Source organism: Hemitrygon akajei, chromosome 14, assembly GCF_048418815.1.
Source record: "Hemitrygon akajei chromosome 14, sHemAka1.3, whole genome shotgun sequence".
In the NCBI taxonomy this organism is placed as follows: domain Eukaryota; kingdom Metazoa; phylum Chordata; class Chondrichthyes; order Myliobatiformes; family Dasyatidae; genus Hemitrygon; species Hemitrygon akajei.
This window is the reverse complement of record NC_133137.1, coordinates 27913954-28058132: the sequence shown is the minus strand read 5'-3', so window position 1 is coordinate 28058132 and position 144179 is coordinate 27913954.

Sequence of the window (144179 nt, the reverse complement as noted above, 5' to 3'; positions counted from 1 at the left end):
TCACTGTCCGCCAATCTGATGGATGCGCGTGGCGAAGAAGCGGTTCATTGGCGGTGAAGCATCATCAGGCCTGATGTCGAGGAGCACTGGCTGCAAATTCAATTGCAGAGTGCTGGCTTTTCTCATGGTTTGGAATTTAAAATTAATTCTTCAGGAGCGAAACAAAGTAATGACTCCATCCCAGGTGGAAATTTGAAATTTGAAGGATTTCCTTTGCAAACGCATAATTTTTTCATTATGGTACAAAGAGGCCATTCATTCCATTGAGTTCATGCAGAGTCTGTAGTCGATCCAATTACTCTCCATTATCCCCAAACCCTTCAGCTTGAATACTCACTAATATCCAACCAATCTCCTTTTGAAACCTTTGGCAGGCTCTTGTGTCTTCTTGTAACTTTTGTCCAAAACTTGAATACCACTTGATCCTTAGACCATCAGCAAATGAGAAGAATCTCATTAGATGAACCTGTCGTAATCTTGTACACCTCTAACAAATTTTCCCTTGACCACAGATCCCTCTGTTCCTGCACCCTCAGGTCATTAAGTTTATATTGTGTCTCTCCACCTCTACTGCCAATGTTGTCTGTACTAAATTCCACGTGCCATTTGACTTCCCATTCTATCATCGATCTTCTTTCAGTTGCAGATGGCTGGTATCGTCCACACTGCTTACCGCACCTCCAGGTTGGCAAATTTGGAAATGTTAATCTCCATTCCAGTATTCAGTTCATGTATGCAATGAAAGCCATGAAATGAGGCTCACCATTGCACGCATCTCTGCAAAACAATGACTTACCCCGATTCACAGTTTCTACCCTTAAGCCAATTAATTTGCCAGTGACCTTTTACCAAATCTCAGTATGTTAATCAGCATTTACATTGGGGTCTTTTCTTCGACTGCATGCACTGCATGTTATTCTCTATGCTATGGCCTCTCTGTAGCAGAACACGCTTAGGGCAATAGCACTGACCTGTTGAGGTTGTCTTCTGAACCTTTGCTGTCCATACTATATTAAAATTATCAGCCAACACCCCCTCCCCCATGAACTTGGGGTACTCTTCCCAGCTAATTTCCTAAGCTCCTGTCAATTTCCTCTTCTCTTCAGCCCCACAATAGCGTGAGTGCCGTTATCCTCCGCCCCCCCCCCCCCCGTGGAGTTCTGATGCACCCACATCCCCAACCCCAACAACTACACTGGCTGAAGATTGAACAGCCTACTCTGATTCCCACATTGCTTTCTGTTCCTGGCTACCTGCTGCTCTCCTGTAATGTCTGATGAGCAAAGCAGTTGATTTCTCAGCGAGAACAAAGAGCTGACTCCCAAATTCATATACAGACATAGAGGCTCAGGTGTACATTCAGAGATACTTACACGTTTATTCACATCCTTCCCAATATGAGCACACTCACTGACATTATATTATAAACATATAATGGATGTATGAATACACACACACTCACACATCACACTCACACACACACACACATACCACACTCACACATCACACTCACACACACACCACACTCACACACACTCACATTCACACACACACACATCACACACACTCACATTCACACACACATCACACTCACACACACTCACATTCACACACACGTCACACTCACTCACACACACACACACACATCACACTCACACACTCACATTCACACACACACACATCACACACACTCACATTCACACACACATCACACTCACACACACTCACATTCACACACACATCACACACACTCACACATCACACTCACACACACACACATACCACACTCACACATCATATCACACTCACACACACACATATACACATTGCACAAACACAAACACACACATACACACACACATCACACTCACACACACACCACACTCATACACATCACACTCACACACACTCACATTCACACACACACACATCACACACACTCACATTCACACACACATCACACTCACACACACTCACATTCACACACACATCACACTCACTCACACATTCACACTTACACACACATACACACATCTTCTTCTTCTCTGCTCTTCTTCTTCGGTTGTCCATCGGAATCCGATGACGACGTCCACTCCTTTAACGGTGAGATCTTTGATGACTGTACAGTCCTATCCTAGACCCACAAGTTCTATTGCAGGTGGGACGTAGTGGTGGTAGTGATGGCAACCATGGCTGTATTTCTCCTGGCTCTCTTCTGCTGTCTTCTGGCTGTTCTTTCCATCTCCAGAATACGGAACCCGTCCCTACACAGCTGTCACCAGGTGTTACGGTCAGCAGCAACATCCTCCAGGTCCTCGGGTCTGATCTTGCATTTCCTTAAAGCATTCTTCATCTGATCCTTATAGCGCTTCTTCAGCCCTCCAGCTGAGTGTCGACCATGGTGTAGCTGGCCGTATAACACTCTGCGGGGTAGCCGACATGGGGGCATCCTTATCACGTGCCTCAGCCACTGCAACTGACGCTGGGTGATCATGGCCTCAATACTTCTGCAGTTGGTCTTCACAAGTATTTCAATGTAAGGCACCCGCTCACGCCAGGTAATTCCCAGGATGCGCTGGAGGCAGCTTATGTGGAAGCACTCCAAGGACTTGATGTGGCGGCTGTAGGTTACCCAAGCTTCACAGCTATAAAGGAGGGTGGTGACACAGACCGCTTGGTATACGGCAACCTTTGTGGAGGGACGAAGGCTCCTGTTCTGAAAGACTCTATGCCAAAGTCTCTCAAAGGCAGCTGATGCCTGTTTAATGTGGCTCTGGATGTCGTTGTCAATGCCGCTGTCCTCACAGAGAATGCTCCCCAGATATTTGAAAGATGGCACTACTGACAGCTTTTCATCACCAACAGTGAAGGCAGGTAGGGTGGGTGGGACACTGGTACTCCATTGGCAAACCACTTCTGTCTTGGTGGTATTGACAGTCAGCCCCATCCTGCTGTACGCTCTCACCGCCACAGCAAGATCTGAAGATCTCCGGAGTATGGGCCACAAGAGCACAGTCACCTGCATACTGCAGCTCCAGGACCCGTTCTCTATGGAGTTTGGTGGTTGCGTGGAGCCTCCTGATGTCAAAGAGGTTGCTATCTAATCTGACGTCCACTGCCACACCGCTGCTGTCCTCAATGTCGTTGTGGAGAAGCTTGGTAACACACGAGAGGAAGATGTTAAAGAGCACTGGCACTAGCACACACCCCTGCCTCACCCCCTGTGCATACAAGGAAGAGCTCGGACTCTTGTCCTCCTATGGTCACCCGAGCAGTCATCCCATCATGGAACTGACGGAGGATGTTACCAAATTTATTGGGACAGCCAAACCTGAGGAGGACATCCCATAAGAGCTCTCTCTACACAGTGTCGAATGCTTTGGAGAGGTCGACAAAGGCCATAAACAGGTCTTGATATTGCTCCCAGCACTTTTCCTGAAGCTGCAGGGCTGTGAAGATCATGTCAATCATGCTCTTATTCTTCCTAAATCCACACTGCGATTCAGGCTGCATTGACTCGGTGATGTTGCTGATGAGCCTCTGAAGCATCACCTTAGCCAGACCTTTCCAGCAACAGAAAGGAGTGATATGCCCCTACTATTGCCGCAGATGGCCTTGTCACCCTTGTTCTTACAAATTACAGCATTTCTCCATTGCTGTGGGATGTTCTCGTCAGTCCGGGCCTTGGTGATGTACTGGTGGAGGGTACGCATACACATGTACCCTCTGTTCTTCAGTAACTCGGCAGGGATATTGTCAGTGCCAGCGCACTTATTGTTCTTAAGGGAATGGACAGCTGATAGAACCTCCTGGAAGGTTGGTGGCAGACTATGCTGAGTTACTGAAGATCCACACATCACACAAACACACACACACACACACACACACACACACACACACACACACACACACACACACACACACACACACTCACACACACACACACACTCACACTCTCACTCACACACTCTCACACACACTCACACTTTCACACACACACACTCTCACACACACACTCTCACACACACTCACACTTTCACACACACACACTCTCACACACACACTCTCACACACACTCACACTTTCACACACACACACTCTCACACACACTCATACACTCACACTTTCACACACACACTCTCACACTCACACACACACACACAAGATGGGAGCAATCTTTAACTGGCTGATTGTTCTAAGACACGTGGCCATCATCTGACCAAAGTTCTCAGCTACCTCACAGACAGCTGGCACATGCCCTCCTGGATATTTTTTTTCTAATTCACTTAATGCTACTATTTGTGGTCATTCCTAATTGCCCTTATGGCTGTGCTGGTGACTGGCTCTTTTTTTCAAACCTACCAAATCCATTTGGTGAAGGTACCCCCACAAAGCTGTTGGGCTGGGAGTTCCAGGACTTAGAACCGGTGCCGATGAGCAGCACTGATACAGTTCTGTGTAATGATGGCATGTGACTTCGAGAAGAATTTGCATCTTTAGTGTTGAGGATGAATTGTCTCAACAGCCTGCTACGTTTCAGCTTCATAAATGAAGTTCTTCCTCAGGTACTAAGGAGATTGCTGGAGGTTATTCAAGGACATAAGGAGAGAAATGTTTACTTTGTGGGGTGGTGAGGAACAGCTAACCCCACAGGCAACAAACACAGTCCACCACCATCATCCCCACTATCCCACCATTAGCGCAGGCACCATGATAGCTGTTTAGTGAATTTGAAGGTGACTGGGTGAATCCTTGAGTAGGATCCCATTTTCTAGAATCTTGAAATCTCTGGACAATTAGTCATTGGTGACATATTGACCATTTTCCAACTGCCAGTGAACCTTTGCAAAGGAGTAGGATCCCTTATTCTGAGTTCCTTGATGTGAAAATTGTGGAGTAAAGATTACCAGTAAACTTGCTTCCCAGGCTGGGCCATTGCAAGTAGAGATGTCCCTACCGGAACCGCAGATATGATCTGAGTATTGCTAATATCAGACTCTGAATGACGCTGATTGAGGAGAGTGGCACACACTCCCTGAGGAACAGATCCATGGAAGTGCATCATGGATGATAGGGTGGTGAAGCGAGGGGGACAGGAGCGTAGCACTGCTTGTGTGCTCTTCCCCGTGATCATGTGAGTTTACTTCATGTGCTCCATCTCCTCCCACATTCCTCCTACATATGGGTTAGGGCTATGTTGGTGCTGGAAGCCCCCAGCACATCCTTAGGCTGTGTTGGTCATTGATGTAAGCGACGCATTTCACCGTATGTTTTGATATTTCAATGTACATGTAACAAATAAAGCTAATCTAAAAGGAAAAGATAGAGCTGTGAGATCAATTGAATCTCACAGCACCAGGGCAGGGTGCAGCCAAGAGCACCAGGGCAGGGTTATGAAGACTAACTCAATAAATTGGAATATTTCTTTGCACTGAGAATGCAAAATTGAAGCACTTTTTCCTGACAAAACAGCAGCTATATTTCATCAGGAACCTGAGGAGATTTAGTTTGTCAACTGAAACACTCAAAAACTCCTACAAATGTTGCATAGGGATCATTCTTACAGGTTGCATCATTGTCTGGTGTATGGGAACTACCACACAAGATTGAAATAAGTTACAGAAACTCGTAAAATTAGTCAGTGCTATCCTCCGTGGTATCCAAGACATCTTCAAAGAGTGATATCTCAGGAAGGTAACATCCATCATCACCCAGGACATGCTCTCTTCTCATTGCTACCATCAGGAAGGAGGTACAGAAGCCTGAAGGCACACGCTCAGTGATTCAGGAACAGCTTCTTCCCCTCTGCCATCAGATTGCTAAATGGACATTGAACCCGTGAACACCACCTCACTACTTTTTAATCTCTGACATTTTGACTACTTGTTTTAACTTAACTATTTACTAGTCATATACAGTGCCTATAAAAATATTCACACCCTTTGGAAGTTTTCATGTTTTATTATTTTACAACATTGAATCATAATGGATTTAATTTGGCTTTTTCTGACACTGATCAACAAAAAATGACTCCTGTGTCAAAGTGAAAAAATATCTCTACAAAGTTATCTAAATTAATTATAAATATAAAACACAAAATAACTGATTGCAAAAGTATTCACCCCCTTTAATATGACACACCAAATCATCACTGCTGCAGCCAATTAGTTTTAAAAGTCACATATTTGGTTATATTAGAGATCATCTGTGTGCAGTCACGGTATTTCAATTGATTGTAGTAAAAATACACCTGTATCTGGAAGGTCCAACTGCTGGTGAGTCAGTATCCTGGCAAAAACTACACCATGAAGGCAAAAGAACACTCCAAGCAGCTACATAAAAAGGTTATTGAGAAACACAAGTCAGGAGATGGATACAAGAAAATTTCTAAATCACTGAATTCTCCCTTGGAGTACAGTTAAGTCAATCATCAACAAATGGAAAGAATAGAGCACAACTATAAATGTGCTGACTTTGAGCAGGCCGTCCTCAAAAACTGAGTGACCGTGCAAGAAGGAGACTAGTGAGGAAGGCTACTAAGAGACCTATGGCACCTCTGGAGGAGATACTAGCTTCATTGGCTGAGATAGGAGAGACTGCACATACAAAAACTGTTACCCAGATGCCCCACCAGTCACAGCTTTATGGCGAGTGGCAAAGTGAAAGCCATTGTTGAAAAAAAATCATAAGAAATTTTGGCTAGAGTTTGCCAGAAGGCATGTGAGAGACTTTGAAGTCAGCTGGAAGAAGGTTTTATGGTCTTATGAAACCAAAATTGAGCTTTTTGGCCATCAGAGCAAAAGCTATGTTTGGAATAAGCCAACACTGCACATCATCAAAGACACACCATCCTCACCGTGAAGCATGGTGGTGGCTGCACTGTAGCAGGCCCTGGAAGGCTTGTGAAGGTAGAGGGTAAAATGAATGCAGCAAAATACAGGGAAATCCTGGAGGAAAACTTGATGCAGTCTGCAAGAGAACTAAGCTTTGGGAGATTTGTTTTCTAGCAAGACAATTACCCCAAGCATAAAGACAAGGCTACACAGAAAAGGCTTAAAACAACAAAGTTAATGTCCTGGTCTGGCCAAGTCAGAGTCCAGACCTCAATCCAATTGAGAATTTGTGGCCGGACTTGAAAAGGCTTGTTCACTCTGATCGCCCTGGAATCTGATAGAGCTTGAGCAGTTTTGTAACGAAGAATGGGGACAAATTGTAGTGTCCAGATGTGCAAAGCTGATAGATTCCTTTTCACACAGACTCAAGGCTGTAATTGCTGCCCGAAGGTGCATCTACTAAACACTGACTTGAGTGGGTGAATACTTATGCAATCAATTATTTTGCGTTTAATGATTGCAATAAATTTAGACTAATTTGTTGAAATTTGTTTTCACTTTGACATGGTAGAGTCTTTCTGTTGATCAGTGTCAAAAACCCCAAATTAAATCCATTGTGATTCAATGTTGTAAAACAATAAAACATGAAAAATTCCAAGGGGGGGGGGTGAATACATTTTATAGGCACTGTATATACTTACTGTAACTAAGTGTTTTTTTCCTCTTTATTTATTTATCATGTATTTCATTGTACTGCTGCCATAAACAAATTTCATGACATATGACAATGATTTTAAATCTAATTTTGATTCTGATTGACAGAGGAGAATATTCAACTGAGATGTGCTAACTACACAAAGATATTTAAAGCTATGTTAGTTGGCACACCCTGCTCCCAAACCCCCAGCACCTCGGAAAATGTGACAAACCTATGGACATCACCATTGGCTCACTGAAGATGACTGCTGGTTTTCAGGCATCAGTAACCCATCTTTGCACCTTCTCCTGTCTGCAGAAACAGTTCCACCAGGCTTAGTAACTAAGCAACATGTGATGGCCCCGGCTGTCAGAGGCTACTTGAGATGCACCCTGTTGGTAGCACTTAATATGTAGAGGGAGCTTATCCCCACTACCATCCCCAGTTATAACAAATTTAAGGAATGAATATAATGCATAAATATGATTAATTAATAATAACTATAATATTTATAACATATACACAACAAAAATAGTAATTAATAGTTCAATTTAAAATCAGAGAATGTATACAGAATACAACCTGAAATCATTACTCTTTGCAGACATTCATGAAACAGAACAATGGTTGGAGTTAGCAATGTCTGTCTCGAAGGACAATGGGTGATGATCGCCATCACAAGCCTGGGCGGAAGATCTGGCGATCCTGAGATGCCCAGTCATCAAGATCTCCTCTCGGCCTCACCAATGTGGTCCAAAGGGAGTGAAACAGAGAGAGGGGAAAAAAACCTCAAAGAATGAATGACAGAAAATGTTAGAAACCCAAAGCCAAACCCCCTCCCCCTCCCATACCCAAGCAGCAACAAAAGCATCAGCCCTTCCCCCTCCTTCTCCCCCACTTGCTCCAACAAATCATCACCCCCCCCACTATGCAAGCAATAACCCCCCCCCCAGAAACAGTGATCTAAAGTCTATCAAAAACGACTGTCCATCCCAACACCCCAACATCTCAGACAGGCTCTCTCTCTCACTAGCACAGGAGAGAATCAAAATCAGAACCAGGTTTAATATCACCAGCATATCTCATGAAATTTGAAAACTTCACAATACATGATAAATATAGGAAAAAATGGATTTACTATCTATCTATCTATCTATCTATCTATCTATCTATCTATATATATATATATATAAATTTAAGTAAGTAGTGCAAAAACAGAAATTTAAAAAAAATAGTGAGGTAGTGTTCATGGGTTGAAAATGTCCATTCAGAAATTGGGTGGAAGCTGTTCCTGAATCACTGAGTGTGTGCCTTCAGTCTCCTGTACCTCCTTCCTGATGGTAACAATGAAAACAAGACATGGCCTGGGTGATGGGGATCCTTAGTGATGGACATCGCCTTTTTGAGGCACCGCTCTCGAAGATTTCTTGGATACAACAAATGCCAGTGCCCATGATGGAGCTGAGTAACTTTACAACTCTCTGCAGCTGACTTCAATGCTGCGCAGTAGCATTCCCCCCCAACCTGCCATACCAGACGGTGATGCAGCCTGTCAGAACGCTCACCACAGTACAACTGTAGAAGTTTTCAAGTGTTTGAGGTGACGAATCAAATCTCTTCAAACTCCTAATAAAGTATAGGAGAGAGATATTGCTCCTTGCAGAACGAGACTAGAAACCAACTGCTCACTGTTTTGATATTACAATCTGCCACGTCGTTATTACTAATTAGTTAATTAGTAATATAATATAAACCTAAGATTTTAAAGTATAAAGAATAGAAGCAAGACTTGGCCTTGAGATGTTCAGCTGTTCAAGGAGAATGTAGCTGGTCATGTGCCTTATTCACTTTTCTATTTAATCTCCATAATTCAGCACCCAAATATCTACTAATCTGAGTATAATATTTTAATCAATTTCATTACAAATATTAACTTCTTTCATAAAATATATATAAAGAAAATGCAAATTGGTACATGGTTTGCTTTACATTCATCGTGTCATCAAATGTCAGCTGGAGCGAGTCCAGAGGAGGTTTATGGGAATGGCCACAGGAATGAAAGAGTTAATGTGTGAGGGGAATTTGATGGCTCTGGGCCTGTACTTGCTGGAGTTTGGAAGGGTGATAGGAGAATCTCATTGAAACTACTGAATATTACGAGGCTTGGATGGCGTGCACATGGAGAGGATGTTTCCAATAGTGGGAGCGTCTAGGACCAGAGGGCAAAGCCTCTGAGTAAAAAGATGTCCCTTTAGAACAGAGATGAGGAGCAAAAATTTAATCCAGCGTGTTGAATCTATGGGACTTATTGCCACAGGCAACTGTGGAAGCCAAGTCATTGGCTATAGATGAAGTTGATTTTGAAAGATGCTTGATTAGTAAGGGTGTCAAAAGTTATGGGGAGGAAGCAGGAGAATGGGATTGAATGGGACTAATAAATCAACCATGATCAAATGGTGGTGCAAACTCAATGGGCTGAATGGCCTAATCCTTCTCCCACATCTTATGATCTATTTTTGTCAAGTCATATATGACAATACAGAGAACTAATGCTATGCGTGTGGTCTCTTCGAATAACACAGCCTTCAAGTGCATGAGGAAATGTTACACAGGACTTTGTCCCTGAATGTCCAGTGGTGACAGGATCTTAGATTACATTCGTTTCTCGCAAAACCTTTGTGCTAACTGCTTCAAGTTTCAAAGCATCCATTTGCACCTAAGCCTACTTCCTGGAATGTGCCTTAGAAGGAGGCAGAACAATGCTCCAGTTGCTCCACAGTACTTCTGCTCTTTCCATTATTCTTTCTCCTCACTTCAGATCTCACTTGAGGGCCAGAGCTGGCAGACAGGTTGGTATGCATCATCATCATCATCATCATCATCATCATCATCATCACCATCATCATCATTATGTGGCATGTATTATGACATAGGCTTTCATGGTCTTTCCATAACCATGATTGTTCTTGGCAATTTTTTCTACAGAAGTGGTTTGCCATTGCCTTCTTCTGGCCAGTGTCTTTACAAAACGGGTGTCCCCCAGCCATTATCAATAATCTTCAGAGATTATCTGCCTGGCGTCAGTGGCCGCATAACCAGGACTTGTGATATGTACCAGCTGCTCATAGAACCATCCACCACCTGCTCCCATGGCTTCACGTGACCTTGCTCGGAGATGGGGGGGGGGGGGGGGTGATGGGTTAAGCAGGTGCTACACCTTGCCCAAGGGTGATCTACAGGCTAGTGGAGGGTAGGAATGCCTTACACCTCCTTTGGTAGAGATGCATCTCCACCTTGACACCTAAGGTTGACATTACTGCATTAATAATCATCATTAAGAGACTACTAGACAGGTATATGGAAGAATTCAAGGATGAGGGTTACATGGGAGGCAGGGTTTAAGGGTCGGCACAACATTGTGGGCCGAAGGGCCTGTACTGTGCTGTATTGTCCTATGTTCTATGTTTTAATAAATAAATATTTCAATTACCATTTTTTTGTAAATAAACAAAAAAGCTTCCTTTTGTGATAAACTGCCTGTAGTGATGTGACAAAAATTAAGCACCTACCCATTACCAGCAGGTGAGACTTGAGGGTCTTTTTTTAATGACAACCAGTTTTTGGTGGATACTGCCCTGCTCCGTTTCCCTACTACTTGCATTTCAAAGCTTCAAAGTACATTTATTATCAAAGTATGTATACAGAGTACAACTCTGTACAGATTTGTCTGCCTAAATGGCAGCCATGGAGCAAAGAAACACTACGGAATCTGTTAAAGAAAACATTAAACCCCAAGTGTGAGAAAAGAACAAATCGTGCAAACAGCAAATGGACACAGACAGCGTACATGTTATCAAACATCAAACCAGGAGTCCAGTAGAGTTCAGTTTAGTTCGGTTCAGCATTGTGCTGTAAGCCCACTGCGGACTGCAGGGCAAAGCGCTTGGCCTTGAGATGGATGAAAATCTAACTCCTTATATTTTTCCATCTTGCTCAGTTCATTTTCCCATTTACCTAAGATATAGGCTTCTCTTTTTTTAATGTTGGTCTTTCAGGTTTTTCCCAATCTGTCAGTCACCCATAAATTGGGATAAAGTGGGCAAGCAGCTTTCGCGATGATTGCAGAACCATCTTCTGGAGATAAAGCCCACCAAGGGTGAGGGGAAAGAATCAATAGAAAGGACCTTCCAAAAGATCTGACCTTGGAGGTAACTGACGGAAGAAAGCAAAGATGTCCAGGTCTGGAATTTGTGCCTACCCCAGGGGACAATCAGTCATCCCAGAGCACAGGACTGTGAGTATGATGCTGTTTCTCCACTGTTGCATCGTTGTTGCACATCACCTTTGGCCCAATCAGTTGCAGAGGCAGATTGGAATGGAGCTGTTGACCAAATTGGACCACAATCAATACATTCAGTCATCCAGTGCAAGAATTCACCTCTCTGCGCTGGCAGGAGTGAGGTAGTCACAGCCTCCACTCCATAGATTCCAATATTGTCCCAGAGACTTCATCAACCATCGAATCAATTTTCCAATGCTTCTTGACATTAATGCTATCATTAGCAGTAAATTAAGCCCTGATGTTAATGCCTTTTGCTTCATTTTGTCCCCAGTGCCTTCTCATCATTGATGCTAGCTCTGGGAAACCATTTTAGATTCTAACCTAACTCGTGAGCCACAATTTGCATCACGTACCACCTTTACTTGCAAGGCTGGCACTTCCTGTTTCTTCAAGCTTCGATCTAATCAATTGATATAATTTGTATATGCAAACGATGGTGTACCCAGTAGCAATCAGTTCTTTCGACTTGTGTGGCAAATGATCCTTTTCATGTTTTGTGCATTTTCGAAGATAGAATCTGAGAGGCCTGAACTCATACAGTGAGAAAATGGGCCCCTTCGGCCCACCCTATCGACACTAGCCTTTTTGCACATATCCACTAATCCCACTTGCCCAAATTAGAGCTATCTCTTTTTCTGCTTTGCCTTTTTAACAGCCTCCAACCTGATAAAATGAATATCAATTTCTCCTTAGTTAAAAACAAATTTCTCACCCCTCACCTCTTCTTCTGTTCTCCACTCTAGCCTCTTACCTCTTCCCATCTGCCTATCACCTGCCCCGGCTCCCTTCCTCCTTCCCTGTCTCCGATGGTCCACTCTCCTCTCCTATCAGATTCCTTCCTCTCCAGCTCTTTACCTTTCTCATCCACGTGGCTTCACCAATCACTTTCCAGCGAGCCTCTTTTCCCTCACCCCACCTTTTTATTCTGGCATCTTCCCCCTTCCTTTCCAGTCCTGAAGAAGAGTCTTGGCCCGAAGCGTCAACTGTTTATTCTCTTCCATAGATGCTACCCGCCCTGTGGAGTTCCTCTAGCATTTTGTGCGTGTTGTTTTGGTTTTCTAGCATCTATAGAATTTCTTGTGTCTATGAGTCAGTCTAAATGCCTCTTTAACACAGTTATTGTTAAATTACACCTCCACCTCTGCCTGCAAGTACTAGATATTAACCACACCCTATCCCATTAAAACTCTTACCACCCAACTGAAACCTGTGACCACTTAGTCTTGATATCCCTACCAATGGAAAAAAGACTCTACTTACTCTATCTGTGCCTCTGACAATGTTATTTACTTCAATTAGGTTAACCCTCTGTTTCCTCCATCTCAGGCACATACAGCAAGGTTAACCTATCCCAATCTCTCCTCAGGTTACCGAATAGCACATGGAAATTTATCTCGTGGACTAGGGCTGCATATGTTCGACATTGCTCTTGATGGAGACATGTGGAGTGAGGTTCACCCTTCATTTGGAAATGAAGTAGCGATGCTTGTTGCCAACATGGGGAGCTGGAACAGTCATACAGTGATGAGGTCACCTGACTGACCATGCAGAGGTCTGGAATGAAGAACCAGAGGAATATGTGTGTGCTGGATCCCACTCTGATAGCTGGAAAACTGAAATTCAATGAATTAAATAATTTTGAGTAAAAATTTAGCCTTACTAATCATGAAACTGCAGATTCTTTAACACCCTGCTGGTGAGGAAAGCTGTTAGTATTAACTGGTCTGACCTCTCGAGGATTCAATATCTACATCAAATGATAGCTGGCCCAGAAAACTAGACAGTTGTATGAAATTGCCGTGTCAATTCAAAACAAAAATAAAATTAACACATTGCCTGACACTGAGCCAAGTCACACATCTTGCTGATACGGAAAAATATCGGTGCATTTTATCATCCTCGGACCAGGTCCCTCACATTTCCTCCACAATATGGACTGGCATCACCATAAGTGGCTGCATCATCATCTGCTATTGGGGGGGGGGGGGTGTACTACACAGCAAGTTGTGAACTCAGTCAGCTCTATCACAGACACAATCCTCTGTAGCATCCAAGACATCTTCAAGGAGCTAGGCCACAAATAGGTGGCCACCATCATTAAGAACCCCCATCACCCAGAACATGCCCTCTTCTTATTGCTGCCATCAGGGAGGAGATACAGGAGCCTGAAGGCACACAGTCAATGATTCAGGAGCAGTTTCTTCCCCTCTGCCATCTGATTTCCGAATGGACACTGAACCCATCAGCACTACCTCAATGCTTTTTTTACAGTTCACCTTTCCAAGGGCAAATAGTGATTGGCTCAGTTTTCCTCTTGCGTCCCAAAGGCATGTGATCACTAGGTTAAGTCCCTTAGTATGCAAATGAGTGTTTGAATCTGGAGGAGGTTGCTGGGAGTGCAGTACAAATATTGGGTTGTCATTGCCACATGTACCAAGATACAGTGAAAACTTTGTCTTGCATACTGTTTATACAGATCAAATCATCACACAGTGCATCGAGGTAGGGTAAGATTTCAGAATAAAGTGTAAATGCCACTAAAAGGGTGGAATGCAGGTAAACTAGAAAGTGCAGCATCACAACAAGGTAGATTGTGAGGCTAAGAGGCTATCTTATTGTACAATAAGTCCTGATAACAGCAGGATAGAATATATCCTTGAGCTTGTTGTTATGTGCTTCCAAACTTTTATATCTTCTGTCCAATGGGAGAGGAGAGAAGGGAGAATGTCTGGTATCTTTGATTATGCTGGCTGTTTTACTGAGGCAGCGAGAGGTATCAACAGAGTCTACAGAGCAGAGAGAAAGCCGGTTCCTCTGATGTGCTGAGGGGTGTCTAGAGCTCCGTGCAGTTCCTTGCAGTTATGTGTTGAGCGGTTGTCATACCAAGCTGTCATGCATGTGAAGGGTCTCAGCCTGAAATATTGACTGCCTATTCATTACTATAGATGCTGTCTGGCCTGCAGAGTTGCTTGGGATTTCCAGCATCTACTGAGAATGAGAATGCTTTCTGTGGTGCACTGATAGGATTGTCCTGGGTTGATGGGAACAGGGTGGGTTCGGGGAAGATTGGCATAAAGATGGGTGCTTGATGGGATTGAGGATTTTCTGGCACAAGAGAGTCCACTGATGCTTGAGGCCTTGAACAACACACAAAATATGCAGGAGGAATCCAGCAGATCAGCAGCATGCACGGAGGGGAATGAACGGCAAACATTTGGAGATGAGATCCTCCATTAGGACTGGAAAAGAAGGGAACCGAAGCCAGAATAAGAGGAGATTTACTGACATTTCAGTTTTAGCCAATGTACTCAGTCTGGCTGGCTGTGGACTGTAACTATAAGCAGCTCTTTTATATCTTATATCTAAAATAAATAAAGCACCAAGAGGTAGTTTCAGTGAAAAGGTAATGAATGGATGTGTTGGAATGCAGGGAAGATGCAACAGTCTGATCAGATTGCAATCAGCAAGCCTTTCCATGTTAATCAGCAGTTAAAGAAAATGTTTTGTTTTCTTCAGATTAACACGGATCGTTCAAATTCTTCACTGGAAACCAAGCGTACTCTGTTAATGTGTTGAATTACACAGCCACGGTGGGGTTCTTTTCTCCCCCCCCCCCCCCTCCCCGTTCAAAGGAAGAGAATGCAGAACAATATGTAAATGTTTCAGGAAGGGAAGCAGCAGAGAGATGGGGCTGCAGCATTTAGTATTCAGGTGCTGTAACCAGAAGCCAATTAATCAGACTGGTGGCAGGAGCGATGCAGAGAGGATGAGTTCAGCCTTCATGTTGATGAGCCTGGTCCGGGGCAAGCGGTGCTGCACCTGAGCTCATGGTTAGAGATGCAGAATATGGGATCATGGGAATAGCTTCAATCCTTTGTCTTCTTGTGGAGGATGTAAAATGTCAGGCAGCGAGGGCTGGGCGTGTAATATCTACTTTAAACAATTCAAGCAACGGGTTCCCTGCTTAACTCTTTCCAGCACACCCTGTAAGATTTCTAAATTCGTGATTAAAGTCCATTTAAATGTATGTATAATCTGCACCCTTTCACACCTTTCTACACAGTGGCATTCAAAAGATTATAAATTACTGCGGACTGTTTTACCTTGTGATTGGTTAACATGTTCATAATGTCACTTGTTCTGAGAATTTAACAGAGGTAATTATTTTCAAAGGGTTAATACACTTGTTAAAGTATTGGGGAAATGAATTGAAAGCGTGCAGGTTATGATTCCTTCGTGCATTTTTTTCAGACTTGTATCTTTAAGTACATCCAGTTGGGGTTCAAGATTTTCTCTTACCCCGACTTCTGGTAAAATCATAAGCACAGTGTCCCGTGAACATCTTCCTTCTCTCCGAGGAAAGGTTTGTAACATGATATCTTCCAAGTGAGGCAGTAATGTGAGGCTTGATGGTGAATCTGTGGAATTCATTGCTGCAGTCAGCTGTGGAGGCCAAGGCACTAGATATATTTAAGGCAGAGGTTGATAGATTATTGATTGGTCCAGGGATGATGGGATACAGGGAGAAGGCAGTAGACTGAGGCTGAGAGGGAAAATGGATCAGCCATAATGAAAAGGGGCAGCAGGCTCAAAGGGCCAAATGGCCTAATTCTGCTCCTATATCTCAGGATCTAGTGGTCTTCGCTGAAAGAAAAATGAACGATCGTCAGCAGCAACAGAAAGAGGAAAAGCAATTCTTGCCTGCAGGTGGTAAGGCTTGGACAGGTTTCATGCCAGAGAATTCTGGTCCATACGATTACCAAGCAAAGAAAATATCTGAACACCTACTCTTTGCCACTATTATTAATAACAATGAAGTTACCATGGAGCAGAAAGTTAACTGGACCAATGGGTACAAGAGAAGGGCCAAGTCTGGGTATTTGGGAATTGGCGATTCACCTATCAACACCCATCCACCTAATACCATCTTTAAGTGAGAAGTTAGAACTCAAGAGCCTAATAGCGTACTAACCATAAGCAGGGATGAGGGCAGCTCCAACAACAGTCCAGGAGCCTGATGCCAGCTGGGAAAAGCCGCCCGTTTGATTTGCAGCCCGGCAATCCGTCTACCACTTTCAGAATTCATTCCCTCCAGTCACAGTGCACCATCCTGGTGGTGCTCACCAAAACACAACAAGCTTTTTGAGGCTAATGCTGACCCTAAACACAGAAACTCCAAGCAGAAGGACAGGGGAGGTCAGGGGCAATGTAATGGTCATCAGATTTCACCGCACCTGGCAAGAAGGCATCACAATACCCTTTCTGGGTCAGAATCCTACAAATCCCCAACTAGTTACAACACCAACATCCGGAGAATGAACACTAGTGCAGTGATATCCCCGCGGACCTCTAGAGAAACAGGCCCATCTGTAAAACTGTTTTGAGAGATGAAATCTAATCAAAGTGCTTTTTTTAAAATCTTGATTTAGATATGAAGTCAGACATATTAAAAAGTCAGCAATGGAATAGATTTATCTGCTTCAATTCTTTCTGAATCTGAGCTCCTCGAATTCTCTCTGTGGCTCATCTCCTCCTGAACACAGCACAACAAATTCCTCAAGTACAGCCTATTGTGAGGTTTCAGGGGTTAAATGTTCCATTTGGAGCAACCTGCTAAGTAAGTGAAATTCCTTTTGCAGAGGATGGAGGGAATTCAATTTTCAGAATCAGTTTTATTATCCCTGACATACAGCACATAGTGAAATCTGTTGTTACGTAGCAACAGCGCAGTGCAAAACAAAATTCACCTGAAGTTACAAAAATTAATAAACAGTGCAAAAGGCAAATAACGAGGTAACGTTCATGGGCTCCGGGACTGTTCAGAAATCTGATGGCAGAGGGGAAGAAGCGGTTTGTACTACACTGAGTGTCGGTCTTCAGTCTTCTGTACCTATGATGGTAGTAATGAGAAGAGGGCATGCCCTCGATGGAGAGGGTCCTGAATGATGGATGCTGCTTCTTGAGGCACTGCCTTTTGAAGGTGTCCTCAATGGTGGGAGGGCGTTCCCATGATGGAGTCACCTACAACTGTGCGTGGTCTCCTTTGATCCTGCATATTTGAGTGACCGTTAGCAGGCAGTGATGCACCCACTCAGAATGCATCTCTAGAAATTTGTTCGAGTCTTTGGTGACATGTCAAATCTCCTCAAACCCCTGATGAAGCATAGCCACTAGTGTGTCTTCATGATTCATGTTGGGACCAGGAGAGATCCTGTTTCTAGGGTGCTGAGTATCAATATGAGCCAGGAAGCCCACCCAGTCCCATCTGTCTGCACCCCGTCGCATGTCACCCCGGAGCTTTTCGAACCCAAATTTCATTTGCAATGCCCCATGTGTGACATCTACCTGAAGGCTGTAGGAATGAGGCAGGAATGTGTGGTGAAGAAGAAAGAAGGGTTTCGCGGTCAGACCATTGCTGAGGTGGGAAGTGAAGGTCTAAGTGGGATCTTGGGACAGGGAAGACCCAAGGCAAGTTGACATAAAATTTTTAATCATGGTCAGGATTCGTTGTAGTTGGAATGACATTAGTGCAGGGTGTAGCCTTGCACTTTAAATTAGAACACTACTTTCCTTGGATAGGTGGATTTTCCTTGCCTGGTAAGATGTGAAAGTAACATCCTGTATTCAATATTCTCAGTCAATGAGGGGAGGTGGAGTAGTCCATTGAAGCCAGCCCAGCCTGTTGGAATGAAAATCGTTCAGCCCATTTTCACTTCATCAGAGCTAAGATCAGTGGAGCTGTGCTCTCACAGCATTGACCCACTACTCAAATTCTGCATCAAACTGACAACCTCATCCAAAGAGCTCCCACTTCTGCTTCTGTGGAGGGTGTCACAGTGTCACTCTTACAACACTCTCCTGACATTTCAATTAAGGTGCATTATTGGGGCAGGATACAAAGGCAACAGGGGACAATTCTGAACTTATTCCCAGAGCATAAAACTCACACTGAGGGTTGAAGCTCTCAGGAGAACTGTTTGATTTTCCTGTATGCCAATACAATGTTGCTATCGCAAGTATCTGACTTTAGATATGCACTCAATTCCAAACCATCCTCACTCTACTCTTTATCTAACCTGTGGCCATCTTGATAGATCAGAGTGTACAGAAAGACTTATTGCAGATCCAACTCACCCATCCATTAACCCGGGAATTCTCAAATATAGTCAGTGGAGCTCATCCAGGAGCTTTACTCAGCAGCAAACCTATTCATGGTTCTAAGTAAATGTATTATCGAGGTATGCAGAGACAACCACATCTTACTCTGAGATTCTTTTTTTTTGCAGGCATTCACAGTAGATACAAAGAAACACAATGGAATCAAAGAAAAACTATACCCAAAGAGCCAGGCAACCAAAGCACAGAAGATAAACTGAAAATCCTAAAAGAGAATCAATAAATAAATAGATAGATAAGTAAACAAATAATTTTGTGAATATGAGTTGTAGAGTCCATAGGTCATGAAATCAGTTCAGTGCTGAAGTGAGTGAAGCTATTCACACTGGTTTAGGAGCCTGATGGCTGAAGGGTAATAACTGTTCCTGAACCTGGTGGTGTGTTACCTAAAGCTCCTGTACCTGCTGCCCGACGGTTGTAGCAAGAAGAGAACATGGTCTAAATGGTGGGGGTCCTCGACGATGAATGCTGCTTTCTTGAGGCAGTGCTCCTCGTAGATGTGTTCAATGTTGGGAAGGGCTTTTCCCGTGTATTGACCACCCTATCTAACCTGGCAGTTTTCAATGGGACTGCATAAAACAGCCTTTATTCTACATCCAGATTGCACTGCCTTCATAAGTGGGCTTTACACTACCTTAAACCAGTTCCATAGGCAATGTAGTTGGATCTTTACCCTACAACGAATCTGACCGGTGCTGGTTCAGGAAGTGATCAGGTTTGCAGCATTGAGAAAGCTCGGTGTATAAAACATGCACTGTACTTGACCTCAAAACTTCATTTTATAACTGTACATCATTTCCAATCTTTATTCAATGAACTGAGAATTACTGCTACTCATGCTGGATGCCTGAGGAGAAAAGTCTTATTAGCGCAAGCATTCACAGCCTTGGGTGGTGGGGTGGAGATACATCTCTCCCAAAGGAGGTGGAAGGCACTCCTTCCCTGTGCTAGCCAGCAGTTTACCCTTGGTTGAGGTGTAGCACCTGCTTAGCTTGCTGATCAGGTTCACGTGAAGCCATGGGAGTAGGTGGTGAATGGTCGTATGAGCAGCTGGTGCATGTCATAAGTCCTGGTTATGTGACCACTGACGCCAGGCAGACAATGTCTGAAGAGTATTGACATTGGCTGTGGTCACCCGTCTTGTAAAGACACTGCCCAGAAGAAAGCAATGGCAAACCACTTCTGTAGAAGAATTTGCCAAGAACAATCCTGGTCATGAATAAGACCACGATCGCCCACATTATATGACACTCTACATAATGATTTCATTTACTTATTAACATTCAGTGTGAAATAGGCCCTCTGGCCCTTTGAGCCATGATGCCCTGATTTAATCCTCAGCCTAATCACGGGACTATATACAATGACAAATTAACCTAACAACCAGCATACTTTTGGTTTCTGAGAGGAAACTGGAGCACCCGGAGGAAACCAGATGAGAACATACAAACTTCTTACAGGCAACGGTGGGAATTGAACCCAGATCACTGATACTGCAAAGCATTGTGCTAACCACTACACTAACACTACACTACACTAACTAGACGATGATGATTCACAGCCTTCACTTTGACAGTGTAAAATACACTAAAAAGACGGAAATGGTGATATGTTGCTGGAGAAAACCTCTGGACCACTGAAGTTTCAAGAGAATCCTGGGGATTATATTTCCCTCCATTCATTCACTGATTCCAGCACTTGGAAAATATATACCCAAGTCCAGAGCAGGAAGTATTGCTTTCCTCACATTGAGTACAGACAACAGAGAGGAATACTGTATATTAATGTGGAATCCATTAAGTATAAAATGAATAGATGGCAGTTTCAACCAATATTCAGTGATGCCATCAACAGTGTAAGTAAATATATCAGCTAATACCAGCCCCCACCCCCACTCCTCCTAAAATAAATATGTAATTTTCATCCCAGTATTAAATTGGGTTAAATTAGCTTCCTCGGAGCTGAATTTTACAAGTTCCTAAAGACGGTAATTAATTTCTCTTTATATTATTGCGTGTAAAGTAGAGCCTCTGAGATGGGAGCAAATGTGAGTTTATCAATCACATGTCTGATGCAAGGTTATTACAAGGTTATTTGTTACAGTGAAGGATCAGATTATTCACTACACTGTGTGTATTATAATGTACTTGTTGTTGCATGCGACATTTATTTAGTTGCAAGTCCCACAGGGGTTTCGGAAAGCCATTAAGGTATACAGGATTATGTATATCCATGGCTAGTTTATGTCCTAGCTCGTTACCATGGCGCCAATGGGATTCCGATTTGGAGTGCTGGCAGCTCAGGTGTCAAAGCTTAAAAAATGGGAAAAGGCTCGTTTCCAAAATGAAATAATTTTGTTGTGGAAATTCTGAGCGATTTTGTAATTTCATGCTTGTGTATGATAATTTTATGCTGTCCTGCTTCACGTAACTCAGTGCTGGCAGACATGACAGCTAATAAATACTCTGCTCTCCGTTCTCTATGTATGTATAGGTGTGCGTGTGTGTGTGTGTGTGTGCGCACACACACATACATTTGTGCATTTGTGTCAGGTGCATTTTATACACGCTATGTGCGGGACCTGTCCAGCCTAGGTCACGACTGCTGCTGACCCCTGCAATGTCAAAGTTTGTATTTTGTCATTTACTTTGGCTGGTAGTGCTGGGTCTGCGAGGGTGTCCTGAAGGCAGAGATAGATACCAGATGCCAAGAGAACTGAGATGGAAACTGGCTTCAGCTGAAGCACCTGCTGCTGTGATGACAAAACCCTACAAGGCCTGCACTTGGAGATAAAATAGAACTTTTTAGATTTTAGCTGTAAATTAAGATGAGTTTTTCATTTCAAGTGTCTTGACCTTTTGCGCATTCAGCGAAGAAACTGAATGGAAATCACTTTGCTGGATGGTAAATTATAGGGATTGTGTATTTTTGAAATTTGCATTTTATCATCAGAGTACTTAACTGTTTGAGAATAATGACAGCCTCTACAAGCTCCAAATAAAACACTGCGGAAGCCAGAAATCTGTAGCTTCAGCAGAAAATGCTGGAAATACGCAGGCAGGTCGGAAAGCATCGAGGGAGAAAGAAACCAATGTCTCAGTTCACTGATGACGCTTTAGACAAGTGAGTCCAGCATTTTATGCCTTTGTCCCTCAGGATGTAAATAATGTGCAATTTTAATCAAAATTCAGGCACCTTGACATAAAACATAAGCTAGTACAGAGTAGAGTAACACACACACAAAATGCTGGAGGAACTCAGCAGGACAGGCAGCATCTATGGAAAAGAGTACAGTTAACTTTTCAGGCCGAGACCCTTCAGCTGGACTACTCTGCTGGGGTCTCGGTCCGAAATCTTGAGTGTTTACTCCTTTCCATAGATGCTGCCCGGCCTGCTGCGTTCCTCCAGCATTCTCTGCGTGTGTTGCTTTGGATTTCCAGCATCTGCAGGATTTCGCAAATCCATGGTCTATCAAGACTAACGGAGGCCTACACAGTAGAGAACAGAAGCAGCTTCTTCAGCCCATAATGTCGTGCCAAAATAGTTAACACAATCCCCTCTGTCTGTACATGGTCTCCATTCTCTGTACATGCATGTTCCTAAAAAACAATTAAATACCTCTAACCTATTTGCCTCCACCTGCACACTCCACACAACCACCACCTCTCTGCAGTAAAAAAAACTTGCCCTGTATCTCTGATTAGAATTTTCACCCTTTCACCTTAAATGCATGCCCTGGGACATTTTCACACTCTCACCTTAAATGCATGCCCTGGGACATTTTCACACTCTCACCTTAAATGCATGCCCTGGGACATTTTCACACTCTCACCTTAAATGCATGCACATTTAGACATTTCAACCCTGGGGAAAAGACAAATTAAGGTAGACCTCCTGGTCAGTATAGAGGAAATGGGTTGAAGGGCCTAGTTCCTTCTATAATTCAGAGTTCCTGAAATGAGGTGAAGCCTTGAATCTATTTATTACTAATGACACCCTTGTTTCCCTGGGCTGCGTGCATCTAGGGAATACACACTTGGGTCCTGCCAAATCTGTGAGATTGGGAGGGCTCTCCCACCCCAAACTCCAGTTTGTGTGAAAGCTGTGCGATTTGCTGCCCTGCTACAACTCGGTGCCAAGAAATAATAGACAGCACACTGTTAAAGGAATTATTTTTATGAATGTTAATTAAAGGGTTAGTAAAGAAAAGAAAGAAACAAAGCGAAAAGGGCCCGTTATAATTAGACAGTCAAGTGTGTGCGAGTTGGGGCTCAACTGTTCCAAAACTCATACTCACCAATCCCCAGCAGACCTCTGCGTCTTGCTCCATCAAATCACGGTCCTTTATCAGGTCGAATTCGACGACCGGATGTCCCCAGTGTCTTCTCTCTTCATCTCCTGCTGAAGAAAGACCTCAACTCACATGGGCATCAGGCACACAAAAAAACACCAGCTCTCCTGATTGGAAGGCTCACATTCCAAAGCACCCCTTATCTCTAACTGTAACTCAAACACTGCAAGACCGTTATGTTAGCAGTGAAACCTTTTCCAGGGTGTTGCACTAATTTCACTTCACATGGCTCAATGTTTCCAAACATCAAGCTGTGGATTGAACGTTTATGATGTGTTTCTTATTCTACAGTTTCTAATGCCTGTCTCAAATTCCCCTCTGATATCCCCTTTCCTCTCAAGGCCCAGCAGTCGCATTCGTAACTTCATACAACTCTGTTTAGGCCACATCTGGAGTATTGCACACAGTTCTGGTCGCCCCACAACAGGAAGGATGTTGTTGCCTGGGAGATGGACCAGAGGTGGTTTACCAGGATGCGGCCTGGTTTAGAGAGCATGTGCTATCATGAAGGGCTGGAGAAACTCGGGTTGTTTTCTCTGGAGTGCCAGAGGCTGAGGGAGATCTGATAGAGGTTTATAAGATTATGAGAAGCAGAGACAGAGTGGACAGAGAGCATCTGTTTCCCAGGGTTGTAATGTCTAATACCAGAGGGAATGCATTGAAGGTGAGAGGGGGATGTGGGAGGTAAGCTTTTTACTCAGAGAGTGGTAGATGGGGTAGATGTATGGGGGTAGATGTATGGATTGGCACATGGATGTAAGGAAGATGCAGGGATATGGACATGGTGTAGGTAGGAGGAAATAGTGTTTTGGTGTTTCTGATTTGATTTTTAGCTGGTATCAATATAGTTTGGCACAGCATTGTCCATGAATGGCCCGTTCCTCTTCTTCTATGTTCTATGTTTTATGTAAGGTCACTGTGACATCACACCAAGAGTCCACTCTTCGTGCAGGACTCAGCAACCAAATCCACCCTGAAGATATTACAAGCTCAGTACTGTCTGATTCCAGCAAGGATCACAGGGTGATAATCAAGGGATGTAAAGTGATTGGCGGTTTCCCCTCCATCTTCCACAACTACAAACCACTCTGGTACTCCTGCAGTTTGGCTCTGTTCAGTACGGCCCAGGAACTGACACTCCAGTTGGTCATTCCATGCTAATGGGTACAACAGCAGGCAGACCATTCATCCACTGAGACCTGAATTGTTGTTCATCGAAATAATTTGTCCTTTGATTGTGAACAGTGTCACCTCTCTGCTCATGGAACTTACCGCGCTCTCAATCCCCATGCTATCAAATGCTCTGGACACGGACAAAAGTATTGGTTCAGGTACTAGATCAAGGTCAGTCGTTCACTGACGAGAGAATCAGCCCCAACTGTGACCTTCTCCACAGTGTAGCAATCTGCTGTTGTCCACTGGTTCAGTTGAATATAATTTTGGGCCAGTTGAGTTAGTTCCCGATGACCATCCAGACTGTTATCCCAGGGAGCACTGGTTTTCAGATGAGATTGAGAGAATATTGTGGAGTTTGGTGACTCAGATGAAGTTCAGTGTGATCTGACTCCATCTGTTGTTTATGGGTCAGGAGATCAATGGGTGACCTTCACGGGAAAGAGAGTAGCTGTGCAAGAAGGAGACTCAGAGCCAGTCAGCAGTGGCACAGAGCCTGGATCATAGGAAGCAATGATATGACCGCAGTGACTATGGGTCATTGCTCCAACAGTGTGATCAACCCCCATCATTTATAATTCATTTTTGAGCTCTGACCACCCGCTGGCCCTTGATAATGTCTGTGGTTGTGAGCCTCCTTCTCGAACCGCTGCTGTTGCTCTGGTAAAGGTACTCCCACTGAGGTCCTGACCTCAGAACCAAGACATGGAGTCAGATCCCATTGGTCTTAGTTAGGGCCAGCATGTTCAACAAAATTCTCTCAATCTCATCTAAAGCCAGTTTTCCTTGGGATAACATTCTGGATGGTTAGAGGCACTTAACTCAACTGTGGAGGTCACAATTGAGCCTGATTCTCTCCTCAGTGAAAGTCTACACACATCTCCTTTTCTCTAGTGACCTTGAGCTGGGACCTGATCCATCACTTTCATCCATCTTCTGGTACCCTCAGGCCAATTGTAGCATCTTCCCTGAAACAGACAACTCCGTGGAGGCTGAGGACCGGACCTAGAAAAATTGTTTTAACATGACAAGCGATTAATACTTCATGGTTCTCCATTGTTGTGCATTTGTTTGAAGAAATGTATCCAGGACATCTTCAGGATGCAATGCCTTGAAAAGGCAGCATCCATCATTAAGGACTCCCATCACCGATGTAATGCCCTCTTCTCATTGCTACCATCAGAAAGGAGGTACTGGAGCCTGAACGAACACACTCAACTATTCAGGAACTGTTTCTTCCCCTCTGCAATCCAATGTGGATACTATAGAGAGAGTTCAGAGGAGATTTACAAGATGTTGCCTGGATTTGAAGACGTACCTTATGAGAATAGGTTGGATGAACTTGCCTTTTTTCCTTGAAGTGACAGAGGATAAGCGGTGACCTAATAGAGATGTATAAGGTGATGAGGGGCAATGATCGCGTGGATAGCCAGAGGCTATTTCCCAGGACTGAAATGGCTAACACGAGGGGGCATAGATTTAAGGTGCTTGGGAATAGGGACTGAGGGGATGTCAGGGGTAAGTTTCTCACATAGAGAGTGGTGGGTGTGTGGAATGTATTGCTGGCGATGTTAGAAATGGATACATAGGGTCTTTTAAGAGCCTCTTAGATAGGTACATGGAGCTTAGAAAAATAGAGAGCTATGTGCTTGGGAAGTTCCAGGCAGTTTCTAGAGTAGGTTACATGGTCGGCACAACATTGTGGGCCAAAGGGCCTGTAAAGTGCTGTGCACTTCTATGTTCTATGTTCACCTCCGAACGGGTGTTGAACCTCTGAAGGTAGCTGCTATCATCCTTAGACAAGATTTGGTCTTGTGGTCCAGCAGCACGAAGACTGTAGTAAGCACAGATGCTAAGCAGCGTGGATGGAAGGTGCAGATTTTCCCAGTACAGGTTGGTTGCAGAGAATCTGAGGCTACGTCCAGGCTCAGATTACTGAAGGGATTGGGAGTCCGAGGCCAGGGCCAGCGGCAAGCTATAAAAGAACTCTCGGAGGCAGCTGAGCGAAGCAGACACTGGTTATGGGTGAAGAGGAGTGACAGCAGCTGGGCCCTAAAATGACCCATGGGTGGCCAGATGTGAAGTAGGGTGCACCAGGGATGCCGGGTCCCACTGTAGTGGGCTGAAATTGACGAAACATCTAAGAAGGATGGGTGCCCATCCGATGGCCCCCGGAAGCATCTGTCACCCACCAGGCCTCACCTCAAGATCTTTACACCATGACCCAAGTTAGGATCTGCTTATCAAAGGGATTGAAACCCCCTAGTCCTATGAGCTCAAACCTTGAACACTACCTCACTACTTCTTTCATTTTTATCTTTGCAACACTTATTTGATTTAACTATTTTATATATATATATACCGTAAATCATAGGTTTTTCTTCTATGTTATGTATTGCCTTGTACTGCTGCTGCAAAGTTAACAAATTTCACAACGTATGGCGGTGATATTAAACCTGATTCTAACACTGAGAAGTCACTATTAGTGACCGTTTGTTTGTTGTTAGTCCTCTCCATGCCTCGTGGTGCATCGGGTGGCAAACTTGCCATTTCTTTAGCATCTTCTATTTTTTACAAGGCCGAGTTACAAGCTCAATGCTCAACCCAGCACGGATGGAAAGCATGCAAGGAGCCGGCTGGATTCAAACCCAGGACTACTTGCCTCATAGTCCAGTGCTGATGCCACCAGCCTGCTAGTGATCATTTGAGTGATTCAAAATTAATTCTTGTGAAATAATGTTTGTTGAAGAAAAAGATGAATAAAGAAACTTATCATTCTTTGTTCTTTCTTCCCAGAGTTCGGAAGTATTAATATGAACTGCATTTTAAAGATAACTGCTACATATAAGACAGCACAAGGAGTGGAATTCTATAGGAATCAGATTAAGATTATTAACATTTGATCTCACAAAGGTGTCTACTATTTGTAATCAATTTCTTGCTTTTCACAGTGTGAAGATGGCCTGATCTGTAAGCTGTGGGGTTTGCTCTGGGTATTGCTTTAAATAAAGATACTGAGGATGGATGCTGGTGTCCGCCATTTGAATTGTCTCTGAGAGCAGAGCAGGATAAAACTGATCTTCCACTGACGTCTGGTAAGCGCTCTGCAAGCTGAAACTCTATATTCTGGCTGGAAATGAGTTTACCAAAGTCTGATTGGCTGTTGTCATGGCTACTCTGCTCCACTACTGCCATTTGTCTGTTTTAAAGCTTGAGTACATTACATTGACTGCATTTTTCATTTTACCGCCCAGGACAAGGCTCCTCTGTTTCTTCATTGTATAAGATTTAACAATCAGTTACATTCCTTGTCTGAGTATTATAGAGGTTTATCACAGGGGAGGCAAAGAGCAAACAGCTTAAAGGGGCACTGACTTCATTAAAATGGCAGTGGTTGTCAGACATTTATTATGAAGCTGTCAGACCTATTAATTGACAAATATTTGGGCTAAAACCTGGCTCTCCCATGGGCAAATGGATTGCCGGTGTATTTGCTCCAACATATTAAGGAAAAGACCTTCTTCTTCACCAGTTACTGGCTCTGTGCTTTTTATTTGGACTTTCAGGTCCTGTTCCCTCTGCTGTTCCTTCTCTAGAATCAGCAACACGTGCACAGGCCTTTCGTCCCATCTGGCCCATGCTGGGCTTCGTATCAGCATGGACATCCTTCCAAGCCACTTTTGTCTAATTTAATCTACTATGTTAAAGATACACGGGTAGTGTGAATAAATGCCTTTTATTGTGCCGAGGTGATGAAGTACTGTATAAACGGCCTATACTATCCTGTTCCAACTTCATCCACTGGGGAGGTCTGCCTCGTGGATTTTCAAGTTTGTGCAAGTGAAGCCCCCTTCAGACAGGGAGAGCAATGAATATGAAACCTTTAGTGAGATAATGCTTCTCTCGCTGAGACCCACTAACTGACAGATCTGGCATTTACAGAGTCATAGAAAAGTACAGCACAGAAAGAGGCCCTTTGGTAAATGTAGTCTGTGCCAAACAATTTTAAACGGCCTACTCCCATCGACCTGCAACCAAACCAAAGTCCTCCGTACCCCTGCTATCCATTTAACTATCCAAATTTCTCTTAAACATTGAAATCGAGCTCGCATCCACTACTTGCACTGGCAGCTCATTCCACACTCTCACAGTCCTCTGGATGCAAGAGTTTCTCCTCATGTTCCCCTTAAACATTTCACCTTTTACCCTTTACCCATGACCTGTCATTGTAGTCCCACCCAATCTCAGTGGAAAAAGCCTGCTTTTGATTTACCCTATCAATACCCCTCATAATACGTTTATCACATCTTCCCTCAATCTTCTACGTTCTAAGGAATAAAGTCCTAACCTATCCAAACTTTCTGTATAATTCAGGTCCCTCAGTCCTGGCAACATCCTTGTAAGTTTTCTCTGTGCTCTTTCAACTTAGTGCACGTGAGCGGCTTGGGTGACTCAAGACCGTGAAAGATTTAACAAATTAGTGGCCTTAGTAAAGGAGTTAATAGTTTGGCAGTTTATGGGGTGATGCCACGTGCAACTGGCAATGCCATCTCTGATTACCAAGGCTGGTGAATGCAGATCCTCAATATTGAAGAGTGACTTCATGTTACATGTGAATTGCCTGACAACATTGTCTTGCTCACCTGGAGGAGAGAGTCAGGGCGGGGAGAGGGGGAGGGAAAGAGAAGTCACAGTGCATTTAAAGGCGCCTTCCCAGCAACTAAAAGGTTTGCAATACAACTTCAAGCACGTTCCAAACTTGCGGCAACGTGTGCTTCAAGTGCCCAGTGACCAATATACCTGGCGAAGCTAACAGTGGAGAGGCAGTAACCTCACGACTATGAAAAGGGACTTGATCAAAATAATAAATAGGTAAGGTTTATGTAAGCCATCAGTGATCAGTCTCTGACTACTTGGCTCTTCTCCTCCTCCTGAAATGTACGTGTTGTGAATGAGGATCTCAGGTCTGTGCCCAGTTCACGATCTGTGACCTCTGCTACTGCTCCATAACCATGGCTGATATTGCAAACAACCAGAATGGGGACTCGAAAGTTGGGGCAACCTGAGCCCTTTGTTTCATCCTTTAAAGCCTTGAGCGTCTACAGTTCGTTTGTTCATTGTATGCCATGGGTGATCATGGTCCTTCCATCATGATGATTCTTCTTGGCAAATTTTTCTGCAGAAGTGGTTTGCCATTGCCTTCTTCTTCTTCTGTAGAAAAATTTGCCAAGAACAATCATGGTTGTGGAAATACCATGATCGCCCACATGTGGCATCGCCTTCTTTACAAAATGGGTGACCCCCAGCCATTATCAATACTCTTCAGATTGTCTGCCTGGTGTCAGTGGTCGCATAACCAGGACTTGTGATCCGCACCAGCTGCTCCTACAACCATCCACCACTTGCTCCCATGGCTTCACCTGACCCTGATCGGGTGTCTAAGCAGGTGATACACCTTGCCCAAGGGTGACCTGCAGGCTGGCAGAAGGAAGGACCACCTTACACCTCATTTGGTAAAAACATATCACCACCCCACCACCCCACCTCTACAGTAGTCAACAACGATTAGTGCTAGGATGTGATCAAGAATCAGCCATCCAGGTGAGCTGCAAAAACTCACCTTGCATTTCTATAGCCTCAGGAAGGTGCATAGTGCTTTACCATCAATGAAATACATTTCTAGCCAAGTCATGCTTGCAAGATATGTGGCAATGACCTGCCTATGATTTAATGCCAGATCCCAGACCCAAAACTTCCTTGTCATTAATATTTGTTAGATGTGAGCAGTAGTGGTGGAATTGGGTATTAGCTTATTGTTGTCAGATGTACCAAGGTGCAGCAACAGAACTTGGTTTTACAGGATATATTCTTGTTGTGATGTCCTGTTGTCCCGTGCTTCACTGGGTGCTGGTAGGAGGTTGACACTAAGTGCCCAGGAGACATAGTCTTGCCTGTCCATTCACTGTTGCAATCCCACCATTACCGTTCCCAAACAATGTGATGGAACAATGCTGACTTCATTAAATTCCATGCACAACCTTTCCCCTCCAAGTAAACTGCTCTGCTTAAAGGAGAGGTTTGTCTATTTATTGTGGGTAGTCAAAGGTCGGCTGTATGAAACATTTCACAGCTGGGATACAACTTGGAGAACAGCCTGGCTAGAAATAAAACTGGTTGGTGGGGGGGGGGGGGGGGGGGGGAGAACTCTGCCAGCTGCACTCCACCCCACCCCCTCCCACCTCCTCCCTATCCACCTCCTCCTCCTTCACCGTCTCCGTGTGAGGAATGTTAATTGAAGTTTTCGTCCAGTCAGGAGGCCCCACTGTCTGGCAGAATGTCAACTGTGACCTCTGTATAGTTCCTCCCCACTGAGAAAAAAGAGTAGAAAGCAGTCTAGCACAGAAAGAAAAGGGAGGTGGTGGCAAACAGCAATCAGAAATAAGAATTACATTGGTGTAATCCCCAAAGAGTTTTCATTCATCCTAATATATTATCCAGGAACTTTCCGCAACAGTTTTGAATTAGTAAAAGTGAGTATGAATTCAGTGGAAAGTGAAATCTTTGAATCCCGACTGATTAAGGAAACATCAGGGTAGGTTAGAAATGTATCTAACATGAATGATCCCCTGGGAAGGCTGGGCATGAAGCAAGCTTCATGGTGCAGTTTTCATTGAGAAGCCACTGCTCTGTCAGTTCTGGGCTCAACCTCCCACTGGGTATGTTGTTCAGTCTGTGATACAGCTCCTTGGTACTATTTTGAATTACTGCAATGATATGCCATGCTCAGGGCATTAAATCTGTGCCCTATGGTTCAATGCCCTCATCAGCTGAAATGGGTGAGAGGCCTAGAGACAGCAAGTTCCCCGTTCTCCAAATCTCTTGTCATCTGCTCCTCATCATACCTTCACTTCCCCTGTGCCTCACTCTCACGACCCCTGGAACTGGATAGAACTCATGTGGAGCCACAATGAGAAATCACATGATCCCAGTTCTGGCCTCCTTAGTGTTACGGTTTCCTGATTCTGCTTCCTGTGGAATACCTTCATTATAAATTGGGTAAGACCACTGAACTCTGGCAGAGGACTCGGGAAGAAGCAAAAGCAACTGTGATTGCAGAAGTGAAATCCAAATTGCAAGGTGAAGTAACACCAAATTAGTCATTCTCTCACTAATCTCAGTCCCCCACTGCTGCACCATTCCGTTCATTTGGTAAGCAACACAAATGGAGAACGGCTATGCAGATGATGGTTGTCCGCCATGTCTGACGATATTAGGAAATCCGTATGGGAGAGTTTTAAAAATGCACTGGGGCAGTTCCACTCTCTTGACCTCAGACGTCCCAGTCCAGTGGTACAACGAAGTGTCACAAACCAAGGTCTTCCTTGGTTGCAGTGAATAACCATGACATCTTCTCTGCCTTGTCATGCCCTTCGCCCTCCACAGTGTGTTAAAGTACCACCTTCCTGGCCATTGGATCTCTCTGTAGATATCACCCGCCCAGTCTGCCGGTGATGAATCTTGTGCTAGGACAGGCGTGTCCCTATCTCATGGGGTATGAGGCCACTGGCTACCCTCACCTGCTTTAGCTGGCCTGTCGAAATAGTGTACTGTCGCGTGCAAACAGCTACTTGGAGCCACAGGTGAGAGCTGAGTGTCTGGTGGGGACCAAAGGTGAGTGAGCTGCTCCAGGATGGACAAGACAAGCCCCTTCACCTGGACACTCCATACACCCCTGTATAGGCAGATAAAGATACACCACCAAAGCTGTGTATCATTCAGTATTTTTGGGAGAGTCATAGGAGTGATGGGACGAAAAGAGGAAGGGAACATATGGGGGAGATTAGATCGAGGTATACAAAATTATGAGGGGCATAGACTGGGTAAAGTCAAGCAGGGTTTTTCCACTTAGGTTGGGCGAGACCAGAACTAAAGGTCATAGGTTAAGGGCAAAAAGTGAAATATTTAAGTGGAGCCTGAAAGATGACGTCTTCACTTAGAGGGCAGTGCGAGTGTGTGCGAGAGATTTGGATAAGTACCTGGCAAGGGTGTAGAGGTACGGTCCAGGTGTGGGTCAATGGGACTGGGCAGAAGAATCGTTATGCCTGGCTAACAGTTGAAGGCCCTGTTTCTGTGCTGTGGAGCTCTATGATTATATGATTCTATTTCTCCATGATTATGATAGCAGGTGAGGAGACCAGAAGCTGGGGACCACGCTTGTCATCTGAGTGAAAGGGGCAGTTGGGGCCTAGTCTGTTTTACTTGTTGCTGTTTACCAGATCCCTGTTGGACTGAAGCTCAGCAACAGCCTGTCAGTGTGAGAAAACCTCGAGAGCGAGAATGAAAGTCCCTCATTAACGATAACTGTGCTCAGTTCCCCAGGGGATCCTGGTATTTGGTGGGAAATGTCTGCGTTAAACATTGTTTTTACAGAAAACATAACACAAGGGGCATTCTGGGTACAGCCAACCAATAAAATGAAATAAAATCGAAATAAACAGCTTCTGATATTTGTCAGATTTTTTTTAAACACAATAAAGCAACACAGGCTTATCCAGCACCAGAATCCCAGTGGAAACAATGCACTTCCTGCATTACCCTTGAGGATATAGCCGGTCGGAGACTCAACATTTTAGACACAACAGCATGATAGCTGAAACACTGATAACTGTTTCTCTTCTCCTGACAGTAGTGAAATATGCTATGAGGTTGATATTTCCCCTTCTCTAGCCTCCAATTTTAACGACCTTTCTCCAAGTGTAGGTCCAGTACAGCATCTGTAACGCATCTGCAGATCTCCAGCAACCAGGAGCTGGGGCAATAACTGATTATCTCCTCATGAGCTCTATGATTGAGGGCTCACTGAATAGTTCAAAAGTTCAAAGTTCAAAGTAAATTTTATTATCAGAGTACATACATGCCACCATCTACAGCCCTGAGATTCATTTTCCTGTGGGCATACTCAGCAAATCTATAGAATAGCAATTATAACAGGATCAATGAACCAGGATCAACCAGAAGGCATCAAACAGTGCAAATGCTAATATAAATAAATAACAATAAATAATGAGAACATGAGATAACAAGATAGAGTCCTTCATGTGAGATTTTTGGTTGTGGAAACATCTGAATGGGTGGGCGACTGAGTGTAGTTATCCCCTTTTGTTCAAGAGCCTAATGGTTGAGGGGTAGTAGCTGTTCCTGAACCTGGTGGGTAGGGGTGAGTTTTGAGGCACTTGCACCTTCTACCTGATGGCAGCAGTGAGAATTGAGCATGGCCTGAGTAGTCAGAATCTCTGATGATGGATGCTGCTTTCCTACGACAGTGTTTGATGTAGATGTACCCAATGGTTGGGAGGCACTGAGCTGAATCCACCACCTTTTGCAGGATATTTAATTCAAAGGCATTGGTGTTTCCATTCCAGGCTGTGATGCAGCCAGTCAAGACACTCTCTACTACACATTTATAGAAGATTGTCAAATATACCCACTCCAAGCTTTCCTGGTCACAGTGAGCAAAGCTCTCTGAGCCAAAGAGCAATAAAAAGAAAACCCCACCTGTATGCAACTGAAAACCGATGTTCTGCCTCCTATAACGGACCCCTCTGTCATTGGAGAGGTACTTGGGCATATGTTCAATGTCCCTCTATACCTGGCTTTTGATGCCGGAGGCTGCCAGCATAGCAGTATGCAAAATGCAAATTGAATTTTATGGAAATCACGAGATTGGCTTTGATGGAAAAATCAGTGAATGGTTGTAAACTGTGGAACCCCCGATTTTAAACTGGTGCTAAGACATCAACAAATAACCTGCCCGGATGACGGACTGGGTGTGGTCTATTTCAGGATGATCCTGTCCTATGTTAACCAGGACTGCCACGGCCCACAATGCTACTCTGAGACAGATGACAGTCTAAAAATAGAATACCGCAGATGCTGTAAGTCCAAACTAAAGTGTGTACCGGAAATGCTCAGAGAATTGTAAAGTGAACATAGAACACAGAAGAGTACAGCACAAGAACAGGCCAGTTGGCCCACAAAGTTGGGCCAAACCATCTAAAAAGCCACTCAAAAACACCTAACTACAAATCCCTCCCACCTGCCCAATGTCCATATCCCTTCATCTTCCCTACATCCATCTGCCTATCCGAATGTCTCTTAATAGAACATATAATATAGAATAGTACAGCGCAGTACAGGCCCTTCAGTCCACAATGTTGTGCCAGCCCTTAAACCCTGCCTCCTATATAACCCCCCACCTTAAATTCCTCCATATACCTGTCTAGTAGTCTCTTAAATTTCACTACTGTATCTGCCTCCACCACTGACTCAGGCAGTGCATTCCATGCACCAACCACTCTCCGAGTAAAAAACCTTCCTCTAATATCCCCCTTGAACTTCCCACCCCTTACCTTAAAGCCATGTCCTCAAAGCAGTGGTGCCCTGGGGAAGAGGTGCTGGCTGTGCACTCTATCTATTTCTCTTAATACCTTGTATACCTCTATCTTGTCTCCTCTCATCCTCCTTCTCTCCAGAGAGTAAAGTCCTAGTTCCCTTAATCTCTGATCATAATGCAAACTCTCTAAACCAGGTAGCATCCTGGTAAATCTCCTTTGTACCCTTTCCAATGCTTCCACATCCTTCCTATAGTGAGGTGACCAGAACTGGACTCAGTACTCCAAGTGTGGCCTAACCAGAGTTTTATAGAGCTGCATCATTACCTCGCGACTCTTAAAAGCCTCTTATGTGCAGTATTTGTCTCTGCCACCGCACCGGTCAGCATATTCCAAGCGCCCACCACTCTGAGCAAAAAATGCAGATCATGCTTCAGAGCAATGAGCTTTCAACAAAAGTGGGGAAAATGGAGACTATGTTACAAGGTGCTGGAAATTCTGAGGATTTGACTGGCTTGTGAGGAGGCAGCAGAGGAGAAAGACTCAGCGATAAAAGGGATGACAGCAGAAGATAAAACCTCACTTGAGAGCAGGGGTTCGCAACCTGAGGTTCACCTTGCTTAATTGCATTGGTCCATGAAATAAAAAAAGCTGGGGACCCCTGGTCCAGATCTTTCCTTCCATTGATGGTATGACTTCTTCCAGTCTCACTCAGTGTCATATTTTCTCACCCCTTCTAACCTTTCCCATCTCAGGCCCCAATAGGTTCTCAGCTGTGGCCACTTCCTCGGCCAGAGCCTTGTACCAGTCTCCTACCTTGGGGATTCTCAACCCAACTTTGGTCCCTTTTGTCTCACAATGGATTTTTAAGTCGGTTTAAGTCTCGGCCTTTTTATTCCTTCAGATATCTTCCTTATTCCATCCTTCCTCTCATTAACTTCTTCTATCAACAGAATTTTTATCAACCCAAAATGTTAACTCGGCTTCCCTATTGAATGTAGTTTTCTGTTTTTAATTCAGCAGATGGAAACATTGGCTTCAGAGGTTTTGTAATAGAAAAGGTAAGTAATACCATTTTCTTGATCTCAACCAGCTTCTGTTGCTACGTTCTCAGACGTGAGGAACAGCACTGAGAGTGGTTTGTTCCATGATCCATGGAGGATCGGAGGTGGAGAGGGCCAGCTTTATTATCCCAGAGCATCCACCCTGGGCCCAGCACAAAAGTGCAATTACAAAGAAAGCACAGCAGTACCTTTACTTCATTAAGTGTTTGTGGAGATTCACCATGACATCTAAAACTTTGAAAAACTTCTATAGATGTGTGGAGGGTATATTGACTGGCTGTATCACTGCCTGGTATGGAAGCACCAATGCCCTTGAATGGAAAAACCTATAAAAACTAGTGGATACGGTCCAGTCCATCATGGGTAAAGCCCTCCCAACCCTTGAGCACATCTTCATGAAATGCTGTTGCAGGAAAGCAGCATCCCTCATCAGGGGCCCCTTCCAACCAGGACATGCTCTCTTCTTGCTGCCGCCATCAGGAAGAAGCTACAAAAGCCTCAGAACTCACACCACCAGGTTCAGGAACAGTCACTACCCCTCAACCATCAGGCTGTCGAACCAAGGGGGATAACTTCACTCAACTTCACTTGCCCCATCATTGAAAGGTTCCCACAACCTATGGATTCCTATGGACTCTTCATCTCAAGTTCTTGATATATATTGCACATTTATTTATCATTATTAATTCTTTCTTTTTTGCAATTGTCTATTGTCTTCTGCACCTTGGTTGAATGCCCTAGTTGGGCGATCTTTCATTGATTCTGTTATGGTTATTAATCTATGGGTTTACTGAATATGCCCACAAGAAAATGAATCTCAGGGTTGTATATGGTGACATATGTGTACTTTGATAATAAATTTACTTTGAACTTTGAAATTAGTCAGACCACAATCATATCCGGTTTTGAGCATTTGAAATCTTTACAGTAAGCTGTAATGAAAGTTTAGTATTAAATCCCTCATAACAATCCTGGTTCATTCAGGTTTCATATTGCTCAATGCTACTTTTAATATCAAATGCCTGTAACCCCTATTAAGTTCAGTGAAAGGATTTGGTAACGACTGTCTTTGAGAGGGAGAACAACTTACTGATATTGAATTTTGTGATCCCGTTACAGTGAATGAAAACTACTAGGGAATGAATGATGAATTCAACAAAAGGAGGGGTCTATAAAGATAAATTGTCCACTGACTGCAGTTAGCTGCCTCAATGACAATTCCAGTATGCCCGAGGTTTCAGCTTGTCATTACATGAAGCTAAGGTGCAGGCAAAGCGGAAAGTGCCGACCTTTCTTTGGGAGGACAATTTGTCAGCAGATGCCATGTCATCACTGACAATAGTATCCAGATCACCCGGGAGACATACATGGGCCAGTTTATACCAGGCAGGAGTGAAAGGTTCCCCTTTGCTCTGTGTGCACTGTGCATGAACAGAAACTTGCAAATGAAATATATGTACTAGCAATATGGCATAAGATTGAGTTGCTGCTTTTTACACTATGTGCTGTCTTTGTCTGGAAGCTGATACTGAAACACAGACATATGTCTCTATGTATACACATACAATGAAAATAGCAAGGATCTGCTTTGAAATGGCTGAAGCTCCCTTTCACTTGTGTGCATTCTGACAGTACTTAGAAGATGTGTGTCATTCAGCCCCAGATGTGAGTGACTATGGGTGACACTGTAGTGTAGTGGTTAGCACAACACTTTACAATACAGGCAAGCCTGGGGTCAATTCCCGCCACTGACTGTATGTTCTCCCCGTGATCGCGTGCGTTTCCTCGGGGTGCAACAGTTTCCTCCCACAGTCCAAAGACATACCGGTTAGTAGGTTAATTGGTCATTGTAAATTGTCTCATATTTAGGCCAAGATTAAATTAGGGGCCTTGCCAGGCGATATGGCCTTGAAGGGCCGGAAGGACCTAATCCGCACTATATGCCAATAAATAAATAATTTATTGGCACTGATGCTAGGATACACACTGAACTTACATTCTCAGAGAGAATACACTCAAGATAAATCACTGCATTAGGAGTCCCAGATTCACACATGACAGAAACAGCCTATTCAGTCCACTGAGGTCATGCCAGCCAGCAAGTAACTGTATGAACTAATCTCTCATCGATCCCACAATTCTCCCATCCTCTTCCAAATTCCACCACTCATCTGCGGTGTACGCAAGGAGCAATCTACAGCGGCCAGTTAACCTCCCAACCTGTACATCATTGGGATGCTGGAGGAAGCTCGTGGGGTCACAGGGAGAATTTGCAACCTCAATAAATACTGCCCCCAAGGTCAAGATCAAAGTTTTGTCACTTCGATTTGAGAAGAAGCCTCTCTATTACCTGCACCACTGTGCTGCCTATTGAGACTGCCCTATAAATAATATTTTGTGCTTGATGATGTTGAGGTGTATGGTTCACCTATCTCAAAGTTGTTTAATGGCTAATTCTTGTTCAAAATTAATTTTTTTGTTCCTCTCCACATCTTGTGGCACATCGGGTGGCAACCATGCCATTTCTTTAGTGTTTGTCTGTTTTTATGAGGCTGAATTGCTAGCTCGAAGATCAGCCCAGCATGGATAGAAAGTGTGCAAGGATCTGGCCAGATTTGAACCCAGGACCATTTGCCTCAAAGTCAGTGCTGATGCCATTACACCACCGGCAGGTTTGTTCATAAGTCTGCCATGTGGAAATTCAATTGTCCCTAAGGTGTTGTGTGCTGCTCATTTAACATCAAAATAACGAGTCAAGGGACAGGAAGGAGATAATCTCTTAGTGGCATGGTATCACAGCAACAGCTTTTCCCTCAATGTCAACAAAACAAAAGATCCGGTCATTTACTTCAGGGAAGGATATGGAGCACATGCTCCTGTCTACTTCACTAGTGTTAAGGACGAAAAGGATAAGAGCTTCACCTTCCTAGGAGTGAATGTCACCAATGGTCTGTCCTGGTCCAATCATGTTGACATTCCAGCCAAGAAAATTCAGCAATGCCTCTACTTCCTCAGGAGACTAAAGAAATTGGGCATATCCCTGTCAACCTTTATTGATTTTTATTGACATCCTATCGGGATGCATAACAGCTTGGTATGGCAACTGCTCTGCACATGGCTGCGAAAAATACAGACAGTTGTGAGCACAGCTCAGCACAACATGGAAACCCAACTCCTTTCTATGGACCCTGTCTATACCTCTTGCTATGTCAGTAAAAGATCCAAGATAGTCAAAGAATCGACACACCCTGAACATTCTCTCTTCTACCCTCTTCCATCGGGCAGAAGGTTTCAAAAGTTTGAAAGCAAATACCATCGGGCTCAAGGACAGTTTCTGCGCAAGTCTATTGAATGATTCCCTAGTATGATACGATAGACCGGGGGTTCCAACGTTTTTTATGCCATGGACAAATACCATTAAATCAGGAGAACTCGGAAATATATTCCAAACCTCATAATCTACTATACCTTGTTATGATCTTGTACTTTTGTCTGTTCATTTTTGTCCCATGTCATATGACGTGGGCAATTCTGGTTGTCCCATGACCATGACTGTTCTGGGCAAATTTTTCTACAGAGGTGGTTTGCCATTGCCTTCTTCTGGGCAGTGTCTTTACAAGATGGGTGACCCCGGCTATTATCAATACTCTTCAGAGATTGTGTGCCTGTTGCCAGTGGTTGCATGACCAGGACTTGTGAAATGCACCAGTTACTTGTACGATCATCCACCACCTGCTCCCGTGTCTTCATGTGCCCCTGATCAGGGGTGAGGATGTTGCCCAAGGGTGACCTGCAGGATAGTGGAAGGAAGGAACACCTTACACCTCTTTGGTGGAGACGTGTCTCCACCCTGCCACCTCCTTTTATTCATTATTTTCACTGCTCTTTCTCTGCGTTTGTTACGCTTTATTCTGCATGGTTACTGTTTTACCCTGTTCTCTCTCAATGCACTGTGTAATTATTTGATCTATATGAAAAAGCTTTTCACTGAATCTCAGTACGTGTGGCAATAATAGGCCAAATCCAATTCTCTATCGCTCAGAAAGACTATTGGTAAATCATGGCTTGTGTCAGGTTCAGGGATTCAAGTGAAAGAGGCTGAGACGAGGGAGGAGGGCCATATACAGTGTAGGAAATGGGGTCAGGGCATGGAGCAGATGTCATTGAGAGGTGAGTTGGGGCCAGATATTGCCAAAGGCATCAAAGTCATCGAGTTGGGTAAGTTCAGTTTGGGTGATCAATCGCACTGGTGTGAACAATGGGTAAAGTGAAGTGGGGGAACTGGAGAGGTACATTTAGGGTTGTGAACGTCAGGGAAGTGAAAACAGTAATAATTAGTTTGTGAGTTTAAAGGTCCCGGAGACAATTTGACAAGTACAGGTAGAAGAAGGGACAGGAGCCTTGGGACAGTTACTATCCCTCAGCCACCAGGCTCTTGAACCAAAGGAGACAACTCCATTCATCTTCACGTGGCTCATCATTTAAATGTTCTCACAGCCAATTGCTTCATCTTCACTCTTCAACTTATGTTCTTGATATTTATTGCTTTTTTATTTCTATTATTGTTTCTTCTTTTTTGTATTTGCACAGTTTGTCATCTTCTGCACTCTGATGGGAAATCCTAGTTTGGCAGCTGTTCATCGATTCTGTTGTAATTGCAATTCTATAGACTAGCTGAGTATGCCCACAAGAAAATTAATCTCAAGGCTGTATGTGATGACCTACATGCACTTCGATAATAAAATTAACTTCTTTGAACTTTGAAAGGTGCTGATGAAGTGTCTCTGCCAGAAATGTTGACTGTTTATTGCCCTCCTTTGATGCTGCCTGACTTGCTGGGTTCTTCCAGCACATTGAGCGTGTGTTACCCAGTAACTTAATGGGGAAGTTCCCTTTAAAGTAGTAGCTACTGAGTAAGCAGTACCAGTGGAGCCTGAGTGGATTATGAACAACCAGCGATAAATGTGTTTTGAATGAAGGGAGCTATTTTCTCCTGGTAATACTCTAATTCAACATTGGACTAGGAATGACATTGCTACATCCATGTTTGATGTAGAAAGCTGCTTATCAATTCAGCACAGTTCACTTCAGGAAATCTCTCATCAAATGTCCAGAAAGGAACGGCTTGTTCCAAAATCCCAAAACCAGGAAAGCAACCCACACAAAATGCTGGAGTAACTCAGCAGGTCAGGCAGCATCTATAGAAATGAATAAACATTCGTTTCGGACCGAGACCCGTCATCAGGGCCTTCAACAGGGTCTTGCCCCGAAACATTGACTGTTTATTCCTTTCCATAGATGCTGTCTGACCTGCTGAGTTCCTCCAGCATTTTGTGTGTCTTGTCCTGGATTTCTAGCATCTGCAGAATTGCTTCAAAGTTCAAAAGTTGAAAGTCCATTTATCATCCAAGTATGTATATTTTATACAGGCTTGAGATTCATCTCCTTACAGGCAGCCACAAAACAAAGAAACCCAATAGAATCCATTAAAATGAAAGCAGACCATAAAAAAAGAGGGAAGGAAGATGTGCAGATAATAAAAGTAAGCAAACAACATTCAGAAGTGAAGTTTGCGAAGCCAGGCATCCCTGCCGCTAATTCAGAACTCCATTAGTTGCAGCTCGCAGGCTCAGTGCAGCACAGAGATGAGTAAACCTCTTGTGTTTAGGATAATCATCTCCCAATCCAGGGAATGCCGAGCTGGATTCCGGCAGCCATCATGACTCTCTGTCCTGCCACACAGTTACTTACCTAGTCCAGATGTGTGGAGATAAGCTCATTGTTCTGAAACCTCCAGCTGTGTGGAGGAAAGGAATCCGTCCCAAAACTGCCTTGAGAGCTTTACCAGTCAGCAAAACCCTGCCCTCAATTATTAAACTAAATTAAAGTTTATTTAAATCGTTCCGAAACAAATAAAGTGAACAAAACCCATCACATAAACTGAAGTGAAATATTTTAAACAGGTAAAGTACTGGAGAGTTTAACATCAGTAGCTGAGCGAAGGGCGCTGAGTAGGCTACGGTCAATTATGGAAAACCCTGAACATCCTCTACATAGCACCATCCAGAGACAGAGAAGCAGTTTCAGCGACAGGTTACTGTCGATGCAATGCTCCTCAGACAGGATGAAGAGGTCAATACTCCCCAATGCCATTAGGCTTTACAATTCAACTGCCAGGACTTAAGAACTTTTTTTTTAAAGCTATTATTAATGCTTTTTGAGTTAGTGATTTAGATGCATATCATATTATTACTGAGTTAAGTATTGTATGTAATGAGTTTTTGCTACAACAAGTGTATGGGACATTGGAAAAAATGTTGAATTTCCCCATGGGGATGAATAAAGTATCTATCTATCTATCTATCTATCTATCTATCTATCTATCTATCTATCTATCTATCTATCTATCTATCTATCTATCTATCTAATCTACCTGTCTCGGAATTTGCCTGCTAATAAATAGCCTAACAACCCCACACTGAGGTCAATGATTCAGTGCCTGCTCTGTTCTTCTGGATCTGGTAGTTGATTCCCCGTACTAAATGGTTACATCACTGTCCGGTTTGGTGGGGGGCAAGGGAGGGGTGGCTATTGCACCGGATCGAAGTAAGCTGCAGAAAGTTGTAAACTCATTCAGCTCCATCATGGGCAATGGCCTCTGTAGTATCCAGGACATCTTCAAAGAGTGGTGCCTACAAAAGACAGCATCCATGAATAAGGGCTCACCATCACTCAGGACATGCCCTCTCCTCATTGCTACCATCAGGGAGGAGGTACAGGAGCCTGAAGACACACACTCAATGATTCAGGAACAGCTTCTTCCCCTCCGCCATCCAATTTCTGAATGGACACTGAACCTCAGAACACTACCTCACTACTTTTAAAATTTCTGTTTTTTGAACTTGATGCGCTAACAATAACTCTAGGAGACTGGAAGTAGAGTACAAAATGATAGGCTTTTATTAACAGCAAAAACGGGCACGACCATGTTGAAGACTGTGGGAGGAGCAGTGCCCCAATCACCTTTATACAGGGGTCTGTGGGGGAGCCACAGGAACAGTCAGCAGAGGGGTGTGTCCAGACAGGTATACATGGTTTACTACAGAACTACTTATTTAATTTAACTATGTATATATATACATATACATACTGTAATTCACAGTATTTTCTACCTGTTATTATGCTTTGCTGCTGCAAAGTTAAGAAATTTCATGTTATATGCCGTTGAGATTAAATCTAATTCTGATTTTGATTGTAGTGCTGCGGAATCTTAGCAAGACTGGGCTTTGGCCTGGGAAGTCCTATGGCAGAGTGACTGACAAGTGTAAATCCAGGACTTCGTCCTGCGTGCTCAGGTCGCAGAGTGACTGCTGCTGAAGCGGTAAAAGCCGGCACTTCCATTCAGAACAGCCATCGTTAGCCAGCAAGATCCAGCCCATTGATTTCCGTAATGGGAGAATACAGCTCAGCCTGAGCAAATATCTTGGAGGTTCTTCCTTAATGTGCTTTGAGTGACTTTCAAGTGGGCGAGGTGAAAAGCTGCTGTCGCAAGGGTGTGTACAATTTTAACATTGCCAACCTCTATCATTCCTTTGGTGGGCAGGGCTACAGGCCACCGCAATTCATATGTGGTCAAGTTGCCTGAGTAGGATGAATCTTGCCGGCTGGAGTCAGTGCTCTTGTCCACTGCAAGTCTCAGAGTACTGTGCAAAAGTCTGTATAGCTAGGAATCCTAACCTAAGACTTTTTTTTGCACAGTACTGTATTTGTCAACGCGGAGAGAGGACAACCAGTTTGCAAATCAGACGGGAGCAAAGGATATTAGGAAAGGTGAGGGTGGAGTGCCGCAGGAGGGTGTGGGACAGGTGGCAGAGGAGTGTCGGGGTTGGGTTGACGTGGGTGCAGACACACCTGGCCCTGAGATACCCGGCAAGGTCATTTGATTCCAAACAATTGGCTTACTGATCACAAACAAGTGAAAATCTGCAGATGCTGGAAATCCGAGCAACACCCACAATGTGCTGGGGGAACTCAGCAGACCAGGTGAAACTTAAAGGGGGAGGGGTGAAGTAAAGAGCTGGAGAGTCGATTGATGAAAGAGACAGAAGATCAAGGAAGAAAGAAAAGGGGAGAGGAGCACCAGAGGCAGGCGATGGGTGGGCAAGGAAATAAGGAGAGAGAGGGGAAAGGGGAAGGGAAATGGTGAAGGAGAGAGGGAGTGGGGGCATTACCAAACATACTAGAATGGGAATGCTCTATTCTGATATGTCCAACCATGGCCTCCTCTGCTGTCGTGACCAGGCCATACTTAGTTTGGAGGAACAACACTTTAAATTCCGCCTGAGTAGCCTCCAATCTGATGGCATGAGCATCGATTTCTCAAACTTTTGATAATGCCCCACCCCACCCCACCTCCTTTGCCATTCCCCATCCCCTTTTCCCTCTCTCACCTTATCTTCGTGCCTGCCCATCACCTCCCTCTGGTGCTCCCTTCCCCCCCTTCTTCCATAGCCTTCTGTCTCTTTCACCAATCAAATTCCCAGCTCTTTACTTCATCCCTCCTCCTCCAGATTTCACTTATCACCTTGTGTTTCTCTCTCCCTCCCCTTCCACCTTTTAAATCTACTCTTCAGCTTTTTTTCTCCAGTTTTATCGAAGGGTTTCAGCCTGAAACGTCAACTGTACTTTTTTCCATAGATGCTGCCTGGCCTGCTGAGTTCCTCCAGCACTTTGTGTGTGGTTTATTGATCATTACAGAATGTCTCTCTGATGCTTCCTGCTCCTTCCCCTTTTTCCCAACCATGATTCCCCTCTCCCTGCCCCCTTCCCACTCTCAGTCCTCAATCGCGACCCATGTCAGAATCAGGTTTATCATCGCTCACATGTCACAAAATTTGTTTTTTTTTGTGGCAGCAGTACAGTGCATTGCATAAAACTACTACAGTAGTGCACGAAAGTCTTAGGCACTCCAGCTATCTATTCTGTACGTGCCGAAGACTTTTGCACTTGGCGGACATAAAAATCCAAGGCATACTGAGTGGCAATCAATTACTGTTCTCTATCTCCACGCTTCATATGTTGTCTAACAGGGGACACAGGCTTGCTGGGACTCCCAGAACAATGCTTAGGAAATGTGTGTTTTTTTTATTCTAATGCCTATTGGAGCTGGTTGAAAATTAGGATAGACAAAGCAGAGGAAATAATATTAAAATATATTCTTGTTCTGAGATTTAATTACTTTCTATTTTGAAAATGTTTAATTGTCTTTTATATATACTTGCATCTACATTAAATATTTCCAGAAGTTAGAGACACAAGGCAACTTATGCTATTTACGGTTTTTGACAGGTGATAAAAGTTGTGTTCCAGCTTTGCTGACTGGCAAAACCTCTAGATGCATTTTAGGAAAGTGAAACTGAGGTAGGATATTCACAGTGAATGGCAGGACTCCAGGTAGTGCTTTGGAACACAGGCTCCCTGAAAGTCAACAGGTGAACAAGGTGGTGGAGAAGACTTTTGGTATTTGGCCTTCGTACATCAGGGCACTGAGTATCAAAGTTATTGTGCGGCTGGATGCCGGTGAGGCCACACTTGGAATATTGTGTTCAGTTTTGGTGATCATGCTGTAGGGAAAAATGTTATTAAATGTTATTAAACTAGAAAAACTACAGAAAAGGCTTACAAGGATGCTACCAATATTTGAGGGACTGAGTTAAAGGGAGAGTTGGACAGTGTAAGTCTTTATTCCTTAGAGTGGAGAATACGGAAAGGTGATCTTATAAAGGTTATCGACAAATGGGGATGGAAGTGGAATCTCACTGAAACCTTTCAAATATCGAACAGCCTAGATAGAGTGGACATGGAGAGGATGGTTCCTATAGTGGAACCAGCCTCAGAATAGAAAGGTGTCACTTTAGAACAGAGATGAGAAGGACTTTTTTTTTTAGCCAGAAAATGGTGAATCTGTTGAATTCATTTCCACAGATGACTGTGGAGGCCAAGTCATTGGGTTTATTGAAAGCAGATGTTGATAGGTTCTAGATTAGTAAGAGTGTCAAAGGTTACATGGAGAAGGTAGGAGAATGGACTTGAGAGGGATTATACAGTAGTATTATCCAAGATTCCACCCATCCATCCAGCATCTTCTTTGCCTTTCTACCATCAGGGAGGAGACTATGTTGCACTAAAACAAGAACGGTCAGGATGGGAAACAGTTTTTTCCCTCAGGCCGTTAGTCTCCTGAACTCCCTGCCACATCACATTCAAAGCGTCACTGGTTAATCTGTTCCGTACCTTAGAATATTTAATTAATGCGCTTTAGTTTATCTATTTATGTGTAATCCATTTGTAGATTTCATCCCTACTTTCATATGTTGCAACGAACGAGGCGAACCCAAGCGCAAGACACAGGCACGGAGGTTGCGTTAGGATGTAGACGCGGGCGTGAGCGTTGAACGGCAAACAGGAGAGAGTGCAGGAAAGCAGGAGACAGGCAGAACTGGTTTTGACACGAAGCGTAGAAAGGGAAGTGGCAGACAAAACTCTTCTTAGCATGGAGAGACAGAGTTACGCAGGTAATCCTCGGTGCTGAAGTAAAACAAAAGATGTATCTTGACACAGAGAGACTGAGTTTCACGGGTAATTCTCAGTACTGAAGCAAAACTTAGAACACACAGTCGTAAGCGACCGGGAAACGTTAATTACCACACAGGTAAAACCAATGATCTGGCAACTAGTGGTTGCAAAGCTGGAGTTCTTATACTGCAGGTCTTGATGAAAACCAGGTGTGTTGTCATCAAAGGGAATTAGGAGAAAGTGGGGAATTAACAGACTGTGACATCATAAGTCATTATGTGTTATGTGTGTTACGTTTATTACAGTGCTTTACACCCTGGTTCTGAGAAATGTTTCATTTGACGATATACATGTCTATAGTTAAATGACAATAAACTGGACTTGACTGGACATCAATGGTGGAGTAGACTTGATGGGCCAAATGGTCTAATTCTGCTCCCATACCTTATGATCTCAAATGGAGGTGGTGGGTGGCATTTGATCTCCTGTACTCTGGGACTACCACAAAGCACAGCTCCCGAATTAGTCAACCTCCTGCCTCTCAGAGAAATATAGTGTAGCGGCTACGACAGTACCAATGATTAAAGTGACTTGAAAGAACCACGGAAGCTTTGAACGAGGCGAGTGATATTTTGAAATTTGTAATTGGCAACACGATACAGCTCCTTGCCAGAGTAATGAGACATCACAGTAACAGTGGGGTATAATGATGATTCCTTACAGGTTCTATCAGACTGCTTCCCTGCTCTAATTAAATATACTAATGACTCAAAGAGAAGCAAACAGCATTCAAATCAAAGATTCACTTGATTATTCTGTAGTTTTTTCAGAAGGAAGAAGTTTTTGGACCATAGAATTTGTAATTTTCATTTTGTTTGCCCCTGATCGGATGCCTTGGTCTTATTTTTCCTTTGATTTCCCTCTCACACAGCTTGCTGGAACATTTCAAGCAAAGTGCAGACATCTTTGGGGCCTCCATGCTCCGCAGTGCAATTTGTCAACAGCAAGTCGTTTTCTGAAGGGGCGAAGAAGATGGACGGGCTGAGTGGTGATTCCTTATTACTTCAGATTAAGGACTCCCCTATGGCAGATAATGAGCTGTGATTTACTGTCTTCTCACACTGGACTGAATTCCTAGAAGCTAACTGCTTCCAGAGCGACTCTCATCAAAGCAACTGACAGATGCTGCAATAAACTGTACATGTTTTCAACGAGGTGGAGAAAAACTGCAGATCCTGATTCTTGTGGGTGGATCATTGTTCACAGGACAATCACTGTGATTGCATTCAATAATGCATCCTAAGATCCCATTGGGACCTCATTATTGATACGTGGAATTGTAATAAACTAACTAGAATTTCTCGGGGTTGTTGTGATGCAATTACTTATCGCCCCCTGGTGGTTGGATGATGTCATGAAAACAAAATGGCTTCACAAGGAAATATCATGTGAACATCTCTAAAGTGGGAGTGTTGATTTGCTATTTGCTGATACCGATAGTGCTGTTATAATAATTGGTGACATAGGATGAAAAGAACTATCTGATGTGAGAGGAGGAACAGTTGCTTCCCATCAGGGAGATTTAGGTCTTTGCTCTGGGGTTATAGAGTACTATTATTGACTGAAGCTGAGCTGGATTTCACAGAGACAGCTCTTGTCTGTTTCAACATGTAACACAAGTCAAGACCACCACAATTAATACTCTGGATTCTTTCTGCAGTGCAATCAAAATTCAATCATCATCATTAGGTGCCATGTCACGTGACATGGGCATCAAAGCTGGCTCTTCAGGGCATGACTTGCATCTTACAGTCTGAAGGAAAAGGTTGGTGAAGAATCATTCAAATGGTTGAATTTTCTGATTGGATGTTCCAATCATTCCAAAAGGCTGGGGAAGAGCTGAAGAACTACTAGAGACCTAGCATCATTCAAATGAATGAATTTTCTTTTGGACTGTTCAGATTATTTTTGTAACGAAGGCAGATTGTCAGATTTGGATCTATGACTATTACATTGCAACCAACAGAGATGCAAATACCCCTTGCATCTGATTGATGATTTGCTTGTTCTGATGTTTGGACAAGAGTATCACACCTGCACATGAGATTAGATTAAGTTTTAACCAATGAGAAATGTTGCCCTTGGCCTGTTCCAATTCAACAAATTCCACTTGAGATATCATACACTACTGCACCATTCAGGGGTTGATGGGACAATTAAGCACTAAAATTGCCACTAACATGGAGATACGTGGGAGAGTCAGTGATGGGAGTGGGGATACTGATGAGAATCTGTGAAAAATGAAAAAATGTTTTGCAATCAGTAGGGACACAATGGGCCAAAAAGCTTGTTTCCTAGTTGTATTTCTCCATTACACTACTTGGGATTTCTCAACCACAGTGTGGGTGTCCTGCCATCTTTAAGCATATGTTAGGAACTTTTACCTATACTGCTGAATTATAAAAGAGCATGGGAGTTGACAGTGTCCCAGCAATTTGTGTTCTGCATGTTGAAGTATCTGGGTTTGGCCTACGTCAGTGCTCCTTATGGAACTGGTGTAGTTTTGAAGATGAGCAACATTTGTATCCAGGCCTCTTTGCAAAACAGAAGTAGACTGTGAAAGATCCTATGTCCAACATGGCCTTGTTATTCCTCAGTGGACTCCTGCTGTGGCAGTTAATCCCAGTCAGGATAGTTGGAGCAGCGTTGCATGGACTGGAGCTGCTGAAGCAAACAGATATATCACATTATTGTCATGGTCCCGATCATTTATTCCCTATCTTGCTCCTAATTTTCTTTGATTATGCCAGGGTCCCGATCATTAATTTCCTAATTGCTTCCTATTCTCTTTGATGATGGCACACCTGGTTTCCATCAAGGACTCAGTATAAGAACCTGACATCACAACCACCAGTCGCCAGTTCGTTGGTCTTTTTTCCTGTGAGTAAACTAAGTTTCCCAACCACTTAGAACTGTTTGTTCTAAGTTTAGGTCCAGTTTCAAAGTTTACCTTTGAGACTCCATCTCTCTGAGTCAAAGCTCCGTGTCAAGGTTCCATATCAGGGCTCTGTATCAAGATCCCTCCTACTTGCTGTTCGGCGTTTACACCTGTGTACATATCGAAACTCAATCTCCGTGCCTGTGTCCTGCATTTGGGTTTGGTCCAGTCTCTCATTGCAAAAGAATGAACTGGCCACTATGGACCCAGTGGACACAAAGACCCTGCAACAAATCCTCACCAGCCAGGGCTTCCTACTGGGTCTGCACGATCAACTCCTCCGGGATGTCGTGGATCCAGAGATTGAGAATGGGTGAGTGTCTATATTGCAGCCAGTCCGGCCACTTCCGAGCTACCTGTCCCCTTCGGCCAAAGAAGGAAGGCTCCCCAGTAGAATGGGGACCCTGGTGAGCCACATTCCCAGAACCCGGATGCAGATCCTGGCAACCTTATGTTACAACAATCCCTGCCTCTCTCAGCTCTTGTGACTCCGGTGCTGAAGGCAATCTTTTGGATGAAGACATAGCTTCCCAGGCCGGAATTCCTTGGGAGCTGTTGAGTGCCCCTCTGGAAGCCCGGGCACTGGACGGCAGACTTCTGGCCCGGGTCACACACTGCACACCACCCCTGTCTCTAATTCTCTCTGGGAACCATCAGGAGCAGGTACAATTTAACTTATTTTCCTCCCCTCGAGCTCTTATAGTTCTTCGGTATCCCTGGTTGGTCTGCCATAATCCTCACATCGACTGGTCCACTGGGAAGATAGCCAGCTGGAGCCCGTTCTGTCACTCCACTTGTCTACAATCGGCCCTTTCCCCTGAGACCCCCGACCTATCCAAGGTTCCAGCAGAGTACCACGATCTGGGAGAAGTATTCAGCAAACAACGGGCCCTTTCCCTGCCACCACACCGCCCTTATGATTGCACAATCAACCTTCTCCCCGGGGCCCCTCTACCCACCAGTTGGCTGTATAACTTGTCCCGGCCAGAAAGGGAGGCAATGGAGGCGTACATAAATGAATCTCTCACGACGGGCATTATCCAGCCCTCATCCTCCCCCGTTGGCGCAAGTTTCTTCTTTGTGGGAAAGAAGGACGGCTCACTCCGCCCCTGCACTGTTTACTGAGGTCTAAATAGCATAACTATAAAGAACAAATATCCACTGCCCCTTCTTAACTCTGCTTTCGAACCACTTCACGGAGCTACCATCTTCTCCAAGTTGGCCCTACGAAGTGCCTAACATCTGGTCAGGATAAGGGAGAGAGATAGGTGGAAAACCATGTTCAACACCCCTCTTGGTCACTTCAAATACTTGGTCATGCCATTTGGTCTCACCAACGCCCCCGCCGTTTTCCAAGCCCTGATAAATAATGTCCTTAGAGATTTCATTAACCACTTTGTGTTTGTTTAATTGGATGATATTTTAATCTTCTCCAGCAATCTTTAAGAATTGTGCAATTGTCTTTAGGACAATGTGCAAGGTATAATTAATTAATTAATTCATTCATTCATTGAGATACCCTGCAGAAAAAGCCTTTCCAGATGTTTGAGCTGCATCACCCAGCAATCTCCCAATTCAATCCCAGCCTAATCATGGGACAACTTACAATGACCAATTAACCTACCAACCGGTAAGTCTTTAGACTGAGGAAACCCACGTGGTCACAGAAAGAACGCACAAACTCCTTACAGGCAGTGGCAGGAATTGAACCCCTGTCATTTGTATTATAAAACGTTGTGCTAACCACTTTGCTACTATGCCACCTACAGAACCACTGAAAGATTCCTAATGATGCTGGGATTGGTTGGCTGTTCCCAGTTTGCCCCCAGATTCCACTACAGAACTTGGAATTTATTGGAACAGCACGAGTTTTCTCTGCAAACATTTATAGGCAGTTCACATGACTTCATGGGATTCCTCAGGTGCTCACATGATGAATTCATCTTACACCATTAAATCATTATCATTATACTCTCATCTCTAATCCAAAGCAGGGCGCAGCTATTTGGGAGCATGACCCAATCCCTGTGCACTTGGCTCGTGTCTCTATGCCAAGAACAGCTGTCTCCTATAGTGCCAATCATGCACTAGTGATAGTTCCTTTGATTACTCTTATAGAAATTGAATCAGCTACTTGAAAAGCATGAAAATACATTCCAGCACAGTCCAGAGGGTCTTTTGAGTCATAGTGACATGGTGCACCCCACACAACCTTGCCATGCATTGACATGGTCATTCCCTGCAGCTATGCAGTGAGAAATGGGCACGGAGAAGAAGCAAACCTGAAGCAAGTGACAAGGAAATCCTTTTGGGCTGTACTGTGAGACACAGGCACTTCACCTTGTGATCACAGTGGGGAGGAAGCCGAGCAAATTGTTAGCTCTTAGATAATGAACACCTGGACAATCATCCGTTTGCTATGGCCCGTGTCGTACAACATGGATTACCAAGGACTTTTCATGGCCATGATTGTTCTTGGCATATTTTTCTACAGAAGTGGTTTGCCATTGCCTTCTTCTGGGCAGTGCCTTTACAAGATGGGTGACCACAACCATTATCAATACTCACCAGAGATTGTCTGTCTGGCGGCAGTGGTGGCATAACCAGGCTGCTCATAAAACCATCCACCACCTGCTCCCATGGCTTTGACTGAGGGGCTAAGCAGGTGCTACAACTTGCCCAAGGGTAACCTGCAGGCTAATGGAGGGAAGGAATGCCCTACACGTCCTGCCACCACCTGGGCAATAAACAGTCCTGTTTCATAAGAGCCACATCAAATTATGCCATCAACATACACAAAATGCTGGTGGAACGCAGCAGGCCAGGCAGCATCTATAGGGAGAAGCGCCGTTGAATTTCGGGCCGAGACCATTCATCAGGACTAACTGAAAGGATAGATAGATAGCAAATTATGCCATACCATTTGCCGTATTGACCTTGTCCAAAAAAAAGTTGAGCCATTTCTCCTCGATATTCAATGCTGAATACCTCATCATCAATATCCTAGGAATCCCATTTGCCCTGGACATTCCTGGCACATGACCACAGTGGCTGCAAGATCATAGGAAAAGCTATGTACACTGTATCAAGTAATTCAGTCCTCACTTCCTAAAGCTTCTCCATTATCTACGATCCATAAATCAGGATTGTGATACTGGCTATTTGCTGCTTCAGCACCCAGAAGTTCACCAATAGGGACAAAACAACATGATTGATTGGCATTTTCTCCACCACACATGTACCATCACTGCTGCCCATGTCACCAGCAGCATCCATTAAATCCATGGTCTCATTCACCAGGAAGATGGAGAGCATCTTCAACAATAGTATCTTGCTCCTTGCATTTTTGCCACTACTATTTTAATAAGATCACAACACCAAGCCATATAAAAACTCCAGACAACATGTGCCGTACCATTCCCTCCTACATATTCGGAAACTTGTCTTCCTTGAGTTCATGCCTATCTGATAGCCTCTCCGTGGTACCCCTGAGGTGTTGCAGCCAAGTTGATGGAAGGTTTTTCGTTCCTTTTGGGGGAGGGTGCAGATAACCGTGAAATGTATTTTCTAGAGTTTGGGCAACGCTGCTGGCCATGTTGCCATGAGGAGATGTAGTGTGAGTTAGCTGTAGGCCAGTGGTGGGATCACTAATATTGATTGCTGGGATACCAAAGCAAAGTACATGGAACTGTGATGTCAGGAATGTAGGTTTGTATCTGAAACCAAGCTGGCCATCAATTCCCTGCTGGAAGGAATGGGCTGTAGGCTTCACTCAAAATCCCATGTAAGCTCTACCATGCTCTTTGACATTTCACGCAGTCTACCTGGCTGGGCTTTGGTCTATGCCATCAGCCTTAGCCTTCTTAGCTGTCCTACAGAGTCTTCAGTTCATCTCTCTGTTCAAAATTCACATGCAAATGTAATGAGTTTGGTGAGTTACCCTTCACCTCGGGCCTGGCTGTTTGTCACTGACCCGCTCACTCACCACATGCACCTTCTTCATGAAAACTACCCTCGAGAGAGTGTGAGGACTCTGGGCCTCAGCCTGTGCCTGTGAGGGCTGCTCAACGGAGAAAAGAAAGGTATGTGGATGTTAGTGAGGGGATTGATGTGTTTTGGGCTAAGAAAGAGGTAAATGGTAACACTCTCTGTGGCTGAAAGATCAAAGTTCCAAGTAAGTTTATTATCAAAGTACAAATATACAACCCTGAGATCAGTTGAGATTGTGGGATGTCAAGGAAATGAGAGGTGAGGAAGAGGAGAGGAATTACAGTGCCTTGAAAAAATATTCTGCCTCTAACCCTTAGTTCAAATATAGTACAGTACAAAGTCTTAGGCACATATATATATATATATAGCTAGGGTGCCTAAGACTCTTGCACAGTACTGTATTTGTCAATGTGGAGAGGAGAGTGAGTTTGTAAATCTGGGGGGAACAAAGGATGTTGGGAATGGTGAGGATAGAGCACCTTGGGAGGGGTGTCAGAGAAGGAGTGACAGGGGCATGGGATGTACAGACACACCCAGCCCTGACACACCAGGCAAGGTCATTTGATTCCAATCAATTGGTTTATAGATCATTACAGAATGTCTCTCTGGTGGTTCCCTTCCCCTTTCCCCAACCATGATTCCCTTGTTTCTGCCCCTTCCCACTCTCATCCACAATAGAGACCCATATCGGAATCAGGTTTATCATCATCACATATGTCATGAAATTTTTTTTTTTCATGACAGCAGTTCAGTGCAATAGATGGAATTACTGAAGTACTGTGCAAAAGTCTTAGACACCCCGGCTATACATATGCGCCTAAAACTTCTGCACAGTACTGTAAATGAATATTGCAAACAACGATTTTGATCAGTTTAACTGAGGATTTTTATTTGTGAAACACATGCTCCTTTTTCACAGCAGAGCCCAAAAAACAGTGAAAATTGTAAAGCATGAAAAACTAAAACTTCAAAAACTGAAATGTCAGCAGTTCAAATGAGTTCACCTCTCTCTCCTCAGTACTTAGTTGAACCACCTCTCACAGCTATTACACCCAGTAGTCTTTTTGGATAAATCTCTATTTGCTTTGCTAACATGAAGGAGCAAGATTTGCCCATTCCTCCTTGCAAAATTGCTCAAGCTGTGTTCCAAGTTAGTTGGAGAGTAGCAGTGGACAGCAACCTTGATGTCTTGCAAGAGATGTTTGATCAGGTTAAGGTCAGGATTTATACTGGGCCACTCAATCCACTTTTCTGCATTTGAAGCCATACCATAGTTGCTTGGCAATGTGCTTTGGGTCATTGTCCTGCTGAAAGAAGAACTTCCTCCCAGTTTGAGCTTTCTGCCAGAGGCAAGCAGGCTTTTATCCAGGATCTCTCTATATTTAGCATCATTCATCTTCCTACCAATCCTGACCAGATCTCTAGTCCCTACTGCTGATACTCTTTCAAATGAAGATCGCTTCCCTCTAAGTATAAATAACACAATAAAAAACAAAAAAGTAAATGCAATCCTATAAAACAATGTAGAAGTATATATATAAACATAAAGTGACACTGGGTGATGTGTATGTAGTAGTGTGAGGTAATGGATGGAGGTGTTGATTAGCCTGATGGATGAGGGGAAGTAACTATTTTTGACTCGAGTTGTCCTGGCGTGGATGTTGCATAGCCTCTTCCCTGTTGGGAGCAGGACAAAACATCCTTCAGCTTGTGCCTGAATTGCTCACAAACTTACCCTTTACTGAGGTCCTCAGTAGTATCAGACATCATGATTAGTGCTGGCTAGACACCAAGATCATGACAACTATTTGGAAGCAAGGGAGGATGAATTTTGGCTGCATTGAATCAAACAAGAAGAGTTGCTCATGAATCACGATCCTAGTCACTCTGTTTACCCTCTGTTCTTGTCCAGCGTGAACTTCCAATTCCGCCGTCTCTTCTTCTATTCTCCAATCTGGCCTCTGACCTCTTCTTACCTGCCTATCATCTCCCCTCCTCCTTCCCTTTCTCTTATGGTCCATTCTCCTCTCCTATCAGCCCTTTGCCTTTCCTACCCACGTGGATTCACCTGACCAGTTAGTCCTCCTTCTCCTCCCCCTATCTTTATATTCTAGCATCTTTCCCTCTTCCTTTCCAGAACTGACGAAGGGTCTCAGCCTGAAACTTCAGCTGTTTACTCACTTCCGTAGAAGCTGCCTGGCCTGCTGAGTTCCTCCAACATTCTATGTGTGTTGCTTTGGATTTACAGCATCTGCAAAATTTCTTGTGTTAACCATGTTACTAAATTCAACTCTTTTTTTGCGGTCAGTAAAGGAGGAAAAACTATTATGAAAGAAGTTGGTTATAGCTGTGCAAATGCCAGACACCTGAATGTCAGTCTCCTGAAAATAAATTCCGGGGTAAAATACGGCGGACACAGAGAATAATGATGTGAAGTTGCATGCTGCATTAAATTGCACAAAGGAGTGTACAGGTAAACAATATATAATACATACATAAATGCACTCAGTTTTCATCTGCCTAGTGTAAGCATGCATTGCTTGCAGCTCCAATGCAGGTCTCAGGAGGCACAGCTTCAGTAGCAGCAGGCAATTTCATCAGTTCATGTCTGAATGGCGAATTCAGCCCTGTCTTTCCCTTTTAACCTCTTTAGTTGTTGCACCTAGCATATTCAAAGATTCAAACATTCAACGGTGCAAAGTACACATGCAGTACACAACCCTGAGATTCATCTTCCCACAGACAGCCATGGAACAAAGAAAACCATGGATCCCATTAAAGTAAAGACATCATCCTCACCCCACCCCCACAGCACAAAAAAAAGAACAAATCGTGCAAAAGGCAAAAAAAAACAGCAGAAAATCAAACATCAAACCACAAAGTCAATGGAACAGAGCAGGAATGTTCAGTTTCGGCTCAGTTCAGTTCAATCCAGCTCTGTATTATTCATTGACTGCAGGCCACAGAGCCAGTCGGCCCTGATCAAGATAACAATAACACAAAATAACAATAAAAAAAATGAGCAACCAGTCTGTAAAGTGAGGCCTTGCCATTCTCTAATCACCATAAGTGAGTGGCTTGAGTTGCTTCGCGTATGGAAGAAAGAAAGGTTCACATTAGTGAAGGATTATTCATGTCCCATTCAGGATATCCAATAACAGTTTGTAGTTCTGAAGGGTCCTTGTTACTGGCGTTGAACCATTAGAACTTTGAGATTGCCACCATCTTCTGTCACAAAGCTCTGAAATATATTCAAAGTTCAAAGTAAATTTATTATCGAAGTATATATATGTCACACATATACAACCCCAAGATTATTTTTCATACTCAAAACTCCATAACAGAGTAATAACCAACCTGGGCATTCAACACCGTGCAAAGGACAACAAACTGTGCAAATCGTAAAATCATGTAATCTATAGATCATTAAGTCGATTCAAAAACACATTGCTTAGAGGGAAATTGCAAGCTGCAGATTAAAAGGGTGAAAAATGATCAAGGAAATGTAGTGATAGTCGTAATGCAAGAAAGGTGGTGAGTAGCCCAAGAACCCTAAGCCCTTCAAGCAGTGATGTGACAGGAACCCGATAATCTGCTTTGTAATACAAAGTTGATTAAGGAGATTAATATTGATCTAGGATAACCTTCCCACTTTTTTACATGGGTGCTTTACCTCCATGCACTGCTTTGTTTTGAGTGAAAACAGAAAAAGGAAGCCACCTCCAATCTTGCTACCTGCACTTAAAAAGAGTGCCAATCTTTATTTTTGTTCCTGAATTTGCAGAAAAATATGAACTCCAAAGAAGATAATTCTTCTGATTGAGCTTCAACTGAACTACTATAATTGTTGCAATGAGTGACTGGAGTGAACCCAAGTTCAGGACACAGGCACGGAGATTGAGTTCAGATGTGTACGCGGGCATAAAGACTGAACAGCAAGCAGGAGGGACCTTGACACAGAGCCCTGATATGGAACCTTGACACGAAGCCTTGACTCAGAGAAATGGAGTCTCATAGGTAAACCTTGAAACTGGAACTAAACTTAGAACAAATGGTTCTAGTGGTCAGGAAACGTAGTTTACTCACAGAAAAAAAGACCAACGAACTGGTGACTAGTGGTTGTGATGTCAGGTTCTTATACTGAGTCCTTGATGGAAACCAGGTGTGCCATCATCAAAGAGAATAGGAAGCAATTGGGAAATTAACAATTGGGACCATGGCATAATCAAAGGAAATTAGGAACAAGATAGGGAATAAACGATCAGGACCATGACAATACCACCCCCACCCCCCCAAAGGGAGTCTCCAGGCGAACCACTAGGCTTGTGCAGATTGTCCCGACGGAAATTCCGGATGAGGGAAGGGTCCAAGATAAAGGAGCAGGGAATCCAGGAACATTCTTTCGGGCCGTATCCTTCCCAATCGACTTGGTATTGAAGGACCCTGCCTCGGCGGCTCACATCCAGTAATCACCAGATGCTGTACACTGGGTGGTTGTCACGATCCAGGCGGGTGGAAGGGGATTGGCAAGAGGACATAAAGGGCTGACAGATACCGGCTTCAATTGGGAAATGTGGAATGTAGGATGGGTGTGCATAGATTTGGGTAGTTTGAGTCGGAGGGGTTGATAATACTTTCAATCTCGAATGGTCCCAGGAAATGGGGGGGGGGGGTGAGTTTCCTGGGCTCGTTCTTGAGGGAAATGTCTTTAGAAGAGAGCCAAACCTTCTGCCCAGGCCAATAATCCGGTGCAGGAATCCAATGGCAAACAGCAATCCTCCGGTTGAGGTCGGCTGAATGGAGCAGGGCTGTGCATGTGTCTTCCCAGATCTTGTGACACCGGCAGAGATGGGCCTGAACAGAAGGCACAGCAATGCCACTTTCATGAGTGGAGAGCAGCAGGGGTTGGTAACCGAGGGAGCATTCAAAGGGAGACATTCCGGTGGTGGTGCTGACCAGGGAGTTGTGGGCATACTTTACCCAAGTGAGACGGGTGCTCCAGGCAGACGGGTTGTTAGCGGTTATGCAGCACAGTGCTGCTTCCAAATCCTGGTTAGCTCACTCTGTTTGCCCGTTCATCTGCGGATGAAAGTCGGACAACAGATTTACTGAGGCTCCAAGGGCTTGACAAAAAGATCTCCAAACTTGAGAGATGAATTGGGGACCCCAGTCAGAAATAATGTCCAAGGGGATCCCGTGAAGGTGGAAGACATGATGGATGAGAAGGTCGGCTGTTTCATGAGCTGTAGGGAGTTTGGCAAGGGCTACGAAGTGCACAGCTTTGGAGAAACGTCCACCACGGTGACTACGGTAGTGGTCCGATGTAAAGGGGGCAGTCCCGTAACAAAAGGCCAGCGCAATGTGAGACCAAGGGCGGCTAGGGACAGGTAGGGGACGAGGCAATCCAGCAGGTGGTCAGTGGGAGGCTTTTCCATGGGCACAAACAGAACAGGCAGAGACAAAGGAACCGGTGTCAGCGGTCCATGAAGGGCCACCAGAACTGTCTCTTCAGGAGGGACAGAATCTGATCGATCCTGGGATGCAGGTGAAGCGAGACGTGTTTCCCCACTGGAGAACCTGAGATCGACTGGAGTCGGGCACAAAGAGGCGATTGGAGGGTCCGTTGCCTGGGTCTGGCTGAGTCCGTTGAACCTCTTTGACTATGGCCCTCGATCTCCCAGGTGAGGGCAGCCACTACACAGGATGGCGGAAGGATGGTCTCGGGGTTGGGAAGGCCCTCCTCAGAAATGTATTGACGGGAGAGGACATCGGGCCTTCCTGTTCTTGGACCCTGGACGAGAGGCGAGTGTAAATCTGAACCGACCAAAATATAATGCCCAACGGGCCTGGCGGGAATTCAGGTGTTTGGCGGTTTGGATATATGCAAAGTTCTTGTGATCGGTCCAGACGATAACGGATGCTCCGTTCCCTCCAGCCTGTGCCTCCACTCCTCCAAAGCAAGTTTGACCGTCAGTAACTCCCGGTTCCCTATGTTGTAATCTCACTTGGCAGGGGACAGCTGGCGAGAAAAGAAGGCACAAGGATGAAGATTTCAGTCAGGGCCTGAATGTTGGGAGAGGATCGCTCCCACCCCAGAGTCGGAGGCACCGAAATCCACAATGAATTGACAAGAGGGGTCTGGTTGGACCGGGATGGGAGCGGAGGTGAAACGCCTCTTCAGCTCTGAGAAGGCAGAGTCCGCTTCGGGGTCCCAGTGAAAAGGGTCTTAGAGAGGTGAGTCGAGTAAGGGGCGACAATAAAAGTTTGCAAACCCCAGAAATCGCCGGAGTTGTTTGAGTGTCGTAGGTGTTTGGCCACTCCGCTACGGTATCTGTTCTCACTTGCTCGCTCTCGATGATGTAGCCTAAGAAACTGACTGAAGGAACGTGAAAACTCGCACTTCTCGGCTTTTACAAATAGTTTGTTTTCCCAAAGCCTCTGCAGAACCTGACGGACATTTCCTAAAGACCTTACTTCAAGGAAAAGGAGATGAAATTTCTGCCTTTAAACAGGGAGCTGCCATCACCACCCTCATAGAGCCAAATGATTGCTGGGACATACTAATAATGTCACCTAGCAACAATCTGAAATGACATTGAGATGAAACAAAGTTAAGGTCACTACTGCCATTACAGCTGCATGCAGGGTAGTCCAAGATCAGTGTCGTAGGGGGAAGCATTTGCTAGGTTTCTGTCATTATCTTCTTGGATTAGTGGAATCCCTACACACCAAAAATCACCTGCTCCTGGGAGGCTTTGATTGGATAGCGACTGGACCAGACCCATCTCCATCTTTTACCTCTTCTGTCCTCCCCTTGTCACATTTAAAACTCAAAGAGATAATAACAACTGCTGAACACAGGAGAGAACTGTTGTAATTAAGTGACGTCCTCCCAACCACTGGTCTCTCAGTAAAGAGAGGAGAATTTTGGATGGTGGTGAAATTAAGTAGCTCGGGTTGAGGCGCTTGATGTTGTGGTGTTCGCTGAGCTTGGCAATTAGCTTTCAGACATTTCCATCATTAGTCAGGGTGACATCCTCGGTGCGCGGTATTGGTGCTTTTCCCTGTTAGTGCTCACATTTATATAAGCCCCCTTTCGCTCACCTCAGTCCTGATTGGCTACCCCTTCAACTGACCTTTGACTTCTATTGGCTCATGTTTCTCTGTTAAGGGTCCATAGATGCCGTCTATTTCAATATTTTTTTAAGGAGTTATCAGGAGAGAAACATGCTTCTAAAAGTTCTGATTCCTGCTGGGTTTTGCCCGGTCCTGAACCTCCGCGGTGTCCCAGTCGAAGTGGTGCCCTTCTCAGCAGCAGTGGATTATATCTCCGCACCATCAGTTTGTGTTGAAGGGGTGACCAGTCAGGACCGAGGCAAGTGAATGGGAACCTGCACGCCCACTCGCAGAGAGAAACACCACAGAGGACGTGACCCTCGACTGATGATGAAATTGCCAAGCTTGCCGAACCCGCAACGGTCCAGAACAGAATTTACTTTCTCCTCCAGTGAACTAATACGGATTCCAACCGACCAAACCAATCACCAACAGACCTAGAGATCACGGGGAATACTTTTAAATAGCACAATTAAGGGAGTGGGAATTCAGTGCATACTGAGTGTACGGTGAAGTGATATCAGTGAGGCCCAGTGTGCTGCAGCTGGCCTCAAGTCAATGTTTGTATCAGATAGTCCCTCTTTGGAACTATGAGACATTTCTCTTCACAATGCATTCCGGTTGTGACACTCGTGAATCACTGCTCATAACTTAGCAAACAATCACACGAATCTTGTCAGACTGTAGGATCAGTTTCTCTCACACTCCACTTTGACAAGCACCGTGCTCAATATTTTTGAAACTAGGCTCTCCAGTGAGGGCTGCCTGATATCCAGATCCACCCGGTACTTTCACTGGCAACGCAATCCATTGCATGATTGCCATGTCGTTATATGACACCAAAGCACCCTTTCCTGTAATATGCCTTTTTTTTAAAGGCATAATCAATATTTTTTCTCTAAACTATCAGTCATCGCCTGTCATATATTTCTAGTTTGCTGTGTTTTGCCCTTTTGTTCTTCACCTGCTGCTGCTGTACCTCCATCTGAGCTCTTGGCTTCTTGATTATACTATTTATCCATGAGTGACAGAGGAGCCAGGAAATATTCATTTCCTCTGGAACCTACTGTTCTCACTCGAATGTAGCTTAGTCCCCATGCTTTCAGTTCTCAGAAACGTGCATTCTGAGAATTGCACCCCATTGCCAGAACACTACCTCATTCACGTACAACCTCTGGACTAAATTCACTCTTACATTTCATAGAGCCTGGTGGTAGAAACCTACTGCAAGTAATAATCATACCTCGCCTCATAACTCTCATCTGTGCGCTGTCTCCGTGGTATTAAGAACACATATGACAGGGGCTATAGTGTCACATTAAGCACAGGGTAGTGTTCTTGACATCTCCGGGTGCAGCCCAGAGAATGAGCCAATTCCTCGCTGGTGCTGTGGGAGAGAGAAATACCGATGCAGCGGCGTGCGTTGCTGTCGAAGAAGGCCCCTCGAGTTGGGGAAACTCGAGATGAGCGACGCTGCAGATTGTAACATCGAAACAGCAGGCTCTTAATCTCTCCTCTCTTCTGTTGCAGGAGTGATCTCTCTCTCTCTCTCTCTCTCTCTCTCTCTCTCTCTCTCTCTCTCTCTCTCTCTCTCTCTCTCTCTCTCTCTCTCTCTCTCTCTCTCTCTCTCTCTCTCTCTCTCTCTCTCTCTCTCCTCTCTCTCTCTCTCTCTCTCTCTCTCTCTCCCTCCCTCCCTCCCTCCCTCCCTCGTGACAGAGAGATCCTGTCTGAGATGTCAATGGACATCAGTAGCTTTTGATGGGGACTCTGGATCATGGTCCTGGGGACTTTGCTATTGCTTGCATGGGGGGTGGAGGGGCAGGGAGGGGGAGTTAGTGCTTTTGCTGGAGTAAGTGGGGGGGAGGATTGATGCTTTTGTTGCTGCTTGAGTGTGGGGGGGGGTGTTTTGAGGTTTTAACTTTTTCTGTCATTCATTCTTTGGAGTTTTTTTCTTCTTGTCATGGCTGTCTGCGAAGAGTAAGAATACTCCATACATTTCTCTGATATTAAACTGAATCATTGAATACAGCCAGTTCATGGGGAAAATACTGAGAGTGCATCTCTGAATTGGACTTAAAGGTCATATTCTGGGAGAACTTAGTGCCCTGAGATCATTGTGGAACCCGTCTAATTGATCATGGTTTGTAGATTTCCTTTGTTCTACAAGAAAATGAATCTCAGGGTAATATTTGGTGACATTTGCAGTACTGTACAAAAATCTTAAGGATATGTAAACCATTTCTCTAAAGCAAAGGTGCTTTCAAAAATAATGAAATGATAAGTATCCAAATGTCAAAAAATGTTATAAAGAGCACTATACAATAAAAGACTAAATTAAATCAATATTTGGTGTGACCACCTTTTGCCTTTAACAGTGCACCAATTCTCTTAGGTACACTGTTGTCCAGTTTTATAAGAAAATTGGCTGGTAGGTTGTTCCAAACAGCTTGGAAAACTTGCTATGGCTCTTCTGAAGACTTTGGCCGTCTCCATGTTCTGCCTATCAAGGTAATCCCAGACAGCCTTGATGAAATTGAGATTTCTGTTCTCTGGAGGCCATACCATCTGAAACCATATAAAAATTCTGGGGTACCTAAGACTTTTGAACAGTACTGTACATACTTCGATAATAAAGGTACTTTGAACTTGAATGGAAAGCACCAATTGCTAGCATTCTCCTTCATTTTGGCCTTCCTCCTTCTCAAATGCCATTATTTGGAAACTTGCGTTAGCATCCACGAGCCCATTGGTGTCTACCTCGTTCCATCACTCCTCATCCCTTCACTGTCTCCATGGTGTAAGAATACATATGATAGGCATATAGTTTCACATTAAACACAGGGTAGGACAAAATCATTTATTTTTCATCTTGGCAGCAATCTCATCTCAGCCACAATTATGATATCTTTAAATCCAGTGTGAGAAAAATATGGGCACTTCCAAGATAATCTGGCTGTGTGCTTTTGTCTTGCATGAAATATAATCTTATGTCTCTGCCCATGCCATTTTATTCTCTATTTCTGCTTGATGCCTCTACAGCCAGCTTGTCCATGTAAGATTGTAAGCTTTCTAGTCCGACTTCCTCTTTAGGATCCACTTCCCCGAGGATCAGCAGAGAGGCTGTGAGTTCCTGAGATCTGGAAAGCAAATCTGTCTGGAGTTTAGCCATCTGGCATCCGGATCCTGGTTGAGTCAACCATGGTGGTAAGGTCAAAGGGGAGGTTCTAGACAAAGAGCAATCCAACCATGACCTCAGCAGTGGAGCTGGCGGGAGATAATGGCATATCACAATGGCAATGAAAGCAGAGGAAGGCTGCAAAGAAAGCAGAGGTGGAGGACCAAAGTCATCTTGCATGCCATGCCAATGGTCCACGACCCTGATCTGTCCAGAACCATGTGCTGGTCGCCAATGCATCAGCCTTCCCACATTAAACAAGGTCATGCACAGACATTCTCCATGAAGGGAATGATAGACAATTCTCTAGGAGAGCATCATACTCATCTCAAATGATCCAACTACTCACACTGCATCTTTCTGAGCAGGTCAAGACTTTTGGCATGCAGAAGGTGGGCAATATACTGGGAGATAACAGGGGAGAACAGAAATTAAGATGTAAAGTATTTTATTTCAAGCTGATGGAAGGAATGGGCTGAACCTGAAGTGGAAGAGAATGCCACACCTTCTCTCTCTTCCAAACTGTTTCTTTAAAATTGTTGAATTCATATAGACCTTTTGACTTTGACCCTCCAAGAGGACCACAGCCTTTTTGTAGGGTTTGGAAGCCTGCGTGCTTCAATGACCCAGAGAGCTAGTTGGCTAGAGCCAGGGCTTGATGCTTTGGCCATTGGTAGGGTCATCTATGCCATACAGGTGAAAGGGTAGATGCCAGACTAAGAGTGGTCCACCAGTCATCCAGATTTGGGGATTCAGCTCAGGGCTGACTGGTAAAACAAAATTGTTGCGGAAGCAGCAATGAAGAAATTTTCTGAGTGTGATGGTATTCCTGAGTCTCCAGCTGGGCCTTGCATGACTGACAGTAGTGAAAACCAAGAGAAAGCTACTAACATGATGAAGGAAGCTCTAAACACTGCCAGAGCTGCCTGTTAGGCCAGCAGCATAAGTAAGGGAGTTTGACCTTTATTAAGAACAGAATGTTTGTCAAAAAATACTAAGCATGGAGCAGCAGGAGATATCAGGAAAGGTGACCAAAACCATGGCCATGAAAGTAAGTCTTGAGGACTACGTAAGTTGGAAAGAGACAATGATGATGGAAGATGGTGCTGGTGGAGAAGTTACAAAGCTTAGGGATTGTACATGACCGTCCATGGAGGGGTAATGGATGTTGTTAATACACAAAAGTCCAGAACACTGAAACATTAGGGTGTTATAGTTTCACAGAATCATTGAGATATTCAAAACTGAGATGAGGTCTGACCGTCTGACGTTTATATATTCACTAAGCTGAATGCGACATCACTCTTAGACCTCGTATATCACAGACAGTGACTGTAGATGCTGACCCTCCCCCTCATTACATTGCTATGAACTCAGATTAAAGAAGGGAGAAAAAATATTTTCAAAATTGCATGAAAACCGACTTCCAGCACATTAATCTTTGACACCGTCATGCAGCGATTGTTAAGATGCCCAGACTTTGTGAGTAGAACTGAAGGGTTGCCCCTGGAACCAGGGAATGGTTTCACTGAAGTTTCTAAGATACTGAGAGGAACGGTATTAAAGTGAAGGGAAGGTGAATATGTCTGTTGACAGTGGAGTCAAAACAAGAGGACACAGCAGCTGTATGTGGGAGGAATGTAGTGAGGAAGCACTTTACACACAGAAAATAGTTCAAGTTTCGAAAACTCTTCCATAAACAGCAACTGATGCCAGATTAATAATTTACTTTAAAAAAGAGCAAGAGATCTTTGTTGCCAAAACTATCAAAGGAGCTGAGGGTATTTGGAATTAAGTCACATTCCAGCCATGACTTCATTGAATGTTGAACTAAATAACTAAACTCCTGCTTCTAAATTCAGAATCAGGTTTAATATCACCATAATCTGTCATGAAATCTGTTAACTTTGCGGGCGTTAGTACAATGCAATACATAATAATAAAGACAAAAAACTGAGAATTACAGTAAGTGTATATGTGTGTGTGTGGATATATACATGTAAATAAGTAGTGCAAAAAATAGGAAATAAAAAAGTAGTGAGGTAGTGTTCATGGGTTCAGTATCTATTCAGAAATCAGGTGACAGAGGGAAGGAAGCTGTTCCTGTATCATTGAGTTTGTGCCTTCAGGCTTCTGCATCTCCTTCCTGATGGTAGCAATGAGGACACGGAATGTCCTGGGTGGTAGGGGTCCTTAACGATGGACATCACCTTTCTGAGGCACCACACCTTGAAGATGTCCTGGATACTACAAAGGCTAGTGCTCATGATGGAGCTGACTAATTTTACAACGCTCTGCAGCTCACTTCGATCCTGTTCAGTAGCACCCCCCACCCCCACCCCTGCCATACTAGAGGGTGATGCACCCAGTTAGAATGCTCTCCACAGTACATCTGTAGAAATTTGCGAGCAAAGTTCTGTCTCTAATTTTACCTAAGCACACCGGTGGGTACGCCCTCCCACTTCTTACAATGGTGATGTCCGGGACCAAGGTATAAAGTGAAGAAAGAAAATTGAGACATGGGGAATAAGTGGGAAAAGAAGCCGGCTGTCAGGAGCAGGTTGGCTCTTCTTAGTGCCCTGCACAGTGCGGGGGAGGATGCCGGGTTAGCTTCAAGGTCTGCGCTCTGCATGAGTGAGCAGTATCATTTCCATACGGTAATTACCTTCCCCTGATCCTCTCTCTTGATTTTACTTCTATCTTGTAGAGGTGCATTGGGTGTGAGTAATTTAAGGCTGCATTAGATGTCAGAGCCCATGAAACAATCAGCCACCGAAGAAATATGGGTGCAGATGATAATTGATCAGTCCCATTAGTGGCGAGAGGCCTGTTATTTCCTGCTCAGGCCTCTCTGCAATGGTCCTTGTTGATTCTTTTAATGTAGATTTTTTCACTTGAGGGAGCAGCTGCCTCATTGAAGGTATAAGCTGCCAGCAGTGCACATGCAGAACGGCAGTGTATTATAACAAGACAATCTCCTGCCTGTCAGTGAATGCAATGAGAATGAGAGAGCAGGCTTGCTGATGATCTGAGCGGGACGTGTTGCTCAAATACCATTACTATCCGATTTCACATAGAGAGCACAATTTACATTTGATTCCGTGGTAAATTAATTTTGCTGTCATCGCAACCCCATGCTCTTTACCCTCTCCCTATTTCCTCTTTTCCTATTTTGTTAACTGATTCTTTTTTATCTCACTTTATTGCTGAGAGGGGGGAGGGTTAAAGTGAAAAGGAATGGGAAATAGATGATAATGGAAATTAAACTGCAGACCATAAGTGAATCTGATTTCATTGATTCAGATGTAACGACTATTAAAATGTGTCTAATCCCACACTGCGATGAGTTTCAATTTGGTCTTTGGATCGTGCAGGATAAGTGACAATGAATTCACCCCCCCCCCCCCACACTATTGCCCCACCCCCCATCAGAAGCCGACCACGATTGCTCCACAGTTGAGAACATAACAGAACTGTAGGGAGATCTGATTGATGGAGCCAGAGCAGATTGCGGAGAGAGTTCTCTGCTGAATCTATTATCTGCATTGTAGATATAGGTGAGACTGGAATAATGTCTTCTTGCTCTCTGTCGTTGTCCGCCTTGAAGGGGTTGTCATCCCGTGCTGGGTGTTGAACACAGAGGTGGGGGCATCTCTCTCTCTCTCTCTCCCACCCCCTGGCAAAGCTCCCATTCCCTTGCCACGAGTTCACCTATCACAGCTCTGCATCTCCTGTTTCTCTCAGGGAAACAGGGACCTAACTAGGGAATTGGGGCTTGATCCAGGGATACTGAACCACCCACTCACACTCCACACCTCTTCTTCCATTTACTATCTATCACAGGAGGCAGGATCTGTCATCAAAGATCCCCACCATCAGGGCCATGCCATCTTCTCACAGCTTCTGTCAAGCAAGAGGCACAGGAGTTTGAGGTCACACACCATCAAGTTTATGGAGATAGGTCTCTACCAGAGGCGGTATAAGGCACTCCTTTCCTCTGCCAGCCTGAAGTCGCTTTTGGGCAAGGTGTAGCACCTGCTTCGGCCCTCAGTCATGGTCACGTGAAGCCATGGGAGCAATAGGTGGCTGGTCATATGAGCAACTGGTGTATATCCCAAGCCCTGGTTATGCGACCACTGACGCCAGGCTGACGGTCTCTGAAGAGTATTGATAATGGTTGGGGTCACCCATCTTGTAAAGACACTACCCAGAAGAAGGCAATGGCAAACCACTTCTGTGCAAAACTCTGCCACGAACAGTCATGGTTACCATGAGCACCAAGGTCTTATGACATGGCACGATCTGATTTTAATGAATGTTGGGTCTCTAATGCTATGTGCCCGGGATGCAACAGTAAGTAGATTTTTCGTTAAACCTGCGCATATGTGTACTTGTGCATTTAGCAATAAAATTGACTTTGATTTTTCTCCTGCCTCCTATTGCCAGCTCATTGCATCTCCACAAACATATAGATCAACACAAGCAGACAATAGAGATTTATTTTAAAAGACGGAAGAGTCAAACATTCACAAGTTGCGCTCAATTCAATTTTCTTGTTAACAGAAGCTTCCATTGAGAACCAAGCTTCCAAGAATTCCCTTTGTTTTTTGTTTTGTACTTTTGCCAGGATTTTTGTAGTTTTCCGGGCAAACTTGTTTCCTTGGTCTTTCATTTCAAGCAAAAGAAAGCCCCTTTACAGAAGGTTGAAACAAATCAGTGGATGATGGAAGATAAGGAAAGGTTGATGATGTTGATTCTGCCACAAATTCCAAGAGAATTTCTTAACTCTTTTATTTACTGGGAATCTGAGGAGAACTACTTTGCTCAGAGGGCGGTGTGAGTGTGGAATGGGCAACCAGAGGAAATAAAACTCACAAAATAATGGAGGAACTCAGCAGTTCAGGCAGCTTCCATGGAAATGAACAGACAAGGTTTTGGGCTAAGACCCTTACTCAGGACCAGCAATAAAGGGTAAATATTCAACTGTGACATTTCAGATATGTTGAATAGGTACATGAATGAGAGAGCCATGGAGGGCTATGATCTGGGTGCAGGTAAAGGGGACGAGACAGAAAACCAGGCCAGTACAGGCTAGATGGGTTACTAGAATATAAAAATAATGGTGTGACTTTAAGGCTTTATAAATCACTGCTGAGGCCTCATGGAGAATTGTGAGCAGTTTTGGGTCCCTTATACAAGGAAGGATGTGCTGACATGAGAGGAGGTTCAAAGGAGGTTCTCAAAAACAATTCCAGGATTGAAAGGTTTATCATATAAACGGTGTTCGATGGCTCTGGCCTGTACTCACTAAAATTCATAAGAATGGGGGAGGGGGGGCGAATCTCATTGAAACCTATCAAATGTTGAAAGGCCTTGATTGAATGGATGTGGATAGGATGTTTCCTATGGTGGGGGAGTCTAAGACTAGGAGACACAGCCTCTGAATAGAGGGACGTCCACTTAGAATAGAGATGAGAAGGAATTTCTGAAGCCAGAGAGGAGTGGGTCTGGTGGAATTCGTTGCCAGAGGCCAAGTCATTGGGCATATAAAGGACAGGATTCATAGATTCTAGATTAGTCAGGGCATGAGGAGTTATGTGGCGAAAGAAAGAGATTGAGGCTGTGAGGGAAAATGGATCAGCCATGAGGAAATGGTGGAGCAGACTCAATGGGTCAAGTGGCCTAATTCTGCTCCGATATCTTATGGTCTTATGGAAAGGGCATGTTTCTGTGTTGAGATGCTCTATGACCCAAACTATTGATCCACCATTCAAATGTATTGTATTCAAATCTTAATACAATAAGGGATAGTAGTGGTTGAACCAGATTACCAGTTTGTGCTGGTGTACAGCAATGAAGAGAGAACACGCTTCTGTTTATTTATTTACTACAGAGGCTGTTTATTCGTATTTAAGATTCCCTCCATTTCTTTATCTCACATAAATATGAAAATTATTCAAATTGATCTGTTTGAGGAAGCCATTGATTAATGAACTTTGAACTTTTGAATGTCCTTAATGGAACAGAGATGCATGCAATGCCTGTGTACAAATAATGCTTCAAATCAGATATCTAGATAACAGAGGATACAGGTTCCGCAATCTATAGCCGCTATCTGTTTGAAGTTTGTATGTTCTCCCCATGACCGTGTGGGTTTCCTCCAGGTGCTCCGGTTTCCTTCCACAGTCCAAAGACTGGTCGGTTAATTGGTCATTATAAATTGTCCTGTGATTACGTGAGGATTAAAGCGAGGGTTGCTGGTTGCTATGGCGTGAAGGGCAGGAAGAGTGTATTCTGTGCTCTATCTCAATAAATAATTCTTAAAAATTTGCAAATGCAATTCTGAGTTAACTTTTTCACATGGAGTGTGCCTGAAATATTGTTTGAAAGACACAAGATTTAAGTAAATAATGCTTTTGTAGATGATGGCAAGTCTTGTTTTTAGATGTGGCCAAGACTTCATATTGAAATTTTTGATTACTGCAGCCCAGCAGCAATGATTTACCAGAGTGAAAAATCTTCGGCAGAAAAGGAAGAAGAATGAAATAAATGGCAAAAAAGGAGAAAGATACGAACCAGGTTTAACAACACTGGCACATGTCATGAAATTTGTTGTTTTGTTACAAACATAATTATATATATATATATATATATATATATATATATATGCACACACACATATGTGTATGTATATGCATAAAGTTAAATTATGTAAGTAATGCAAAATAAGCTATTCCTGAATCATTCAGTGTGTATCTTCTGGCTCCTGTACCTTCACTCTGATGGTAGCAATGAGAAAAGGGCATATGCTGGGTGAAGGTGGTCCTTAATGATGGACACTGCCTTTTTCAGGCATTGCTCCCTGAAGATGTTCTGGTTACTGGTGAGGCCAGTGCCCATGAGTTCGCAACTTTCTGCAGCTTATTTTGATCCTGTGCAGCAGTATCCCCCTATACCAGATGGTGATGCAGCCAGTTAGAATGCTGGCTAAAAATTGTGTAAAAAAATGCTGAGTAAAAATCGTGGTAATGAAATAGGAACACGCCTCCTCTCTGCCTCTGCACAAGGACAAGAGGATGCTCACTTATAAGTTCCAGGAGAAATGAGCATCTGGTTCTGTTTTGAAGTCTCAAAGTTGTAGGCAAATGAAACAGGAGGTCAGCATAGGCATGGTGTTTGACATACAGTGGGCTGTAAGACTTGAGGGTTTTCAGTTGGGATCTCCTCCAAGAGAACCCGAACCCTGTCGTGATTTGGAGGCTTGCGTGCCTCAGTGACCCAGAGAGCTATGTTGGCTTTATCTTGGTAGGGTCACCCATGCTAAACAGGTTGAAAGGTAAAGGCCAGAATAAGAGTGGTCTACCGGTCTTCCAGGTTTAGGGTTTCAGCTCAGAGCTAACAAACCTGACGGGTAAAACAAAATTGTTCTGGAAATACCAATGAAGAATCTTCCTACATCTGAGTTTCCACCGGAGACTTGCCTGACTGGCAGTAGTGAAATTGAGAGGAATGAGACCACGAAGAAGGAAGCCCTGAACAATACTGGACAGACAGAGATGGAGGGCTTTCATTGCTGCCCTAAACACCAATGGTGTAATGGGCACTAAGCACTGCATGTAGTGAGGAGACAGTGCTGGGACAGATGATGGTGGTGACTTTAATAATGTGATAACGCTGTGAGGAGGAAAGGGTCAAGAGGTAATACAGTTGGAATTTAGGAAATATATGTATTCTGGAAGAACATGAAAGGCAAAGATGAGAGTCAAACTGAGGCAAGAAATCAGAGAACTATCCCTATCAGACTTTTTTTTTATAATCACCCATTTGCCACTTTAAATGTGGCCCCACAGTTCTGCAGTGGTGCTTCTTATACATCACTGGATTAGCTTATGCTTCATCTGGGTTTGATTCTGCAAGCGTAGAGCTGGAGGAAATAAGGCAGAGCATAGCAGAGCTTACCTGAGACTGCCCTCCAACCAGAGTGATTATCCTCAACGCCTCTCTCTCATCATGCCTTCATCTTGTTCTGTCTTTTAACTTTCTAGCTCTATGACTTCATTAAGAGAATAAAAATGAACCTTCTATCTTCTGCGGCAACAGATACTAAATAAAGCAGAACCGTGAACTAATCGGGTTATGTATTAAACATTAAACACGCTGTCTGCTGTGTACTTAACAGTAAAGGTCTATTAGAAATCTATTAGTGATGGTTAGAAGCACTGGCTGCTCATTACCCTCCTACTGACTACAGCAAACACACATTATTTGGGATTAAAGGCAGCATTAATGAGATTTAAACCTTCCTAGTTACCAATACCTGAATTTATTAATAACCAATTTATGAAATATTTCCTGGTCTCAAAAAGCCCTGTGTCTGCCCTCAGTTCTCTAAGTTAAGCAATTAACGATTTAAAACACAGTAAAGTGCAGAAGATGGCCATTTGACCCATCAAATTAGTGCCTATGTATTCAAAGAGAAATCGCTTCTTTGCACTCCCCTGCTTTTCTTCATAACCGTGTAAACTTTCCTCAAGTTTTGATTCAATTTTCTTTTGGTGACTATGACTAACTTCATATCGGGTGACAGGGTGAGGAACGACCTGAAGATTGGATCATTTAAACACTGGACCAGATGGTTTGAAAAGGCAGGGTGTCGGGACAAGAGGCGAGCATCGGGCTAGTCCTGCTCACTGCTGCATGACGTTTACTCAGCTCTGCACTGATCTGAAGCTGAGGCTGCGGCCTGCTGAGACCGCTCCAGGCTTTTGTCTAAGGACTCACTTTTATTCTGATTGCTATTTGCTTACTTTTATTGTTTGCACGATTTGGTTGTTTTTCTGCACATTGAGTGTTTAACTTTTTTTAATGGAATCTTTTGGGGTTCTTTGCCTTGTGACCACATGTAAGGAGACAAATATCATGTTTTTTTAATGTGTACATACTTTGATAGCAAATGTACTTTGAACTCTGAACTATGAACTTTGAACTATGAGCTTTTTACTGCCAAACTAATGATCACATTAAAAACTTCTGTCAACTGCAGTTCTCGTTTTACATATTGTTTACTTTCGATAAGCAACAGCGTGTGACAAAACCCTGCATGTCTGTGTGGTAGCCCATAAGCACCTATCACTGCTGCGGGTGGTCCTTGTTATTTGTGGGATTTAAAAATTAAAAGTTCAAAGTAAATTTATTATTAAAGTACGTATATGTCACCATATCGAGCCCAGAGATTCCCTTTCTTTCTGGCAATCACAGTAAATATAAGAAGCACAATAAAATCAATGAATGACCAAACTCAATAGGATAGACAGCAACCAATGAGCAAAGGACATTTTCTGTAATTACAAAATGAAAGAGAGAGAGAAAAAAAGGTAATAATAAATAAATAAATTACTTAAATACACAAGCAATAAATATCAAGGACATGAGATGAAGAGTCCTTGCAAGTGAATCTGTTGATTGTGGGAACAGTTCAGTGACGGGGCATGTGAAGTCAGGTGATGCTATCCACTTTGGTTGAAGAGCTTGCTGGTTGAGGGGTAATAACTGTTCCTGAACCTGGTGGTGGGGGTTCTGAAGCTCCTGTACCTTCTTGCTAACGGCAGCAGAGAGTGCGTGGACTGGACGGTGAGGTAGTTGATGATGGATGCCGCTTTCCTGCGACAACGCTCCATGTGGATGTGCTCAATGGTGGGGAGGATTTTTCCCGTGGCGGACTGAGCCATACCCTCTACTTTTTGTAGACTGTTCAAGGGCATTGGTGTTTCCATATCAAGCTGTGATGCAACCAGTTATTATTCCTAGGTGTGCTTATTTTTGGAGAATATTTCCTGGACCCAGCACACAAGTGCAATTATGAAGAAAGCACAGCAGTGCCTCTTCTTCCTTGGGAGTTTGCTGCGATTCAGCATGATGCCTAAAACTTTGACAAACTTCTATAGATGTGTAGTGGAGAGTATATTGACTAAGAGTGGTGAATGGGTGTGCGATGAAGAAGGTTTCAATGCAAAACAGGCAGCCAAACCAATTTCTACCAAACAGTATCAAGGAAGTTTTTTTGATAGCTGATATCAGGTGTTTGTGCTCGGGCAAGAATAGGAATAGAACGGCTTTTAGTGCTGGGTTAAATGGTTTGTATTGTGAACTCTTTTAAATGTATATGTAACACAGACTTACGATGAGATTCCATACCCTCAGACATACTGAATAAGAGACTCAGCAAATCTCAGCCCCTAAACAGCTGTTCAGGATGCTTTTGATCAGCACCATGGACTAATATCATTAACCAATTAATAGTTATCTTATTTTATTACAACAGCTATCAATTATTTGGATGACTATATCAGGCATAATGCAATGCATTTAGAATTTCATCCAAGTTGTACCTGGAGCCTTGTTCATCTGATTAGATGGTCCAGGAAACCAGGACACACACGTACCCCTTGAATCACAGGCACAATGCATTGGAGTGTTTCACAGTGGGAGTATATCACAGAATATTAATATGATGGAATATGCTAGTAAATTTATTATCAAAGTACATATATGTCACCATATACAACCCTGAGATTCATTTTCTTATGGTCACACTCAATAAATCCATAGAATAACAACCATAACAGAATCAATGAAAGAGCGCACCAACTTGTGCATTCAACTTGTGAACAAGTACAAGAAGAAAGAAATAATAATAATAATAATAAATAAATAAGCAATAAGTATTGAAAACAGGAGTTGAAAAGTCCTTGAAAGTGAGTCCATTGGTTGTGGGAACATTTTAATGATGGGGCAAGGGAAGTTATCCCATCTCGTTCAAGAGCCTGATGGTTGAGGGATAGTAACTGTTCTTGAACCTGGTGGTGTGAGCAGTGAGGTTCCAGTACCATCTTCCTGATGGCAGCAGCAAGAAGAGAGCGTGTCCTGGGTGGTGGGGTCCCTGATGATGGCTGGTGCTTTCCTAAGGCAGTGCTGCTTGTAGATGTGCTCAGTGGTGGGATGGGTTTTATCTGTGATGAACTGGGCTGCATCCACCACTTTTGTAGGATTTTCCATTCAAGGGCTTTTCCATATCAGATTATGATGCAGCCTGTCAAAATACTCTCCACCACACATCTATAGCAGTTTTTCAGAGTCTTAGATGTCATGCTGAATTTTTGTAAACTCCCAAGAAAGAAGAGGCACTATTGAAGTGCTGGGCCCAGGAGGGTCTTCTGAAATGATCACACCAAGAAATTTAAAATTGCTGACCCTCTCCACCTCTGAACCCCCGATAGTAACTGGCTCATGGAGTTCTAGTTTCCTCCTCCTGAAGCCAGTAATCAGCTCCTTGGTCTTGCTGACCTTGAGCAAAACATTGTTGTCATGGAACGACTCAGCCAGATTTTCAATCTCCCTCCTATATGCTGATTCATCACCACCTTGGATTCAGCCTACAGTGTTACAGTGATGTGTATGGTACTGTGTATGTCAGAGGGTGTAGCAATATAGGGTGCATGATATATCAGGTATCACAGTTGGAGAAGTGGGATGTTTCAGAGTGAATGCAATGAACTGTGTTCCACAGACTGGTGTATGTCAGAGACTGGACAGTGTGTTGATTTCATGGGACAGATCATGGGTGGGTGCAAGCTCATCCGGACAAGTTCATCCACTTCAAGCTGTTTTCAATTTTGCATGCCTCTGAATATTTAAAGCTCTTGGCTAGCTAGAGCCATCATTCCAGGGGACATATCAGAAGACAATCCAGTACGTTCTAATTGAGTTTTGTTTCTGTGGACTCTGAGCACACAGAGAAATGTTTAAAACCAGTTGCTAAGTTAGAGACACAGAGTTGCCAACAATCCACTTTTCAAACTGACGCCAGCCCCTTGTGGCAGTGATGCTGGGAACAGCTGGCTGGTGTATCCTCCAGTAATCCACTGGAATATCAAGCATTAACCAGCAGTTTTCCAAGACCAGAGGCCAAACGTCCATTGGTTATACAGTTCAAAATGAAGTAAATTTTGGTCCAAGGGGAAGAGTGTTCCCAATGCTTTTTTGTTGAAGAGCAGTGGATTTTCTATTTGGTGTTCAGGGTAATATTTATCTATGACACCATTAAGCAAGCAATATATTCATAATCACATTGCAGGCAGTGGAATTATGCTGTGCACATTGGCTTCTATTTTCCCATATTACATCCATGGTTATCTCACTTGTACATTGCTCTAGGATGCAGTGTAATAGTGCAATTTCATCACTCTTCCAGTCGGCACTAATTTGAACCTGACCTCCAGCGGTTGTGGAGTTGGCGCGTTTTCCTTATGATCGTGTGGGTTTCCTCCAGGTGATCTGGTTTCCTCCCACATTCACAGAGAATAAGCTAATAGGTCATTGTAAATTGCTCTTGGGGTAGCTGGTGATTGAATCTGGAGAGATTTGGTAATGTTATGTGGAAAATAGGTCACCGAGAAAATTAGTGTGGTATTGGGATTGCTTTGTGAGCTAGCCTAGACTTGATGGACTGAATAGCCTTCTCCTGTGTTGTACATTCATTCGTTATGTGCCAAGTCATCTGGCATGGGTAAATGGTAGGAAATGATGGGGATATTCATTTTGTAGCCGGGGAAAATATGCACTCAGGACAACAAATACTTTATGGGTCCTTAATTCCTTTATCTGTTTTAGATGTTTTAATGCAGAAAGAGGGTATCAAGATAAAAACAACAAAATGAATTTTAAAAAACACAGATCCTGCTGTTACAATCTCAGCTTAATTTCGGTCCACACAGTTGTGTATCAACTAGTTACATATGCAGTATGAAAATGGATAAAACAAAATATACAAAACCAATACAGTAGCGGCAATTCTAAAAAATGATACAAACATTAGAATCCCACCAACCTAGTACCTTATACACAACATCAAAAATATGAATAAATACATCTCATCTTAACTAAGAGGTGTACTCACTTTGGCACACATGAGCTTATCTTCCAAACACGTATAGGCTAGACCCTGAAACAAATTCTCCTTGCTCGCGCTACATGAACAGAGATTAACACATTTACATTCTGTCACAAAACAATAAAGTAAGCCAACAATCAACTCTTACAAGAAGTTTTACAATATGTTGCCTTGCAGTTTAAATTACTAGAAAGACTAACCTACCAGGCCGATAAGGAACTTCACACCAACCAGGCTATCCAGTGTGAAATCTGACTCACTTTACAGACAGCCAGCCAGACATACTTTATTGATCCCGAGGGAAATTTGGTTTCGTTCCAGTCGCACCAACCAAGAAAAGTCTAGAAATATAGCAATATAAAACCATAAATAATTAAATAATAATGTAAATTATTCCAAGTGGAAATAAGTCCAGGACCAGCCTATTGGCTCAGGGTGTCTGACACTCCGAGGGAGGAGGTGTAAAGTTTGATGGCCACAGGCAGGAATGACTTCCTATGATGCTCAGTGTTGCATCTCAGTGGAATGAGTCTCTGGCTGAATGTACTCCTGTGCCTAACCAGTACATTATGGAGTGGATGGAAGACATTGTCCAAGATGGCATGCAACTTGGACAGCATCCTCTTTTCAGACACCACCGTCAGAGAGTCCAGTTCCACCCCCACAACATCACTGGCCTTATGAATGAGTTTGATGATTCTGTTGGTGTCTGCTACCCTCAGCCTGCTGCCCCAGCACACAACAGCAAACATGATAGCACTGGCCACCACAGCCTCGTAGAACATCCTCAGCATTGTCCGGCAGATGTTAAAGGACCTCAGTCTCCTCAGGAAGTAGAGACGGCTCTGACCCTTCTTGTAGACAGCCTCAGTGTTCTTTGACCAGTCCAGTTTATTGTCAATTCATATCCCCAGGTATTTGTAATCCTCTACCATGTCCACACTGACCCCTTGGATGGAAACAGGGGTCCCCGGTGCCTTAGCCCTCCTCAGGTCCACCACCAGCTCCTTAGTCTTTTTCACATTAAGCTGCAGATGATTCTGTTCACACCATGTGACAAAGTTTCCCACCGTAGCCCTGTACTCAGCCTCATCCTCCTTACTGATGCATCCAACTATGGCAGAGTCATCAGAAAACTTCTGAAGATGGCAAGACTCTGTGCAGTAGTTGAAGTCCGAGGTGTAGATGGTGAAGAGAAAGAGAGACAGGACAGTTCCCTGTCTAAAGTGGATGCTTTAGATTTTACTCACGAAAATCTAAAGCATCCAAATGTAAAATATGTCAAATTACCGATATTCTAGATTTACAAACAAGTATAAATGAATTTACACGGATATGATGAAATATTATTCACCTTTCCTCACCATAGAACCTGCACTCGACATTTGTTCTAGAACTTGGAACTCTTCTTTCTATTCCGCACATGCATAATGACGTCACTGTTTTCTCTTAAAGGCACAGGCAGCTATTTTAGTACTACCAGGGTGAGTACATAAGTGCACTTTAACAATAAAACATGATGTTGAACGATCACCTGATTACATTCATCATCATCCATGTTGTATGACGTAGGTGATTATGGTCAGTGATCGTGATTGTTCTTGGCAATTTTTTCTACAGAAGTGGTTTGCCATTGCCTTCTTCTGGGCAGTGTCTTTACAAGACAGGATGACCCCGGCTATTATCAGTATTCTTCAGAGATTGTCTGCCTGGTGTCCATGGTCACATAACCAGGACCTGTGATTTGCATCAGCTACTCATACGACCATCCTCCACCTGCTCCCACGGCTTCACGTGACCCTGATCGGAGTGGGGGTGTTGTTGGGGCTAAGCAGCTACTACATTTTACCCAAAGGTAATCTGCAGGCTAGCGGAGGGAAGGAGCACCTTACACTCCTTTGGTAGAGACGTATCTCCAACCCCTCACCCAGCCTTGGTGAGGAACCATGACCTAAAAATGCAAATTTTTTTTTAGATGGCACAAATTAAAAGCAGCTGGCTGAATATTAAGGACATGATCCAGCTCCCAGCTCGGAGTTCTGCTCAAGCAGCCAGATCATGTTAAACAACGCTCTAAACCTACGGACAATCACAGGTACACATGACCACAACATCCTCAAATGGTGGCAGGCTGCTTTACTGTCAACTTGACAGGACACTAAGCATAAATTGCTTACACAGTGAGCTGACAATGTTGTCTTCATATTTTTGAACAATAACCGTAAGTGTTGTAAAGTCAAAATTACACCGCAGCAAAATGGAAATTTGCAAAAATAAAAAAACCCAATACGAATCAAACTGATATTACCCGGTCAAAAATGTGTTCACACATTGTGAAACTGAAGCTCACGCAAAATTCTGGAAGAACGCAGCAAATCAGACAGCATCTATGAAAATAAATAAACAGTCAATGTTTCAGGTAGTGGTCCTTCTTCAGGACTGGAAAAGACACGGGAAGATGCCCGAGTAAGAAGGTTGGAGGAAGGGGAAGGACGACAAGCTAGAAGGTGATAGGTGAAACCAGGGGGGTTGGGGTGGAGGGTGGTGAAGTAAGAAGCTGAGAAGTGATAGTGGAAAAAGTAAAGGGCTGGATAGGAAGGAATCTGATAGGAAAGGAGTGGAGGACCATTAGAGAAAGGGAAGGAGAATAGGAACCAGGGAATTGATAGTCAGTGGAGGAGAAGAGGTAAGAAGACAAATCAGGGAATGGCCCTTTACCTTTCCCACCCACCTGGCTTCACTTTCTAGCTTAACCTCCTTCCCTTTCCCCCTGGTGGCTTCTCCCTTCCTTCCCAGTCCTGACGAAGGTTCTCAGCCCAAAGCATTGACAGCTTGTTTGTTTTCATAGATGCTGCCTGACTTGCTGAGTTCCTCCAACATTTTGCATGTGTTGCTTTGGATTTCCATCATCTGTAGAATCCATTGTGTTTACAAATGGAAACTCTCTTCCTGTTACCCCATCTTTGCTTCTGATAACTATCTATTTCTTGTTCTCAACATATATTCTTATGCTTTTGGGCAACCCTAATCCAGGATTGGATTTTTGTGCACTCTTTTTCCTCATTGCTTATTCTAAATTCTTTCCTCTTCTGTTCTATTGATCACATTTCTAATGTGGCTTCTGGTTTCTGGAACCTATCCTTGTGTAGCTCTTGTGGTAGCTTAGAAGTATTTGTTATACCTTTGAGATGGAGGAAACAATCCCTGAAACTGAGGCCTAACAATTAACTCCACCTACAACCACATACCTGCCATCCAGTCTTTGAAGTATCCCCACACCTGAGAACTCTTTACACCTGATGCTTCTAGGGATTTATGCTTCATTGTGAATCCTGCATACACCAATCTCTGACCTATACAGATGCACCAGATTTAGCATGCGGAGTCCCAGTGGATGTGGATTAATATGAGGCAGAAGTCTGTGTACAAAAGGTCTCAATATCAACTCCATGAGAAATCACCAAAGTGTACTCTTCAATGAACCAAAAGAATGTTTGAAATTAAATCAAAACCAAGGCCAGGCCCCTTCATAACTATAACTGGTTTCTAGTGTCATTTCCATTGCAACTGACAATAGGTCTCAGGCTTACCCATGGCTTTTGCTCTAACAGACAGGTCAATTGATCCTAAACTGCCATTGAAGTTCAAAGTACATTTATTATCAAAGTATGTATACAATATGCAGCCTTGAGATTTGTCTCTTTACAAGTAGACACAAAACAAAGAAACCCAACAGAAACCACTAAAAAAAAACTGTCAACCATCCAATGTGCAGAGAGAAAATATACAAACTGTACAAACAATAAAAGTAAACAAATAGCATTCAGAACTGAAGTTCTGGAAAGTGCGTTGACAGACACGAAGCCAGTCATCACCGCAGCTGATCCAGGAGCTCATTGTTGCAGGCCACAGCCTCAGTTCTACGCAGAGACAAATAATTGTCATGAGCATCGAGCTGAACACAGGCCTATCCCTCTCCTCGGGCCCCGACATCTTGACCTTTTCAATCTGGCCCGGCGCTTAAATCGGCCAAACCTCAGCTCGTTCCTCACTGTTAAACTCAGGCCCTGCTGCTTCGATATGTCTTGGGCTTGGGTCCCACTGCCTTAGTTCAGCCCATACCCTCCATGCCGAAACCATCCATAGTCATACTCACACAATCTAGACAGGAACTTGCCAAACATGAATTTGAAATAAGTTAGCAACCAGTCATCTGGGGACGTTAGAAGTCGGCTTCTATTCAGGGTTAATTCTCCTTTTTTCTGGCTGTGTGAACTTTTTGTATTTTTTCCCTGAGCTTTGTAACAATACAGAAGCATGAAATGTTTATTTATTTATTGAGATAAGGTGCAGAATAGGCCTTTCTGGCCCTTCATGCCACACTGCCCAGCAATCCCCAGATTTAACCCTAGCCTAATCACAGGACAATTTACACTGACCAATTAACCTACCAACCAGTCCGTCTTTGGACTGTGGGAGGAAACCGGAGCACCCGGAGGAAACCCACTCGGTCATAAGAAAAACGCACAAACTCCTTACAGGCAGCAGGGGGAATTGAACCTGTGCCATTGGTACTGTAAATCATTGTGCTAACCACTACGCTACCGTGCTGATAGAATGTAAGTTGATTAGCACACGGCAGTCTAATGTGAAAAGTGAAAGCTTCTCCGTGTCATCCCAAGGCCATAGCTGTAGGCAGTATTGGAATGGCAACAGTGGTGTGTAATATCAAGCAGATACATTATGCTATTGATATAGGGCAGACTGTTAACTAGATTTTGGTCTGAAAAGGCTGGTTGGTTGAAAGATGAGATCGGGATATTCCGGGTGAGGCCCTTGATGTTGTGTGAGTGAGCAAGAATACAAGGAACACTTATACTTTCCTAGAGTATTATTATGTTTTCCTTTTTCTTGGCTGTCCTGTGCCTGCACCACAAGCCTCCCTCTTTCATATCTGTGTTTCCCACTGTGTATCCCACAACTGCAAAAACCACCTGCTCTAGGACATCTTAGGAGAGTGAAGATGCCATGTTCTATAACTACCTTCTAACACTTTCTAACTTGCTGCATCACTGTCTGGTATGGGGTGGGGGGGCACTGCACAGCATCAAAGGTAGCTGCAGAGAGTTGTAAAATTAGCCTGCTCCATCATGGGCACTAGCCTCTATAGTATCTAGGACATCTTCGAGGAGCAACACCTCAAAAAGGTGGCATCCATCATTAAGGACCCCCATCACCCAGGACATGCCCTCTTCTCATTGCTACCATCAGGGAGGAGGTACAGGAGTCTGAAGGCACATGCTCAACGATTCAGAAATAGCTTCTTACCCTCTGCCATCCAATTTCTGAATGGACATTGAACCCATGAACACTACTTAACTACATTTTTAAATTTCCTATTTTTATGCCTACTTATTTAATTTAACTATTTAAGATTTATACACTTACGGTAATTCACAGTTTTCTTTTTCTGTCTATTACCATGCACGGCACTGTACTGCTGCTGCAAAGTGAACAAATTTCATGATGTATGCCGGTGATATTAAACCAGATTCTGATTCTGAGTGTTCAGCTTATTTCTGTCTGGTCTAATCACAATGAGAAGAATCCATCAGAACGGTGTCCAGTGCGCTCTCCGTGCTGGAGTTCAAGTGTGATGTTGTGTTAGAAGCAGGGAGCCAGCCAAGCTGAGTTGAATTTTTATCCCAATATCTGTCTTAAATTGAAACAAGCAAAAAACATCAGCAAAGCATGCCAATGTTTTCTCATTGAAACAAAACTCAAATGTTCTGCAGCCTGTGTGTGTTTTTGTGGCTTGTTCGAGTGGGTTCACAGCAAGCAGCCAGGTGATTTATTGTATGTCAGAGGATTATATTTTGAAGAGAAACATGGGCTCCTGGGTGTTCTTCTCTTCGTTTTATCCTTGATGTGTTCAGCTGAAGCTTGGCCACTGCTCAGCAGCTGCCTTGGGTATGGTGCCAGTTGGAACGGAACACGTTGTGGGCAGCGAGTGTGGTGCAGCCTGAAAGAGCAAACTCTGCAGTGCTCCGACTGGAGCACTGATGCCAGCGTGTCGTCTAGGCGGGGGCACCGGGGACTGGTGCCCAAAGATGCCAGAAGGCTGGAGAGCATCATTGATCTGAATCCACATTGCGCGGTCTCACTGGGAGTCAGACAACGCGACTGTGCCAAGTGAAGCAATCCTTTCAAAGCAGGAGATTGTATTGATCTAGTGGAGGGCGATGGGTTAAGTCCATGAAACTGCATGTATGAGCTTTATACACAGGATTCGCGTCTCAGTGCCAGGAAAATACAACTGATGGAGCTGGCATACAGTGCATAACAAAATGCATGGGGCGAGCAAAGCTGAATTTTACTGCTGATAATCCTGGCGAGGATGAAGTGCGGTGGAAGAGCTGGTCAGACCTGGAGGCATTCCTCTCCAAATCCATTCTGTTTATTTAGTTACTGTCTCCACTGGTGCCAGGCTGTGAAATTGTCTTCTGCTTCATTCCGACTGCCCTTGGATCTCAACTCTCACTGAGTCCCTTCACACTGCAGCTCTGTAAGGGTATTAGTCCTCTGGCACACTATACAGTTTGTGAGTACACACTAGTCATTCTGTACTGTTGAATGCTAGAATGTAAACCCCCATCTTTGCTACGCAATAGGCAGTGCAATGAAATGTCCTTGCAATGAAGAGCCAAACGTCTTTCTGTATTTTAGCTTTCTGACAATTTATTTTCGATATCAATGATCAGGCTGATGTTTAATCAAATCCAGGCAATGGAGTTCGGTGTTTGGAAGGCTGTGGGAGAAGGCTAAAGTTCGGAGGTTATTTAAGACTGAAGTAGCAACCTTTTCTGTCTGACTTTGAGCTAAGGTTCTAACTACAAACCTGCACCCTTGATAAGACCATCTACTTCTTACCCTGTCACTCAACCCACCTCCATTCTGTCTCAGTTTATCAGATTTGCTTTTATCTCATCCTCTCAGTTTCTTTCCTTTCTAAGTCCAATGCCATCTAAAGAGGTCACAGATTGGGAGAGGCCCAATAGCATGGTTGGTAGAGCTGTTATCTTGGAGCTCCAAAATACCAGACTCAATCCTAACCTCCAATACTGACTATTGCAATTTGTGCATTCTCCCTGTGACCATGTGGATTTCCTCTCAGTGCTCTAGTTTCTTCTCAGCTCCCAAAGGTTTTCTTTTGGCCATGGTAATCTGCTCCTAGTGTGTGGGTGAATGCTAAGAGTTGATGGGGACATTCATCATCATCATTACGTGGCGTGTTGTATCATGGTATCATGACCGTGATGGTTCTTGGCAAATTTTTCTGCAGAAGTGGTTTGCCATTGCCTTCTTGTGGGCAGTGTCTTTACAAGATGGATAACCCCAGTCATTAATACTCTTCCGAGATTGTCTGTCTGGTGTCAGTAATCACAAAACCAGGACTTATGATGTGCACCAGCTGCTCATACAACCATCCACCACCTGTTCCCATGGCTTCACATGATGCTGATTGTGGGGGGGGGGGGGGGGGTGCTAAGCAGGTACTACATCTTGCCTAAGGGTGACCTGCAGGCTAGTGGAAGGAAGAGTGCCTTACACCCCCTTTGGTGGAGATGTATTATGACCTCGATACCCATGATGAAAACTTTAAGAGATTAAAATGGAAATACAAATACAAATACTTTATTGTCACCAAACAATTGATACTAGAGCATACAATCATCACAGTGATAGTTGTTTCTGCGCTTCGCACTCCCTGAAGTACAAATCAAAGTAAATATAATAAAAATTTAAATTATAAATCATGATTAGAAAATAGAAAAGGGAAAGTACGGTAGTGCAAGTCAGGTCCGGATATTTGGAAGGTACAGCCCAGATCCGGGTCAGGATCCATTCAGCAGTTGGAAAGAAGTTGTTCCCAAATCTGGGCGTACGTATCTTCATGCTCCTGAACCTTCTCCCAGAGGGAAGTGGGACAAAAAGTGCATTGGCTGGGTTGGTCTTATCCTTGATTATCCTGGCAGCACTGCTCCGACAGCATGAGGTGTAAAGTTAGTCCAAGGATGGAAGATTGGTTTGTGTGATGTGCTGGGCTATGTTCATGATCTTCAGCAGCTTCTTCCAGTCTTGGACAGGATAACTTCCATACCAGGTTGTGATGCACCATAGAAGAATGCTTTCTACGGTGCACCTATAAAAATTAGTGAGGGTTTTAGTGGACAGGCCGAATTTCTTCAGCTTTCTCAGGAAGTAAAGGCGCTGGTGGGCCTTTAATTGCCAGATTAGTGTAAGAGTGGCGCAGATAGGTCCTTGATAGTCAGTATGGACTCAAGGGGCCGAACAACCATTTTCCATGTTGCATGACTTTATGATTCTGAAGCTCTCTGCCTGTGTCCTGATTTGCCCCAGTTCACTCCACAACACTCTTTGACTCACACAGGCAATCCCTTGACATTAAAATACTCATCCTTGTTATCAAACCTCTCATGCATTCCCACTTCTGTAATCTCCTGAAGTCCCACAAACAAGAAAATCTGCAGATGCTGGAAATCCAAATTAACACACACAAAATGCTGGAGGAACTCAGCAGGTCAGGCAGCATCTATGGGAAAGGGTAAATGGTCAACGTCTTGGGCTGAGACCCTTCATCAAGACTGGAAAGAAAGAGGAGGTCAGAATAATAATGTGGGACATGTCAGAATGGGAGTGGGAGGTAGAATTGAAATGAAAGGCTTCCTGAGGTCCCCTCTTTCCTGCCAATTCCATCTTTGGCAACATCTCGGATCTAAATCACTCCACTGCTGGAAGCTGTGCTCTCAGTGGCCTGGGTCCAAATTATTAAGCTCTCTAAACCTTCACACCTTTCTGCCAATAAGACCACTTCTTCACCCATGATTCATATCAGCTGCGTCAATACCTCCTCAGGTTGTGTTTGAATTTACTCCTATATAATATCATGGGACATGTTGCTCTGTAAAAGTTGCTAAATAAATACAAATGGTTGATGTTTGAAATAAGGCTATACCAACATCTGTAAAGGCAATTAAAGGATTCTATTGGAACTATAGGAACTATAGATTTGATAGAGCCATCAGTCCTGGAGATTTATCCTTTTACCTGCCGGGAATTGCTTAACAACAGCCCACAAATTAGGAGCACACAGAATGTGAAATCAGAGGCAAAGGTTTGCACAGTTTACTAGCAAAGAACTTGACAAAGGGTTAGTGGCTCTAAAATCAATAGAAGTGGCAGAAAGTCTTGTATACTTGTGTCACTTATGAACTGTGGAGAAAATATTTCTTAAAGGGATAGCATTCTTCCAAAATATCCTATGTGCAGCACTGAGGCAATGCATAAATTATAAAATATCCACGAGCTACCAGCATGTGTTTGAAAAAGCCTTATAGTGGACTGGCAGCCACCGCTTTGTGCACAGCAAGATCCCACAAAATGACAATGGGGTAAGTGAGAAATTGCTCTAAGTTGAAAGAGCTGGCTGATGAGGTGCCAGGCAATTTGCAAGAGAATTGGGACTCTCCAAAGACTCTGCACACTTGGGTGATTTTCAGAGATGATCTGCTCATAGCCCCACCCCACACATACCATCCTCACCCCCATTCTGTTCACGTGCATCAGCCCCAAAAAGCAGGAACTGTGCAGAATCCTGAGAGAAGTTCAGGGTCATTATGATTCATTCGGTCTCCAGTCACGCTCCTTCAGGAAGATCTCCTGGGGACTGATCATCGAACTATAAAACCACTGTGGCTCATTTTTCAGTCACTTCTCGAAAGAAAACAAGTAGATAACACTAGGTTAGGGATAGATCTAATTAAACTGCTTTCATCCTTAGAGCTAAAACTGGAATGTTTTGAGAGGAAAATTGAAAGGAAAATAATGTGACCTGCGTATTGTTCATTTGATGTGTGCCATGTCGTATGACGTGGGCAATCATGGTCTTTCCATGGCTGTGATTGTTCTTGGTAAATTTTCTACAGAACTGGTTTACCATTGCCTTCTTCTGGGTAGTGTCTTTACAAGACAGGTGACCCCAACCATTATCAATACTCTTCAGAGATTGTCTGCCTGGCATCAATGGTTGCATAAGCAGGACTTGTGATTTGCACCAGCTGCTCATATGGCTATCAGCCACCTGCTCCCATAGCCTCATATGACTATGAATGGGGGCTAAGCAGGTGCTACACCTTGTCCAGTGTGACCTGCAGGATGGTGGAGGAAAAGAGTGTCTTACACCTCCTTTGGTAGAGACTTTTCTCCACCCCACCACCCTCATACACAGTATACTTATTGACCATAACCATAAATCTTCAGAATGTAGGAACTGAATTGGTTGCAGTGATGACTGGTTTCATGGCTGTGGACTCACTTTCGTGAACTTCAGCTCTGAATGTCACTTGCTTACTTTCATTGTTTGCACAATTTGTTTTTTTTCCTGCACATTGGGTGTTTGACGGTCTTTTTTTATTTATTGAGTTTCTTTGCTTTGTGCTTAACTGTAAGGAGACAAATCTCAAGGTTGGATATAATATACATACTTTGATAATGAATGTACATTGAACTTTGAACTTTGAACTCTGAAACCCATGCAGTCATGGGGGTTTCACATAAACTCCTTACAGACCGGAGCACGAATTGACCTCTAATTTATAGCTGGTTGCTGTAAAGTGTAATACTAACTGCTATGGCTGTTTTTTTAATGAATAATAGTGACATAGAGAAAGACATGACTCTGTAACTTCTGGAATACGGAGCAGCACACATTCTGCATGAGGAACTCTGTTGTCGGGCAGCATCTTTGGGGGGGAAATTAATTGTTGATGTCTTGGTTTTGAGCACTTCATTTCTGAATCTGTTGAGGTCATCTGTTGTGTCACCTCTGCTCCATATGCCAGAAGCGGAACTTCCTGGCGGCCAGTCGTTTTGATTCCCATTCCCATTCCCATTCTGACATGTCAGTCCATGGCCTCCTCATGTGCTAAGATGAAGCCTCTCTCAGGGTAGAGGAGCAGCACATTAAATTCCATCTGGGTGGCCTCCAACCTGATTGCATGAATATCAATTTCTCCTTCTGATAAAACATTCCCCCCCACTTCTTCCTCTATTCCCTTTCCTGACTTTTTATCTCTTCTCTCCTGCCTATTACTTTCCACTGTGTCCCCACTCACTCCCTTTCTCCCAATGGTCCACTCTTCTCTATCAGAATTCTTCATCTCCAGACCTTTATCTTTCCAACCCACCTTGCTTCACCTATCACCTTCTAGCTCGTCCTCCTTCCCTCCTCCCCATCTTTTTATTCTGGCAACTTCCACCTTACTTTCCAGTTCTGATGAAGGGTCTTGGCACAAATCGTTGACTATTTATTCATTTCCATTGATGCTGCCTGACCTACTGAGTCCCTCCAGCATTTTGTGCGTGTTGATATAGACCATGTTGCTTCTCCCAGATCTCTTGGAGATTCTTGCAAAATATCCAAACATCAATCAAAGTGAATAACTTGCAGAAGGATTATGAGTCCTTGGGAGAATGCAGGTGATTCTCCAAGTACTGTGAAGGGAAGCATGTGGGATGTGAGATGTGAGGAGATTGAGCCTATGATGACAAGTTAATGCTATTTATAATGTTTGATGCTTTCAATAGCTTCAAAGCAATTGAAGTTTCCACTTGGTTGGTGACTACAGTCACCATCACAGCTTTACCATTCAGCCTGCAGAGCATTTGTAATCAGGACACAAACATGTACCATTAGCTGTCCCATTCCCTCAGTACAGGAAAGTAACATATTTACAAACTGCCGTCACTTCTAAGTAATACGAATTCCTAACATATCCTTACTTTTGCAAACCCTCCTTTAATTTCTGTATTATCCAATTCAGTGTCATTTTGGACTGGCACCTGATTTGCTTGCACTTCCACACATCTTCTCTCTCACTCTCTCTATCTCACCTAATTGCCCTTTACCCCACCCACTCTCTCCCTGTCTCCCCATCTTCTCTCTCACTCTCTCTTCCTCCCTTCCTTTCTCTTTCTCTTCCTTTTCCCCCTCTCTCATTCATTCTGTCCGTCTCTCTGTCTCTTCTCTCTCCCTCTTTCTCCGTCCCTCTCCCTCCCTCCCTCTCTCTATTCCCTCCCTTTCTCTTTCTTTTACTCTCCCTCTGTCTCTCTCACCCCATGGTCTCTCACTCCCTCCTTCTCTCTCCCTTGTCTGTCTCCCTCTCCCTCTTTCCCTTTATCTCTCTCTCTCCCCTTTCCTCCCTCACTCTCTGTCTTTTCTCTCTATCTGTCTGTCCATCTCTCCCTCCCTTCCCCCTCTCTTCCTCCCTCACCCTCCCTTCCTCTCTCTCCCTCCCTGTCTATCTCCTCTCTCCCCGGTTCTCTCTCTCCCTACCTTCTCTCACTCCTATCTTCTCCCACCCTCCCTCTCTCTCTCCCTCCCTTTCTCTGTCTATCTGTCTGTCTCTCCCTATGTCACTTCATCTCTCTGTGTCTCTCCCTGTCTCTCTATCTGTGTCTCTCCTTCTGTCTCTCTTCTCTCATTCTCTGTCTCTTTGTCCCTCCCCCTCCCCCTCCCCCTCTCCCTGTCTCTATCATCCTGCCTTGTTGCTTACACTAATCACTACAGCTCCAGGAGAGGTGTTTATCGCCTGCGACAGTGCAGTTTGGACAATTAAACAGAAGCACAAATCATCTTTTCAAATTGCAGCTTGTGGGATCTGGTGGCAAACGTACAAAATATCTGTGGCTGTTGGAAATTAAACATAAACAGATAATAAAAAGGAGTTACCCGTTGGGAAAGATGGAGTATTTACACGAGAAGATCTGCCTAACTGGACCACTAATTGGTGTTCATTATCTCACGTTGATTTAATTATGTGCTGCGCGTCAATATAAATTGCCTGCCACCCACAACAGGGATCAGGAGAGGGGCTCGTGTCTGCTGAAATGGGAGAAACAAATGTCTCACACCTTTTATTTTGAACAAGAGGGTCACCGAACAATGTGGTGCATCCTGCGATGGTGGAGCGATGCACTCAGTCGTGCGCCTGCCGGGCATCCCCTCCTGTTTCCTCTGGTGAAGCTGTAAACTGCCAATTAACTAGAGTGTAATTAGTGAGAGTAACATCATAATGTGGAATTACCGAGGCTGTGTGAGGGCCAGGCACATACACCTAATGCACACTTTAACTAGCCTCCGTGGCTTTTTTTTGTCTTTATGCCTGTACTGTATACATATTATGTACGCTCTCATTCAAATGTCTAATAGTTCACCTGTGTGAGTGTGCGTGTCTGTCTGTCTATCTATCTATCTCTACATCATCTTTGCTTCTGTGCTTGTAAGTGTAAATGCCTTTGTTGTTGTGTGTGTGCGTGTGTGTGTGTGTGTGTGTGTGTGTGCATACATACAGCTGTGTCTGCAGGTCACCTATATCTTCAGAATCAGGTTTAATATGTTGTGAAATTTGTTGACTTTGCGGCAGCAGTACAATGCAATACATAACAATAGAGAGAAAAACTGAATTACAGTCAGTATATATTAAATAGTTAAATGAAGTAAGTAGCATAAAAACAGAAAGAAATAGAAAAGTAGTGAGGCAGTGTTCATGGGTTCAATGCCCATTCAGAAATTGAAGGGCAGAGGAGAAGAATCATTGAGTGCGCGCCTTCAGGCTCCTTCCTGATGCTAGCAATATCTTAACTATTCTTAATCTATTTCTTAGTGTATTTATTATACTGTGCTTTTTTTGGAATATTGTTGCTGTACATATATTTTTTCCTCTGAGATTTCAGATTAGATAAATTTGTCTTAATGAACATTGAAAAGTAATTTGAATATTTGCTAAATATCTGCTGCTGTTTCACAGTCAGTCTCTCAGCAAGACCCCAAAAGAGGCTCGAATGGCTGATATTCAATAAAGCAGTCTCACTAAAATAGCCTGACTGCTCAAATCATTAAATAAAGACCTATCAATACTTGCGTAATGGAAAGAGGGAAAAATAGCAGTTAAGAAATATATAGGGTTAGCAATCTGTCAGGATGCAACTGGAAAGGGTTCCAGCGATTTTTTTTTTAGGGACTGTTAGCCAGTATAACAATGCATGCATTTGTCCCTAGAATCTAACAGTATAGTGGTATTTTAAATTCAGTGACTGAACAGTGATGATTAACCAATTACTTGGATTTGAAGAGGGTCAATTTAGTTAATGTTAATCAGGGAATAATGATCCAAGGATTGTGTGGCACTTTGTTTGATCCATTCATTTACTTTGCCGCCCAAAGCACGCTGAGTATTGTTAGTATTCTGAGGTACGTCATTGGAATTTACTTGGCAACTTCTACTCTGAACCATATCAAGAGGTATTAGGGCATATGATATAAAGGGGGATGAAGGTGATTTGCTAAAACACCATTATCATCATCATCATCATCATCATTATTATCTTCCCTGTTGTGTGACCTGAGCAATCGTGGTCTGGACTATGATTGTTCTTGGCAATTTTTTCTACAGAAGTGGTTTGCCATTGCCTTCATCTGGGCAGTGTCTTTACAAGACAGGTGACCACAACCATTATCAATACTCTTCAGAGGTGGACTAACTGGCGCCTGTGGTCACGTAACCAGGACTTGTGATATACACCAGCTGCTCAGACAACCATCCACCACCCGTTCCCATGGCTACACTTAACCCTGATCGGGGCGGGGGGTGCCAAACCATGCCAAGGGTGACCTGCAGGCTCGCAGAGGGAAAGAGTGCCTTACACCACTTCTGTTGGCGACAGATCTCCAGCCCACCACCCATAAACACCAATTGAAGCAGATTCAATTGCTGTTTCAAAAGAGAGTTGTTAAGCATTTGAAAAGAAAGAATATGCAGGGATAGGTAGGAGAGGGATGGGATTTTCTGCTTGGTCTTGCAGAGAGTCAGAATGAACTCCAAAGGCTGAATAGCCTCCTTGTGTGAACCTAATGAAGGAATATCTTAAATGAAGAAGGTCACAAATTTCTACAAATGTACCATGGACAGCATCCTAAGTGGCTGCATCCCCATCTCGTATGGAGGGGCAGCTAATGCACAGGGTCAAAGTAGGCTGCAGAGAGTTGTAGATGTAGTCAGCTCCATCATGAGCACTAGTCTCCATAGTATCCAGAACATCTTCAATAAATGATGCCTCAGAAAGGCAGCATCCATCATTGAGGACCACCATTTACCAGGCCATGCCCTCTTCTCATTGCTACCCTCAAGACGGAGGTACAGAAGCCTGAAGGCACACACTCAATGATTCAGGAAGAGCTTCAGCCCCTCTGCCATCCAATTTCTGAATGGACATTGAACCCATGAACACTACATCACCAGTCTTTTATTTTTATTTTTGCACTAATTTAATTTAACTGTTTAATATATTGTATATATATATGCTTACCGTAATTCACCTTTTTCCTATTACTATGTACTGCACTGTACTGCTTTCGCAAAGACAACAAATGGCGCGACATAAATCTGATTCTGATTCCAAGAGCTTAGGGTTCTTGCAGATAAAGGCGTAATCTTCAAAGATTGGGTAACTGATACTGAGGATGGTGAATGTGGCAGAATGGGATGAGCGGAGATAGCCTGTAAAATTACAGGACTGGAAACGCTTACAGGGATTGGAAAGGGCCACAACATGGAGGACCTAGTAAATAATCCAAACTGGAGTTAGCACTATCACCTCAATATAAGAACTGATTTTCATTATCATTTGGGAAAATGTCAATGAAAGCAGTTGCACTGATAGGAAGATATCAGCATTGACAAAGCTGTTCAAACATTGCTTTCAACCCTCTTACTAACCCCATGGCAGCATATTATTTTGAAAGCATAGTCATTCCAAAAATCCTCATCTATTTGCACAATCTAAGTGCACTGATAGTCAAACAGGCTTCACGCAGGAGATGGAACATAGCACAATGAAGGCTCTGTGGCCCACAATGTTGTGCTGACCTTTTAATGTACTCTAAGATCAATCTAACCCTTCCTTCCTCCTGCGCAGGTAGACTCTGTGGTTATGAAGGCATACGGTGCATTGGCCTTCATCAATCGTGGGATTGAGTTTAAGAGCTGAGAGGTAATGTGACCCTGGTCAGACCCAACTTGGAGTACTGTGCTCAGTTCTGATCGCTTCACTACAGGAAGGATGTGGAAGCCATAGAAAGGGTGCAGAGGAGATTTACAAGGATGTTGCCTGGATTGGGGAGCACGCCTTATGAGAATAGGTTGAGTGAACTCGGCCTTTTCTCCTTGGAGCGACGGAAGATGAGAGGTGACCTGATAGAGGTGTATAAGATGATGCAAGGCATTGATCATGTGAATAGAACCATAGAACATTCCAGCACAGAAACAGGCCTTTTGGCCCTTTTTGGCTGTGCCGAACCATTTTTCTGCCTAGTTCCACTGACCTGCACCTGGACCATATCCCTCCAAACCCTTTTCATCCATATAGTCAGAGGCTTTTTCCCAAGGCTGAAATAGTTGCCACAAGAGGACACAGGTTTAAGGTGCTGGGGAGTAGGTACAGAGGAGATGTCAGGGGTAAGTTTTTTACTCAGAGAGTGGTGAGTGCGTGGAATGGGCTGCTGGCATCGGTCGGGTGGAGGCGGATACGAGAGGGTCTTTTAAGAGACTTTTGGATAGGTACATGGAGCTTAGAAAAATAGAGGGCTATGGGTAAGCCTAGTAATTTCTAAGGTAGGGACATGTTCGGCACAACTTTGTGGGCCGAAAATCCTGTATTGTGCTGTAGGTTTTCTATGTTTCTATGTATAGCCCTCCATTTCATGACTTATGTTGGTGATACTAAACCTGATACTGATTCTGATTCTGATTTTTCTATCATCCACGTGCCTATGTAAGAGTTCTTTAAATGTCCCTAGTGTGCCTGCCTCTTCTAGAACCCCTGATAGAGCAGTCCATGCATCCACCACTCTCAGTTTAAAGATCTTACATCTAACATCACCAATGCCCCCCCACCCCATATCTTCCTCCAATCTCCTTAAAATTATGCCTTCTGAATTAGTCATTTCCACTCTTGGGAAAAGTCTCTGGCTATCCATTTGATCTATGTCTCTCATCATCTTGTAACTTAACTTATTGGAATATAAACAATGCAGCACAAGAAGAGGAACTTCAGCCCACTGACTGCCTGTGTTGACTACACTGGCAATTAAAATTGCATGTCTGTCTGCACATGGTCAACATCCCAGTATTCCTTGCCTGTTCATATGTCTATCTGTTGACCAGAATTCATGGAAATAGTGTCGAGATAGCAGACCACTATGACTGGGTAAAGACTGGTAAAGCAAAATCTCTTGATGTGTGATTGGAGCCTGAAAGAAGCCGTATGAGAGGGAGAAGGGGAGATGGGAGCAAACATTCACTCCAGTCTCTGTTTATAATCTTAGTGATGTACTGAGGGAGCGCTGGTTTTATGGAGCTGGTCGACAATGACAGGCTAAATTCTACCAGCTCACTCAATACACACCAAGGCACCATTCTAAAGATCTGGAATCTTTTTCCCGCTATCCTGTCCAACACAGAACCTAGGCATGGGGAGAGTGTGAGGGCAGTTGGCAAGTTGATCTTAGCATGACTTGGCCTGTGACAAGAGGCACGGTAATAACCCCACTGCAGTCTGAAAAGGTTGTCCTCTGGAAAGGTAATTACTGATTTATCTCAGGAAATTTATCCCTAAATTCTGTGACAGTTGCAGGTAAAATTCAACATGGGATTTGTCACACAATTTTATGTACTGTGACAAATCAGTCATCTTAATTATATGTGAGAAACTCCCCAGAATATCTCAGTAGAACATCAGCCAATAAGTACCAACTATGTCTAAAAATAACTGGGCCAATTTTCTTCTAATAGATAGGGAGCAGTGTATGGGATGCATAAAACAGTTGCAGACTTAAGCAGAGGTGAAGCTGGCAGTTTCCTGGACTCATACTCATTATCTAAACTTGGGTTGGTTGCAAGCAAGAGAAAACTCTTAATTCTGGAAATTCATACACTAGAAGCTGTGAGATAATGTTACTGCTCCGTAAGTCCCTGGTTACACTGCAGCTGGAATATTCTGTTCCGTTTTGGTGGCCTCATTACAGGAAGGATGTGGAAGCTTTACGGGGGGGGGGGGGGGGGTGGTGGTGGTTAGCATCTGTCTGTCTCGAAGGACAATGGGTGATGGTGACGATCAGCACAAGCCTGGGCAGAAGGTATGGAGATCCTGAGATGCCCAGTCATCAAGATCCCCCTCTCGTCCAAAGGAAAGCTTATGAAGCAATACATTTGGCACCAGCTTGGCTGCAGGAGCTGCCGGATGGATGTTCAATGACATTCAGCCACTCCAGATTTCCTGTCTAGGTTTACTCCTGTAGTCGTTGTCTCTCCCGAGGCTGCCCACAAGGCAGTGGAGCTATTTACCCACAGCTGGGGATCTGGTTCTCAAGCACCAGGGCATGCCGACACACCAGTGGGCCTGTTTGCCACGTGTGCAGGGGCCAGACATCTATCCCCGCTCTATAGTTCAGCCTGAGTCCACAAGGAGTTGAGTTTCCATGTGTCGCCAGCGAGGAGGCACGACACGAGGCTATTTAGTTGGAAAGGCTATTTACTGGCAGGGAGAGACTTACACATTCAGCTCTCCTTTCTGCAAGACTGCTACCCAGTGGTGGAAGCTGAAAGTGAGAGCGACAAGCACTACCCACTACATTACCACACTAGACGCATCACAACAACCACTTTGACAGCCATAGAGAGGGCACAGAGGAGATTTCCTGGGATGCTGTCTGGACTAGAGGGCATGTCTTGTGAAATAGGTTGAGCAAGCTAGTGCTTTCTTCTTTGGAGGGCAGGAGGATGAGAGATGACTTGATAGAGGTGCATGAGATGATAAGAAGCATAGATCAAATGGATAGCCAGAAACTTTTTCTCCCAGGGTGGAAATAGCTAATGCAAAGAGGCATAATTTTAAGGAGATAGAAGAAAAGAATGGGAGGATGTCAGAAGTGAACTCTTAACACAGAGATTGGTGGGTGCGAGGAATGTGCAGCCTGGGGTGGTCGTGGAAGCAGATACATTAGGGGCATTTCAGAAGCTCTTAGATATGGGATAAGCCCTCTTAGATAAGCCCTTAGATATGGCTATATGGGAGGGAAAGATTAGAATAATTGTAGAGTAGGTTATATGGTCAGCACAACATTGTAAAATGAAAGGCCTGTACTATGTTGTTCTATGTTCCATGTTCAATGTCTTAGAAGGTGATAAATTGGCTCTTTGACGCCCCAAAACAATTGCTAACTAGCAACAACAGTAGAGCAAAACGTTGGTAATTTCAGGTCATCTTTGGCAGCAGTCTGGGCAACAGAGTTAGGGTATTGGACATGGCTGCAGATGTACTGAAGAGGGAGCCCCATTCCCGTTCCCTCGATGATGAGCTCAGGAATAGGTTGGCAGGAAATTGTAGACACATCAACACAGACAGAATTAGTTCAAGGACCTGGCTGCAATGTGGAAGGACGTTCAATGCTTTAGCCTGATTGGCTATGATAATAGCAGCCCTCCACTTCCTCCTATAACACTGTAAGTGTGACATCTTTCAATCAACTGCTTCACTTGATATCCTGGAGGGAAACTTTATTAGACACCATAGACACTTAACCAAGCTGGATATTTTTGCCTGTCGCATGGCGGCCCTTGATTATCATGCCAAGACATGGCAGAAACTGTGAAAGGGAGAGATGCCTAAAGTTCACTGTTCATGCAAAAGCAAAAGACGAGGTGCTGCTCCTTCACCTGGTGTTGGGCCTCACCCTGACAGTGGAGAAGGCTGAGGATGGACAGGCCATCAGAGGAATGGGAATGGCAATTGAAATAGCGCGCAGTTGGGTAGGCGGTATGGCCATTGCAGACTGAAGTGTTCTGCAAAACGGTCAGCCAGTCGGCAGTTCATCTCTCTGACGTAGGAGACATCACTGTGCACCCCTAAAACCTCTGCACTGTGTTTCCACCCATTCCTCTCTGGGCACTTCACCCACTGAACTTCAGCAGACACAGAAGCAAACCTTGCCAAGGCTCATGGTAACAGGGAAATCTATATCCTTGTCGTCCCACCACCTGAAATTGTCCCTCTGCTTTTTTATTCCCTGTCCGGGTAGCTAAGCAGGTAAATCGATGGCGGGTGGGGGAGGGGGTGCGTCATCCAGATGCCCTGTCATTCAGCCTGAGCCAGCTTTGAAACAGAGCTCCTGAGCAACACAAGCCAGGGTCAGGTTTGGCAGGGAATGCACCGGTGAGCAAGAGGCAGGTGGCGGTGGAGATGTGCTGAAAGGCAGTGCATGCCCTTGTTCGGCAGCAGAGAGCAGGGATGTACAGCTCGGCCGACCACAGTTTCAAAGGAGGATGTTTTCTGACTGTGATAGATTACTGGAGGCATTGGGCTGTCTGCCAAAGAGCTTTCACCACATTAGCTAATGTGGACTACCAGCCTCAGGAGGTTTCTCGCACAGGGCACCGATGCTCTGTAACTCACCCTTCAGCATGTGATCAGCCCACTATGCCCTAGAGCTGAGCTTTCCATAATAGAATTGGTGAAACCAGAAATCATATCTCTCCAGCATAATCATACAGTAAGCAAGGACCTTGCTACCTTGTCGGCCGAGTGCAATTCAAAGCAAAGGAGAGGTTTTATTCTTCCCTGTGCCATCCTCCATTTTGGTGGGATGGTCTGAGGCAAAAACAGCCCAGAAATGGTTTTGAGAGACCTTGCTGTCTCTGGACATTGATAATTCCGCAACCTTTTGCTCCCCACTCTAGCGCAACCAATAACTGCACCGTTTTCGGATTCCACCATCCCCCCCCACCCCCACAGTATAATAGCACAGAGCAACCTGATGTGAAATGTTCCATTTACAGTTCTAGACTCAATAGCAAAGATTCAAAGTACATTTATTATCAAAGTACGTGTGTAGTATACAACCCTGAGATTTGTCTTCCCACTGACAGCCATGAAACAAAGAAATCCCTGGAACCCGTTCAGAGAAAAGCATCAAGCCCAACCCCTGCCAACAGACTGAAAAGTACAAATTGCACAGATGCTAAAAGGAAAAAGAAAATGAGCGAAAAACACAGAATATAAAGCGCAAGATCGAAAGAATCCAGGCATACTCAGTCCGGCTCAGTTTATTTCAATCTAGTTCCGTGTTGCTTGTTATCTGCAAGCCACCCAACCAAAATCACTCAAAGTAGCAACAAAACAAAAGGAGCAAGCAGGTTCTAGAAATACAGACCAGTGGCCCAATCAGTGGTGGGAGCAGAGCACAGAGAATTAAATAAAACTACAGAAGGGACAAGCGAGGCGACCATTGTTGGGAGTGGGCCAGTGATAAGAGTAAGAATGCCAGGCTTTGGCTGTAAAGAGGCATTGTCTCTGGGTAAGTTTCTGTTAATGGTCTCAGTTTTTTTCTCTCTTACTGTACCTAGTATAGTAAATGGCCGATGAGTGTTCTTCATGCTGGATAGTGGAGTCCTGGGAGACCCAGAGTCTCCAGGAAGCTACATCTGCATGAAGTGCATCCAGCTGCAGCTCCTTGAAGGCCGTGTTCGGGATCTGGAGCAGCAGCTGGAATGACCTTCAGCTTATACAGGAGTGTGAGGAGATAATCGATCAGAGGTACAAGGCAGTGGGTACCCTGAAGTTGCAGGAGGCAAGTACCTGAGTGACTGTCAGGAGAAATGGAAATGTGATTGGGCAGTTAGTGCAGAGTACCCCTGTGGCCATTTCCCTCAATAATAACCATACAGTTTTGGATACTGTCGTGGGGGATGATCTCCCAGGGGAATGCCATGGAGACCAGGTTACTGGCACTGAGCTTGGGTCCGTGGTGCAGAAGGGAAATAGGGAGATAAGGGGAGTGGTAGTGATAGGGGACTCAATAGTCAGAGGAACAGACAGGACTTTCTGTGGACGTGAACAGGACACCCGGTTGGTATGTTGCTTCCCAGATGCCAGGGTTATGGAAGTCCCAGATTACATCCACTGCACTTTGGAGGGGGAGGGACAGCAGTCAGAGGCCCTGGTATATATTGGTACCAATGAGACAGGAAAGAAAAACAAAGAGGTCCAGAAGAAAGAATTCGGAGAGCTAGGCAGAAAGTTGACAAGCAGGACCTCCAGGGTAGTAATTTCTAGATTGATACCTGTGCCATGCGCCAGTAAGGGTAGAAGCAGGATGATTTGGCAGATAAATGAGAGGCCGAGAAACTGGCGCAAGGGGCAGGGCTTCAGGTCCTAGGATCATTGGGATCACTTCTGGGGGAGGTATGGCCTGTACAAAAGTGACGGGCTGCACCCGAACCCAAGGGGAACCAATATTCTCGCAGGTAGGTTTGTTAGAGCTGTTGGGGAGGGTTTAAAGGGGATGGAACTGGAGTGAAGGAACTCGGGAAAGGACAGATGTTCAAAAAGCAAAGATAGCATGCAGTCAGACTGTCAGGAAGGGCAGGCATATAATAGGATAAAATTGCAGACAGCAGGGTGAGTATCAGTGCATTAGGGATGCAGAATCGAAATGGCAGCAAATACAGTACTCAAAGTATAATATCACAATGCACGGAGTATGAGAAATAAGGTGGATGATCTCATTGCACTGTCTGGTATGATGTTGTACCTGAAGGATGGTTGTCGTTGGGAGCTGAATGTCCACGGTTACACATTGTATTGGAGGGATAGGAAGGAAGGCAGAGGGGGTGGCGTGGCTCTGCTGGTAAGGAATGGCATCAAATCATTAGAAAGATGTTGAATCCTTGTGGGTTGAGTTAAGTTCAAGGGTAAGAGGATTCTGATGGCAGGCCTCCCAACAATAGCAGGGATGTGGAACGCAGACTGCAATAAGAAATAGAAAAGGCGTGACAGTCATGGGAGATTTCAACTTGCAGGTTGATTGGGAAAATCAGGTTGGTAATGGATCTCGAGAGAGTGAGTTTGTTGAATGCCTATGAGATGGCTTTTCAGAGCAGTTTGTCATTGAGCCTACTAGGGGATCAGCTTTACAGGGTTGGGGGCTATGTAATGAACTGGAGGTGATAAGCGAGCTTAAGGTAAAAGAACCTTTAGGAGGCAATGATCACAATATGATTGAGTTCAATTTAAAATTTGACAGGGAGAAAGTAAAGTCTGACATAGCAGTATTTCAGAGAAGTAAAGCAAATTACAGTGGTATGAGAGAGAAGCTAAACTGGATGAAGATGCTGGCAAGAATGACAGCAGAGCAACAATGTCGTGAGTTTCTGGAAAAAAAGAGAATGGTGCAGGATAGATGTATTCCAAAAATGAAGAAATACACAAATTGTAAAATAGTACAACCGTGGCTGACAAAGGAAGTCAAAGCTAATGCAAAAGCAAAAGAGAGGACATCCAACAAAACAAAAATTGGCAGGAACATAGACAACTGGGAAGCTTTTAAAAGCTTTCAGAGAGCAACTAAAAGAATCATTAGGAGGGAAGATGAATATAAAAGCAAGCTAACCAACAATATTAAAGTGGAAAATAAAAGCTTTTTCAAGTCTGTAAAAAATAAAGGAGAGTTGAGAGTGGGTAAGGAGCACTAGAAAATGAGACAGGAGAAATAATGGGGGGGGGGACAAAGAGATGGCAAATGAACTAAATGAGTATTTTGCATCAGTTTTCACCGTGGAAGACACTAGCAGTGTGCCAGATGTTGAAGGGTATGAGGGAAGAGAAGTGAGTGCAGTTACTATTACAAGGGAGAAGGTGCTCAAAAAACTGAAAGACCTAAAGGTACATAAATCATCTGGGTGAGATGAACTGAACCCTAGGGTTCTGAAAGAGGCAGCAGTAGAGATTGTGTAGGCAATAATGATGATCTTTCAAAAATCATTGGACTCTGGCATGGTGCCAAAGGACTAGAAAATTGCAAATGTCGCTCCACTGTTTAAGAAAGAAGAAAAGCAGCAGAAGGGAAATTATAGACCAGTTAATCTGACCTCAGTAATTGGGAAGATGTTGGAGTCAATTTTTAAGAATGAGGTTATGGCGTACTTGGTGACACAGGACAAGATATGACAAAGTCAGAGTAGATAAGGAAAGGATGTTTCCCATGGTGGGGGAATCTAGGACAAGAGGACACAGCCTCAGGATATAGGGGCGTCCATTTTAAACAGAGCTGCGGAGAAATTTCTTTCGCCAGAGGGTGGTGAATTGTGGAATTTGTTATAACAGGCAGATGTGGAGGCCAGGTCATTGGGTGTATTTAAGGGATTGATAGGTGTTTGATTGAATATGGCATCAAAGGTTACAGAGGTAAGGCCGAGGAGGGGAAAAGAAGATCAGTCACGATGGAATGGTGACGCAGACTCACTGGGCCAAATGGCCTAATTCTGCTCCCATGTCTTATGGTCTTATATCATGTACTAGAGAGTCCAATCCACAAACCATGTTGGTTAAACCTTGTTCAGGAACCAGGACTCCAGCAGTATCTTCCAACAGCATTGAGGGAGAGACGAAGGGACCTTCCTCCAGGAACAGTGAGCAAGCGGGCAAGAGGGGGACCATCACACACAAATACCTTCCTCCGGTTGCAGCAAGTGACAGGCTGGTATAAGGCGCTGAACACCTGCTCTCCTTCCACTCACGCCTTGATGGTTTCAATCTTCCACACCGCTTTACTCAGCAAACTCATGTACAAGCAGTCATTTAACAATAAGGAATGAGACACAAACCACTTATGCAGGAATCTGGAGCGAGATTAGCAAAAATCTGGAACCACATCTGGGTAAAGAGTCTTAATCCAGAATACTGACTGTCCATTTCCTCCACAGATGTTGCCTGGACCCTTGAGTTCCTCTAGCAGTTTATTTTTCTTTAAATTCAACAAATATATCTGACCTTTGAAACAGTGAAAAGAGTATGCCACAGGAGGGGGTTAATTCAAAGATTATTAGGTGTTCCATTATTTGGTCGCTACAGAAATACAGATACTGTAGTGGCGTGCGAGGTGCTACAAAAGGAACACACGGAGGCAGAGAGAGCTGAACTCGGAATGGCTTTACTGATTCAAACTTGCGTGCTTAAATTCCCCCTCCCATGGGTCCCTGCGACCAACGGGGAGGACGTAACGTCAGACCGTCCCTGGAAGGTCCGCCCTGAGCAGGCCGTGCATCTACTTGCAGGCCCCGATGGCGGTTCGAGCCCCATGTGTGCAGACCGCCACACCAACACCCCCCAGAAACGTCCATCGGGGGAGTGGAGCTCCCAGTCTGGGTGGCCAGACTCGCTGGCGCAGTGCAGGTACCCTCACTGGTTGCTCAATGTCCAAGTGCATCGGTTTGAGGTGGTCCACTGTAAAAGTCTCTTCCAAGCCACCCACCTCCACGACACACGTGGTTCCGTTGTGCCGGATCACCTTGAAGGGTCCCTCGTACGGCCGCTGTAGAGGTGACCTGTGCATGCCCCTGCGAATAGAAACATACTCACAGTCTCGGAGGTCTTTAGGGGTGAAGGATGGCGTGGGACCATGCCTGGAGGTCGGGACCGGTGCCAGGGTCCCTACCTTGTCCCGCAGCCTCGTTAGCACCGCTGCTGGAGTTTTGTCTGAACCTCGGGCCTCTGGTACGAACTTGCCCGGGACCATCAGGGGGGTGCCATAGACCAATTCCGCCGAGGAGGTGCCCAGGTCCTCCTTGGGAGCTCAGATGCCCAGTAGGACCCAGGGAAGCTCGTCTGTCCAGTTGGGGCCCCTGAGGCGCGCCATCAGGGCCAATTTGAGATGCCGGTGGAATCGCTCTACCAAACCGTTGGACTGGAGATGGTACGCTGTGGTGTGATGCAGCTGGGTGCCCAGGAGCTGTGCCAGTGCTGTCCACAAACCAGACGTGAACTGCGCCCCTCTGTCGGAGGTGATGTCCGTTGGGAGGCCGAACCTGGCGATTCAGTTTGCAATGAGCGTCCTGGCGCAGGACTCAGTGGACGTGTCTGTGAGCGGTACGGCTTCCAGCCATCTGGTGAACCTGACTACCATGGTAAAGATATACCTGGCACCCCGAGAGACTGGCAGGGGGCCGACGATGTCCACGTGGATGTGTTGGAATCTCCGGTGCATCGGCTGGAACTGCTGGAGGGGAGACTTCACGTGCCGCTGGACTTTAGCGGTCTGGCAGTGTACGCAGGTCCTGGCCCAGTGTCTGACCTGTTCGTGCAAACCGTGCCAGACAAATCTGTCCGCTACCAGCTTGATGGACAGGTGGACCAGGTCGTGCAGCATGTCAAACACCTGGCACCTCCACGCCACTGGTACCACGGGTCAGGGTTTGCCGGTAGACACGTCACACAGGAGTCGATCCACTGCCGGGCCGATGGAGACGTTCGCCAACTGGAGCCCCGAAATGGCAGTGCGGTAAGCCAGAATCTTGGGGTCCGACCATTGTGCTTCCACCAGTGCTGCGTAGTCTACTCCTGAGGACGATATGCCTACTGAGTGGAGGCAGGGGCGAGACAGTGTGTCGGCGACAACGTTGTGCTTCCCTGCGATGTGGCGGACGTCCGTGGTGAATTCCGAAATAAAGGACAGGTGCCTCTGCTGCCGAGCCGACCATGGGTCCGATACCTTGGCCAGTGCGAAGGTGAGGGGCTTGTGGTCCGTATACACAGTGAACTCCCTTCCCTCAAGGAAGTACCGGAAATGCCGGATAGAGCACTAGCAACTCTCTGTCGAAGGTGCTGTACTTCACCTCTGGTAGCCGTAGGTGCCGGCTGAAGAAAGCAATTGGTCACCACTGATCCTCGACGAGCTGCTCCAGGACTCCGCCGAGTGCCGTGTCGGAAGCGTCGACTGTGAGTGCCGTGGGTACATCGACTCTCGGGTGCACTAGGAGGGCCGCCTTTGCCAGCGCCTCCTTGGTCTGCTCGAACGCCTCCGTGGACTCCGCGTCCCATGCCACTTCTTTGGCCTTGCCGGCCATCAGGTGGAACAAGGGTCTCATGATGCGGGCTGCCAGCGGCACGAACCGATGATAAAAGTTGACCATCCCTACGATCTCCTGCAGGCCTTTGACCGTGCTGGGCTCGGGGTACTGGCAGACGGCCTGGACCTTGTCCGGTAGGGGAACTGCGCCATGTTGATTGACTCTGTGGCCCAAGAAGTCGATCTCCGTCAGCCCGAACTGGCACTTCACCGGATTGATTGCCAGCCCATGGTCACTCAGGCGTTGGCAGAGCTGGCGCAAATGTGCCACGTGCTCTTGGTGTGAACTGCTGGCCACCAGGATATCGTCCAAGTAAATAAAAACAAAATCCAGGCTGCATCCCACCGAGTCCGTGAGCCTTTGGAAAGTTTGGGCTGCATTTTTGAGACCGAAAGGCATCCTCAGGAATTCGAACAAGCTGAATGGGGTGATGAGGGCTGTCTTGGGCACATCGTCAGGGTGCTCTGGGATCTGATGATACCCCCTGACCAGGTCGATTTTGGAGAAGATGGTCGCTCCGTGCAGGTTCGCCGTGAAGTCCTGGATGTGGGGTACCGGGTATCTGTCAGCGGTTGTGGCATCGTTGAACCTTCTGTCGTCTCCGCAGGGCCTCCATCCTCCTGCGGACTTGGGCACCATGTGTAGCGGGGATGCCCACGGGCTGTCTGAGCGGCGTACGATTCCCATCTCTTCCATCTTACAGAACTCCTCCTTGGCGAGGTGGAGCTTGTCGGGTGGGAGCCTGCGAGCTCGGGCGTGCAGCGGCGGTCCTTGCGTGGGGATGTGGTGCTGCATGCCGTGCTTGTGGTCGGCCGTGGAGAACTGCGGGGTGACTATGGAGGGGAATTCCTCCAACACCCTGGCGAATTCGTTACCCGAGAGGGTCACGGATTCCAGGTGGAGGGCCGGTAGCTTGGCTTCTCCGAGCTGGCATGTCTGGGACGTTTGGCCTTTCAAGTCGACCAGGAGGTAGTTGGCTCATAGGAAGTCTGCCCCTAGTAGTGGCTGTGACACCGCTGCCAATGTGAAAGTCCAAGTGAAACGGCTGGACCCGAAATGCAGTGCGATAGTTCGCAGGCCGTACGTCCGAATATTGGTACCATTTGTGGCGGTGAGTTTGGGGCCTGGGACCGCGTTATGAGTGTCCATATTCGAGGGGGGGAGTATGCTGACTTTGGCCTCGGTGTCTACCAGGAAGCGCTGCCTGGAGTGCTGGTCCCAGAGGTACAGGAGGCTGTCTCGGTGGCCAGCCGTCGTAGCCATTAGCGACAGCTGGCCCCGGCGTTTCCCGGAAAAGCACATGATGGACAGCAGCGGCACGTGCCTGAGCCCCATCTTTTGTGATAGAAACATCATTGCTCCGAACTGTCGACTTGTCCCCCCGTGGGTCTTGGCGGCTTTGGTTGCAGGGCTGGTGCTTTGGGGCGTGCAACTGTGGCTAGGTCCATGGAGGCTGTTCCACATTGCTTGCCTTGCAAAGAACGTATGCTTTAGCCGCGACCCCGCGCGGGTCGCTGAGATCAACTGTTTGAATAAAAGGCACAGCTTATGGCCATCCAAGAGCACCAGCATATCATTCATGAGCTCAGATGGTGAGCGTTCGCCCAGGCCGTCCATGTGCAGGAACCGCACAGCCCGTTCGCAGCGGGAGAGTCCGAAAGTACGGATCAGGAGCACCTTAAACTTAGTGTACCTGTCCTCCGTTGGTGGCTCGCGTAGGAAGTCGATGATCCGGCCTGCCATCTCCTGGTTGAGCGCACTGACCACATAGTAATACCGCGTAGCATCGGCTGTAACGTCTCTGATATTGAACTGGGCCTCAGCCTGCTCGAACCAAACGTGGTGCTGAGTGGCCCAGAAAGTCTGAAGCTTCCGAGAGACCGCGCTGTGCGAATCGCTCGGATTCATGGCTGGTTGCAGAGTCGCTGGTTCCAGATGCCATCTGGAACGTTGGGGTCACCAATGTAGTGGCGCGCAAGGCGCCGAAAGGAACACACGGAGGCAGAGAGAGCTGAACTCGGAATGGCTTTACTGATTCAAACTCATGCTTAAATCCCCCCTCCCATGGGTCCCCGGAAGGTCCACCCTGAGGGGACCACGCATCTGCCTACAGGCCCCGATGGCAGTTCGAGCCCCGTGTGTGCAGACTGCCACAATACCACCCTTCAGAAAAATGAATAGAAATGTGTAACTAGCAACTATTATGGACATTTTAAACTAGTTTGTACTAAAATCCAAAACAAAAATTTGTCAAAGCTTCATTACTGCTTTTCAAACAATAATGCTTGAAGTATACGTACACGACGCTGGAAAAACTCAGCAGGTCAGGCAGCATCCGTGAGAAAAGAGTAGCCAATGTTTCAGGCCGAGACCCTTCATCAGGAATGGGGGGGGGGGGGAAGAGAGGGCTGAAGCCCAGTAATAGAGATAGGGGAGGGGGAAGGGCTAGAGGCGCCAGGTGGAGAGCCAATCAGAGGAAGGATAAAGGGGGGAAGGGGATAAGCATGAAAGAACTGTAGAGATAAAGGAGCAGAAAGTTGAAAGGGGAGAAGAGCAGAGAGGGACATAGGATGGGGGAGGGGAGGGGAGGGGAGGGAATGCTTGAAGTACTTAGGGAAACATTTACTATTTTATGATACTTATGCTAAAAAGCCCAGGCAATGAGATTAGTGAGATCTAACTAATCAAGGGTTTAACACATCTCTGCCATATGTACCTTGAGTTTTAGTGTTAGAGCTGCCCCATTAAAGAATGATGGTATTGCTTTTTGGGTAGCGTCTCCACCAGAGGAGGTTTAAGCCTCTTCTTCCCTCTGCCAGCCTGCAGGTCACCGTTGGGCAAGGTGTAGCACCTGCTTAGAAACCACCCCACCCTCCTGATCAGGGTCAGGTGAAGCTAAGGAAGCAGGTGGTGGATGGTCATATGAGCAGCTGATGCATATCACAAGTCCTGGTTGTTTGACCACTGACACCAAGTGGACAATCTCTGAAGTCTATCGATAATGGCTGAGGTCACCCACCTTGTAAAGACATTACCCAGAATAAGGTAATGGCAAACTACTTCTGTAGAAAAATTTGCCAAGAACAATCATGGTTGTGAGACTATGATTGCCTAGGTTATATGACATGGTACATAATGATGATGATGATAGTTTTGCTTCAGTGCAGGAAGCTGTCATCTGTTCCATCAAGATTGTGCTGGTTCTTTGTAGAACAGTCCACTTGCCACACTCATTCCACACAATCTTACAGATTTCCCTTACCTACGAAACATTTATCCAATTTCTGTCCGAGAGGCATAACTGTATCTGAAGCACCCCAGTTGTGGGCAGTTCATTCCAGATCAGTACAGCCTTCAAAAATCCATGGTCCTCCCACTCACACACTTCAAGAGAAGGAACTCTTGCTTCTTTGTATTACAAGGATGGCCATCTGATGCTGAAACTACGCCCATCCTCCCGTCTGCTGGATCCGTTGACGAGGGAAACCAACCTGTCGGGAATAACAGTGACCAGCTGAATGTTATACATTGCAAAAAAGATCACATTCCCTTCTTCTAAATTTACTGGATTTTCTGAGTATTTCCTCATTAGACAACTCACCCATTCCCAGAATCAACTGTTTCCAATGCAACCATATCCTTCCTTAAATAAGTTGCCCATAAATGTGTGCAATATTTCAGGCGTTCTCTCATTAATGCTTTTGCTGCAAAAATGTAAATGAAAATTATTTTAAAATTCGTTATGTGTACAACTCAGGGTATTTGCATATGTGTTTGCAAAGTGAAGGAGACAACCCACGTGTTCAAGGTCACAAGAAAACTCTTTATTAGAGCTGGCACAAATGCAATACAAATGGAAGAACACATCTCTATAGCAGTAAGTAATAATAAAGAATTTAAAATAATGCTTAGCTTCCTTTAAATGAGCTGATTTGCAGTATGCTTTCAATCAACCTCTCCTTTCCCTCTTTCTCTAAGTCTAAGTCAGATTCAACATATTCTGACACTTTTGAACATAACGTTCTCCATCTTAGCACTAGTCACCAGCTGTGACCTAGCATAGGAGAAACCTCTCTTTCTCTCACACCAAGAAAGTGCGCCTTTTATACCCTTTAAAACCCCTTACTCTGGTACTATTCCAAGCAATGTGATACCTGCACCTGCACAATGACCTCACCTTCTCCTGAAATAAACATGCTTTTCAACATTTTCCATTCGTTTACCTTGACTTTATTTTTTCTGCTAGCCAATTTTTATCCATTCTAGAGTTCAAGTTTATTGTTCATGCCATCATTATGTGCCGTGTCATATGATGTGGGCGATCGTGGTCTTCCGATGACCATGATTGTCCTTGGCAAATTGCTTACAGAAGTGGTTTGCCATTGCCTTCTCCTGGGCAGTTTCTTTACAAGACGGGTGACACCAACAATACTCTTCAGAGTTTGTCTGCCTGGTCTCAGAACTTGTGATGTCCACCAGCTGCTCAGATGACCACCTGCTCCCACTGGCTTCACCTGACCCTGATCTGAAGAATAAGTAGGTGCCATTCCTTACCCAAGGGTGACTTGCAGGCTGGCGGAGTGAAGGGGTGCTTTACACCTACTTTGGTAGAGTCATATCTCCACCCTACCAACTATGTCATACAGATGCATGGTATAAATGCCATGAAAACCATCGTTGTGCAGTAGCACAGTGCACTACATAACAAGGACAAGCGCCAGTGAACATCAATTTAAATTGACACACACAAAGTGCTGGAGGAACTCAGCAGGCCAGGCAGCTTCTATGGAAACGAGTAAACAATTTGAGCCAAGACCCTTCATCAGAACTAGAAGAGGAGACATCAGAACAAGAAGGTGAGGTGAGGGGTGGAAGAAGCACAAGTTGGTAGGTGATAAGTGGAACTGGGAGAGGGGGAGGAAATGAAGTAAAGAACTGAGACTGAAGTAGATTATACATAACAGTGCAGGATTGGATAAGTTAGTGGATATCTGAATAAAATGTTTGGAACTAGAAGTGGAAGATGCTATCTTACAGATTTGTTCTCAGTGTTTATTGCCTATTCCAACTGTAGCCACCATCAGCTACATGTTGAAGACACTTTAAAAAATGAATGAACAACATCTGATTAAACACCACTCCTCTGCATTCATCTAAGAATCTGTGATTCCAAATGTGACATGCTTTTGTTGGCTAGTCTGCTCTCATAGTGACATTTGAGGAAATAAAACTCTGTTTCAGAAAATGTCTGGGCAATCTGCAGCTCCAGCAGAAATTCAATACTTCAAAGGTTGAAGTATCATAGAAACTATTTAGCTACAAAGCTAAATTTCCCCTCGGGCTGGTGTCCTACACTGGAGTAGCAGAGGCAATTATAACTATTTTTTTTCGGCTTGCTGCTCTGTTCAGATCAATAATTTTCTAACAACATCTTGAATCAAGATGTGGCTTGAGAGCGAGTGGAGAGGTGCAAAGTGAAACTGGAATGCTGGCTAACTCTCTCTATCTTTCCTTTCCTCTTTGCAAATAAAATGTTGAACTTTCTCTTGAGAGATGGATCATTGATGTTTTCATCCCATATCTTCTCAATGAGCAGAATCATCAGTGAGCTTGCTTTGCGCTGTAATTATTCCCTTCAATGCTCACGTAGATATTCCTATTTTGTGCTTATTATTTACATTATTTATTCATCTTTCACAATTCTGTAACCATTAGTCATCCTTTGAGAAAGTAATGCTGAGCCTCCTTCTCGAACCACTACAGAACTCTGAAAATACTCCCACTATGTTCATCGATAGAGCGTTCCAGGATTTAAACCCAGCAACAAAGAAGGACTGGTCATTTATTCTGACTCCAACACTTTCTACCATCAGGCAGGAGACTCTGATGCATAAAGACAAGGACAGTCAGGATGGAAAACAGTTTCTTCCCTCGGGCCATTAGGCTTCTGAACTCCCTGCCACATTGCATTCAAAGTATCACCAGCTAATTTTTTCTGCACCCTACAATATTTAATTTATACACTTCACTCTGTTTATTTATTATGAATTGATTTGTAGATTTAATCCTTGCTTTTCTAAGTTATTGTGTGTTATGTGTACTACTGAGTTTTGCTCCCTGGTTCGCAGAAACGTTGTCTCGTTTGATGGTATACACTTATATAGTTAAATGACAATAAACTTGTCTTGACTTGACTCAAAATGGCAGACTTGTCTTGGAGGAGAGTGATGTACTGTGCCGACCCACTTTCTGCGCAGGCGAACCGGCTCACAAATAGCCAGCGTGCGGGGAGAGACTTCGGTAATGCACCTCTGAAGTCATTTCCACCCGGAGAGGGCGGGCGCTATGGATTGAAATACCAGCACCGCAAAGTTTGAATAAACTAGTCTTGAAACGACTTACCGACTGCGTGTCGTTATTTCAGTGCTGCGTGTAGCACATCGCTACATCGGTGACCCTGACGGTCCAAACGGGATTTGGACCAAAGATGACCGACTCTTCATCTGTTCACACAGTTTCGCTACAACTGCCGACTTTCTGGACGCTGCGACCACGCGTGTGGTTTAGCCAAGCAGAAGCCCAGTTCCAGATTTGGCAGATATCCTCTGATTCCACGTGTTACTACCACGTGGTGAGCGCCCTTGACCAGGAGACGGCCGCCCAGGTTGTGGATTTCATACAGTCGCCCCCGGAAGAACACAAATATGAAGCATTCAAGGCGCTGCTCATTGGGGCCTTTGGCCTCTCACGGCGTGAGCGGGGTGCCCGCCTGCTTCACCTGGACGGTTTGGGAGACAGACTGCCGTCAGCATTGATGAACAAGATGCTGTCCCTGGCTGACGGACACAAGCCCTGCCTCATTTTCGAGCAAGCGTTCCTGGAGCAACTGCCCAAGGACATACACCTGCTGCTGGCCGATGCAGATTTCAGCGACCCCTGGAAGGTGGCAGCCCGGGCAGACGTGCTGTGGAAAGCCAAGAGGGAGAGCGTGGCGTCCGTCAGTCAGATTACCAGGCCACGTGCCCAACAGCAGACCAGACCAGGCCCAGCAGGGGGGCGCACACAACACAGAGACAGGAGTGAGGAGGCCAGTGAACAGTGGTGTTTCTACTACCAGCGGTGGGGCACAAAAGCCCGCCGTTCTTGCCCGCCCTGCCAGGGCCAGGGCCAGCTGCCGCTAATGACTATGGCGGCTGGCCACCAGGACAGCCTCTTGTACGTCTGGGACAAACAGTCAGGATGCTGCTTCTTGGTCGACACTGGAGCGGAAATCAGCGTCTTCCGCCGATGGGGCACGACATCCGCAACAGGAAGCCAGGACCCACCCTGAGGGCTGCAAACGGCAGCACGATACGGACCTACGGCACCCGCACAGTGCAACTGCAGTTCGGCACCAGCCGGTTCACGTGGGACTTCACACTGGCCGCGGTGGCCCAACCACTCCTGGGGGCAGACTTCTTGCGAGCTCACAGCCTGCTGGTCGACTTGCAAGGGACAAGACTGGTACATGCCGAGACTTTCCAGACGTTCTCCCTGGGTGAAGCCAAGTTGCCGGCCCCACACCTGGACTCCATCACGCTGTCAGACAACGAATTCACCAGAATCCTGGCGGACTTCCCATCGATTCTGGCACCACAGTTCACGGCAGCCATGCCCAGACACGGGGTACAGCACCACATTCTGACCCAGGGACCACCCCTCCACGCCCGCGCACGAAGGCTCCCCCCGGAAAAGCTCTGCCTGGCGAAGGAGGGATTCAAGCGGATGGAGGAATTGGGGATCATACAGCGGTCCGACAGTCCATGGGCCTCCCCCCTGCACATGGTGCCCAAAGCAACAGGGGGCTGGAGACCATGCGGCGACTACCGCAGGCTGAACGAGGCTACGACACCAGACCGCTACCCTGTGCCGCACATTCAGGATTTTGCAGCAAACCTACACGGCGCACGGATCTTCTGCAAGGTGGACCTCATCCGGGGATACCATCAAATCCCGATGCATCTGGACGACGTCTTCAAAACGGCACTCATCACGCTTTTTGGCCTTTTCGAGTTCCTCTGCATGCCGTTCAGCCTAAAGAATGCCACGTAGACGTTTCAGCGGTTAATGGACGCGGTGGGACGCAACCTGGACTTCGCTTTCATCTATTTGGACGACATCCTCATAGCCAGCAGCAGTCGTCAGGAGCATCTGTCCCACCTCCGTCAACTCTACACCCGACTGAGTGACTATGGCCTGACAATCAACCCGGCCAAGTGCCAGTTCGGGCTCGACACCATCGACTTCCTGGGCCACAGGATTACTAAAGACGGGCCAACCCCTCTACCCGCTAAGGTAGACGCAGTCCGCCATTTCCCCTGACCCAACACAATCAAAGGCCTTCAGGAATTCGTGGGTATGGTAAATTTCTACCACCGTTTCCTCCCTTCAGCTGCCCGATGAGATGCCCAGCTACAGGACCGCAGTCTCGGGTTTGCAGCTGCAGGACTTTCTCGTAGGCCCAGGTGATAGGACCCTACTGTGCGACGTGGCTACCGGCCAACCTCGCCCCATCGTCCCGGCAGCCTGGAGGCGGCGAGTTTTCGACTCCATACACGGTTTGGCGCACCCATCTATCAGGACAACCGTCCGGCTGGTCTCCAGCAAGTTCGCGTGGCATGGACTTCGCAAGCAGGTCAGTGAATGGGCCAGAATGTGCACGCAGTGCCAAACAGCCAAGATACAGCGGCACACTAAAGCCCCACCACAGCAGTTTGAACCCACCCACCAGAGGTTCGACCACATTCACGTGGATATCGTGGGCCCCCTACCAGTGTCCCGAGGAGCGCGGTACCTCCTAACTATGGTAGACCAGTTCACGAAGTGGCCAGAGGCAGTCCCACTCACCGACACATCTGCCGATTCCTGCGCCCGCGCACTGATCGCAACCTGGGTAGCACGCTTCGGGGTACCGGCCCACATTACCTCCGACAGAGGCGCCCAGTTCACCTCCAGCCTGTGGTCGGCTGTGGCCAGCCTGTTGGGAACGCAGCTACACCACACAACTGCCTACCACCCACAGTCGAACGGACTGGTGGAACGCTTCCACCGTCACTTGATGTCGGCTCTCATGGCCCGCCTGAGAGGACCTAACTGGGTGGACGAGCTTTCCTGGGTCCTGCTTGGAATTCGTACAGCGCCCAAAGAGGATCTGCACACCTCGTCGGCCGAGTTGGTGTATGGCGCACCCCTGGCCGTCCCAGGAGAGTTCATACCAGCCCCAAGGGGGCAAGAGGAAGAACCTGCAGCAGTCCTGGGCAGACTACGTGAAAGGCTCAGCAACCTAGTAACTGACTGACTGACTGACTGACTAACTGACTAACAACGTACTGACTTCACAGCACGGATGGACCCCGACCCATGTACCCAAAGACCTGCAGAACTGTAAGTTTGTGTTTGTACAAAGGGGCGGACATTGGGCGCCGCTACAGCGGCTGTACAAGGGACCGTTCAAGGTGATCAACAACAACGGGTCCACGTACATTCTGGACATTGGGGGGAAAGAGGAGGTTTTCACGGTGGACCGACTCAAACCAGCCCATGTGGACTTGGCGCAGCCGGTCGCGGTTCAGGCACCGCGGCGCAGAGGCAGACCTCCCAAACAGAGTCTGACCCAGACTGAGGACATTGGGGGGTGTATCGCTGGTTCTGGGGGGTTATATGGCGACCCACTTTCTGCGCAGGCGAACCGGCTCACAAATAGCCAGCGCGCGGGGAGAGACTTCGGTAATGCACCTCTGACGTCATTTCCGCCCGGAGAGGGCAGGCGCTAGGGATTGAAATACCAGCAGCGCGAAGGTTGAATAAACTAGTCTCAAAATGACTTACCGACTGCGTGTCGTTATTTCAGCGCTGTGTGTAGCACATCGCTACAGTACTTCAGTTATTTTAGTCATTTGCACCTAGGTGCTGCTGTTTACCTCTGAGGCTTTGTAAAGTTTGAAATTGTGAAATGAGGAAGAATATTTAGCTGGAAGTAAATCTGTTTCTAATTTTATGGACCTTCTGCACTGTCCGCCACAAGTAGAACTTCCGGTGCGCAAACATTTTAATTCCGATTCCCAGTCCTATTTTGACATGTCAGTCTCTGGCCTCCTCTTGTGCCAAGAAGAGCCACCGTCAAGGTGGAGGAGCAACACCTTGTATTCTGTCTGAGTAGCCTTCAACCTGATGGCATAAATATTGATTTCTCCTTCTGGTGAAAAATCACCCCCCCCCCCTTCCTCTATTCCCCACTCTGACCTTTCATCTCTTCCCACATACCTATCACCTCCTCCTACTTCCCCTCCTCCTTCCCTTTCTCCAGGACATTTGCCACCCTCTGTATTTGTGCTCCAAGCAAGCATTGACCCAGCAGTACACAGACAATATCTTTTTCTGAAGGTTGAAATGTTTAACATCATAGGGAATCCATTAAATTTACAGCGGGTAATTTTAAAGAGGACAGGAGGGGCAAGATTTTGTACACAGAATGCTGGGTGCCTGGAACGTGGTGCCGAAGGGTGGTGGTAGAGGCAGAAACATTATAGACTTTTAAGAGATATTCAGATAAACACATGAATGTGAGGGAAATGGAAGGATATGGACATTGTGTAGGCAGAAGAGATTAGTTTAGTTAACCATTTGATTAATAGTTTAATTGGTTCAACATAGCATTGTGAGCCAAGGGGCCTGTTCCTGACCATAAGAAAATCTGTAGGTGCTGGAAGTGCAGAGTACCCCACACAAAATGCTGGGGTAACTCAGCAGGTCAGGCAGCATCTGTGGAAAAGAGTGAACAGTCGACATTTTGGACTGAGACCCAGTCCTGATGAAGGGTCACGGCCTGAAATGTTGACTGTTTATTCTTTTCTGTAGACCTGCCGAGTTCTTCCAGTATTTTGTGTGTGTGTTCCTGTGCTCTACTGTTCAATGTCCTGTGTTCTAAGTTAGAGGAGTTATGTTCCCTGTGGTTTTCTCCTTCCTCTGCTGTGTTGACAATGAACTTGCCATTGTAGCTTCTGATTGGAAAGAGACTCTGACTTAAAAATCCATCACTTTGAGTTAGAAATATGAATGCAGTAGTTTCACCTAACAATGACCAAATTCTTAGTGCTGTTGTGATGAAATATGTACCAGTCCCACAATATAAGCCAACTCTCCTGCAGAGTTTATTCAAGAACAGACCATCTGCTCACTACCTCTGTGCATGGTGCTGTGCGTCTTCTGTCTTGTCTCTTTCCCCACATGCATGGCTCGGTCATCACTGCGCATTATCATGTTATGGGTTCTACTCATTCAATTATCTCAATTTATATTTAGAAACAACAGTTTTAAGCTGATTAACTCATTGGACTTGAAATTGACCTGCTCCTTCGCAGATTTTGTTCCTCTTTCAAGAAAAATGCTGAGAGGATATTTCCCCTCTGGGGGAGTCCAGGGCCAGAAGGTGGGGTCTCAGAATAAAGACTAGTAAGAGGAAGAAATTCCTCTCCAAGTATTTGGAAATCCTTGCTGCAGAGAGTGGTCGATGTGGAGTACCTGAGAGATAGAAGGGGAATCAGCAAGGGAATTCAAGGTATGGAGAGAAGTCAGAAAAGTGAACTGAGGAGTCTTGCATCACCTCAATTCCTGTAAGATCGTGAAGAAGGCTCAATGATCAGAGCCATTTTGTGTACGAGCACTGGGGTGGTGATGCACCTCTACCAAAGTATGTCAGCTTTACTAATTTCCTTCACTAAAGTAATTATGCCATCCTAGCTGCCCTGACTTATGTAACTCAGGACCTACGCCCTTGGGCAAGGTGTAGCACCTGCTTAGCCCCTGCCACACCCGATCAGGGTCACGTGAAGCCTTGGGAGCAGGTGGTGGAAAGTTGTATGAGCAGCTGGTACATATCACAATTCCTGACGCCAGGCAGACAATCTCTGAAGAGTATTGATAATGGCCAGGGTCACCCGTCTTGAAAAGACACCGCCCAGTTGAAGGCAATGGTGAACCACTTCTGCAGAAAAATTTGCCGAGAGCAGTCATGGTCATGGAAAGACTGTGATCACCCACATCGGTGTATAATGAATGATCATTAGATAGATAGATAGATACTTTATTCATCCCCATGGGGAAATTCAACTTTTTTTTCCAATGTCCCATACACTTGTTGTAGCAAAACTAATTACATACAATACTTAACTCAGTAAAAAATATGATATGCATCTAAATCACTATCTCAAAAAGCATTAATAATAGCTTTTAAAAAGTTCTTAAGTCCTGGCGGTTGAATTGTAAAGCCTAATGGCATTGGGGAGTATTGATCTCTTCATCCTGTCTGAGGAGCATTGCATCGATAGTAACCTGTCGCTGAAACTGCTTCTCTGTCTCTGGATGGTGCTATGTAGAGGATGTTCAGAGTTTTCCATAATTGACCGTAGCCTACTCAGCGCCCTTCGCTCAGCTACCGATGTTAAACTCTCCAGCACTTTGTGGAATTATGTGTGGAATTACTGTACAAACTAGGGACCAAATAATAATAAACAAATGCTTGACTTGGGAGTCATTCGGTAGAAAATCAAAACTGTGTCACATCAGAATAATGGTCCATCATTATTCATAGGTTATGGACTGTGTAGAAACAGTGCTGCTGAAACTGTTTGATGGGACAGCAGGAGCATTTCACCTTTTGGATAACCCCAGCTGAATATGACCAGGTAGATCTGACTGGGACAGTATTTAACTTGTGTTGGCCTGTACTAAAAATCCTTGAAGGGCTATTGCAGAGTAGTTTTATTCCTTACCAAGCATATTGAATGGTCCTTTCAAAGGGATAACTCTATGGCCTCTATACAATCAGTGGCCACTTTATTAGATACACCTATACACTTGCTTGTTAATGCAAATATCTAATCAGCAACTCAATGCATAAAAATTTGCAGACATGGTCAAGAGGTTCAGTTGTTGTTTCCACCAAACATTGGAATGGGGAAGAAGTGGGTTCTCAGTGGCTTTAACGATGGTATGATCGATGGTGGTTTGAGTATCTTAGAAACTGGTGATCTCCTGGAATTTTCACAACATTCTCTAGAGTTTACAGAGAATGGTGCAAATTCTCTGTCACTCCATTGAGTGGCATTCCTGTGGGTGAAAACGCCTTGTTAATGAGAGGGGGCAGAGGAGAATGGCCAGACTGGTTCACGTTGACACGAAGGTGACAGTGACTCAAATAACCACATGTTACAATATGGGGTGCCGAAGAGCATCTCTGAATGCACAGCACGTCAAACCTTGGTGTGGATGGGCAACAGCAGCAGAAGGCCATGAACATCACAAACAGTGGCAATTTTATTAAGTAGCTCCTGTAACTAATAAAGTAGCCACTGAGGGTATACATAACGTAGTGATAGCAAAATGACCATTTGGTTCACTGAATGTCTATTGGAAAAGGCTCTGTCCATACTCATTGATCTATGTAGAGATAGTTTCTATTGGGAGATCATCAGCCTGAACCATAAAACCTGGTATGGAAACATCAATGACCTTGAATGGAAAATCCTACAAGAACTAGTGGATGCAGCTCATCTGTCACAGGTAAAGTCTTCCCCAGCTTTGAGCACATCTATGTGAAGCATGGCCACTGGAAAGCAGCATCCATCATTAGGGACAGCACCCAGGACATGTTCTCTTCTCACTGCTGCCATCAGGAAGAAGGTAAAAGAGCCTCAGGACTCACACCACCAGGCTCAGGGTTACTACTACATTACTACCCCTCAACCATCAGGCTCTTGAACCAGAGGGGATAACTTCACTCAACTTCACTTGTCCTATCAGTGAAATCTTTCCACAACCTGTGGACTCACTTTCAAGGACTCTTCATCTCATGTTCTCAATATTTATTGCTTATTCATTTATTATTATTTGTTTTTTTTCTGTTTGCACAGTTTGTTGACTTCTGCACTCTAGTTGAACACCATAGTTAGATGGTCTTTCACTTATTCTGTTATGGCTGTTATTCTCAAGTTTTAGTATGCCCACAAGAAAATGAATCTCAGGGTTGTATATGGTGGTATTTATGTACTTTGAACTTGTTCTGTTCTCCACAGATGCTGCCAGGCCATCTGAGAAATTCTAACATTTCTTGTTTATTGTAATCATAGAGGGAGTTTTACTCTTTGCCGTGGTAGGTTGAGGATCGTCTGACTGAGAACCCTTGCGTAGCAGCCTAAGGTCATCATGCTAACTTGTGATGTATCTGACCAACAAATGTTCGATTGGAGCACTGAATGAGTAAATGTCAAAGTGTTCCACTGGGCATCTTTAATGACCTTCCTTTATCACAGTAATACAAGAATGAATAGTTTAGGAAAGGTCACAATAGATGTGGATTTCTACTCTGAATTTAAGCTGCATTTCACATGACAATCCTCACTTTTCCAAAATCCTGCATTTAAGACCATAGGAATGAGAACAGGCCATTCAGCCCATTGAGCCTACCTCTTATTTCCACAGAATCTAAGGTGACCCAACATTCTTCAGTTGATTTTTCTAACTTTTTCTCCTCAGCTTTAATTCACATACTCATTAAAACACCATCTATTTTAGTCTGAAATATGCACTGCTTACTGCTCTCTTCAGCAAGTTGCAAAGACTCACAACCCTCAAAGAAGAATTTCTTCATCATGTTAGTCTTTATTCTAAGACCCTGCCCTTTGACCCTGGACTCTCCCAGAGAGGAAACATCCTTTCAGCATTTTTTCTTTAATGAGAAGCAAATCTATGGAAGAACAAGTCAACTCAATACCAATGTGTTCTTCAGCTTAAAACTGCTGTTTCTAAAAAAACCAATTGAGATAATTGACTGAGTAACAATCTGCAGATGTTTCATTGAACATTCCCCATGGGCCGGGCTGTCTTACTAATGTTGCTGCAGAGCTGGAGCTCTTGCATTTCCTGGCCACTCTCCCCATGTCCAACAGAAGCAGACAAGTCAAGTCTGCCTGCTCGAGAAATAGGGTAGAAAGCAGCCCCACTGGGGTGGGGAAAGGGCGAGGCGTGCTTATGTGGTGGTGGGTGATGAGGTTCTAAGCCTCCCTGAAAGGCAGCCATGAGAGTGTGGGAACACCTGCAGAACTTCCCAATTCATTGTTTTCCTTGAGCCACAGGATTCTTCACAGTTGTTACTAGGAATGCATAATCAGAGTTTTCAGCTAGAAAATAATCTGCTCACATTGAAGAAACTGACCTCAAATTCCTATTGCTGGTAACTGTTTGCTGACTGCTTTGAGGCAGACTGATCTACACTCTCTCCCTCTCTCTCTCTCTCTCTCTCTCTCTCTCTCTCTCTCTCTCTCTCTCTCTCTCTCTCTCTCTCTCTCTCTCTCTCTCACTCCCCCCCCCTTCCTATTCTCTCATCCTGTCTCTCTTCTCTCTCCCTCTCACTTTCTGTCTCTCTCTGTCTCTCTGTCTCTCTTCTCTCTCTCTCCATCACCCTCTCTCTCCCTAGCTCACTCCCTCTGTCTCTCTTCTCCATCTATCCCCCTCTCTCTTCCCCTTCTTCTCACCTTCTGTCTCTTCTCTCTCCCTCTCTCTTTCTGTCTGTCTCTCTTCTCTCCCCCACTCTCTTTCTTTCTGTCTGTCTCTCTTCTCTCTTTCTCTCCCTCTCTCTCTCCCTCTTCTCCCTTTCTACACCCTCCCTCTCACCCTCTGTCTCTCCCTCTGTTTCTTTTCTCTCTCTCTGTTTCTCCCCCCCCCCCCATGTCAAGTTTCAAATTTCAGATAATTGTTGAGCTGTAATTCCTATCCAGAATCTCCTCATATCCTCCTCAATTCCGTGCATACTTCCCAACCCACAGATAGTAGCTGCATTCCAATATCTTGGACATTTTAATAGGGATGAGTCCAATGCTGACAGAATATTTGACTGTGGAAAGCATCAAAGGACAGTCCATCCACCTCATTGCCTACAATCCGTGCATCTGCTTCTTCCAGTAGGGATTGCTGGAAAACGAATGGTGCCATTTTTTCCTCATTAAAGTGTACTGAGAGCTTTTAACTAATAGTCCCTGTGAAATGTGTTCAGTTTTCTCTTAAATCCATAAATCAGAATCAAGTTTAATATATCTGGCACAGGTCATGAAATCTATTGTTTACCAGCAGCAGTACAGTGCAAAACGTAATAAAGAAAAGCCTAAGAGGTATATAATAGAAAAACAATTAGATGTATTTATAATTTAATTAAATTAGTGTAAAAAGAGAGCAAAAAAGTAGTGAAATAGTGTACATGGATTCATTGTCCATTCAGATATCAGATGGCAGAGTGGAAGAAGCTGTTCCTAAAACATTGAGTCTGTGTCTTGAGGCTCCTGTACCTCCTCCTTGATGGTAGTTATGAGAACATCCAATGTGATAAGGGTTCGTAATGACAGATGCTGCTTTCTTGAAGCATCGCCTTTTGAAGATGTAAGTCCTAGGTAGAGTGGATGTGGACAGGATTTTTTTAATTGTGGGAGAGCCTAGGATCAGAGGACATGGCTTCGGAATAGAAAAACATCCCTTTAGAAGAGGAGGAGTTTCTTTAGCCAGAGGTGGTAAATCTGTGGAAACCATTGCCACAGATAGTTGTGGAAGCCAGGTCATTTGGTAAATTTTAAATAAATGTTGATAGGTTTTTGTTTTTTAAGGGGGGGAGAGAGGAAAATGGGATTGAGAGGGAAAATAAATCAGCCATGATGAAATGGTGGAACATATTTGATGGGCCAAATGGCCTAATTCTGCTCCTATGTCTTATGCCTCATGTCCTCACCACTGGGGATCCATAAATTTGGTTAGTGATCTAGTGATGGGGCACTGGGATCAGACCAGTTGCATTTGTTAAGAGTTTGATGAGAGTGTCCAGCGCCCGATGTGTGACATGGGGAGGGAAGGAATGAATCTGCTCAAGACTGAGTTCTCTTACTCATACTGACGCAGGTAGCCGCAGCGTTTGTGAGAAGCTGCCACCACAGCTCTGAGGTGGGTTGTGCCATCTGCTGGTCAACGGTATAATTCCCCGTGCCAGTCCTGCTGGCAGCAAGAAGCAACTACCGTAGATTTCGCACTACAGAGCGCACCTGATTAAAAGCCGCTGGCTCTAATTTTAGAAAGAAAATCAATTTTGTACTTGTACAGGCCGCACCGGATTTTAGGCCGCAGGTGTCCCACGTTGTAATATGAGATATTTACACAGAAAGATATTACACGTGAGGATTTTTTAACTTTTAATTAAATCCATATGGTAACATAAACAAATACATATTGCAAATGCTTTTTTTCGAACCGTGCCTGTAACGCGGCTACTTTTAAATATACGTTGCGTATACTTTTTTACTGAACAACATTCCAATATCTCCTAACGACTGGTAAAAAATATATATACTGCAGCCTACCAGGAAAAGTTATTGATCGCCTTTAACTTAAAAGCAGCGTTCGCTCAGATCTAATGCCGCTCGCGTAATGCGCTCGCCCCCCGCCTTCCCGTTTATCGCAAACCGACATTTTTCCCACAAGACGCGGCGAAACCGGGTGTGATGTCATAGCATCCCGCGATGTAGTACAGAAAACAAATATAGTTAAAACTCTTCTAACTTTAACTAGAAATTACTAACAAATGAATTACTAAGCGAAAATATTATAAACTAAATAACTGCCATAAAGGCAGCACAATGCTTTTCTTCGAGTGTTTTCCATGTTGATGAGGGTGAGTACAAATGACTGATTTACAATAATTTAATTGTGAAAGTGCGCTTGATTTATCGTACAATTTCATTGGACCTCTGTGAACTACTCATCAATTTTATTGGTCTACTGTTACGAGGCAAAATGTTTTTGGCGGCATGAAAAAAAATCATGCATTAGCCGCACCGTAGTAAAGGCCGCAGTGTTCAAAGCTGTTCAAAATGTGGGAAAAAAGTAGCGGCTTATAATCCGACATCTACGGTAATCATTTCATGAATGGTTTGACAGATTCCAAAGCAGTGCTAATAATGAACATAAAAGCAATTGAGACCACTCAGTCCAATTGAGACTTCCGGAATCATGATGGATTGGACATAGTTTTCTCATAGTGCAGAAACAATCTATTAGGCCCAGGCTACTTTTGAAGAAGAAATGAGCAACATCTCTTTCCACAGGGCCGAAAGTTGATAACTTATACCGAGGATATCAATCTTAAGATCATTGCCATACAAAATGTAAAGAAGGCATTGAAAAGTATATTTTCACGCAGGGTAGCTAGGACTTACTAGAAGCAAAGACTCAACCAGATTTTAAGAGTCAAGTGGACTGTCTTTCACTGATTCTGTTTTTGTTATTATTCTATAGATTTGTTGAGTGTGTCCATAAGAAAATGAATCTCAGGTTTGCATATGGTGACATATATGTACTTTGATAATGAAATCCACTTTGTCTTTGGGTTGAGTTGTTATATGATCTTGACGATTCATCTGCGGACATTTCATTACCATATGAGGAGACATCATCAGCAAGCAGTTAATTGTGGTGTGTCCTCTGAATGCTTGGCCTTTATGTACTTATCAGTCAGATGATCTGTCATCACTATGGAAACTCAGTTGTGACGTAGTGAGGAGACCTTGTCACTGGTTGTGTGGAAAGGTCCACATGTTGTGCTGCAGAATACTGCCCACACTGGCTCATAAATAGGATCTACATATTTGGTTACAGAATTGTTCATGGAAATCCATGCTTCTAGGAATCCCCTTACATCATGGTTCCTTGTGTCATGACTTTCACCGAAGCCCAGTCAAAGTTGCACCTCTCTTGATCTCCATTAGTAGATTCAAGGGAGAGTTGGTCATGCCTGCATTGACCACATTTGTCTTGTCCAACAGCTTGGTTTGTTTTTTGTGTCTGCAGAGTACCCTCCTCAATGTTGCTGTTGGCTTCTGCGCAAACAAAATTCTATGTTCTTGGAGCAGTCGGGCCATCATTACTTTGAACTTCAAATAGTTTTTAAGAAGAGAAATGTGAAAGGCGCTGAAAAAGATCAGGGAAATGTGACCTAAGTGATTGTCTTGGACAGTTGCCATCGTTATAAGGGGCCAATAGCCTCCTCCAATATTGTAAAGTAAGAAGAGCAATGATAAATCAGCCAAGCGATTGCAGGCTGGAGTGCAAACAGAATAAAGTCAGGACGGCAACTGACGCAACACGTTATTGGTAGATGGGGAAGGAGGTAATGGAGGAATGGCAAATAATGTATGTTTAGATTATTTTATTATTCATTTTGGGTTTCGGAGCATCAGTAGCAATGCAAGTGTCTAGTGCCCATCCCTGACTTCCCCTAAGAAGCTGGCGATGAGCCACTGCCGTCATTCTGGTGAAGGTACGCCCATGGTACTGTTGGGCAGGGAAGTCCAGGATTTAAAGCCAGTGGCCATGAAGTAATGGTTACAACTTTGCAGAGCCTGGATGCTGTGTAACTTGGAGGGAAGCCTGCAGATGGCCTGTTCCCCTTGTCATTCTGGGCATTCAAGGCTGCGGATTGGGCATGTACCCAGAGATACCCAAGCCCTCACAGGGAGGACATCCTTACAGGCAGTGGCGGGAATTGAACCCTGGTCACTGGTACTGTAAAGTCTTGTTCTAGTCACTACACTACTGTGGGTGAAATATCTCCTCATCTCAGTCTTAAGTATCCAGCCCTGTAAGTTACAGCCAAGGGAAACAATTGCCCCATTTCCAAACTGCCCATCTTTTCAGAATTTCATAAGATTTAATTAGAACCCTCTTGGTCCTCTAAATTCTGTTGAATACAAATGTTGTCAGCTTAATCTCTCCTCATAAGTATTCCTGCCATCCCAGGAACCTGTCTGGTGAACTTCTGTTGTATTTCCTTTATTGTAAGTATATTTTACGGTCGAAAGGCCTTCTGACCTTCTCAACCTCTGCAAGCAGCTGTCTAAGAATATCAGCGAGGTAGATCAAACCATGAGCTTTGTCATGGAAACTCAGACTACAGGAATTTAAAGCATTTTACCTCAGGCAGTTGAAGATGCACTTTAGCACCTGAATTTTAAATAGAGCCACTGTGCATGACACGCTTTTTATTAACATTGTGAGAGATGGAGGAGATAGAGGGAGAGGAAATTGATATATAAATGCACAAGAACATTAAGATAGCCAAAACGACAGGGAACTGAATACGTAGAAGGGCAGACAGGAGCACACACACAGTTAGATTATTGGGAATGGCCTGCCCAGTGAAGAACTAGACAAAGCAGTTAGAGAACTTGGCCATAACTACCGGGAAAGAGACTAAAGATTAAAGATTAGCTTTTTTTTGTCACATGTACTTTGAAACATCGAGTGAAATGCATTGTTTTGAGTGAATACCCAAAAGAGTCCAAAGATTGTGCTGTTGGTAGCCCACAAGGGTTGCCTCACCTCTAGGACCAATGTAGCATGCCCATAGCTCACTAACCCTAACCATACATCTCTGGAACGTGGGAGAAAGCAAAGCACCAGGTGAGAACACTCGCATTTACTGGACGAATATAGAAATTTCTTACAGATAGTGGCGGAAATTGAACTCCAATTTGTGATTGCTGGCAGAGTAAGGAGTTTGCACTAATCACTAGGCTACTGCGCTGCCCATCTTTAACTGCCACTACAAGGAGAGCAGTAATGCTAGAGGTCAAAGTTCAAAGTTCATAGTAGATCTTATTATCAAAGTATATATGTATATATATGTCACCATATTTAACCCTGAGATCCATTTTCTTGTGGGCATACTCAACAAATCTATAAAATGGTAATTATAAATGGTAACTTTGTCACATGGTGTGAGCGGAATCATCTGCAGCTTAATGTGAAAAAGACTAAGGAGCTGGTGGTGCACCTGAGGAGGGCTAAGGCACCGGTGACCCCTGTTTCCATCCAAGGGGTCAGTGTGGACATGGTGGAGGATTACAAATACCTGGGGATACAAATTGACAATAAACTGGACTGGTCAAAGAACATTGAGGCTGTCTACAAGAAGGGTCAGAACCGTCTCTTCTTCCTGAGGTCCTTTAACATCTGCCGGACGATGCTGAGGATGTTCTACAGGTCTGTGGTGGCCAGTGCTATCATGTTTGCTGTTGTGTGCTGGGGCAGCAGGCTGAGGGTATCAGACACCAACAGAATCAACCAAAACATTCGTAAGGCCAGTGATGTTGTGGGGGTGGAACTGCACTCTCTGACGGTGGTGTCTGAAAAGAGGATGCTGTCCAAGTTGCATGCCATCTTGGACAATGACTCCCATCCATGCCATATTGTACTGGTTAGGCACAGGAGTACATTCAGCCAGAGACTCATTCCACCGAGATGTAACACTGAGCGACATAGGAAGTCATTCCTGCCTGTGGCCATCAAACTTTACAACTCCTCCCTCGGAGTGTCAGACACCCTGAGCCAATAGTCTGGTCCTGGACTTATTTCCACTTGGCAAAATTTACTTATTATTATTTAATTATTTATGGTTTTATATTGCTATATTTCTACACTATTCTTGGTGCGGCTGTAATGAAACCCAATTTCCCTCGGGATCAATAAAGTATGCCTGTCTGTCTGTCTGTCATAGTCAAAGTCAATGAAGATACTGGATGGATGGGTGGGATCCTCACTACACAGCACTCCTGATAAATGTCCCAATGGGTGGTTGGGAGACCTGTACGATTCTCTCAGCTGTTCTCACAGTCCTTTGTAGGGACTTATGGTCTGATGATTGACTGCTCCCAAACCAGATGTGGATGTAACTTGTCAGGATGGTCTCAATGTTGCTCCTGTAAAATACAGTTAAGATGATGGGGTGAGGAGCCTTGCTTGCCTCAGTCTTCATAGGAAGTGGAGGGGCCGCTGTGCCTTCTTGTCCAGTGAGGTGAAATTAAAGGACCAGGGAAGGTCATCTGTGATGTGAACTCCCAGGAACTTGGCGCACTTAACTCTTTCTACGGAGGAGCCATGTATTTGCAGAGGGGGATGGTTCATCTGCACCTTCCTGAAGACCACAATGATTTCCTTTGTCTTCTCCACATTCAAGGTTAGACTGTTCTTCTCCCTTAGACTGTTGCACTTCCTCACTATACTTGTCATTGTCATTGTTATTGTCCTAGATAAGGCCAACCACTATTGTGTCATCCACAAGCTTGAGGACTTGGTTTGAGCTGGCTCCTGTGACACACTCGTGTATCAGCAGCGTGAACAGCAGCAGGCTGAACACACAGCCTTGGGGAGTGCCGGTGCTCAGCATACTGGGACGAGGGACATTGCTGCCCACACGGACTGACTGTGGCTTTACTGTTAAGAAGCCCAGTATCCAATTGCAGAGGGAGGTTTTGAAACCCAGTGAGGGCAGTTTCCCCACTAGTTACCAGGATATGATGTTGTTGAACGCCAAACTGGTCCATATTTTGTGGGTGGGACAGGACAGACTGAAGGGCAGAGGCTGTGGCATCATCAGTGGATCCATTAGAGTGATAAGCAAACTGGAAAGGGTCCAGTATAGCCGGGAGAAAGGCTTTAATGTCTCTCAAAGCATTTCATAATGGTTGATGTTAATGACACCGGACGATAGTCATTTAGGCAGTTACTGTCGCCTTCTTTGGCACTGGAATGATGGTTGCCCCTTGAAAACCGAAGGGACAATGGATTTTTCCAGAGAAGTGGTGGATATATCCGTCAGCACCTCTGTCAGCTGGGCTGCACAGTCTTTCAGAACCCGACCTGGTATATTATCATGCCCCGCAACGTTGTGTGGGTTGACTATGGCCAGCGCCTTTCTCACCTCAACTTCATCCAATCAGAGTGTCTGCTCCCCTGGGGGAGGGGGGCCTTCCTTGCCTGCGCTTTGTTCTACACATCACACTGGACGCAGAAAACATTCAGCCTCTCAGGGAGTGAAGCAACCTGGTCATTGACAGGCAGGGTAGATTTGTATGGGGTCAGAATGGACATGGGGGAGGATTACAAATACCCGGGGATACGAATTGACAATAAACTGGACTGGTCAAAGAATACTGAGGCTGTCTACAAGAAGGGTCAGAGCCGTCTCTATTTCCTGAGGAGATTGAGGTCCTTTAACATCTGCCGGACGATGCTGAGGATGTTCTACGAGTCTGTGGTAGCCAGTGCTATCATGTTTGCTGTTGTGTGCTGGGGCAGCAGGCTGAGGGTAGCAGACACCAACAGAATCAACAAACTCATTCATAAGGCCAGTGATGTTGTGGGGGTGGAACTGGACTCTCTGACGGTGGTGTCTGAAGAAAGGATGCTGTCCAAGTTGCATGCCATCTTGGACAATGTCTCCCATACACTCAATAATGTACTGGTTAGGCACAGGAGTACATTCAGCCAGAGACTCATTCCACTGAGATGCAACACTGAGCGTCATAGGAAGTCATTCCTGCCTGTGACCATCAAACTTTACAACTCCTCCCTCGGAGTGTCAGACACCCTGAGCCAATAGGCTGGTCCTGGACTTATTTCCACTTGGCATAATTTACTTATTATCATTTAATTATTTATGGTTTTATATTGCTATATTTCTTCACTATTCTTGGTTGGCGCGGCTGTAATGAAAGCCAATTTCCCTCGGGATCAATAAAGTATGTCTGTCTGTCTGTCATAACAGAATCAATGAAAGACCGCCCAACTTGGTTATTCAACTGAGTGCAAAAGACAACAAACTGCGCAAATGCAAAAAGAAGAAACAATAATATAAATAAATAGGCAATAAATATCGAGAACATGAGATGAAGAGTCCTTGAAAATGAGTTTACTGGTTTTGGGAACATTTCAATGGTGGGGCAAGTGAAGTTTGGTGGTATTAACCCCGTTGTTCAAGAGCCTGATGGTTGAGAGGGAGTAACTGATCCTGAACCTGGTGATGTGAGTCCTGAGGCTCCTGTACCTTCTTGCTGATGGCAGAAATGAGAAGACAGCATGACCTGGGTGGTGGGGATCCCTGAGGTCGGATGCTTCTTTTCTGTGATGGTGTTTTATGTAGATGTGCTCAATAGTTGGGAAGGCTTTACCTGTGATTGATTGGGCCGTATCCACTACTTTTGTAGAACTTTCCATTCAAGGGCCATTGAATAATGCTGACATTAACCGATGAAACCATAGACATGCGCCTTCAGAATGCTGATGTCTCAGTTTGTTACACATCGCCGAGACCTAAGCTGTTCACGATGTTGTCTCTCGTCAAGCTGCTTTATGAAGCACACAATTCACCTTTGCTGTTATGACACATTTTGTCTCCAGCTCAGAGTACCTGAGGTGACACAATTCAGTCACAGCCTCCCCCAGTGGTCCAGGCACTGGAATGATGGCTGAGCCGATAGAGGTTTCAGCCTGAGGCAGTGGAGAACTTCCAAACTGCACTTGATGCCAGAAGCTATCAGGCAATCTGCGCACTCCTTCTCTTTTCCATAACCATGCTCTAAATATAAACATAAACTTCACTTTGCCGAAGTTACTCAGTAACATACCGTGCTGTGCAAAAGTCTTAGACGCATAAATATGGTTAAGACTTTTGCGCAGTACCGTATCTTGGTTGAAATAGGTAGGTTGTTGGGAGAAAGCAATATGACTACTTAGCTCATCAGTATTAAGTGTTATTCGGTAACTGAATATACAGTACTGTGCAGAAGTCATAGGCACCTAGCTATTTATATGTGCCTATGACTTTTGCACCATACTGTTGGTCACAAGCCCAAAGCCACCAAAGAAAAATAAGACCACGGGAATTATGGAAGGGAATATTTTAGGAAGCCCGTGTCTGTTCTGGCCACTTAAAAGGTTCATGGCTGCTTTGACTTTCCTGCTTGTTGTTCTTTTCTTCCAGCCACTGTCTCTGCCGTACAACAAACCCACCACCTCCTCCTCAACTCTCCAACTATGCTCACTTTGGCCTCTAAATAGTCTCAACAGGTCTCTGAGGATGAAAGAAGAAATATCCCCCTATTTCCACCTTAAATGTTTGCCTCAATATGTCCCCACGTTCTAGGTGTCTCTGACAAGACAGGTCCATCCAGTATCGCGTCCCTGAGGATCTATCCTGGGCCTAACATATCAATGCAGTACCAAAGAAGGCCTGACTACGGCTACATTTCATTAGGAGTTTGATGAGATTTGGTACGTCACCCAAGAAACTCTCAAATTTCTACAGATGTACTGTGGAGAGCGTTCTAACTGACATGAGGGTGGGGGGGCAGGGATGCTACTGTAAGGAATTTAAATAAGCTACAGAGAGCTGTAAAACTCAGTCAACTCCCTCATGGGCATGAGTCTCTGTAGTATCATGGACATCTTCAAGAAGCGATGCCTCAAAAAGGCAGCGTCCAACATTAATGACCCCCATCTCCCAAGTCATGCTCTGTTCTCATCAGGAAGGAGGTACAGGAGCCTGAAAGCACACACTCAATGATTCAGTAACAGCTTCTTCCCCTCTGTCATCAGATTTCTGAATGGACATTGAATCCATGAACACTACCTCACTACCTTTTTTAAAATTTTAGTTTTGCACTACTTAATTAATTTAACTGTTTAATATATATATATATATATATATACATACTGTAATTCACAGTTCTTTTCTCTATTACTAAGTATTGTAAAAACATAGAAACATAGAAACCCTACAGCACAACACAGCAACGTAGGCCCTTTGGTCCATGCAGCTATGCTGTACTGCTGCCACCACAAAGAAAGCAAATTTCACGATATATGCCGGTGATATTAAACCTGACTCTGATTCCGATTTGGATTCTGATTGTACCTCATCGAGCTACCTTAAACTTTACACATATGAATGAATAGTTGGACACTTGATATCTTCTCCAAGTAGCTCCATAAGAAGCAGCATGTGTGGGTTGTTGGAGGGTGAATATTAAGGCAGTGAAAGTACTATAACTCCTGTAGATATTTTGCAAAATAACACTGGTTGTATACCAGTTTTGTGCAGTGCATGTTTTGAAGGATCGGAATTGGAGTTGACTGTAGAGGTGCAAATTTCACTGAATGAAAATTAAAAGTTATGTTAGACAGTCTAACCTTATATTTCTTTGTAGAAGACTAGAAGGGGTTTTTTGATTCAGGTGTTTAAATTAATTGAAGGATATGTTAGATTGACTGACAGGAATGTTCCATAACAGCAGAAGGAGAGACATTGAAGCGGATGAACAGTTCACTGACTTTTAATTAGAACTGTGCAGAATTAAAGGAAAAAGAAAACAAGTGTTTGGCCAATAAGACCGTTAACTAAAACTCTCAAACTGACACTGGAGCTCAGAAACTGTAGCTTAATACAAAATAAATACTGCCTGTTTAGTGTCGATCTAGGCAGTAGTCATCTTTCCTGGGACAAGGGCAAAGGTAAATAGGTAGCACTGATGTTGCTATGCTCGTGGTCAAGATTTAACAAGACTGAAATGAGAGGAAGGGACTTCTATACAATCACAACGAAACACTAAATGGCTGGAGCATGCATACTCATGAGTGTGATTGCTGACCCCGTTCTGCAGCCCAGCTGTGGGGGTACCCCGACTCCGCAGCAGAGTCTGTGCTTGAAATAAAGACTAATATAATATAAATTATTTCAGGTGAGGCAACACTTCACTTGCAAGTCCGCTGGGGTCGTCTATTGCACCCGGTGCTCCCGATGCGGCCTCCTCTAAATTGATCAGACCCGTCGTACATTGGGTGATTGCTTCATTGAGCACCTGCACTCCATCTGCCACAAGCAGCACTTCCTGGTGACCAAACATTTTAATTCCCATTCCCATTCCCGTTCCGTGACTGATGGTATGACTTCTGATTTCTCCTTCTGGGAAACAAATTCCCTCCCACTCTTCCTTCATTCCCCACTCTGACTTTTTACTTCTTCTCACCTGCCAATTACTTCCTCTTGGGTCCACTCCTCTTTCCCTTTCTCCTATTATCCACTCTCTTCTCCTATCAGATTCTTTCTTGTCCAGCCCTTGACCTTTCACTCCCACCTGGCTTCACCTATCACCTTCCAGCTAGCCTCTTTCCCCTCCCCCCCCACTTCTTATTCTGCAGTCTTCCCCCTTCATTGTCAGTCCTGAAGAACGGTATCGATCCAAAGCATCGACTGTTTACTCTTTTCCATAGATGCCGTCTAACCTGCTGAGATACTCCAGCGTTTTGTGTGTATTGCTTTAGATTTCCAGCACCTGCAGAATGGCTCGTGTTTGTAATTATAATCTAATATAATTTTGGCTATGTGCAATTCAACAATATTCACCTCAAACAGACTCATTTCTGCTCATGTACTAAATGTAAGAGTTCACCCAATATTCAATAGCATCATCTTCAGGTATAATCCAAAAAGTGGGTCTTTGTTAATTCCTTGTCCTTGATTCTATACCCCTTTCCAAGGGATGAAAAGCAATTGCTGTTATAAAAGCTGCCTTTTCAGTTTACGTATAGGTCTTGCATTTATGAGGCTGGGAGTCAGATTGTGAAAAGCCAAACTGCAATTTAAAATGGCTGCATGAATGTCTCTTGTTGGAGCAGGGGTCAAATGCTGAAATATCAGCCAAGTGGCCATTGCTCTTGATTCCGAATCTAGGAGTGATCGGGGTGGGGGGGGACTTGATTTGGAGGGAGCAGCTCCTGCTGCTTGTCAAAACTTTCTGAGAGCCCCCAGGACTGCCTTCTGCTAATCTCTGTTCCTACCCTGGTGGAACAGCAATCGGATGGACAGCATTGTTGTGTAAACAGTATTTCTCCACAGCCACAGCATGCTTATAATTTAGCAAATAACAGCGGTGCAACAGAAGTAGCCATTCAGACCTGCTCTCCCATTTGAGTTAGTCACGTTTGGCTTGTACTTTACCTCATCTTGACCACCTTGACCCTTTAGTTTTTGCCCACCATAAAATCTGCCAAACTCCATTTGAGTTGATTCAGGCTCCAAAGCTTGTTGGGGGAAGAATTCATTTCCTTAGAGTTCATTATGCAAAGCAACAGCTTACATCATAAACATGAGAAATTCTTCAGACACAGGAAATCCTAAGCAAAACACACACACAAAATGCTAGAGGAACTCAGCAGGTGAGGCAACATCTATGGAAATAAATAGATAGCCAATGCTTTGGGCTGAGACCCTTCTTCAGGACCAAGGAGGAAGGGGGAAGATATCAGAAGATAAAGGTGGGGGGGGGGGGGGAGGAAAGGAGGCTAGTTGGAAGGAGATAGATAAAGTCAGATGGGTAGGAATGGTCAAGGGCTGAAGAAGAAGGAATCTGTTAGGAGAGGAAGGTGGACCATAGGAGAAAGGGAAGGATGAGGGGACCGGGGGGGGAAGTAATTGATAGGTGAGGAGAGGTAACAGGTCAGAGTGGGAAATACCAGAGTGCGGAATAGAGGAAATGGGGGTTGGTAAAATTTGTTTACTGGAAGGAGAAATCGATATTCATGCCATCAGGTTGGAGGCTACCCTGCTGGAATATAAGCTGTTGTTCCTCCAACCTGAGGGTGGCCCCCATCTTGGCACAAGAGGAGGCCATGGATTGACATGCCAGAACTGAAATGGGAATTAAAATCCTTAGAATATAATTAGATGCTTCTGGTTGTGCATAAGCAGATATCAGTGAGGATGAACACTGTTTATCAACTTTAGGATTACTGATATACCAATGAGCATTGTTGTACAGATTATTGATGAATTCTGTCCATTGATTAACTGTGAGCAATTTTACTGCCGGGCTATTGATTATATGCAAACACTGGCCAATTGATTATATGCAAAAACTTGTACTGATTTGCAGATTAACTATACTAACTTGCTTATAGATAAATTGTGTTTTATTAATTGTAGCTAAATAGCGCTCTATTGATTTGTGCATTGTGAGATTGATTTTGAATGAACTTTGTGTGGGTTACAGGGTGAACATTGTTGTACTGATTCATGGATTAACACATTTGCAGAGTTTACTGATGAACTCTGGATGTGAAATATCTTGTATGAATGATAGTTTCAAATTCTATTATATTGAAACTAAATTAACTCTATTGAATTGATTATAGGTTGGTATTGTGTGCCTGCTGGGTTGATTATAAGTAAATATATTGCATTGGTTGTAAACAAGCACCGTTATATTTATTATAGATACAGAGTTTGAACTGGTTACAGATGAATTCTATTGCATTCCTCATTCATTATACACTGTGGTAATGAGCTGAGAGGAGTAGTACTTAGACTCGAGATCAACATTCGATAATGATCTATACAATTGGGTAAACTATTAACACTGCATTTGTTTCCTTAAGGTCGTTATAGCCAGGGGTTGTTTCCATGTATTTAACATCTCAATAGTATTTGAGTAATCTTGTATATATATTGCTTGATTAAGCATTTTTGTTCATTTAAATATTAATTACAGGTTATGTATAAAATACGTGAATTGCGTACGTCATCAGGTTGCCACGTGATACGTGCACATCAAGCTAAAAAGTAAACTCCAACTTAGACCCACATTTCAGACTCCAAATCTTCATTTGAATTAGTTTAATCTTTTGAAGTTATGAAACGTAACAGTGGTAGTGGGGATAAGCTCCCGCCACCTATTAAATGCTCCCAAATAGCGTCTCAAATAGCCTCTGAACAACCAAGTCCAGTTCCTGCCCTTTACTTGTGGCTTAGCAACCAAGCCCGGCAGAACCGTCTCTACTGAGAGGAGAAGGGGCAAAGGCGGGTTACTGGCACCTTAAAACCCGTCACTTCTGGCTCATGGGGCTCGTCAGCCCGTGGTTGGCAGCTCATCTAGGAGAAGGAAAACTCTGATCTCAAACATCAGCTGCCTTGCAGCTATACCCATGCATGGGATGGGGAAGAATTCAGGAGTAGGCCCCAAAGGTAAAATCTGGAGCAGGAGTCCCTAAGGCAGTCCTATGTTGAGTTCAATGCTGACTGGCAACACTGCGGTGCTGCTGGTGCCACATTGGATTGGTTTCTGCCGTTCCTTGGGGTTCATCAGTTGTGTGGAGAAGGAGAGCTTGCTACATGGGCAGCAGCCTGCTCTCCTTAATGTACTGCTCTGGCTTCCGTATCTGGGCAGCTAGCATGCAACATCCATGGTCAACCCTGACCAACAGGGGCCTCAGGAAATACTGTATTTGTAGCATAAGAATTGACCATAATGACATTATAAATAAGAGTGCTGTATTGAAAACAGATAATCTTTCTTGCAAGGATTATCACCAAACTCTTTGGTGCCCTTACAACAGCAATCTTATGTTCTTTGGAAGTGCTGATTAGAGATCTATGATACTTCATTGGTTATTTTCCACTATTAGAGATAAACAACATTAACGTGGTTGTGGTTGAACTTCAGGGTGCTGGTTAAAGGTCATCTTGTTGCAGTAATTAAATACAGATAGTAATATTTTGTCCTCCAAGAGGATCACAAACTTGTCATTTTGGAGTCTTGCAGGCCTCATTGACCCAGATAGCTATGTGGGCTGGAGTCTGGGCTTTATGCTTTGGCTCTTGGCAGGGTCACCCATGCCAAACAGGTCAAAGGGTTGGGGCCAGTCTAAGAGTGGCAAAATCACTAGGAGGGGTTTTGCTGCTTTTGGAAGCCATGATGCACTTTATGGTAATATTTTTGAAAGAAAATTAAACAGAGAGATAACGCTTCTACACTCAAGAGACGCGCGTTATACGAGATTGGTTACCTCCGCTACGTCACATTCTCTGATCGGGACTACAGACGTATATGTGATCGGATGTTGTCTGAATGGACGTTAAGCGGCGCACACCTGTATTTTGAAATTGCTCTTCATTACTAAGTTTTCTTATATAGCTTATCAGTGAGAACCCCTGCACTTATAAGTGCACATTGTTGGATAGGCTGTATTGTAATATATAGCCCAAAAAAGGTTGTGGATACAGCCCAGTCCCTCACAGGAAAGCTCTCTCCACCATTAAGCATATCTATAAGAAGTGCTCCACAAGAAAGCAGTATCTATCATTAAGGACACACACAACACCCTCTCCCCACTCCCTCCACACTCCATCCAGGCCATGCTGTCTTCTCACTGTTGCCTTTGGAAAGAAGGTGCAGGAGCCTTGGGTCCCGCACCACCAAGTTCAGGAACAGTTACTACCCCTCAACCATCAGGATCCTAAACTTCACGCACCTCAACTCTGAACTGATTCTACAACCTATGGACTTTCTTTCAAGGACTCTGTATTATTTATTAACTTATTGATTTCTATTGTGTTTGCACTGTTTGTTTTCTTGAGCACGTTGGTGGGTTGTGTGTCTGGACTTTCCATTGATTTTATTTTTTCTACTATGAAAGCCTGCAAGAAAATGAATCTCAAGGTAGTATATGATGACACATTGTATTTGTACTTTGATAACAAATTTACTTTGAACTTTATTGGGCATAGAGAGTAATTAACTGGTGATAAGCATAAATTGGGTTAAATCTGTTATCGGGCATTTCCAAATTAATAAATTTGTTTTATTTCTAAAACACTTTTCAACCCCTCCTCTGCCCTGCCATTGCCATTCAACATTATTATAATAAAAAACTGCCAAAAATCATGGAAACATGGAGTTATGTACAGTATGGAAACAGTACTTCCTGTCCATCAGGTCCCCAGTTACTCTAATCCAATTTAATTAATTTAATATTTACAGTCTTCCTTTTAACTTTAAACTTTAAAGACCCCCATCACCCAGGACATGCCCTTTTCACATTGCTACCATCAGGGAGGAGGTACAGAAGCCTGAAGATACACACTCAATGAGTCAGGAGCAGCTGCTTCCCCTCTGCCAACAGATTTCTGAATGAACATTGAACACATGAACACTACCTCACTACTTTTTTTGCACTACATATTTAATATAACTTGAAAAATATATATATATATACTTCTTACTGTAATTTACAGTTTTTTATTAAGTGCTGCTACCGCATAATGATAAATTTCACCATATGCCAGTAATGGGGCGGTACAGTAGTGTAGTGGTTAGCCCTGCGCTATACAGTACAGGCGACCTGGGTTCAATTCCCGTCGCTACCTGTAAGGAGTTTGTATGTTCTCCCCATGACAGCATGTGTTTCGTCCGAGTGCTCTGATTTCCTCCCACAGTCCAAAGACGTATGTGTTAGTAGGTAAGTTGGTCATTGTGAATTGTCCCATAATTAGTTTAGGGCTGAATTGGCAGAATGCTGGATGGTACGGCTCGAAGGGACAGACGGGCCTGCTCAGTGCCCTAACTCAATAAAAATAAAAATAAAATATTAAACCTGATTCTGATTCGCATTTTGATCATGACTCCTTATAACATAGAAATCTACAGCACATTTTGCAGGCCCTTCGGCCCACAATGTTGTGCCGACCATGTAACCTACTCTAGAAACTGCCTAGAATTTCCCTAGCGTATAGCCTTCTATTTTTCTAAACTCCATGTCTAAGAGAATTTTAAAAGACCCTATTTATCGACATCCAGCACCAACACTGTCAGTGCATTCCACACACCCACCACTCTGTGTGAAAATCTTACCTCAGTACCTACTTCCAAGCACTGTAAAAGTATACTCCCTCGTGTTAGCCATTTCAGCCCTGGGAAAAAGCCTCTGGCTATCCACATGATTAATATCCCTCATCATCTTATACACCTCTATCAGGTTACCTCTCATCCTCCGTCACTCCAAGGAGAAATGGCCAAGTTCACTCAACCTATTCTCATAAGGTACGCCCTCCAATCCAGGCAACATCCTTGTAAATCTCCACTGCTCTCACTCTATAGTATCCACATCCTTGCTGTAGTGAGGTGACCAGAAATGAACACAGTGCTCCAAGTGGGGTCTGACCAAGGTCTTATATAGCTGAAACATTACCTCACGGCTCTTGAACTCAGTCCCATGGTTGATGAATGCCAACACACCATGTGCCTTCTTAACAGCACTGTCAACCTACGCAGCAGCTTTAAATGTCTTATGGACATAGACCCCAAGATCTCTCAGATCCTGAATACAGCCAAGTCTTACCATTAATATTATATTCCATCTTCAAATTTGACCTACCAAAATGAACCACTTCACACTTATCTGGGTTGAAGTCCATCTGCCACTTCTCTACCCAGTTCTGCATTCTATTGATAGCCTGCCATAACCTCTAACAACCCTCCAGACTATCCACAACACCCCCAACTTTTGCGTCATCAGCAAACTGATTAACCCACCTTTCTACTTCTGCATCCATGTCATTTATAAAAATCACAAAGAGGAGGGGTCCCAGAACAGATCCCTACGGAACACCACTGGTCACTGACCTCCATGCAGAATATGAACCATTTACAACCACCCTTTGCCTTCTGTTGACAAGCCAATTCTGGATCTTCAAAGCAAGGTCTCCCTGGATCCCATGCCTCCTTATTTTCTGAAGGATCCTTGCTTGAAGTGTGTTCAACCCTCACCTCCACCTGTTTAACCAAAGTTCTGAGGAAGAAGTTTTATTATTGACCAATTACTACTGCTGTGGTGATTTATAGACAGTGTATTATATAAATGATTTATTTTGCATTGATTACAAGTGAACATCTTTGGTGTTAATTATCAAGGACAATACATTTATGTATTGATTATTGCTGGACTATTTTATTCATTAAAACAGGGTTCAGTTTTACTGCTGTTGTAGGTTAATTATATTTATAATGTTTAACATTTATCGTGATTTGGTCTGCTACATTGAATATGCACTGTTTATTGATGAACTCAGGCGGTTCAGCTTTAGATGGGATTGTTCTTTCAGCAGTAGCTGTGCTCAGTTGTTTCGATTATAGTTGGGTTTGCTTGTATCGAAGCGAGCTGGCTTTGCTTCCATCGATTGTAGCTGGGCTCTGTTGTATTAGATATGCATTGGTTACAGATGAGCTCTATTGTGCTGCGGCAACTTTGTGAATTTTCCCCTGGTGCAGAATCAGCTGTTGGTAATTTTGTGAGTCACTCAAGGTGGTAAAATCAATTCTTCTTGCAGTTAAGAACAGAGTGCAGACAGTTTTTCACTAAGATGCTGTCTGCATGATTCAACCATTCTAATAGATTCAAAAGGGTTGGGAGGTTCCTCCAGTTCTATTTCTGATTGAATCAATTTTTTTTTGCCAATGGAACTGCATCTTGAAGATGTACAGCTTTAACTTATGTCCAAATGATTCTCAAGTACTGAGGAAAAACCTGTGAAAGAGGTTAGAGTTTTTACTGACCAGATGTACTAACAGTCCCTGGATGGTCCACGCTGAGTATGGTGCTCAGTAATAATGAATACAGAAGGTACCAGGTCTTGCCTGTTAAAGCATCAAATTCAATTAACAACAAAATTGTGCTTCTTTGAAGTGACCTAATATTAAATATAGAAAGCACCAGGCCCTGCTTAAGAAGATGATTACTGGATATTATTAAATATGGAAGGGTGCCACTTAACAATAGAAAGGAGGGTGCCCCCTAATAGAAAATTTGGCAGTGTGCCTACTCCCAGCTCGTAAGAATCAGGCACTCAGTAATTTGTAAGCGAGGATGCAGAAAGACAAAGTTGTCCTTGAAAGTAAGGGCAGTGGGAAGAGTGATTTAATTTGCCTCAGCACCACTTGTGCAGAGAGGAAAAGAAAATTAGTATTGATCACTTTCGGTTGACTTGCCCTTGATGGACAATGCCTGTCAATGGCCAAAGACAATGAAACCTTTCTGGTGTGTGTGGGTTGTGGAAGGATAGGATGTTGGAAGGTAGATTTTAGCAAGAGCATGCATTTGTGTCAGTATAGAGAATTCTCAAAGAAACCTGTAGCATAAAACAGAACACAACATTACGTACACAACGCTGGAAGAACTCAGCAGGCCAGGCAGCATCCGTGAGAAAAGAGTAGCCAACGTTTCGGGCCGAGACCCTTCATCAGGAATGGTGGGGGGGAAGAGAGGGCCGAAGCCCAGTAATAGAGATAGGGGAGGGGGTAGGGCCTAGAGGTGCCAGGTGGAAAACCAATCAGAGGAAAGATAAAGGGGGAGGGGGAGGGGATAAGCATGAAAGAACTGTAGAGATAAAGAAGCAGAAAGTTGAAAGGAGAGAGAAGCAGAGAGGGACCTGGGATAGGGGAAGGGGAGGGGGAGGGAATTACCGGAAATTTAATGTTCATACCACCAGGCTGGAGGCTACCCACCTTCAACAGGACCCCACCACCAAGCTCATCTTTCCCTCCCTACCCCTCTCAGCTTTTCGCAGGGATTGTTCCCTCTGTGACTGCCTGGTCCACACGTCCCTCCCCACAGATCTCCCACCCGGCACTTATCCCTGCAAGCGCAAATGCTACACCTGTCCCCACACCTCCCCCCTTACCACCATTCCAGGCCCCAGACAGTCCTTCCAGGTGAGACAACACTTCACCTGTGAGTCTGCTGGAGTCGTCTATTGCATCCGGTGCGGCCTCCTCTACATCGGCGAGACCCGACGCAGATTGGGGGACCGCTTCGTCAAGCACCTACGCTCCGTCCGTCACAATAGACAGGACCTCCCGGTTGCCACCCACTTCAACTCTGCTTCACATTCCCATTTGGATATGTCCATACATGACCCCCTCTACTGCCATGATGAGGCCAAACTCAGGTTGGAGGAGCAACACCTCATCTAACGTCTGGGTAGCCTCCAGCCTGGTGGTATGAACATTGAATTCTCCAATTTCCGGAAATTTCCTCCCCCTCCCCCTTCCCCTATCCCAGGTCCCTCTCTGCCTCTCTCCCCTTTCAACTTTCTGCTTCTTTATCTCTACAGTTCTTTCATGCTTATCCCCTCCCCCTCCCCCCTTTATCTTTCCTCTGATTGGTTTTCCACCTGGCGCCCCTAGGCCCTACCCCCTCCCCTATCTCTATTACTGGGCTTCGGCCCTCTCTTCACCCCCATTCCTGATGAAGGGTCTCGGGCCGAAACGTTGGCTACTCTTTTCTCACGGATGCTGCCTGGCCTGCTGAGTTCTTCCAGCATTGTGTACATATTCTTTGATCCACAGCATCTGTAGTTGTATTTTTGTGTGTTGGGAACACATTACAGGGCACATCATGATTATCCATTCATTACCGTTTGACTGTTTCTTTCAGCAATGCTGCCAACTATTTTGTCAAAAAATTACTGTCAGGGATTGGGTCAAGCCCCCACTGACCCTAAGGTTCAAGGCCCCTGTTAGCAACACACACAAAATGGTGGAAGAACTCAGCTGGTCAGGCAGCATCTATGGAAAGGAATAAAGAGCTGATGTTTCAGACCGAGACCCTTCATCAGGACCCCAATCAGTAACAAAGTAAGAAAAGCTGGAGTTTTTATTGTGATGGTTTGTACAATCAAAGCACCAAATAAACATGTTCTATATGTAAACTTCTAGCATATGAAATAGATTCAGGAGTCATCATTGTCATCATTATGTGCTGTGCTGTACGACGTGGGAGATCATGGTCTCATGACCATGATTGCTCTTGGCAAATTTTTCTACAGAAGTGGTTTGCCATTGCCTTCTTCTAAGCAGTGTTTTTACAAGATGGTGACCCCAGCCATTATCAATACTCTTAAGAGATTGTCTGCTTGGTGTCAGTGGTCACATAACCAAGACCTATGTATGTACCAGCTGTTCATACAATCATCCACCACCTGCTTCCATGGCTTCACATGGCCCTGATCAGGGGCCTAAACAGGTGCTACACCTTGTTCAAGGGTCACTGCAGACTAGAGGAGGGAAGAAGTGCCCCACATCTCCTTTAGTGGAGATATATCTCCTAGCCACCACCCAAAGATTCAGGAGTAGCCCCTACAAACCAATTTCACCACTCTAAAAATCGCAGCTAGGCCTGTGCCTTAAGGACTATCCCTGAATCCTTCTTTAGCCAACCTATCAATCTCCACACCAAACATATTTGACCACTGAACATTCACAGCTCTTTGAGGTAGGGAATTTCAAAGATTTATAACCATCTACTAAATAAATTTCTTATTTCGGACCTAAATGGCTGTTGCCATGAAGATCAGATACTTGGGTGGACCTCAGGAGGACTGCAGACAATGAGATAGTGTCTTAAGGGAGGAAACTGGAACATTTTTAGCTGGAAATAACTTGGAAAATATGTAGCTCCGGTGACTGATGGTAGGGTTGAGTTGCTCTCCAATCTTGACAATCCATCTGCAAAAGTTTTGTCACCATACGAAAAGCAACTATTTGCCTTTCTCTGCATTGACGAGGTTCATGGAACCTAGCCTACTGACAGGTCGGTGTATGTGGCATTGTGCAGCCACAAAGCCAAGTGTTGAAGTGATGCTGGTCGGAGCTGAAAGGTGCCTCCAACTGGGACAGAATCTAACATGAATCGTTGTGCTCCCAAAACTTGCAAGAAGACCAGTCACCAGTTGTGCATAGAGATGTTTAAATAAAGAGTCATCACAGTGACAGTGGCGTTCAGTAAAAGACCTGACGCCCTCCTAATTACTCACTGAAATAGTCGCTGTCTCATTTTGGTGATAATGCGTACATTATCACCAAAAATGACAAGAATAATGAATAAGTAATTCTGGTGTAATGCAACAATTAGCCCTCAAAGCGGCTGTGTAACATGGTAATTCTGCGCACTCACTCCTGTTATTAAGCGTTTGATAATTATTTAATTACCTATCTGCCAGGATAATTTACTCCGTTTACTTTGCATTAGGCAGAGGTCTCAAAGTCTCAGGTTTGGGGTCTACGTGAGCAGCCCCTCTGCTAAGGATGGTGACCAGCTGCCTGAGGGCTCCTGTTGATTTGGCATCTTGTCACAACGGGGAGCTCTGACTGACAAGAAACCTGGCCTATAGCGAGCTTGTTGATCTATATTGTGTTTTGCTGCCATTATGTACGAGGAGTTTTATTTTCTAACAGCGCAGTAACATGGGGAAGGACAACACTGAGAATGTCAGCTGGAAAAGGACAGTCACACACATAAAAGGACATGTTTCTTTATCATTCCAGCATACTTCAAGCCCTGGGGTATACGTACAGCACTGAGACAGAAGCTGGCACTAACAATGTTTCACTGACTTGAGAAATGCCTTTTACAAATTTGTGTCAATTTAGGCCAATAATTGGGCGGAAGGTGACATCACCAAGCACCCCCTGTTGGACAAACCCAGAATCACAATAGCTGCATCCTTCAGCTTTTTAGTGACTGTGCCAACAATACTTTTTTTTAATGAACACACACAAACTGCTGGAGCAACTCATCAGGTCAGGCAGCATCTATGGAAATGAATATAAACCGTCGGCATTTCAGGCCAAGACCTTTCTTCAGGGCGGAAATGGAAGGGGAAGATGCCAACTTAATTGCTTGCTGTTTCCCTTCAGAAATGTTGGTCCATATTTTCATGGTGACGTAGTCACCCTTCAATGTAACATCTAAAAGAGATAACATTTACCCTTTACCCACTCAATTATTACCTGCGCCTTTGTTCCATTGAGTTTACTTATTTATTTATTGAGATGTAGCACAGGCTAGGCCTTTCCAGTCCCTTCAAGCTGCCCCTCCCCCAGCAATCCCCCAATTTAATGCTAGCCTAATCACGGGACAATTTACAATGATAAATTAACTTACCAACCAGTACGTCTTTGGGCTGTGGGGGGGGGAACCAGAACATGCAGATGTAAACCCACATGGTCATGGGGAGAATGTACTATCTCCTTAGAGGCAGCACTGGACAGAGATCCCAGGTCCCTGGTACTGTAAAGTGTTGTGCTAACCACTTACCACCGTGCCGAGTTCTTAAGGCAATTTCATCCTGATTTTAAATTCAGTGATGATTCTTCAATTCCTACATTCACCTTTGTTTTCCACCATTTTCCCTTGGGCTAGAAAATAATATCCATCAGTAATCAGGCACAAGGGAGGTCCTTAGAAATAATAACAAAAAAAAACATTAGCACTATTTAACAGTGAAATGTACAAGGTGCCGTCTAAAATTAATTGCAGCCATTACCAGGATACGCATTGTAAGTGAAGTACAGCAATCACGGCATCATGTTTCCACACACCCCGAGTAAATGAAAACAAATGCGGAAATCTTGGAGTTCAACCTGTTTTGCTGCGCGCTACACTTCAAATTAGCACGTCTTTAATCACTTTATGTTCTCTCTTTGTTATTTTTGGATCAGCCTCTAATGTTCTCTTAGGGGAACGTTTGAGGAGTTGGAGCAATTTATTGAGTGTATACTTGTGGCGGGATGTTGCACTGATCATCACCAGCACTCAGAGGCCCTGTGAATTCCAGCTTTGCAGTCTTGGTTGGCAAGGCTCCCTCTCCCACGGCACATTCTTACAGAGTTAGTCTCTCTCTGTAAAAACATTGGGGATCATTACTCCACCCCAGACCCCTCTTATCAGCTTGTGCTGCTTCTGGATGACGCTTGCTCAAGCTGCAGATCACACCAATAAAAAATTTCTCTGATAAAATGAGTAATTTTCCTACCTCCCTCTCCAGTTGCAAGACTCCCTGCCCCTGCATCAAACCTATCTATGTACTACAGTGTCGATACGGTTTGTGGATTGCACTCTGCAGTTCAAACTATGATGTGTTTCTGGTTTCTGGTCGCTGCTCTTTCAACGGTTTAATGGCTCATTTACTATCAAGGTATACTGCTCTGAAATTCTTCACCAGATAGCCGTGAAGCCAAGAAAGGAAAGAAAGGCAACATGACCGTCAACCCCCAAATCCCCCACTCTTGCACACTAAAATATCTGAGCAAGATTGGGTGAAAAACTCAGAATACAAAAAAAACCCATAAGACTGAAATAAAGTCCACAGTCCAAGTCCACATCTGAAACGCAGAAAACCTGGGCAACCTTCTTCTTCTCTGTAGCAGAGTGATCTCACCAGCAATACTGTTACTACTTTGGACAATTTTCAGTCGGGGCTGCCTGCAGATAGGGAACACTGAGCTGAATTGAATATACCCGGAATACACTGTAAAGAATTCACTTCAAAGTTTCAAAATTCAAAGTACATTAATTGTCAAAGTATGTATTCAGTAAACAACCCCGAGATTTGTCTTCCCCACAGACAGCCATCAATCAAAGAAAAACCATGAAACCTGTTCAAAGAAAAACAGCAAACTACCCCCTCCCCTCCATGCGCGATGGCAAATAAATAGAACGAATGAAAAAAAAACAGAATATAAATCACAAAAACCAGAGTCCAAACATATTCTGTTCAACTCAGTTTTCATTATC